The sequence below is a fragment of the Enoplosus armatus genome, chromosome 3, assembly GCF_043641665.1.
Source record: "Enoplosus armatus isolate fEnoArm2 chromosome 3, fEnoArm2.hap1, whole genome shotgun sequence".
Taxonomy (NCBI): Eukaryota; Metazoa; Chordata; class Actinopteri; order Centrarchiformes; family Enoplosidae; genus Enoplosus; species Enoplosus armatus.
This window is the reverse complement of record NC_092182.1, coordinates 24,550,672-24,694,850: the sequence shown is the minus strand read 5'-3', so window position 1 is coordinate 24,694,850 and position 144,179 is coordinate 24,550,672. Positions and strand designations below refer to the sequence as shown.

The 144,179-nt window shown below is 40.2% G+C and overlaps 2 protein-coding genes across 2 annotated transcripts; one reads left to right on the top strand and one right to left on the bottom strand.

Annotated features, from left to right (window-relative positions):
* Positions 1-17,986: 17,986 nt before the first annotated feature.
* Positions 17,987-19,209, top strand: asip1 (agouti signaling protein 1). Its single transcript, XM_070903317.1, has 3 exons — positions 17,987-18,152; positions 18,651-18,700; positions 19,045-19,209. Exons 1-3 carry the CDS (start codon positions 17,987-17,989, stop codon positions 19,207-19,209), a joined length of 381 nt encoding a protein of 126 aa, XP_070759418.1.
* Positions 19,210-46,926: 27,717 nt separating this feature from the next.
* Positions 46,927-137,649, bottom strand: raly (RALY heterogeneous nuclear ribonucleoprotein). Its single transcript, XM_070902805.1, is given in 10 exon segments — positions 46,927-46,971; positions 47,930-48,117; positions 56,786-56,905; positions 62,333-62,496; positions 71,118-71,165; positions 72,951-73,023; positions 78,475-78,803; positions 137,391-137,482; positions 137,484-137,582; positions 137,584-137,649. Coding segments are annotated over 10 exon segments (1,224 nt in total).
* Between the last annotated feature and the right edge of the window lie 6,530 nt (positions 137,650-144,179).

Here is a 144,179-nt window from a genome sequence, read left to right as displayed (position 1 = left end):
ATAGAATAACAAACTATTCTGACATGTAATACCCACTCAGCCTGTACAAACAAAAGCAACCAGGGAGCAAATTGGGAGGGTGATTCATTCCTATTATCCTGATCCAATACAATTTGAATTGCAATAAGCACACATGCAAACATTTGTGCAATTGTTTTTCACTCACATAGTCCGAGATCCTTCTCTGCCTCTTGCATCACTTCAATAATATTCCGACTGATCCGTTGTTTCTCACTTCCCATCGTTGTCACTGGTTGGTGTTCTGTTCCGTGATCTGTGTGTCTTGACGCGTAGACTCTCGCGGTACCGGGACCCTGGCGAGCAGTCACCATTCCTCGAGAGCCTTTGCCGTCGCTTGGGGATCTCTATATGTCTGTGAGGTCCTATCTTCACTGAAAACCCTCAATTTGGCCTGGGCCAAGATGTGCAACTTTATATTCTTGGCCTTGAATTCTCTCGAAGGTCTGTTCATGGATCTCTGATGTTTCACTTTGAAGGTGAAGTTGTGATCAAAGACGATACGCGTGCCATTATGATTTAAGTCCTTTTTCTCTCAAGGGGCATGTAGTATTCTCTTCTTTGTTTCAAAGTTCAAAAGGGCAACTGTTACCGGTCTGGTATGATCTTTGTCTTCTCTGTACACACGGTGATGTTAAAGTCTCCATGCATTTAAAGCACCTTGTTAAACAGTTTTAAACAGGGAGGCTGTCATATTGTTGCCTTTACTTTTCTCTGGTATGCTGAATATACACACATTGTTTTGCCTCGACTTGTTTTCCAGGTATTCAGTCAGTTCTTCCATCTCCAAAACTTTGTTCACCAGATATTTAATCGATTTAAGGTGCAGTATTTCAGTATCATGTATCTCACCGACACGGCTCTCAACCCAGTGCTGACAGTACTTTTTACGCAACATGATCCCTCCCAAATTGCCAAGCAAGTACGTTTGTAAGACATAATGTAAGATGCAAAACTTTACAATCATCGTAGCTATAAGATGCTTTTGAGAGACAGTAGATTATTTGGTCTGTCAGGGCTTTTTGTGGCCCCCGAGGGACCTTTAATACTAATGTGGAACCAGCAATCAGGCTGATTCCAATCAGTGATTCAACAGCGCTGTAATTGACCTTTAAACCTTTAAATTTGGATGTTTGGAGAGCGGCTTAGTCAGACCTGATCTGAAGTGTGTGTGTGTGTGTGTGTGTGTGTGTGTGTGTTTATCCACCCTCAGTTCGAGCCATGTTTTAGATATACAATAAGATGGACACATTCATCAATTTCCACATCAGTCTTTCATTTTTATATTTATAGTTATTATTTATTGACATTCGGAGCTGTTGAATGAAAACATTCGGAGGAGTTCTTACCAACAAAGAGCCTGCGGGAGGTAAGAAAACTTTCTGATGTCTGAAAAAAGAAACGCATTTCACTTGATCTACAGCTCAACACTTCCTGTCTGTCTTACTGTAAACCTGTCATTTTTAAAACGTATATATTATCTTTGTGGGGCGAATATCATATCTTTTGTTTAGAGATAATGATTTTATTGTGATAGATTTTTTTTTATCAACCTGAGTTGGAACAAGTGGGAATGTAAATCATCTCCAAACACACCTGACGCATCTTAAGCCATCATACCAGCGGTCAGTCGGTCTGGTGGTCCTCTCCTTTGGTCCACAGTGACATTTGTGGCTGTATGTGAAATGTCTTTACAAAGTATTTGTTGAAAATTTAAGATTACTATGGAATTTGGCCATCATCAGGTCAAAATCTCAGTTGGTCTAATTGGTCTATCATTGCGAGTATGTTGCAGTGCTAGCATTAGCATTTAGCTCAAGGAACACTAAAGTACAGCCTCACAGAGCCAGTAGTATGGCTGTAGGCTTTTCTCAATGTGAACACACTAAAGACTCCACACCTGCGTAGACTTAGTGTGCTGTCTGGAATTGGGACACGGCTCATGATGTACGTCCAGAATGGCATTCTGGGAAGTGTAGGAAATCACAAACAGAACTAGAAGTAACCAAGGCAGACTGAGGGAAAGAAGATTCAGAAAAGGACGTTGCATTATGCAATCTCAAAATAACTGAACATCACAGACAGGTCTAACAGGTGAAAGGGATATGAGGGAGGATTTTCCTAAAAGGCCGTTATCGGCCTCTGATATCAGCTACAGAGGGAACACCAACCAGAAACAACACTTCACAGGAGGGTCTGGTTCACATTTATCTGTCCATCCTCTGCATAATTTGACCTTTCCCATCCCCCAACACACTGCAGTGCTGGTCCCGCCTCCAGTACAAACCTCCCAGTATGTCTTCATTATCAACAGCAGGGCAAGGTACTGCTACTTAAGGAGGGATAAAAGAAGAAACGGGGGAGAGGGAGATAAAAGGAGTTTTGGAGGAGAAAAGCGAATATAGAGAGAGAAACAGAGACAAGGGAAACAGAGACAGCGAGAGAGAAGAAGTGAAACAAGGCAAAACAGGATACTTTGAGAAAAAAAGGACAAAATCAGAGGTGAAGTGTGGAAAGAGGGAGGGAGGAGAGTGGTGACTTGTGGACCAAAGAGGCAGAGAAATAAAGACGAGTAGCGAGAAAGAAAAAAAAGGGGGGGGGGGGAAGGCGAGCGGCACATTATAGAAACGAGAAAAAGCAACTGAAACTGAGATTGTGACAGACTGACAGACAGCTGGCCTGGGAACACAGGTAAGACGAACAGAAACTTTATTCTATTCTAACACGTGCGGACAGTTCCAGGAAATCGGTTGAGGCATGGTGAGAGACAACATACTTCCTTTATGGACCTCATGCCTTCATCTTGTATGTCAGAGGGAAAATAAGCTGAAATTAGTTGAAATCATCTTCTGTGAGCTTGTTAAAAAATTCCTCAAAAGTTTTTTTCCAACTGCTTTGGGAGGATTTCCCCAGCTGTGGCCTGTGAAGTGCAGTGGGTGCAACGTGCATTACTTGGTTAAATAAAAATCTGGGCCCAATGATGAAAAACAAATTAGTCACTGATAAGCTGCAATGAGGCGCTTTCGTTCAATGTCTCTGGGGTTTGGATCAATTCTGTGATCTGAGTTTCAGTGCTTCGAAGCGTTTAAGCTCAATCACTGAGAAAAAGCCGGAGCGCGGTCGATCAGGTTGTAAATTGTAACTGAGCACCGTAACCTTTTTGCTTAAAGTTATGCTGTAAATTCTGTGGAAGTAAATTCATTACTTCATGTGTATTTACCTTCACTTCAACATGTGCAGTTATAATGTCAGGAAAACGCAAGCGTATTGTTCCGGTTTGTGTTTGAAGCAAAGCACCACCGCTGTCAGGGCTACATCTGTCGACTGCACGGTCTCGGTCCCTTATCAGCAATCTTAAGGTATCAGTATGTTAACAGTCTTGTCAAAGAGAATAAATAAACGGGGAAAAGAAAAGCGGTTGTACTCGTGCGCCCGTTTAAAGTCAATTTAAAGGAGTCAGCAGAGTTTTAGCAGCAACTGTGGATTGTCATTCTAGTGTCAACAGCAGATCTCTGATCAGACATAAGAACCTGCTGCACTGCAAAACTTTATTTCTACACTTTATATGAAACCTGTGTCATCAACACACATTACATTCATAGCACAATATAACATGCATATTTCATCTTTAAAATAGTGTAGTTATAGTTCCACAAATATTTACAATGTTTTAAAACGATGATTAAATGTTAAAGAGCTTTTTCATGACCTGTAATCTCTGTCAAACTGCAGCCAAATGTTTTTCAGAAAGTCAGTATGAAAGTCAATAAAACATTATGTGCTGCATTTCCAATAAAAGTTTTATTGATGCATTATGCCTGTAATAAAAACATTAGCAAAATGATTTTAACCTGCTGCGTTTGAACGTCAGCCAAAAGAAAGAAAAGAATAGTATAGCTTTAATGTGTCAATGAGAATACAGCACTCGAGAGATTCTCTGCCATCTTGCTCAAGACATAAAGAGAATAAAAATAAATGAGCATTATCATAAACACACGAGCGCTGTGATTTTATAGAGCTCATCTTTTGATCTCTGCACGCTGATTTGGCTCTCAATTAAATGAGCAAACATTTTTTTCAGTTTAGAGAAAATGCCGTATAATTAAAATCAAGGTGGAGGCATGAGTTACGTATCTGCACATAAATGTCCCTTTTCAGTAAGAGATGACTTATAGGTTCAAATAACAGCAGTTCAAAATCATTAGATGCTAAATAATATTTAACATCATGTGACGTTTTATGAGCTACAAGCTATAATACATAATGTAACAGCTGTCGTGCATTGTTATAACTGTATAATCTGTCTGTAATTATAAATAATATCAATATTAGAACAATTAAGGATTGAGCTGTAAAACATTGCTGTTAAAAAGTAGTAACTGTAAATATATAATTAAATGCATAAAGAGATTACGGTCACCGAACAATGTATTTAATGATATTGTTGATGCTTGCTGTAAACCTGTGTTACATGATGTTTGTTATTATGAGGAATTCTGGGTAAATAGCATAATTTCAATCAGCAACTTCCTGCAGAAATCTGATCGCTGCTTGTCCTCAAAACGTTCATCCTCCTGAGGCCTTGAGGTCTGGGCAGCTCACAGTGTTCGGTGGAACAAATGCTGTTTCTGTAAATGCTGTTCAGGATACTACGCTTAACAAGAGTTGAGTGATTATGTATCGGTACGTTCACGCAGGAAATTGAATGTGTTTTCATGCACTGTAGTAACCTGGTTATTGTGAAATCTGAGTACACATGCAAAAGGTTTTGTAATAATGTTGGAATTATAGCCTATTTATCTAAGTGTATTAGTGATACAAGACCCTGCTTCCTGACTGTGTGTGTGTGTGTGTGTGTGAGTGTGTGTGATCCATACTGAAAGTGCTCAACTGTCTCTGAACTGACCTGGCTTATCTCTTATCTCTTTAGCATCTTTTTCCAAGGAAAAGTCTGATAATATTCTGTATTTTTGTCATCAAATCCCATGAAAAGACCAAAACCAGCTGAATTAACCCTCCTTAGAAGTATTTTCTGTGTATCCAAAGTCTGAAAACTTCCTCTGGGCCATAGAGCCCCATTGCTGTCCAAAAAATATTAAAAACACATCATTGTTGGATTTAGTCTTTTTCATGGGATCTGTTGACAATGAAAAATTGAGGCAATGATTGTACTGACAGATGTCTTGATTATAAGCCAACTGCAAGCGTGGTGGATTGGCCCACCTGTCGTAAACAGGCCAATGCCGTTAGCATGTCCATTAACGGCTGGTTATCAAGTTAATGACCACATAGCATTCAGTGAAATTATGAGTGTTATTTGCTAGTCGGCCCACTTGTTTTGATGTGCTTCACCGTCACACAGACTGACGCATACAGTCATGGAAAATGCTAACACAGGCTAGTTGTGTCTGTTGAGCAGATGGCTGATGGGTCACAAATGGGACTTCTTATTGACACATTGGCCAGCGCTGTTAAATGGTAGATGCAGTGGAAATATGGAATGATAGCTGTGACGAAATTTCCTACATTTTCAATTAAATTCAAACTTTATTTGAGACTCAGATAACAGACAGAATATTACATAGAATACATGACACACAAGGGCAAAATAAAGGAAGGTGTCTGAGTGTCCTTCGATTTTCTCGACAACCATTCACCCGATGGACTTCACACTTGGGTGGGTGTATTTCCGAGGACCCATGGGAGCACAGTGTGAAGTCGATCAGATGTGTGTTACTCGAGAACACTGCATGCAGCCACACTGCAGCTCTCGGTAACAGAAAGCAGCATCTCCAGCGGCTAAGCAATCGGCCCACTCCAAACGGGCATGCGCGCTGAACAGCCGCGCCCCGAACGGGCACTAGTGGTTTAAAAGAGAAAAAACATATATTAATGTCTTACAAAGAGACAACTGACTCAATGTCTCCACAGCTGGGATTGGGAGCAATGTGGTACTAAACCTTATGTTTGATAAAACCAAGATGATTTCATTTTAAGAGTCATTAAGATGGCAAATACATTTATATATGAGACTTCTTAAAACAGTTTGGAGAGTATTGACTCTTGCCACAAGCATTTCACTTGCACTGCACCATCTAGGTCTTGAATACTATTCTCTTCTGCAAAGCTTGCTTTTTTGTAGTGTGGCCACAGGTGTGCAGTATAGTGTGATGTACAATATGCTGAATAATAACTGAAACATCTTCATTCCATCTGAAATTTTAGACATTTGTCATCTGTGGTTCTACAGATCAAGATAACCCACTTACTGGCATTGTATCTGATATCATGTTCCACACCATACACAGAACATATAGCGAGGAGCTTCTGGAGATCGCTTGGACAGATCATCAAAATGGGGCTGAGACACTATTGCCCCATTTTACTCGCATAGTCTAATGGGCATACCAGTAAGCCAGAATTCTCACAATGTGTTTGGGCAACAAACAATTTCCTTTAATTTTCTATGATTAAAACAATGAGAAGCTTTGAAAGCATCGATAAAACACAGAAGAACTGATGAGTGCCATGTTTAGCTTTAAAACCAAACTGTTTGTGGAGTTAATTAACTCATTTAATCTATCCAGCAGGATTCTTTCTCGGACTTTTGTATGTAAGCCGTGAATCAAAAAGCCAGCAAAACAATTAAGAAGTAGAGGAGCTATCCTCGGACTGGCGTATTGAAGGTGTTCAGCAGTAAAGTGGTCTAAACCACTAGCGTTGTTGTCAGACGGCTGATTTATAACATGGTAAATCTGACGTGACATGATCACCATTGAATCATTACTCTCAATATTGTCCGCCTTATACAAATCACTTTTGACACACTTGAATAAGGTACTATAATGCTGTCACCATAACTCAGCAATATTTTCTGTTCCAGAAATTCCATCCACATTGCATGGTAGAGATGTTTTACAGCCTCACTTCTTTCCCAAAAAAATCAATAGCATTGTTACTCGGCAGCTTCTTAGCCATCAGCCCTCATGACTTGCTCATTTGTACAGATGAAGCAAATGACGTGCTTATATCTTGCATTAGTGAGCTTCTTGCACTCCAGCACAGGCCCTTGTGTGGGTCTACCTGCCACAGCTCATGATTTAAAGGCTTCACGGGCTTCAGCATGATACTCAGGTACATACTTGTTCCAACCTGGCCTGATGTGTCTTATTTCTGTGCTCGTAGTGGGGCTTACGGCCGTCATACAAATCACTCACTATGTCATTATACACGGAGCAGAGATCTCTCATATGCTCCACATCCTTACAGTTAACATCAGTACACATAATTGCATCTCTAGGTAGTTGAATATCACTTAAGGATTTGTCTGTATGAGCACAACAGGCTAAGATGTCCTCCTTTGTGAGGGTTGACCAGTCCAGTTCTTCTGTGTTGACACTATTTCCATCTCTAGATAGTACAGGTAGATGTTATTTATTGACAAAAGGAATATGATCAGTCGTGTGCCAGGCTTCACTAATGTATGTATAACTTCCTGTAGGCGAAAGCACTTTGCTTGACAAGAAAAAAAAAATGATCTTGACTAAAGGAATTGATGAAGGCAAAGCCTATTTAGATATTCATCCTCATTCTGATGGCGCTCACATGGTTTATACACATTTAGCAAAATTAATTCCTTATCAATGTGGTTGAACTGTATTACAATACACCAGTCAACACCAAGCCTGACCACATTTATCAATGAGTCAAGTTTCTTATTCCATAGAATAGCCACACCCCCTGGTATCCTGCCTCTGACTATTCCCGTGCCAAGGTCAGTTGTAGACTCCCCATCCCCGTGAAAGTTGTCATTGAGAGAGCTTTCTAGCAAGTCTTGCTATGCTAAAAATGTCTCATACGTGTTGCAGTTCTCCAAAAGGTTGTCAACAACTCTGAGGAGAGCTTTATCCCCTGCGCTCTGGCCCATATGCAGGCCATTTAGGAGGTCCAGGGAGTGCCCATAGCACCAGCAGGCACACTACTTTCCCCCGCAGCAGGTGCAGCGTTCCACCCAAAAAAGCAATAATAGCGCCAGACAAATTCCCAAATTCCCCTTCTGGCCAGAGCTTCGGATTGCACAGTTCTCCAACATCTTTGCATTCAGCAGATCATTTCTACCGTGTCAGTCTTTTGACAGAACCTCGCGGCCAATTTTTTCTTTAAGATACACATATAAAGTTTCAGCGTCTAGGTCCATTCAAGTAGCCTCGAGATGTCGCTGGCAGCAATTCAAGTAATAAGAGACAAATTTGTGAATGTTCTCTCCGCACTCATTCATTACTTTAAGGCAACTCTTTATGTTTTTGACGTCTTTCTGTGGCCCTTTATTGGAGGCGCACTGCTGCAAAGTCCAAACAACACTCTCTTCCAGGACTTATCCACTTGGGGTCGAAAGTGTGTTCAGCCAACGGGACGATCTCCTCCCGGCATGATGTCTTAATTTTTACAGCGAGGAAGTTAAGCAACCCGTTCTCCACAATAACTTTGTGCAATGTCTACCATCTTGAAAATATCTACAAACATTGACGAGAACATGATGTCCATGAAATCAAGTGAAAACAGCAGCAAAAATGTATCACTCCAGTTTTACTTTACTATCCGTTTTGTTTCTATCGTTTTCTTCTCTCTGAGTTCCTCGCCACTGTGGCTTTTATCCATTTTTTTTTCTCACACTGGTGATTCCAAACTCGCTGTGATGGAATAGAAAACAGGACATGTTGTATCTCCATGAGACTGACTCCCTGTTGGTACCTGTCTGCACCGTGTCTTGTAGTGTTTGGTTGTGCGGTATGGCGTAGAATGAATGGAATATAGGATATATCACATTACTTTGTGAAGCTGAAACTCCCTCAGTTGTTTATTTAATAAATGTCTAACTCAGACTCACACTGTGGAGTGTGTTGGAAATCCTGCGTGTGAGAAATGAAATATCAACAGTTTGTAGAGTGGGATGCCTGTTTTAATATGCTGGATTTCATGAAAGTAAACACGACTGCGACATGTTTGTTATTAAAATCCTTGAAGTCATATTACTGTATCTTAAGTTCTAGCATATTTACTTAAAAACAGCAGCATTGTATTGTAAGTATTTAAATTACAAGGGAACATCAGAACATGTTGGATTAACTTTTTCCAACGTGGAATTCTTTGCTGATTAGAATAATGTATGTTTACCTGTGGAACCGTTAACAGATGGCGAGAAGTGTGGAGCGGCCCCAGATGTCGTGACATTAAAACTACTGTCGGGCTGATTTATCCCGAAGTCGTCCCCCAAAATCTGCCAGAACTCTTTCATCCTTCCTCACAGACCAGCAGAAATAGCTGACAAAGAAAACCTCCTCAGTTCTCAGATTTCTGAGTGTGACCAAAAAGGTAAGGTCAAGTCATACAGGAGCATTATACAGGCTTTGACCTTTGACCTCGTAAAGTCGTAAAATATTTTTTTATTTATTGATTTTTATGTTTCATTTCATTTACAACCTACCTTTATAAAAACAGATTGCATTTGCAATAAGTAATACACTTTAAATGACACAATACAGGGACAGAAAATACAGATTACAATAAGCGTACCATAAAAGTCAATAAATCAAATTGATTAATGAAATACACCATTTGAAACATTGATCCATTTTAAGTTCTGCGAGAAAACAGTTCCACATATCAACTCTTTGGACACAAAAAAGTCTGTCTAAAGTATAAAACCACTTTTTGTGTCAAAAGAGCTAGAGTTAACTTTAGCACAACAGACTAATAATAAAACCATCATCTAAATAAAACATGTTGAAATACACAAAATACCATAAAGTAAGATGCAACGTAAAAACAAAATATAACTGAAAGCGCCAATTGTTTAAAATACAAACGTCAAATAATTTAAATATATTAAAATGTGAAAAATACCATCCATAATTACAAAGAAAATAATAAGCTAAAAACTAAATGTGTCTCTTCCAGACAGCATTTCCTCAATTTCAACAATATTCGGTTTTAGCTGAACTTTTTTCTTTTGTGAAATGGGTTATTAACCCGCTTTTAACCTCTTTTAGCTGATTGTTGTTTCACCAAACCGTCTCTGCTGTTGACAAACGGTGAAAACATGGGTGTTTGGAACATGAGGAACACATGAAGCAGCGGTGGAAAAGTGCATCATGTTGCAGGAGGGGTATATAAAGTTTCTATCGACATTTCGTCGTGAACCTGTGTCGTCGTTGGAATCCACTGTAAATCTAAACGGACAACATCAAGATTCAAACTTCTTTCAAGAGTGTTTGATTATTGGCAGAACATTTCTTTCTTTTTGTTTTGATTGGCTCATGAGGGATGTTGATGACCTCCTCTGTGTCCACAATCGCACTGAATGAAGCTACAAAGAGACATAAGATCTGATGGTTAACCTGCCGGACTGCAGACAGCAAGACGAAATGTGAATAACTTCATCAGAAAACCCTCCTAGATGAAATTGCTGTATAATTATTCTTTGGTAGAGACATGACACCTAATGATAGATTATGTTCTAATAATAATAACAATAAACTATTTATAAAGGGCTTTTCTTAACAGCGTCATAAAGTGCTTCTCAAAGAGATAAAATACAATGATAAAACATAAATAGATCAAATTAAATTAAATCAAATTGACACAGACAAATATGAAAATAATAAAAATGTTGTAAGAGGATTTATAGATCCAGTCGATAGCCCTTACAATCAGATCAGCCGGTCTAAGAGGGCGCCCAGGCTCAGAAGGGATTAGCAGATCTTTGATAAATTTAGGGGTCTGGTCATGTCAAGGTCAACAATAACATTTTAAAATCAATGCGAAAATGAACGGGAAGCCACTGCAGGGAGGCCAGAACTGGAGTTACATGATCTCGTTCTCTTGAACCGGCGATGATCGTAGCAGCAGCAGCAGCAGCATTTTGAACCAATTGAAGGCGATACATAATGGTATGTGACACAGATGAACACTCACAGATCAACTCAAATCTGCTCTCATCTGGATTTCGGCTGCTGGACTGTCAGACGAGTCACTGTTGGGGTTTAATTGAGCAAATCAAACTGAGACTATGAGTGTGGCGGGACAAAACGAGGATTTTTAAAATTGAGGGGTACATGTGCCCCCTATTATCCCGAAATAACCCTCACTATATGGGTTACTAAGGCACTGACAAATGAGCTATGAGCACTTGTTACTTTATGGATCCCGTCCTGAAACGGCTCCTTTACTTTAAAATGTATTTACATACAGTCTTGTTAGGTCATAATATAGACCCGGTTACATGACGCCACTTTTGTGTTCTTTGCATGTTGTTTTTTGCTCTTGTCCTGGAAAACACAAATGAAATGCATTGTCAAATTTTAGCTATTTTAAACGATTAACTATTAATTGTGATTTGTCTGTACCTGTTAGGAACAGCAAAGTTGATCATTAGAATGTAAATATTATTATAATTTCTAGAAACTCACTGAAATCCCTGTTTTAATTATTGTTTGACACCAAACAAAAAAAGCCATATTTCAATTGCTTGTGTTTTATTTTTTAAATGAACGTATTTAAGCTTGTTTCACTCGGTTTCACTCACATCTTTTTAAGACAAGTCATTTCCATCAAACTCGGAGGGTGAAATATTGCAGGTCGACGCGTGTTTTCCTGCTGTTTCTGATTATTTTCTTTAAACCCGATTTAAAAAAAGCAAAGGAAATAAGCAGGCCTGTGTGTGAAAGTGGAGCCAGCAGCCGCTGCAACAGAGAAGTTCAATTTAAAAAGGAACCCCATGCGTTTATTGCCAACTTCCATGGTGATGGAAATTACTGAAAATTATTTCAAAATGAGATCCAGGCTGCCCGGGCGCTCTGATGTTATTCTTCCTCCAGGTCCACCACAGTTTCCTAGACATGTTTCTTCAGAAAATACGGGTGTGTGTGAGTGTGTGTGTGTGTGTGTGTGTGTGTTTGAACAGACCGAGTACAGAGATCCTTGGATTAATTTCTACCCGGTGCACGTCAGATGTTTTGTCTTGTTGTGGCCACAAAAACCCCATCTGACCATCTTTGATGTAAGAAATGCTCTCTTAGAATCACATTTCATTTTGTATATGGACTTTATATAGACTATGTATTACACTCATTAATCATGTATCTACTTCCTTATAACTGACATTCAGCAACTTAGGAGCATCTTTAAATGTTTTTATTTTGGTTCCTATGATTAGTTATAGTATTAGAATCGTTACACCAGTATGAAAACAGCTGTTCGATGGCGAGAGACAATTATTTAGAGACACATTTGTTGAAACTGATACCATCTGTTTGGTTGTTTTGCTGCCAAGGTCTGTGTGCACCTACTTTCTTCCCTGTAATCTAATAAAATTGCACCTAATCTAATGAAAGTATGCAACTTTTCAGCGCAGCTGCAATCCTTTTTTTGATTGAGAGCACATAATCAGGGTTAACGATTGCCAGTTTACAAATAATCAGATGATTTCCAGTCATTAGTGGAAAGATTGACGCATCACTAACTCTCCTGGTAATTCAAACTACAAGTAAAACAGAAAATGTGGTCCTCAGGGGAGAAAGGAATTAGGCATTTGATCGTGTTTCCACTTTTTCCTCTAAAAACCATGTACTGTAGTTCATGTCCTGTAAAAAATATACGATTTTAGAATCAGTTGAATCCCATTTATTTTGCATTATTAGAATTATAGCATTCAATTTTCACCAAAAGTAGTTTTTTGCCAGACAAGTACGATCTGGACGGATTGACATGTCACAGAATGTATAAACGTCTTATCCGAAAACGTCCACTTAACAGCCACAGAGCTGTAACTATTGACAACAACAAGAGTCGCCGAGTGCATTACAAACTAAATATGCAGCAATAATAACTTGTGTCACTCAACCGCCACAGAAAAGAGATCAACAGCTCTTCAGTAATGACAGTAACAACATGTCATAGTAAACATAAACTGCACTTTGGTGGAGCTCTCCATTCAGCACCACGTCACTACCAGAAGTCCAGTGACAGCAGCGTTGTTTACACGAGAAGCACAATAAGAGAATCACTTTATTTTTCTGACCTTGCCGCGGTCCCACAGTTGTCTTCCACTTGTTTCTGCCTGAGGAGACGGACAGTAACAGTAACAGTGGAACTAGTTTAGTGCGCCACTACCTTCACACAGCCCTCCTGAGAGTCATTTTAGATGATTGGGGGTGTTTTCGGATGTTTTTTTCCTTTCTGGATTTTCTGGCTGGCAGCATGATGCGCTCTCGTGTCTCCCTGAAAGTTTGACAAAGACTGCATTTTGCTGTGAAATATCAGCTTTCCAAGGCAATATTTCTCATCATTGCTCCACATATTAAATGTCCAACTGGGTGTTTATTCTCAGGGGGCTGAAGTCCTTCATCAAGGTCGTCCCTGTAGCTCATAATCAGCTGGTTTGTCCTGCGTGTCTGATGACGGTGTGCTGCTGCAGCTTCAGGGGTCATGCCCGTGACGTGATTGAATCAGCCAATCATAGTGAATATTGGATTTTAAATCTATGTACACCTGTATTTCAACGTGATTAAAAGTTTCACAAAGCTCTGGAAATGTATAGAAAAGTATCCTGGGAGGCCTGTTGAGATACACAATTGTGGCGCTTTCCAAGATTTGCGGCGTTGGTGCTTCTTTTGTTTTAGTGGGACATCCGCTGACTTTGTTGCACATGTCCGTGTGGTCCAGAAGTGAAATGAGACTCCCTGCCGCTTTTTGCTCTTCAAACTAATCAGAAAATGTCACATCAAGTCGAGATGGAGGAGAAACTCCTCTGATGAATCAATATTTATCACATAAACAGAGTTTGCATCCCAGTAAGTCAAAAGCTGCGCAGACTATATTTCCACATGTAGTTAGGACCTTATTCATATTGAAATACGGTCATTTAAATTCTGTTGAAACAACAGTTGTATCGAAACCTTAATCTGCAAGTCACCTTAGATGATTTAGTGTTTCCACTAAGAAAACACTGTAATGATATGATATTTCTTCTCCCTGTTTTAAAGTCTGCATCTCATTTCTGGACAGCAGCACGTAGAGAGACTTTTGACTTCATATTTTGCCCACACATCTGCACATGTTTTTGTTGCTTGTTAAATTCTCCACTGAGTTTTCTCTCATTGTTTCACCTCTTTAAATCATTTTGCTTTGAAATGGATCAATGCACTTAAGTGTGGTTTCCAAAACTTCATGAAAAACAGCCACTCTGATCCTCTGTTGACACTTTAAAGTCGAACCAGACGTTGGGCAGGAGACGTATCAAGGTGGATTGAGGTGCTATTTCACAAATACAATGTGTTAGACATTCTTGCTATGTGCTTCCACTGCTTTCAAAGGAACTGCCTAATGCTTAAAGTGATACTCCACCCAAAGTCTATTTTTTGAGACTCAAACAGTTGAACACCTGCGGACTTCAGAGGTCTGTACACAGTTTTGTCGTTTCCTGTTTCACAAAGAACAGTGACTGCGGTCAGCTTGGATTCATATCAGTTACAACTGAATCCAAAGTTGTCAGGGATGAAAAGTGAATCAAAATGTTAAATCCCTTAAGTGAATAAACAGAAATGACATTCAACACATTTGAACTCCATGTGCAACATCTTCCAGAGGTATCAAACGGATTTTACTGACTCTTGTTTTGCCAGAAATTGCAACTTGGATAATATCGGCCAGATACTGATGCTTATTATACATATTATATAACATATTATATATCTACCCTGCCATATACTGTCGATATCTCCGATTGTTAGTTAAGCTTGTGTGTGTTTCGCTGGTGTTGCAGTTTTGTTAGGGACCGTACAAAAATGTTTGAGGGTGGGGAGGGGGCTGATGATCCACTTTAAAAAAAAGACTCAAAAAGCAAGATATACATTTCTTTTGGTCCCTCCAATTGTATAAGGAAAAAACTGCAATACCCTTCCCCTAATATCTCAAAATAATGTAACTGTATTGGTACGACTTTTTCACAAAAATATACAAAATTCTGTTTAGGTTGATTTTGGTTCATGCATTCATACAGTCTCTCTTTTTTTTTTAGCACTTTTAAACTGCCCGTACCCCACATGCATGGAATCCTTTCTTCAGCACAAAATGAGCTATATGTCTGAGAAGCCAATTTAAAAAAGTATAAAGCAGCAAGGAACCCTAAATACAAGTTCAATGCACACGCGCTTATACCAATGTACATATACATGTAGTGATGATCACTCAGAATATTATTATAGAACAGTTCGAAGAAAATTTCACTATTTATAAACACAAATACTTACAAAAATGTAAGAAATCAAAGTATACTACAGTCTATTTACATGTAAAATCATTTCATCCCAACTTGTTGTTGTTGCTCTGTGCCTTTGTAAGATATTAATAATTCACAATTTCAACTGGTTTTCTCAGCTTCTTACATGTTATAACATAAAAGTAAAATGTTGAATATTCCAGTTATTTTTCATTGTGAATAAAGAGCTACTAATAATTAAACTGTTATTACTGCCACTGAATGAGAAACACTGTTTCATGCCACATAACAAAGCACTGATTGCCACACCAATACTTTACATTTCTATAGGTTTTACATCCCTTCACAGGGGATGTTTACATTATTTTGTCTACCCTCTGGTAATATAAAGCAAACTAAGGATAACAGCCAATAAGCCGGGAACCAAACTAAATTAAATACAGTCTCAACAACATCCTGCTGTGAAGAAAATAATAATCAAGAAGGGAAATCTGACAACTAAACACTACATGAAGTTATAATCACAGAAAAGTCTGGATGAAGAGACTGAACAGAGAATCTGGTGTTCAAACAGTCTGAAAGTGCAGAAAAACAGGTGAAAGAAATAACACACAGCTGCCCGGCAGATCAAACTACACTTCCCACAGTGCTGTACCCCTCTGCTTAGCTTCCTCCCACATAGTTATTACAGTTGATTAGCATTTGATCAGTGTGAGAAAGGCAGCAGCAGTTTCTCATGTGTTGCTTTATGCAGCACTGACGCTTTGTGGCCATTATATCTGTCAGTTGGAGCTCCAGTGCAGACTGAAAAACATTATTCATGAATCTTATCTCTGTATGTTTTGGCATTAAAAGGGGATTTTTGGATAAATTGGATAAAACCGTGTAATACATCCCAACTGCTGAGATAACATTGCATTACAGTTAGAGTTACACACACAAACTGGCAATACAATAAACTAGCATAGTGGTGACGATAAGACGTTTTCTTTCTTCTTTCCCGATATCGGTCTTGTTTTGCAGTATGGCTCCTCAGTAACGTCTACTGGCAGCTGTGGCAACTGTAACATCTGCAAAGTCACATTTTAAAATCATATTAGCATACTGAGAGTAGACTAGGCGACTGTTAGCTGTGTAATTCAGTACAGTGAGATAATACAGATAAAGTGAGTAACTTCAACAATGTGGCGAGTTGAATTTTGCTGAACTGTGTCAACAAAGAACAGCTAGCTTTAGTGGCTACTAGCTACACACAGGTTGTTTACGTATCCCATAAATATAATGCCAGCTCTACGAGGTAAAGTTTAGCGAGTAACTCAGTTTTCATTCACTTTGCTTCTCATTTAAAAAACAAATTGAAAAAAATAAACATAAACGTCTCTACACAGCTGAATTCACAGGATTTCGGTCAACCGAAACGTAAGCGTTGTAAATGATTAAATATCCCAGCTGCGAAGTCCACAGGAGTTTTCACATTTTCATTTAAAAAAGAAAAAGAAAAGGAGAGAAAATAACAGCCAAGTGTAAAACAACACAAGCGAGCCAAGCGAGGCAGTCGAGGCGTCCAGCAACATCTTCCAGGCAGATAATATATAAAATCCCTCCAGCGTGTTCTGGGACTATCTCGGGATTACCTATCAATTGGATGTGCCTGGAAAAACCTCCAAAGAGAGGTGCCCTGCAGGCATCCTATCAGATGCCAGAAACTGCTTCAACCGGCTCCTTTTGATGTGAAGGTGCATCAGCTCTTCACTGAGCTCCCCCCAGTATCTCCACGGGAGAGCCCAGCAGAGGAAACTAAATCCGGCCACTTGTATCCGCAATCTCGTTCTTTTTTTTCGTGACTATAGGTGAGGCTTGGAATCTCGGATCATGATCATCAAAGGAGACATTTTTAATTGGGTTTAATTAGCCTCTGGTCTGTTTAGACAAAGTAAGACTGTTGGACCTGTGAAGACCTCTATGGTCAAACCTAAGTGCGTTTGTGCCTTTTTCAAGCACATTATTCTGTCCTCAGGTGATCTGCACTCACAGGCCTGGACTCTGTGAGTGCTGTCCCTCATCCAACTTCAGTTCCAAAATATATATGAATTTAAAGTCAATAAAAAGACATTGTGTGGTTGCCTGGCATGTGAATGTGAAATCAGATCGGATATTACAGTAATAATAAAATAAACCAGTCACATGATGCATGATTTAAAGTTTCAGGTGTTGCCAGCACAAGACAGCCTAAGCAGAAACTATTTTTCTACTTTTAGCTGCCAATTTCCAGCAGCTGCACCCGAGATCGAGATCAGACTTCATTTCTGCAGTGTCTCAGGCAGCCTGCAGCTTAATGAAACATATCCAGGACAGCCACACTAGGCAAACTGCAGCGTCGGTCGGTCCACCACTTTGGTCCAAACTGAAATATCTCTAACAACCCACAAAGATCCATCAGTATAATGAAGTTTGGTTTAGTATAAAGGAGTAACACAAAGTCAGCAGCCCTGTGTTGGGGAATCCTGGCCAAACAAGGTTCTTGGTGTAATCAGTTATCATTGATAACTCAGTCGTGTATTGTTAATGCTGCCAAGAGGTTTCATCCTCTCATATTATCTCTTCTTATCTCTTTTTTTATGTTTTCATACTTACCAAAACAAACAAGTATTAAACAAGTATCCATTGTTGTTACTTTTGTTCCAGAGAAAGATGCATGCCTTCCTGTTACTTGGCTGCTTGGTCCTCGCTGCGACAGAATACTTCCTTGGCTACGCCCACATGATCCCTGATGAGAGACTTTCCACCAATAGAGTCGTTGTATCTAACGCTCTGTCTCAAAACCTTGAGATAGCCTCACCTTCTGTACTTATTGTAGGTAAGTTTGCAAGTTTAGTGTTTTCACTCTACTATTTGTAAAGCCACAGTCCAGCTTGAATGGTCATAATGCTGCATTTGTAACGTTATACGTGTTTATACTATATTGGCCGTACTGGTGTTTCCTGACGAGACAAAAATGCACGAGGCTGCAAGCCAGACCAGCTCATAGTCGTGCAATTAAATTAGTGGTTGCATTTTTGAAATGCCAAGCATATTGGTACTAAACCAGAACTTGTCCAAGGGTAAATAGTGTACTCAAAGATAGCAGGATAGCTTCTGAGAAACAAAACTGCGGTTGGCTAACCTCCACCACAAATGTATTGATCCAAAGTCAATCGCTTCAACAAGCGTCTTTGTGAGATTGGATGCTGTGCCCTCTGGGAAAGGCTCGTGGGATGATGTCGAACAGAATCTCTCCCGTTGTGATTTTATGTAAGTGAATTATCACCATCACTTCAGTGCCCATTCATCTTTATTTTCTAATGTTCTCTTTCAGAGTTGCCTAAATCAGCGAAGAAGAACAAGAAAACAAAGAAACAAAAAAAGGTATTAGATAATAGAGTATGAGTAAATCAATATGTTTCTCAACTCGAAAGGTGCACTTTATGGCTTTTTCTAAACTTCCAGCTGCTTCTCGTGGTCCTGATCTTTGTCTTAACTGTAAGATGTAATTGCTTAAAAAAAGCTAATAAGTGGACATTTTGAACTGACATCATCTTGTCACACAAACTGTAGCCAAAGCCAAGAATGAACTCCCATGCAGTGCGTGTTTATCTTTATCTTATCTGCTTCATCTTGTTTTTGCTTGCCGTTTCAACAAGAGCAGCACACTCTCTCTCTAAATACGTGATCTCATGCGTTGTAACTGCTTCTCTCGCTCTTTCTCTCAGAGTAAATTTGGTGTGAAGAAGCGCCCCCCTCCTCCTGCTGACTGCATTTCCTTGTGGGGAAGCTGTAAATCTCCAAGCAATGTGTGCTGTGACTTCTGTGCCTTCTGCCAGTGTCGGCTCTTCAGAACTGTATGTTACTGCCGAATGGGCAACCCTCGCTGCTGAACAGCCAGCTGCAGCCCGACACAGCTCCAAGCTAACAGAGCAAAACGTCATGCTAAAGTAAACCACTTGACGTGGACACTGTGAGAGGTAAATCACTTCTAGTGCTTGGTTTGTAACTTTGCCTAAAATTCACTGCATGAAAGCACTTTATTACAGAGGCCTGCACCACAGTGAACTTTCCTAAAATCTTACAGGGTGTACTGCTTATACTGTAGCACTGCGTTAAAACTCACAAATAAAAGTTATAAAACAAGTTTTTATTTTACTTAGAGCTTTCAGCACGCATAAATAAGATATTTTTTGCACAAACCATTTTATATACGGCTTTATTTTTACACAGACATACATTAATATGCAGTATCATACTTATAATATAATAATAATAATATCAAATATTTTATGAAGCCTTGTACAAATAAAGTTGTTTTACTACGTTTTATATAACAGTGTTATTGTTTTATTTAGGGTATAGACCATACGGCCAATGTCAAGCATTTAATTTAATCTTAGCTGTTGACTGGAATTCCCAAAGAGATATGAATTCACGTGTATTTAAAGGAAAAGGTTTAAAAGCTGACAAATCCCAGCAAACCACCAAAACCAACAATGTGTCTTTCAATACTTTATAACTTACTCCACAAGCCCATTGGTTCCTAACTGAGACGCATATCTTTAATAACTTGTACGAATATATAGTTTAATTTCTAAAAACGCTCAGTAATTTCCTAAAACAACTGTACACTGTACAGACACTGTAGTTATTTGCAAAAATTACTCAAATAGGAGAGTCTGTCTTAAGTTTCTCCAGAAGCGTTTTCTTTTCACCTCTCCATTGTTTATTATCTTGTTTAATCAGTGCTTTAACTTTTTTATCATCTGTGTTTTGTTACTGAGGGGGAAAAAAAATCAGCTTCAGTTTTAAATCATTGCCAGACTGTTGGGCAGATAACAAACATATTTCCTGGGTCCTTCAGGCTGTGATTTCCAGAAAGTCATTGCTGCATTGTGATTAACACATGAATTTTCACATTTCCTTTGGAGATCAATAATGCAGAATAAGAATAATGAGCTGTATGTGAGAACTGTAGCCTTTTAATGATTGCTTATACTGGAGTGTCTGTAGTCTGAATGATCATAAGGTTGGATTGGAAAGAAAATCTGGCCTAGAAGAGTAAAAGGGAAACAGTCTGTCCATCCTCGACAACCACCAACGAAGTGACCAAGGCTGCTCCTGCAGCTGCTCAGCGTCCAACAATGGATGAGCTGGAGGTTGAAAGAGGCTTTGAATGCACTTGTTGTAAGTTGATCTCGATAAAACCCTCAAATGAATGTATTGTAAAGAATTTAAATGCTGAAAAAGTTTAAATGCTGGCTTCGCCTCAATAACTTATGGTTAAAAAAGTGCTTATATGCCACCATAGATTTTTTTATTTATAACAAAGTAAGTGCCCTTCAAAAGGACATTTTGTTCCAAGAACAACATGATTAGCTAAAATTATTAACAGACGTTACGGAAATGCAAGATGCTGCTTATTCAATATTTTTTGGTGGCAGAGGTTATGATGTTTGATTCTGCAGATGCGTGCAGGTCGTTGAATAAAACTTTGCATTAAAATGATAACTATTTGTCCATTTGTCTGTTTTCTATTTTCTTTTTTTTTTTTGACAAAAATTAGGATACATTCTCTCCTAGATTTCGTTTTCAGGGGTTACTTTTTTCTGTGTTTGGGGAAAAAAAGGTTGTCAACAAATATTGTCATAGATTTTGTATATAAAATCAATGCTGGCTAACATAAATCCAAGTTAGACCTTTTTCAATACCAAAACCACTGAGAATAAACACAACTTTAAGCCTGTTTAGCTCATTGTTTTGTTTTGTTTTTGCATGAGCTTTATCGTTGAGTCTCTTGGCTCTCATAAACCCCCCTAAATAAAACCAGATGATTTCAACAGCTGTTTTGTTAAGCAATTGGTAGTTGGTGGAGACCAACCCAGAACTAAGACTGAATATTTAACCTACATTCATCAGGTAGACAGAAACAGTTGCTCTGTCTCTTCTAGATGTGTAGGTAATATTTTGTTAGCCATAACAAGTTCATAAGTTGGTAAATCAGGGCTCCTTTTGTGCTAGTTTTGGAGTATTTTCGCCCTCTAGTGGCCAGAAATTCCAATTCTGCAGCTTTAAATAATTTGAGCCATTTAAAAACATCTTAAAATGAGGAATAACACAAATTAACCAAGGATGGATTAGATATATTTACCCAACATCTGTCACATCACATAAAAAACAAAATTTTCTGTTTTCCATAAATAATAATAATTCAAATGAGCTGTGTTCCCAAAAACAACTAGAAGTGTGATCCAAGTCAAACAATTATATTAACTTGTGTCATATGTAGAATGACTGATTAATTAACATGTAATTGAAAACAATAAATGATGTATCCTTTGTTTTCTGAACAGTCTCATTCACATGGCTCCTGCTCCACATTTTTTTCTGGCTGCTTGGTTTTTCTGTTTTTGCTTGTGTAGAATTAAAACACATTTGTACATGTGAATCTTATGCATTGTCAATATTGGAATTTTTGTGTGTGTAATATTGTATTCTTCAGTGTGAATATATGAGAAGCTGAAGAGAGTTTAATTCCTTTTCAAAACTAGTTAAGTCCTCTCAACTAGCCTGTTCTTCTATTATTTCTTCAGTTATTACCAGTCACTCCAATTTATAGCACCAGTTTGACCTACTTACAACATTATGTTGCCCTTTGATTTAGACAATAATTACTGAAATAAATTTTCAGTAATGTCTTGTGATTTGAAAGGTTACCCAGTTCATAGACAGCGCAATAGTTTACTTAAATGTGTTTTTTCTCTACCATTCAGTGTGTGCAAGATTTCTTTACTGGTTGCAAGGTTTTGAAAATTACAACCAAGGATGGACTTAACCCTATTGTTACCTGACTCAGATTGACTTTATTGGATCAAGGCAGTATTGCAAAATTCCTCCAGTCCTTCCTGAAGTGGGCTGAAAGGCATCTGGTTTGGAAAAAAGAGATACAGAGGAAGAAGGCTTATCGCAGACAGCTGGAAGACAGACAGAGTGCTGAGAGGATGGGTGGAAGATGCTGAATTACTGACATAGAGCAGATCACCTCAGCATCGGCCATTTTGTGGATGCTTTTTTCTTTAACCTCCTAAGCCCCAAGCTCTATCTTAATTTCTCTTTGCTATATGGGCTTATTGGGACCTGATAAGTATAAAAACTAAGCATCATCTTATGACATGATGTGGTTCCACATACGGGGACAATTTTGAATTTCCATATAAGCAGAATTAAGTATTATGGTATAACCCAAAATGTGATGTCCACGCATGCCAGGTCTTAGGAGGTTAAAGCTGTTGATAGTTCAATAAAGAGTAGATCACATTAAAATTACCGTTGTATTTTGAATTTGAGATGAAAAGAAAGGTCTTGGCCAAGTTTGTGGAATGGGCTCACTGTTGGCCCTTGTAGGGAAAATCTTCACGACAACTGTGGTTCTCACCACTCCGGCCTCAAGGGGCAGTGATGAGCCCATTACAGCTTGGTGCACCACAATGAGGTGAAGACAAAATGAAGACAACTTACTTGGACAAGCGACACAAAGGTGAGAATTATGCTTCATCAGGAAGGGTTTTTAAAACAGTATTTTTTCGATTATACAAGAGAAAATACTTCAAATGTGAAGATTAACTGGTTAGTTTGGCAAATGCACGTCGAGATAACTTTCCCAACTCAGATAAAGCCGCTTCCCTAAGCTTTTCTGTGGGACCTGCCTGGGAAGCCTCCGAATGTGGCTGTGTGTGCTATGGTCAGAAAATACCAACTAAAGCACAAAACACTTGCGGTGAGACACATGTCATCGCGGGTTGACTCCATACTTGACTTTCCTATTTACCGGTGTTCTTAAAGCTCAAGAAAAGCAGCAATTTTATCACATTTGTTCCCTTCTGTTACCGTAGCTTGACTTTTGCTTCTGTCTTGCTGCACGTCCCGAGCGTGCTATATGCCAAATCATCAAATTGGACTATAATAAAAATGGTTTTGTTTTCTATTTGGTTTTATTGCACCGTTGCCCGGAATGCATGTCTAGAATGAGACCGGTCTAATCTCTTGTGTCCTGTGTAATAGGAGAAGAGATGAAGTCACTTTAAAATTTCCAACCTGTTTATTACCACCCATAAAGCCAGGTTTAACTACCTTCGCTCTCTTTGCTCTTGAATTCTGATGCAACGGCAGTCAGAAATGGATGTGAATGCCTCTGTGCGCTGAACATCTGCTCCCCCAAAGCTGTAATAAAAGCAGCCTGTTTTTCTAGGAAGACGTCCCTGTGAGAGGAAGAGTCAAAGCAGAGGTCTAATCCTGAGGTCGTTTTCTAAAAACAAGCGGAATCCATGTCGAGTCAGAAGTGATGATGTGTTCAAGTGTTGTGAGACACTAACAGCACAGTCATGTTCTCACCAGAGCACAGGACTAGTTAACTAGTGCTCTGTGACATTTGACCTGAATAATTTGAACCATTATGTTTCCAATGTCAAAGCTGGTTTAACAAGAAGGCCTAACTCTACATCTCATTTGGGGTTTTGATGTAATAACACATGATGAATGCAACTGATATGTGAGAAACTATTGTGGCGGTGTTTTCAAGCTCTCTTTACCTCAGTGGTTGCTGCCAGTAGTGAGAGAAAATATAAGTTGCTAGTGAGGAGACCTCGCAGGAGCAGAAGGTCGACGGGAGCAGCACGAAATATCAGGTGAAATGTCTAATGTAGAGTGCAGCATCAGGAGCTAATGTTTCTGAAAGTCTTTTTGATTGAGCTGAACATTTTTCGTTCACAGTTACACGAAGTGATGGTTATGTTCAATATTTTCCATTATCGCCTTTTCCCACTCACGCAACACAGCTGAAAGTAGGTATTTCCTGTCCGTGACTGATGCAGAGATCCTAATTCATGCCTTTGCTTCATCTAGATTACTGTAACGTTTCGTTGTCTGGCCTACCGCACGCTACTAAAAGTCTTCAAATGGTTCCGAATGCTGCAGCTAAGATCTTAACTAAGACCAGAAAACTTGACCATATTTCACCAATTTCAGCTTCACGTCATCGCCTTCCTCTCCATGTCAGATCAGACAAGGTGCTTTTAATGACTTGATGGGCTCATCCCGTCTTATCTCTCCGATCTCATTAAACCTTTTTTCCCATGCCGTGCTCTCCGCTCTCCCAATGCTGGGCTCCTTTGTGTCCCCAGAGTTGAAAAGAAGTCCGCTGGCCGCAGGGCCTTTTCCTGTCGTGTCCCTTTTCTCTGGAATAAATCGTCCTGCTGACATCAGGCAGTCTGACTCCGCTGAGGCCTTTCCCCTGGCTGTCGATGCCTTATCCAGTCGTTGATCTGGATCTTCGTCTCCCAGGAGATTCAGCATCTCCCCTTCTCTCTCTCTCTCTCTCTTTCTCCCCTAGTTAGCATGTTATCGTGTCTCTCTCTCCCTCTGTGTGTTTATTTGTTTCTCCTTTCTGTGTAAATGCTGTTGTGCTGGAAAACCTACATAAAGATACTGAAAGAACATCACAAAGTAAGTTGAAGGAATGAAGTAAGAAATGACTTTCCAGATTATAAACGTTATTATAAACGTTTTTTTTAAATTCATCTGGGATTAGTGCCTGATTTATTACTTCTTATACTTACTATTACAACACATTCTTCTTAGAAAGCTCTGGTTGTAGATGGAGGGTTGATGCTGGTGATGGTGGGATGGTGGTGGTTGGAAGTGCGGCTGATTGGACTGATAAAGGTTGATGATGATCAACGACGTCTGCATGGTAGGTGAGAGGCGTGCTAGGTTTAGCTAACTTGATTTGTTGAATTTGAGTTTTAGGGAGTATGCTTACTGACATTTTCTAAGCTCTCTTTAGTTATCGTGTGACACTGGAAGGAGGATAAATGACCATAACGATAACCAGGAAGGCTCACAGTTGCACACCTACAATAATTACCATACATGTTTGGTGCAAATGTGTCTTTTGCAGTATCATGTACTGAAACCATTTCTCTGAGTAAACTTCAGCTGCTCTGTGAAAGTCCCAGATTTATGTACATGAAAGCACAGGGAAGATTTCTGCTGCACGCTTAATTCAGTTTTCATCTGCAAATTTTTATTTAATTGAATTAACTGAAACTGGTACTGCCTCCCAGGATCACTCTGCAAGTGAAGGGGGATTTAGTAGGTGTAGTTCAGATGAGGAATGAGATTACAGAACTCTAAAAACATTCTCAAGTGAGATGTCAACATATTACCAATTTGTTTTTAATTATGTTCAGCTGTGAGCAGCTCCTTTTCCTTTGTGCATGGTGGGAAAATAGTGTACATCAAAAGCACACTCAAAACTCAGAGTTTTTTTTTTTTAATATGCAGACCGACATTTTTGAATATATTTTTCTGGTGTGAACACACGGCATTCTCAAAAAACCTGCTTAGAATCAGTATGTATGGAACTGGGACACGATCTGGTGTGACAACCCTTTGCACAGGCTTGCTAAGCCTCGCCCTGCAGAAACCTGAGGGTGTGGTAATTTCCCATTCATGAGGCTGGTTTTGACACTGGAAAGAACAAAAACTATCACTTACCTCTAGCATGGTTAGATACATCTAGAGGTAAAACTGTGTTGAAAGCCACATCGTTGCCACCCTTCTCCGATGAACTATTGCGTTCAATTTTTTCTCCAGATGTACTGTTGGTTGAACTGATGGATTATCTTTGTTGGGTGAAGAAGAAGAAGGAGGCGTACTTTATTAATCCTCTAGGGGAAATTAATTTTAATTTTAGACACAGGCCCAAAATACACACATGCACAAACCTACACACATGATGTGTAGACTCACAAAATGTTACAGATCATGACTTTGAAGCCCAGTTTTGGTTTAACCTGAAAGTTTGCAGCCAGAGAAAAAGGGGAAGAAAAGACCCAGAAAGACCAAATTTAAACTATGAATTCAGGGGGGATCAATAAACGACATAATGAAATCCACGTGTTTGCTAGTTTCAAATACATTTACATGCAGATGAAAGATTTAAAAATCTCTAACACTCAGTTGTTAAGTGTGTCCAGGTGTCAAGACTACGAGTTGAGATCCTCTCTCCAAGTGCAAATGTCAATTGTTTCTAATGAAGAACCTTTCGTATGCAGCTGTTTAGAGAAAGAGAGCTGCACCCGCTGTCTTTTTAGGGTTAAAAGCTCATTTGTAGGCGCTGATCAGCAGGACACTGCATGTTGCAGGTGAGTGTTGTGCTTTCATCACTCCACGCTTTTGTAAGCTTGTTGTTAGCTGTGTGGTAAACCCCTGGTAAACATAGCGCTAAGATGTTGTTGTCATAGAAACAAAACCCACGCGCCACACAAGCGCTTGACCCCCGCGCCCTAACAGCGCTTTACTGCGAGAGAAAAACGCTGCGTGGACACGGGCCCTAAAGCATTTAGCTCTCACACTCAGTGGGTCTAACAATAAGTGAGGGTGTTTAAGGTTATGATATCATTATGACATCAAGCCTTTATCTCAAGCACTGCACATTTTCAAAATCAGCAAAGAGAGGAACATCTGAAAGGCTCATAGAAGAATTTGCTAAGACTAAAATTCATGTTGTTTTGCCTGCTGTTTGGTGGAAAGGGCAGTTAGCTTCTGCTTTTCTGTCAGAACACTAGAATTACTAATTGGCAGCGAATACCTGTAACCTATTCATACAGTACTGTAATGAGAAACAAATTGACTGAAATGTCTGTTTTATTACACCTTTAGAGCGTATCAAAGTATCGACTTGAACAGCTTTTGGCCTGCAGAGTAGGAACAGCCACACCAGGACGTCCTGTAATAAGACACGGTATTGCCTATCCTTCGTGATCATGCACAATCAGCTGATGAGTTCTTCTTTATTGTGGCTAAGTGCCAGATTCATCAAAGCATGCAGAACAAATTTCTCCCTGCTGGACTTGGACTAAAAGAACATCCCCCATGTGTAAAAGCAACATGTTCCGAAACAGAGATACATGAGGAGCTAATTGTTGCACCTAAAAGTACATTATTTCAAGATGTACCGTCACGTTTCAAGCCCTCACAAAATCAGATATAGCATGTTGCAGGGCCTCACCTACTTTAACATTGAAAATGTACACCTTTTGCAACTCAAGTCTCCAGTGGGGGGTCCAGAGGAGTCTCGGGGGACTTCCCATTTTGAAACAGAAATCCTAGATGATTTAAGTCTCTCCAGCTTCCTTCGCTCCCTCTGCTTCCCTCTCTGTCCACCGAGTCCACAAGAGTCAGCATGAGCTCATTTGGTAGACCGTTGCATGCTGTTCATGTTTGAAAGATACAATATGGTATCTGTAAGTTTAAACCTGATAACAACCGAGTATAAGAAGAATCTGACTCTCCGGGTTTGGCTACAACAGCATAGTCTCTATGTCTCTGTTTATGATTTAACCCTTTTAATGCCAGGACTCGCCTCCCCATGTGCAAAAGTTCTACCAAAACAAGTTTCCCCCGACTCTACTTTGCAACGGCACCGTCGCTGCGTCCTGGACTTAGCGTCGCCCCAAGACGATTATAATTGGTTTAAAGGAAAACAAACAAGCCAGAGCATTTTTGTCCCTATCCCAGAACGACGATGGGTTGAGCCAGACCTTTCTCCAAAGTGTGGAGACAGGAGGGTAGGAGATAAAATAAGGTCATGGACTATATAACCTATGCTTTGCAGTCTCTACAAAACTAGTATCCGGTCCAGCCACGACCCCAACAAGCGGTGATTACCTCTCCTTTGAACCCAGATTTGGGGATCAGTGTGTTCTCGTTAAGTGTGCTTGAGTACTTTTACCCCCCAGAGTGTATTGTGATTACGCCCCAGCCAAGTTGTTTGTGGTGCATGAACATATTCTGAACTACAACACAGCTTGTAGTAGTCAGACCATGACTGTGACATCTTTTTCATATCTCATGTGAGCTGTCATGATAGGTGGAATGAATCAGACACTCGCTGTGAAGAGCAGCAGGTGCAAACAGTTAAAGACGGCTGAGTGGGCAGCAGATGTTCCCAAGTTCAAAAGCATCACTGGGGCAAAACTAAATACTGGGGTAACGCTATTATGACATATACAAATGGCTTTTACAGTAAAAAGTATTGTATAGAATATACATCCCAACAGATGATCAAGCTCATACGTTTGCTTTAACTTTTGTAAGTTTCTGCAAAATGTTTCCTACATTCGGTATGTATTTGCATATAACTTAATAAGCTTCACCTTGTATTTATTTTTTAATCGGCTAAAGAACTTGCCGTGAGACATCTCATTATAACATCAGAGCTCGTCTGAGAAACCAGCAGCTCACTTGCCTGTTTCTGTGCTGTTCAAGCTGCTGCTAACTGGATATTGATGCATGACATTCGCAGTCACACCAATTAGTTTGACAGGCTGCGGCTTTCACCCGATATCTGTCAAAGACCCATACAAACATAACTCAACTCCTGATTCACTTGTGAAAAATGGGAGGGGTGGTGATGCCATAAAAATAAAAATTCAAGCCTACATGTTACTATGAAAGATGTTAAATGTTTGGATTGATTACAGAGGAGCTAAGCTGTCACTGAATTGCGTTTTGGGTGAAACAAGGTTTGTTTGTTTTTTTAATTCTGCAATGTTTGAAATATTTAAACCATAATACTTGCTGCTCACACTCTATTATTGCCAGTGCTGATATGGTTTTTCGACAAATAAACTACTTAAAAATTCACAAGAGCTCACTGACTTCTTCTCCCTCATTGAACAATTCAGAATTTATCAATATGCAAATACAGTATGTTTCTTTCAAAAATGTAACTGCTGGATGTAAAATGTCTCTGGATCTCTGGACTGGATCACGATTGTCACAACCTCATGCTCGGAGGTGCACCTCTTAAATTGAAATTTAAGGTGAATGCGGAAAAATGTCAGCAGATGGATGTGAAAACAGCTGCACATACATCATCCAGCACCACGAAGGTCAAACATTCAAGTAGCAGAAAGCAAAACACATTTTTGAGTGGAGGGGGACTTTAAAAAATGGCCGAAATCAGAAAAGCAAACAAAAACTCACTCAGTCGCTTCTTCAAATTTGGCTTATTTTGTGCCAAATTCATACCTGTTTTTGATGGATTTTTGTGGATGTTTTGATGCTTTTTTTTTACTGACAGTTGCATCAAGGAGCAAAGTACTAACCTTTCAGAGCCACCTTTCAAGCCAACAGGAGTTGACGTTTTGGTATTGAAGATACATGTCTGATGGTGTATTCCTTTAAGGTCTAGAACATGGGTCACTAACAGGCGGACCGTGGTCCGAGTCCGGACCCAGACGCCGTCCTATACGGACCCGGACCTATAATCAATAAATTATTAAGGGGTTTTAAATTTTGATGGGGCGCTTCCATTTTAACCGGCGCAGCTTTTCTAGTCTCTAGTCTAGTCGCTGGTTTAGCGGCTCAAGAATCTCACAGACCAATTGCATACGAGTTACGCCGGCCCACGTGACGCTACTCAGCCAATCAAATCTGTGCATTCCAGGCGCTAAACATTGCGACTCTGAATACAGACAGACGAGAGAGGTGAGAGGCGAGTGACCGATACAGTCTCTCTGTGAAGTCAAGATGTGAAACAGTTCACAAAGAAAAAGGGAAACTCAAGCTGCTGCTACACTTTATTTTGTTTTTCTAAAAAAAAAAAATTAAGATGCACAATTTTTCTAAAGCTATTTTATTTATTTTGCCTATTTTATTTTGAAATGCAGCCCTTCTTTTACTTAATGAGAGAAGAACATTATACATATCTGCAGTACTATATATCTGTAGAGTTCAATGTTAAGCGACAATAAATACTGTCAGAATGTTTTTGAATTGTACTTTCTTTATTTGATCTGACAGTCAGTTGTTGATCACATGCAGACGTTGATGCAACTGCTAGGCTACTTCAATATTTATCACACTAAATCACAATGCAGGTTAGACATTATGATGTTCTGGACCTTCGCTTGAGGACATTTTCTCTTACTGGACCTCTTCGAACTTTAGTTGAATACCCCTGGTCTAGAAAGATAAGTCTGGTGATGTCCTGTACTTATTGTCAAGAAAGAATCCCATGAAAACTACTAACAGGTATTCTCTGTATATCCAAAGCCTGATATATGTTATTCCTTCTCTGTTGACCAAAACACATCAATGATCCACACTGTTGGTATCTCACCGAGCAGCAGCGAAGCCTTTCCTGTCAGAAAAGTGTTTAAACTATCAGCAATAACAATTAAAGGGTTTCTTCAGCAATTTAGTATCGCACTTTCATAAAGTTGAGGGACTTAGAAGAGACAGATTGAAAAACAAGAGAACAGTGCACAAATCAAAGCAGCAGGGGTCGAGACATTATAGCCCCGAGCGATCCTGTACCTCCCACGATCTATCAAACTCCACACCCCAGGTTGTCTGTCAAAAATGTGTTGCCTCTACACCCAGGGTGAGATAATCCTGATGATATCATCAAGGGTTTTGTTTTCCTCAGACTTGACAAAGCTCTTCTGGTACCATTAAAGACATACATCTATTTTCACAAGCTGAGCAGTACATGCATAAAACCTGTGTGGTGCATATCAAGCTTTACAGTTCAGTGCACATAAGAAGCTCTTTCTGTGGCTGCAGTGCACCGCGAGTTAGTACAGGAAGGATTTTTGTAACGCCCCGTCCTGTTCGTCTCTTTTGTCTGATTGTTCATGTTTTATGTTGTGTGTTGCACATTTCCTGTTTTATTTTGTAGTACTTACCTCCTCCTCTCGTTTCAGACGCTTCACTTCCTGCCCTCGTGTGTTTCCCGCCAGCATGATTATCTGCCCGGCCCTGATTAGCTTCACTTGTCCCTCATTAGTTACTCACCTGGGTGTATTTAGTCTGCGTTCTCCTCTCCTTCTGCAGCAGTTCATCTTTGTCCTCCGTGATAAGTGTTCCAGCGTCACTCCTAGTGTTTCATGTCTTTGGTTTTCTGGATTTTGATCTCCTTCGGTTTGACTACGCCTCTGCTGACTGCTGCAATCTGAAGAATAACTGGCTGAAATATTTTGAATTATGGTGTGTGATCACAAAAGGCTTCAGACGACGGTCACAAGTTCCAACCTTTTATTTGGATTATTTACATGTGTTGTAAAGGCCTCTGGCACCCTCTCAGTGCAGACAGAGGAGTCAGCATCATTACCGTCATCGCACAGTATGCACAAGTCATTAAAAATAACAGCAAAGACTATTCAACATCAGCATGTAGAAATCTGACAAGATGGGGTAGGAAAACAGGGAAAAGGTGAAGCTTGGGGGAAGAGAAGTAAGAAGGTAAACAAGAGCTCAGAGTGATTCCTCTGATCTACCTGAGCTTCTTATTTGGGAGTGAAAAGTAAAATCAAATGTAAACATTATGAGCCAAATCTTATCTGCTGCCATATCTTTGTCGATCTGTTGAACACACCACAGTTTCCCACTTTTTATTGTAGCATGTAGCTCACCTTTACATAAACTGATGTCTAAAAAATGTAGTAAACCTGCTGTAATGGCTAATCATTCATGGGATTATAACAAGTATATACAAGGAGGTACAATGTACAATATAGCCTATGTAATGATGAACTTCATAACACCATCAACAAACTTACTGTCAAGATGGTAAGTCAATCCTAAACTGAACCAAGATGTGGCAAAAATTAAAGAGTTTATAATCAGATCCCATTTTGAGTTGTAACTTGTTTTCACTCCCAAATCCGGATGACGACCATCATGCAGCGACTCGCTGCCTCCTACTAACTAACTGGAACTGTTAAGTTTATAGGAATAAATCTCATTTGGGAAATCCGCTTGTTTACTTTCTTCCTTTTGATAAAATTGCAGTAAGTCAGTTTGACTGTCAACAGAAGATACTTCGTTCTCCTCATCTTTAACAGGAGAGAGGAGAGGTTCAGGAAGAGGAAAAACAAGAAGGGAGGGAATAAAAGAAAAGAGGGAAGGACGATGGGACAGGAAAGAAAAGTTGAAAAGTACATATGAAGACAGCAGAGAAAAGAACGAGAGGAAAGACAATAAAAGAACAGATGAAATAAAAGTGAAAGGTGAAATCGAACAAGGATGAAGATGGGATGAAGAGGAGAGAAGAGAAAGGGAAAGAAGGATGACAAGAGGGGAGAAAGAGAGATGAAGAGGACAGACAGGAAGTCAAAAAAATATAGAAGGACGAAAGAGAAAAAGATAAGAACAAAAAAAGAAAGGTGTCGAAAAAAGGAAGGTGGCGTGTAAATACGCTTGAAGAAGAGAAAAGAAGAATGACGTGGGGAGAGGTAGTCAAGACAGAAGGAAGGAAGATACGTTCAGATGGAAATGCAGTGAGAGGGACGGGTCTTTTCAGGGACAAATTCACATTATCAACAGCAGCAAAGCTCCTTCCATCGGTTTCCTCTATTTTGACCTTTTTCGACTGAAATAACGGCACGGTGGCAACATACTGAGGCAACTGTCAATCAAACTGATCACGCCACGTCCACACAGATTTTTGTTTAACTCATAATAAATTCTAGACAAAAAAAAAATACTTGGATAGATTCGGAACCATATTTTCAGGGGCTTTAAGCAGATTAAGCAGCAAATTCACATTTTCAGAATACCAATGTTTTTTGTTTTGCTTTTTGAAACCACAAACCTCATCATTTCTTGCAATTCTCATGTGTCAACGCACCAACAAGGAGAGGACATTGCACAACTTTAATGTACTCACAATCTTCATCAAGAAAGCTCTATAAAAAGCTAGTAAGTGGACCTCAAATCAGATCAACAATGCATGTACCAGGTCATTGATGAACTTCAAGCTCAACCGTTCGTTTTTTATGAACTAAAACCAGTGTCTGCCTGGAATGACGGAAATGTCTGGAATGTTTCAGGAAAACAATTAGCACTAAAGTGAAGTGTAGTGGTTTGTAGTTCATGAACAAAACCACTAGTATTATCTTTACTGTGCATATGAATCCAGCCAATGTGGACAAATGTCTCTGGTAGTGAGCAAATTTAATTTCACAACCTGTTATATCTACAATAATAGTAACATTTAAAGAAATAACTATTGAGAAAATACACTTTTGACAGACATTGTGTTTTCATAGGGTTCTTTTGGCAGCAATTGATTCTTATTCTTACTTGTAAACCAAAGACATGTTTGCATGAGTTTGTTCCGACAGGTTCAGAGGTCACTGGATGGGGCTCAGCATAGTGAAGTCATCATGTAATCTTGTATAAAAGCCTCGTATTCCAAGTTTGATCTTTTTTTTATTGTTGATTTGAACCCTTTCAAGGTTTGATGGATTCATGCGCAATAAAACCCCATGTGTTATTTGTTCATAACTCCCTATAAACTCAAATACATAAGTACTCATTTGAAATACAAATCACCCTTGTAACAACTGATAGTATAATTTTAAGATAATGAACATGTGGTCATGTGTTCATAATTATTAATAAAACCTGTTTATATTACCACATTGTGTCTCAGGTTTCTCTAACCGCTGACTTCATGTTGAGTTCCCAAACTTATGATAATACCTTGTCATGTAGTAAAAATCCAATGCGACCTCATCTGGGGTGCCGACCCCCAGATTGAGAAACAATAGCATCACACCGCAGCTTAAAAATGATTACTTGATAAGGGGTGTACAGTCTCTTATATCTGATGATGTTATTAATAACCAGAGTTTACATCAACTGAACAATGTGACCAAAAACACGTTTCATTAACATTTCCAACTCATTTTGAAAGACCTCCTGTTTGGACGACTTACCGACATTATCCTGTTGTTTAATACACTGCATTGGAGCTCGGCCACAATTCAACAATGTTATATCAACTTTCATTAGAATAGTTTTGTGGTGGAAGATTATGATTTACACACGTGAAGAAATGTTTAGGACGTAGTGGAATATAGTTCATCGCCTTGAAAGGTAACACATTAGCACACACAGCTCAGGTTTGTCCATCACCAGGGAGGTTTGCAAGGAGACGTCACCTGTGTTCTCTAAGGTGATCTTCACCATGTTACATTTCACAGTAGTTTGAGCAGGAGAGCCAAATTATGTGGAGGTCAGAAGTGTTTTGTTCAATAAGTGGTATCTTCAAGGCCTTTACCACATTCTTGAAAAAAAAAAAAAACAGCTGAATTTAAACCAAAATAAATGTCTATTTATTAGTGGGAACTCTCAAATCATATGATTGTCTGTAGAAAACAAAATCACATTTTTTGCATTTTTTACGTTCATCTGAGCTGCTGTGCACTGATAGACGGTCTTGGTTGTGCTATTATAATTAATTCATTGTGTAAATTGAACAATGCTTCTAGTTCCCCTAGTCATTACTACCAAATTACATACAGTTCTTTCCTGTTGAAGATTTATTTGATTACATATGTATATGTATATATCAACATTATAAACATTTTATGAAGTCCAGCCCTACATGGCATTGTCAGTTTCCTTTTGGGATTTTTTTTTTTCATTTTAATAGCAAAGTAATTTGCACTAACAAGGTTTCCAATCAACAACCAGCTCTGCCTCAGTATGTTGCCGGATCAGTCGTGTTCTTTAAAGTCCTGTAAAACAGCAGGTCATGTTCTGATGGACTCCGCCTTTCCCAAACGTGGCTGTGGTCATCTGCAGAGCTCTTCTGTCTGTGTGTGTGTGTGTGTGTGCGTGTGCGTGTGTGTTTGGGTGTGTAAAACCCGTTGGTTTAAGATGCGTTTTGACAGCAGCCTGCTGTTTTACTATCTCCCTGTGGCTCTGACACAGCATCGAGTCTGTCTCCATCACTGTGTGTTTTTCCGTCTGTGTGTGTGTGTGTGTGTTACTGTATGTAACTTATCAGTTTATGATGTGTTCTGACAGTACCCTGCTGTTTTAGTATCTTCCTGTGGCTCTGACAAAGTGTCAAGTTGGTCTCTCTGCTGTGTGTTTTTATGGTTGTGTGTGTGTGTGTGTGTGTGTGTCCAGCTCCCTGCTGTTTGATGGCCTTCCTGTGCCGTTATCCAGTTTTCTGTCTGTCCATGGCGCTCTCTCTGTCTCTCCCTCTCCGTCTGTCTGACTCTTCCTCCATTGTCCACACTACTTTTAAACACAGAGGACAGACAATTAACAACAGTGCAAATAAACATTTGCAGTAATCAATCACAATCACACATAGATTACAGAGACAGACTTTTAAGCACAAGACTGTTGTGTACAAACAGCTTAAAATGACATTCAGCAGCAAAGCAGGAAGTAGCATGATGTTCTTCTGGGACAGTGACAGTTCAAAGTGGACGTTTCGGCACATAAAATGATTGTTTCTGATGAATGTAGTTCGCAGTCTATCCGATACCAACAGTATATTATCTACTTTATTGTTTAGATGTAACAACTTGTAAGCAGAGAAAAGGTTTTCAGATAATTCAAGAATAAAACTGTAAATCAACCCTCGGAGATGAGACTGAGATTAAACTGTAGGCCTTCATTTTATTGCACACTATTAAGACTTTCTGGGATATGATCAATTCAAAGTGGTTTACATAATACATTCAGACAAAAAAACTGTATAAATGACAGAATACAATGGAAGGCATGAAACAACCAAAGAAAAATAAACAAAACTAAGAGTCTACATCCATGCTAGCCGCTCTGTGAGGCTGTACTTAGGATCAGTGGTGCTTTGATTAAAATTGCTAACGTCAGAATGCTAACATGCTGATGTTTAGCAGGTATAATGTTTGCCATGTTGACCATCTTAGGTTAGGGTGTTAGCATGCTAATATTAGCAGTAGACACAAAGTACAGCTGAGGCTGAAGTGAATATCATTATTTTATTATTTCTGCAAGTATTTGGTCATAAACCAAAGTACTGGACAAATATACATTCTGACCTAATGATGGCGCTAGAGGAAAAGTCAGAGGATCACCAAAGTTATCACAAGTCATCCTGAGGGGGACGTGAATTTGTCCACCAAATTTCATGGCAATCCATCCAGTACTTGTTGAGATATATCAGCCTGGAACAAAGTGGTGGAATGACCAATCCACAGACCGGCAGACTAACATTGCCTCTGTGCTGCTAGCATGGCTAAGAAAAAGTGAAAACAATAAAACATGATGAAGTGAGAGATTCAAATTTATAGTGTAGACGTAACAAAAGTTGAATTCAAAACAACATCAAACACATGCTGTTTGGATACAAATTTCACAATTCTTGTTATATTTTGCCAAAACTGTAAAAACACAAGCTGGTTTTCCAACTGGGCAAAGGGGGCAACTGCCCCGCGGCCCCAGAAAGCTTACTGTGGGTCGAGCTAATCTAATTGAAAAAATTTGTTTGCAAATATGCGCCGGTAAAGCAGAACATCCACTCACATTGTAAGGGCCTTGAGATGGCCCTGCTTTATTACTTTATTACTGTTCTGAAAAGGGCCCCTGTGTCAAAGTCTAGTCGGTTGAGCGTCATTGTTGCTGTTTTGTGCTTGTTGCACATATAAAATATTGAACTATTCTTTTAATATTTTATACTACAAGAAACAGAAAGAAAAAGAGAGGAGAAAATGAGGATCCTGGAAAGCTTGAAAAAGCAGAGCTGATACATTTTCAAATATTCTGAGAATCCATCTCAGATTTACTGTTGTTCCCTTGGACGTTACGAACTGTTGGAACATCAGGTGTGTAAATCAAACCTGCTGGGTTTAACATATTTGAATCAGTTTCTGACAGATTGGTGCACTTCCACTCGTTTATCCTCCTCCACACTGAAGACGTTTAATGTTCATGCTTGCAATACATTTTTTGGATCCACAGCTTTAAATTGTTGGTTTGAAATTATATTTTTTAAAGGACAGCTACAGCTTTGATTTGCCAAATGTGCAGTATCGCAGTGTTTGTGTTTTGCTTGTTGTTTTGTTTTATATCAATCAGAATAATCAAATTCAATCCAATTCAATTCAATTTTATTTATATAGCGCCAAATCACAACAAAACTAATTTTATTACAGAGAACCAACAGTTCCACCATGAGAAAGCACTTGGCGACAGTGGCAAGGAAAAACTTCCTTTTAAGAGGCAGAAAGAGGCCAAATCTAGGCTCAACTGTGCTAAGCTAGTTTGTGGTCTTGCTAAATGCAAAGCTGTGGTAAAGTGTTTCTGGGGATTGGAGCGTCAGGGTGCTTTAGTGGTCTAAGAAGCATACAGTACCGAGTACCACTTCTTTTCACATTTCCTGTTTGCTTCTTGACTGTGTACTTTGGCAAAAATGTAATAAAATAAATCAAAATCTTTAAAAATGTTTCGGGGCATCATTCACATAGTTAAAAACAGCCACTTACTGGGACACCCTTGACTATTAAGACAAAGACATGAAGACAGCGGAAAACAATTAAAGGAAAACACTGGTGTTGTTTTATTGTTTTATTACCATCAACAATGAAAAAAAATAGTCTGTTGTCCACAAAGCACAGAGAAGAGCCATACTGTTGCATTTGGACGATTTTTATTATGACAACCATGCAAAGTGAAGTTTATTCCCCTCAGTTCATCAAACTGGCAAAATAGTACAAACACAGATGCTCAGCACACACAGTAACGTCTAAGACAGTCAGACGGGCAAAAATAAAATGCAGTGCACACTCAGTAGATCACCCAGGATCAAAGACGGCACTCATCCATCAATTTAATCGCTGTGCCACAAACACAGAAACAAAACCTTCGGGTAAAATCGCATCTGACCTCTTATTATTGACTCTGAAATTAATTAAAAACCCTTTTACTTATGCAATGTGCTACTCAAACATGCAGTTGTTCTTCCTTCCTTTGAACTGCTATTGTCTGACATGTTTCACTGATGTCTGTGTATGTTGCTAGGGAAATAGCAGTAGAGTGACCTTAACGGAAGAATAGTGACGTTTACAACGCAGATATAAAGTACTGAATATAGTGTCAAAGCTCACCTGACCACTCAGTCGTGTCATACTGGCATTAAGGAATGCACGTTAAGCAAGCGCACCATAACTTTTAAAACGAGGATGTTGCCAAGTGAGTAACCAGTAAAACAACAAGATTTGTGATGCAATGTTCTCTGATAGACTCATAGACTCACTGTACAGCACCGTTAGCCAATAACTGGTGAAAAAAGTGGAACATTTAGCAGCTAAAGAGCCAGATAATTATTTGCAGGAGTTGGAGGAGACCAAACCAGAGTTACAAGGAATGTGAATATTTGCTATTCACACCCGGCTGTATACACTATGGCAGAGACATGCTATTTGCACCGTTTCTCAACATTAACCACGTGTCAGAAAACATTTCTGTCAGAAAGCCTAACCAAGTAGTTTTGGTGCCTAAATCTAACCAAACTGCAACTGTTTCAGAACGTTAACCACGTGTTAGAAAGCCTTTAGTTAAGTTTAGGACCATGGTTCGGGTAAAATTAAAAGTTTCTCACAGGATTCAAACAGTGGTCTTAGGGTGACAGACCTGTGTTCGATCCACTCAGCCATTCCTCTGACCCTACACAAGGTATGGTCTTTGTCGCTCCTGCCGGTGTGTAACTATTCGTATCCGGGTGATATTTGACTTTTATTTCCGGGCGGACTCCAAATGAATGCTAATGTTGCTCTATGTCTGCTAGATGTGTAAAAAGGCAACATTTGCCATATGAACTTTACTAGGTGATAATGTGACAAGTGTTATGTTTGTCACTGTTTCGCTGCTCCAAGTGAACAAAAAATAAATTAGTGCAGCTTTAACCCATAAGAACCCATGGTGACACCAGTGTAACACACACTTCAAAGGCCCCAGAATCTTCCTTATACAGCTTTGTGCTTGATCTTAACTCATTAAGTCCCTAAGAGACATATACGAAACATCCTGGTGTGGTGGTGATGTCACAGTCATGTGACTGTGGCAGGTCGGGACCTTTTCAAAATGGTGGTGTGACATGTAAACACAAGTGAAGGAAGCAGATAATTTCAAAAAGCCTGTATTTTGATACTGAAGGTAAGTTAAAACCCATTTAACGATTCTAATGATTTAATAGTGTCTCCTGTATACAGTCAACCTGTTTTGACCATATTTCTTGAACAAATTAATATAAAACAATAAAACAAGTAAATTTACCATAAACGCCCAATGTAACGTATATGTACCATCACAGATCTTTGACATTAAGGGGTAGTATAAAAAAAACACATCAGAAATGTCTTCACTGTGGTCCACTTGGTCTGTGGTGTACTCCCCATAATTTTCCTTTGAGGGGAAATGGGTCTGGGTTCTTATGGGTTAAAGAATCTGTCTGAGGACAAGAATCTGGGCTCGGATAAAGCTTAATTTTTGGGGCTGTCCAACAACAGACACCTGTACATGGGTCACCAAACTTTCAGTAAACTTGTTATCCATCATGTTCGACAGAGTTTGTGTTGCCATGATGGCCCATGTGCGAACAGTATGATGGACTCAGCACTTAAAATATGATGTGACGTGTTCCATCTGAGCCGAGTGCGAGAGGAACCCTGCACAAATAAAGGCTTTGATGTGCGAGTGTGGAGAAAGTGAAGAAGCTGGACTATTTGGAAAAGTACTGAAAGTCATCAGCAACATTTCCACACTGAAGATTATCTGTCTTTGTGATGCTGCTGCCTCCTCTGCTGGAGAACAAAGCACTTTTCCCTCTTCTGTGGTGCACTTTATTGTCAGGAAGACCAAATAGTGCAGAAATACACTCCTGTTAGGACTCTCACATGTAAAACTCTTGGCGCAGAACCGGGCGCCACAAGGGCAGCAGTCTGCCTGATGTGATGTATTTAAGGGCCTTTTGTGCTGCTTTTCATGCACAAGGACTATAAATCAATGTCACCCTTCACATGGAAGTCATTCTTTGGCTGAATTTGTACACCTTTTTCAAATTGTGCCTTGCCTGATGATTTTACTGCCAGTGTGACGAGTTGAAATCCACTCATGCTAAAAATGTATGGAATTGATGATGTTATATGGCACTTTGGACAAAATCATCCCTATAAAGACTAATGTTATGCAACTGTAACACTGACATATGCTTTACATTACCACCATGCCCTGTTTCCTTCCCTCGTTTAACCTATGTGAAGCTCCAGTTTCTCTCACTTAATCATCAATATTCAAACACATATATTATCCCCTATTCTTCTCATTATTATTATTGCTATTATTATCTTTATCAATGTTAATATTATTACCACTACCATTACTATTATATTACATGTCTATGTGCATCCTTAGAAATCATGTAAAATAAACTTCAGAACTTGTCTAATAATCCATATATTTAGAATTTATCTAAAGTATCAAAGTTTTCTTATTAAGGAGACCCAAATTAAATAAATAAACAAGATATTATGCAATAAATAATCAAAAGTACGAATGCAGACACAATATGTATTATAAACATACAATTGGAAAATAATCCAATGAATTAAAAAAGGATGAAATAACATTTTACAATTTTAAGCTGAGTTTTGGAAAATGTTATTGGATTACGTCACAATTTCATGGTTGAATTGTATTTTTTTGGTCTGCATTTATTCTTATGCTTATTTATTTCACAGTGTCAAGGCAAGTCAATTTTATTTATATAGCCCAATATTACAAATCACAATTTGCCTCAGGGGGCTTTATAATCTGTACAGCATACAACACCCTCTGACCCTCACTTTTAAAAAGTGGAATTTGGATCCCTGCATCACTGACAATTCTCTCTGCACTCAGATGTTTGCTGTGTTTTGAAAAACTGTGGACACACGAGCAAAAAAACAGGGAAAATTGCATAAAACATTTTTTATAAAAACTGAAAATGTATTGTACCCCTGACATGCCACTTGATGGCATTTCTGAGGACCTTAACTTACAAATATGGCACAAAACATGTAGTGACTCTGGCCTGTAAATGAGGACTGGAAACCATGGACCACAGAACAGAACAAAAAGAACAAAAACCTACATGAGCTGTGTGCTGGGAAGCGAGGTTTGTTCATGTGCAATATAATATATATATATATATATATATATATATATATATATATATATATATATATATAATATAATGCTTTGCAGTGCAACACAAAAATATGGAAGCCCTGAGAGGCAAGTGAGCAAAACAAATTCTGGTGATCCATTTTCTAAGTCAACTCTAAATGTTTTTTCTCTCCTGTGCTTACGACTGAACAGGTGAAAAAGAAGTTTTTTGCCAGGATAATCTTTCAAATTCCTGAACAATTCTCAACTGTGAAAACAGGTCTTTGCCAAGAGAAACATTTTTTCCCCCCCGAGGATCAAATTACTTTTTATTTTCATCTGTGAAAATAGGTGAATGATTGTGATTTTTTTCAGGATCATTGTTTTGTTTGTAATGTGCACCACTACCCCAAGTTCTAAACAGGAAATATAAAGCATTTATGTTTTACTCCAGGGCAGTTTTAATTTCTCCATGCATTCATTCTAAACACAAGGTAGTAATACTGTACTGTATATTCACAGATTAGCGCTGATTAAAATACATTTCTAGCCAAAAGAAAGACATGATAGTAATGTTACAGAACTTGCCAACACACAAGATTATTATTATTAGCAAAAACGTCTTTGTCACCTGTTCTTAAGTCGTAAACAGAGGAGAGAAAACAACTTAGATAAGACTTAGAAAATAGATCACCAGATTTGTTCTTCCTGTCAGGGCAGAGTTTTTCAATAAGGACTTGAAGTGAAAAGTTGTTTATGCTCCTAAAAACATCAGTGTGTAAAAAACCTGAAAGGATAATTCATCACTTTGCTAAATAGTAAGGAGGACGCTGCCCTGCTGTATCCATGCAGTCCTGCGCCTTTGGTCTTTAATTTAATTGAGGAAAGACATTTGGAGAAACTGAATCTCTCCTTTAAACTCCACAGGAGCTGATCCTGCTGTGAGATCTGTGTGACGGCTTGTCAAACTAAAAATGTGAAAATGATTAAAATCTGTTTAAAAAGTGACAGATGTCTAGATTACATGTAAGTAATGTTTTTTCAAACAGCATTTAAATGATTGTATTTCAGTGCAGCAGGCCCCAAGAACACACAGAAATTTAGAGACCACTTGAATAAAAGTGTTTTTTGTAATCTTAGAATAGTCTTTTGAAGGAGCCTCCGTCAATTGAAGTGACACAAATATCAGAACCCAGGTGTGTGGTGGGCTTTTGACCTGCTCTGCGCAGCAAACCTGACTGTTCCTCAGATAAAATGTGCAAAACTGCTTCTCTGGTGTGTCCTTTGATTACTTCCAAAGTTATGTTAGCAAATTATGGCAGATTTCTTGTAAATTGAATATAACATGAAAAAAACACTGTGTGGTCCTTTAAGCCTGACCTTATAACCCGACCGTAACCAAAGCTGTTTTATTTTCCTAAACTGGGGGTTCAGTCTTCGTGTCACTTGACGGGCACTTGAAACTACTGTGACCAATTCTTGGTATTATCTCAAACCCCCTTTCATGGCAGAGAAATGTACCTTTCACATTATATTTGTTCCTAACGCATAATCTCTGCAAAGGAGTGTGCGCTCATTTCATAAACTACAGTGGGCCCCTTTTCCTGGAAAGACCTTGACTTAAAAGCAGACAGTCGACTCAGTGAGGATTTGGAGGCTGAGTCCATTTTTCATTGTAGATCAGCCACAAAGAGGGAAGACTGAGGGAGCGTGTACGTCAGGTTTGTGAAAGGGAAGCAGACGTTCCTGCTTTTCAGATTCGGTCTCTGAAAATGAGACCAGGAGATCACCTGATATCTAAACTATGTAGCAGTAGAGTTACTCCAAAAAGTAGCAGGTATCAGTAGAAGTTTCAGGAGACAGCAGCTGATAAATACTGATAAAGTGTGCCAGCTGATTGCTCAGGTGTATCAATGAAGCTGATGGTGTCACCGACCTGCACTGGTTATAAGATTAAACATCAACACATGTCAAAACCCAGTGCTCTCAACATCATGTCAGTAACTTCACTTCCTTACAAGCTTTAAGGTTTATATCTGCTAATGTCAAATGCTTCCTTAAGAAGCAGGATGTCTCAATATTTACATTGTTTACTTTTGTGTTTTCGTATATATTGTCCATAAATGAGAGTCTTATATACAATATACAAAAACACAGTCCAAAGAGAGAGCCAAAGTCCCGATGGCACGCCTGGGCTGACCTCTGTTTCACAGGCTTCTGTGACTCACTCTGCATTTCCTGCAGTGTGGACTTGTTTAACCTGAAATATTCAATAAACAAGGAATTCCTTATCTAATCATCTCCCTTTGGTTAGGGAATTTACACCACTTAAGTACTCTACCAACTAGGGTGTGTTCTGCATTATCACCTTATCCTGTCACCCTTTCCTGCAGAGGGGTCCTTTCTTTCGATTGAGACATAAAAGAAAATACTTCCTCTGGACCTCCTAACAATAATCTAACAGGTTAATCTGGCCAGGATAGATGATGTAAATTTAGGGTTAGGGTTATGACGATGTACTTATGTTGTCGATAACCATATTGCATCTGATTCAGCACTTCGTGCTTTATATGAGTCTTGCTCTTGCAAAATTTAATCACGTATAACGTTACTTGAAACAAGTTTATTAAAGAAACTGAAACATCACATTTGGTGCCAGAAAGACTGAATAAAACAACTGTTTTATGACCTTGTGTTTCACATGAAGAAGTTTAATAAGGTAGTCATATTTTGTATTACAGTTCTTCAGTCTTGAAATGCTATAAGCTAAGAAAGCTATGACGTCCTGTTCAATAAAAGCAGCAGGACTGCTCTGTGATTAGACAGAACGGCCTCGACCTCAAAGAAGAAAAGAAGAATTTCACTACAGGGAACAATATTAAAACAGCTTATTTGTTTTAATTTTGAGTGGCGTGATCAAGTTCATGAGCTGGACTTGAATCCACATTCTTGATATGCTGTACGGAGGCCAAGTTGTTGTTTTTTCCCCTCATATCTTGCCAAAGCAATTTGCCTCAGATGATCAGATGTAGAGATACTCTGATAACGTCCTGGTTCATAAACACTGAGGGCCTCCTTTTTCAGCTGTATCTGTGTACATTATCGAACACGAGCCGGTGGGGTCAATTACAAAAATATACACGTGTTGGAGTTTCAGACATTTGTGTATTGAAAAGAGTTTCCTGCCAATTTCAGGGAATCAGATGCTTTGTCAGCATTTAAATCAACATGTAAGAACACATACCCCCCCTGAAGAACACCAGTACATTTGAGTTCACCTTAGACCCTGTTTGATAATATTGAAAGGGTCTGTTCAGCCAAACACAGGGAGGGTAATCATACGCACAGAACCTGTGCTGTAGGTGCAAGGCTAATGGAAAACACCATCAATGAAGAGTAACGCCTACACACAGTCAGTGTGCAAGAAAACAATATGTATACATTTTGAACCTTGCAGAAAGGTTTTGTTCCCTAACCCCCTCCTTGTACAGTGGAAGTGGATTTTCATTTGTGGTGCTGAAATCATTAAAAAATGACATATGAAAGACGCAGCAGCAAGTGCCGCCTTTCATTACGAAAGTCAAGTTTTAGTCAAGTCTAGTGGAAACATGCAGCTTCCAAAGTCATTGTGAGTGGGATAATTAGAGAAACAAATGTATACGTTCAACATTTTAATAGTGAATGGAAATCTAAGAAACTGTCATTTCGTTCCTGAGACTCACAAAAAACATTTGACAACATATCTGTATAATATTAAACATGACAGGATGAACATGAGTTGCAGAAACTGGGGAGTAAGTCTGTATTTCTTCTGTAACAGCAACCCCTGTTCCCAGTGTGTGTGTGTGTGTGTGTGTGTGTGTGTGTTGCCGTGGGCGTGGCTCCCTTCCTCACTCTCCTGGCTCCCTGGTCACCGGCGCACCTGTCTCCCATCAGCTCGTCACCTCTCCCAGCCATCACATCTGCCATCCATCAACTCATCAGCTCTGCAGTATATCTACCCCGGCTCTTCAGCCACTCATCGCCTGATTGTTGTGTAACCTCAGCGGTAGCTACTTTTCAAGGCCGACTCAGCTATTCTGTGTCTCTGTACTAGTTGTTACTAATACCTGCCTCTCTGTGTCCAGGACCACCTTCAGCCTGCCCGTCTTCCTGCCTGCCTGCCACCACCCTGCCTCCCGGCTGTCCTCATCTGCCACGCTTCCCTTCACTCCACACTCACGCCAGCCTCGTCCTCCATTGCCTTCGCTCTTCCCTGTTGCCTTTGGATTTCATTCCCCTGCCGTCAGCTCTACATCCCAGATTCCCTTTTAATAATGAAACCTCACCTTACCCAAATACAACTCTGTCCGTGTCCTGCACAAACGTCAGAAAGGGCTGAGCTCAATCAAAACCAGACCTTTGACTTTCTGTACACTTGCTGAGGCGTGTACGTCTGGCTGCATATGAGGGTGTGTGCATGTATATGTATGGCTGGATGTGTGCATGTGTAACTTTTTGCCCTCAGCCTGCGGAAAAATGTATTTCACAATATTTACATTTATTAATACAGTGAAAAATGAGACATTAATGTGATTTAAAAGATGGGGAAACGATCAAATGTGTGGAAATTCGGGGAAACGATCAAATGTGTGGAAATTCAGGAAATGCAGAGCCTAAAGAACCACACTGGCTATTTTGGAGTGTGATATGTTAAAAGTGCATCCACACGTCCTGTAACCCGGATTAGAGAAACGGACGACTGTAAAGTCGCCGGTTGGATCCCTGGACCTCTGAGGTGCCCTCGAGCAAGAACTTCACCCCCAAATGCTCCAGTGGAGCTGCTCGGTGTCCAGCAGGTCAGCGGATGTACTGACAGATTGTGTGAGTGTGATCAAGACGTTCTTGATACAGAAAGTCTGGCACTCGACAACACTCCCCTGGTTAAATTGAGATAAAAAAAAAAATCATCTCCATTTGTTCTGCTGCTTTATCAAAGTTCCAAAAAATTGAATATGACTGATTTGGCCTTTGTTTGATAATTTCTTCTTCCTTGAAGTCGGGTTCAAATTAGAAGAAGTCGAATCAGATTTACGTCCGATTTGCCCCTTCAAAGCACTACAGAGAATTCCACGCATGATCAGGTTGCCCCATATAATTTTGATATAAATCTGGTCTGAACATCACTGCTTTGCCTTGAACGAGTTGTCGCTACGTCTGGTGGAGAGAGATGCTAACACAATGCAAGACAAATCTACCAAGAGGCAAACGTTTTCACGAGAAGACTTCAAACAGATCGCGTTTCAGTCACAGAGTTTTCCATATCTTTCTATAATAAACTTTAATTTAAACTCAATAGACTTAACTGAGCTGGCACAGCTCTGAGAAGTCTCACATTGACATTTAAAATGGCAGCTGCTAAAACTTGTTTTATGGGCACCTGGGCACTAAATTTGACAGGAACGCAACGGCAGTGTATTTTAAGCAAAAGACCGTAACAGCACAGACAAAGAGGAGGACAGAGCGGCTTGTAGTTTTGAGTGTGTTTGCGATTTGAGAGGAAATTATCTGCGAAATGTCTCCTTGTGTGTGTGAGATGCTACCCAATTTCATGCAGAAACACTCACCTCTCATGGGTGAATGCAGTCCATCTCTGGCGATAGGCGACTGTTCTCCTAAACACAACAAAACAGAAGAAAAGATCAGAACACACACATAAATATGTACTGTATGTATCCAAGTATTCAGTGAAATTGGCCTCAGATTATGCTTATGTAAAAGGGCTACAGGAGAAGGCTGGAATTCGGAATATTTTTATGCAGATTTAGGAAAAGGAACCCAAGTTTTTGTTATTTACTGCAAATCTCTTGAGAGTCGAACAAAGTTATTTTTCTGCCATCTGTAGTCAACTACTGTGGAATTAGAAGGTCAGAGCTCAAACACTTCAAATACCACAAGCAGCAAGTACAACAGAGCATCAAATACACTGGAACATAAGGTGTTACAATGGGAAGGTATTATGAGCAATTAATTACTACAATTTAAAAAGCATTAAATCACGTAAAGCCTCTCAAAGAATCCATCAAATAGACGGTCACCAGTGAACTTTTGACCTTTGCACAACATACTATCTGTTATATACTCCTATCTACTGAAGAAATAAGTCAGGAGTCTCCCGCAGCCATGCTAGCTGTTCTATGAGTCTGTAATTACAGTGATTTCATGAGCTAAATGCTAACATCAATCATGGCTTAGTGTGTTCCCAATTAGCAATAAACACAAAGTGCAGCTGAGGTTGAAAGTTTTGCAGGTATTTAGTCATAAACCAAAGTACTCGACATTTGTGTAGCAAATTTCATGGCAATCCGTTTAGTTTCACTCAAAACCACAAATATGAAAAGTCATTAGGATTCATCCTGTGGGGATGTGTGACACAGTTTGCTTCCTGGGGTTGTGTGTTTAGTTCATTCAGTCATTTGTGTTTCACGTTTCCTGTTTTATTTTGTTGCTTGCCTGTGTTTCCCGCCTGTCTGCACCTGCCCCTCATTATCCCACCTTGCTTCTGTATTTAGTTTGTGTGCTTCCCTCTCTCCAGCGCCAGTTGGGGAAATAGGGAATAGGAGCAGTTAATACCGGCATATGGTCGTGGGTGTCGTCCCGCGTGTGCTCTCCCTCCTCCTCTTCCTCCTCTTCCTCCTCCTCCTCCTCCTCTTCGGCTTCGCTGTTCTGTCTGTGCTCCTCCTCGTCCTCCAGCTCTGAGCTCGACTCCTGCAATTCCTGCCACTCCTCCTCGCTCTTACACTCCTCTGCCTTCCTCAGCTCTGCGCCAACACACACAGACACAAAGACGCGAACATTAGAAAACTGTGAAAAGTATAAACTGATCTGACGCAGTGACGGCCGTGAAAACAGCTGGTCGAAATGAAAGGCGCTTCATTGTTTCCTCTCCTATCTCCTCTCGCAAAGAAATCATATAAACATCCTTTATGAGCGAAAAAGGAGAGATTGATTTGAGGTATTGATTAAGAGTTGATTTAAAAAAAAGTGTCTTGTGGAACAGTGATGAAGGAACAACGGATCATTATATCCAGAGCCAAAGTACAAACAAAAATACACACAATACTCATACTTATATGCTTAAATGATCCCAGGTAAGTGTCCTGTGTGAGTGTGTGTGTGTTAGAAATAAACGTAGAATTGCTCTGATTGGCTCTTATGTTTTTTGGTCACAAGCATGGGACTGAACAGGGCCCACCAAGACATTACCAGACGTTTAACCCTTTAACACCGAGTGTGTCGTCAGCGACACGTTTGCGCAAGCACACTTTGGATCACCATAATTACTTTACGCTATCGGAAAAATTCCAATGTTTCTGAAAGCTGGGACGTTGCGCTTTACAGCCAGGTTTAGGTTTAAAACCTAAGCCTCAAAATGTCCGCCTGGACTCAGCCGTAAACTTCTGACAATTACGGATGGAGGTGATGAGCAGGTCTTCTCATTAACGCTGGATCCTTGCCGTCAGTGGAAGCTGCATAACACTAAGGTCATCAGTGGCTGGTTGGGGTGCAACAAGCAGAGGAAAAGCATTTGTGTTTTCCTTACTGGCTCCCGACACTACTGCGGTGTAACAGAACAGGGTTAGACCGGATTCAGCGAGTGATCAACAGAGCAGCACGTCTCATTACAGGCCACTCTCTGAAAGACCACATAAAGATTGACAAGCTTCTGCAAATAGATGGTATATGTAGACAGCGTACAGAAAGTGGTCTTTGAATCCATGCGGCACATTGCCACCCCGTACCTGACAGAACTGACGAGGTGGGCTTCACCATTGGGCACTAATGGTCACACAAGGTCAGGAGCAAATACTCGTGGGACACACTTATTCCTTAAATCCATGCACCCAAAAATGCAGCCTGCAGTATTATGGTGCCACTATCTGGAACCAACGAGTCTGCAGGATTTTAAATGTAAAGTGGACACAAGAACATCAGAAATATCTGTACCCAGGACTCCCTGGATAGCAGTATTGACACCGAGACGATTATGACTTCGAGTCAACTAAAAATAATGACTTTGTATATTAGAATTGTACATACAAAACATACTAATAAAATATTATGTATTGTTATAGATTAAAATACCCAACACTAGTAGTATAAAGTAGTTAAAATTAGCACCACCTTGCATCAGAATTGACAATCCAATAATGTAAGGTATAATAACACTCACACGGTCCATGTTTCTACATAATGAGTACTTTCACTTTAAAAACTTTGCTGATAATATTTCTTTAGTTGTGCTTTTATAACATTTTGAATGCAGGACTTTTACTCAGCTCCTTCTCTCTCTGCAACAGCTCAAAAAGCATAGATTACATTGTGTTATAACCTTGATACTTCATGGCTTTCCCTAATTTTATGAGAATTGCTTATAAACTTGATTTTGAACTGATGACATGTTTCAAAAGTCCGATTCAGACCCCTCAGGGGATCAATCATTAATAACATCGCTATGTACGACAACATACTGTACATTTCTTTGGCTCTGAATGACTTTATGGTAAACGAAAATAATATATTATACTAGTATTATTTTTTACACGTACAGTAGGGGGGTCTGTGGTACCCTAAACAATGAGGGAGTACAGCCAATCTCATGAAAACACATGGGTGAAGCCTCCAACGAGCCCCAGCAAGGAACAATCTCTGGCGCCGCCTATGCACAAGAGCAACACCAATTGTTTGGCAACGTTTCAGATGTGGGCTGCGATTCAGAGGCCTGGAATCAGGCTGCACTCACACAACGCTTTTTTCCACACTCGGTTTTGTTTCTGAAGCTGCATCCCAGGCTCCTGGTGCAGATAGTTCAGTAGTTCAGAAGTTCAGTGTTGAACTCTGTCCAGCTCCACATGCTTTCAGAGAAACTTGGTCACAACTTAACACTGTACAGGCAGCTTCTGCTTTTCTCATCTTGGACTCTCTTTGTATCCTCTGGCTCTTATCTATGGTTTTGTATTTCGACAATTCTTCAGCAGTTACTAGTCGCTGCACTGGTTTGGGCGTCATTTTTAAGTACGTCAAGTAAGACAAAAATGTATTTACAACGTGGCTATATTTAAATACATTTTATTAGTTTATTTAATGGTTGTATGGAGGACGTTTTCAGTCCAGAAACAATGTGTTGTGTGTGTAGTTCTTTGATGTTTGCTCTGAGTATGCATATTTGAGTTGTCCTTGTAGTTTCTATTAATAAAGATTTATACTAAAAGAAAAAAATGTTGAGCAACTTTTAAAATACATCTGATTTATTTTGTCGTTAACAACATCTGTCCTCAACCTCGTGATGTTTTACAATAAGTTCAGGGTAAAGCAGTTTGTGAATTAACTATTCAGTTCCTCCAGCTCTAGTTTCTGCAAAAAAAGCTCAGTTCAGAGGCCACAATATACACACGATACTGATGACAAAAGATTCCTATGATGCTACAGTGAGCACTTATAGAAACCTGATTTTCAGAGCCCTCAGGTCAACCACATCCCCCTCGGACTGTGCAGGTCCAGAAATCTGAAGTCTTCTGTACATCGCAGCCTGACAGCAGATGGGAGAAATATGTCTTGGCCTCCCTCTGGGCCCTTCTGCGTGCTGGCATCCTCTGTTTTTAGAGTAATTATACTTAACATTAGAGAAACTAAATGAAATGAACAGATGTCAGAGTGATGATTGCCCTCAACTGTGAGCTTGTCCAGCAGAGTTTGACCTTTTTGTATGATTCCAATTTTGAGTTTTTACAGTTTGTTTTTTGTTTGCAGTGTTTGGCTGTAGTTGCTCACATAAGGCATCTTTTCTTCATTCTTTTTTTAGGTTTCTTTTTTTACTGGTGCAAAAACAAAACAGTAGTGACTTTACAGATTCAGCAACGATAGAAACAGCTATAAGATACCGAAGGACCGACAAAGAACAAGAGATAGAAAGAAAAAATATATATAAAATAAATATATAAAACAAAACAAACAGAAGTGTTTTGTGGGAAAACTGATATAGCACTCGTGTTTATGTGTATGATGGTGTGCATATGGGAGAGAAGAGGAAAAATAATGATAAGACATATATTGAAGATTAAATACTAAACAGGTAATGATAAGGAGAGAATGAAAAAGAAATAAATAAACACAAAAAGAAATGAATGGTTTGTTATGATACTTCAGTTGTTTTATTAGGACTTACCCTTTAAAACAATGTGATTGTTGTTTGTTTTTTTCTTTTGTTTGTGTGAATTTAAATGGAAACAATTATAGTAAAGACGGCATGCAAATAACTGGACAAAATGCATCTGCACAGCTTGGTGTGAATGAAATTGTCTTTCTGTTTGTGATATGATTTTATACGTAATAATATAAAATATATTTTGTATATGAAATACAAATATGTACAAAACAGATCGGAAAATCAAACTACCTGCAAAACATATAAAAATATGCTGTTTTTATGTGCGTGAAAGTGACACAAAGTTAAGTTACTAGTCAGCCATTTGGGAAGCTTCGTTTCTTCTCAGAAAAAACCCCCATCAAAATAAAATTATAAACACTACAAATTGTATAGCATATATGATTATTTATTTATTTATTTATATATTCATGAGTTGTAAGGTTACACTGCAGGCAAAAGCCAAAACATTACCACCATTAAATAAAGAAGGACCTGGTTTTCACAGTAGTTTCAAGACAGGAATCCTACGTCCTGGAAACTAGATGTCATAGAATTGTTGACTGTAGATTTCTAGTGAAATGATAAACAAATAAACAAATAAACAAACAAAAAACTTGGAAAGACTAGTTGTTATGTGAATTACAAACTGCCATTATGTGCATGCATAAAGGGATGCTTGCATGTGTGTTGCACCGGTCAGTAAGGTTGTGAGACAAACTTTGTAACCTAATTCTTACATAAAACATCAGACGTCCATACTCTTTCCTTCTGTCTGCTGATACTGGGGGCGCAGACACAACAAAAACAGAAAACAGAAGTTCTTTCTTTATATGATGTATTTGTCTGCATGGCCAGGCACACAAAAAAACGTTTCATCGAGACAAATAAAAGTATAAGGATGATTTTAAAAGATCCAAAGACATTATTTAGATACATACAATATTCAGAGACATATTGTATACCATATTTACTGTTAGATGTCTATACCATATGTAAGTGACATATTTTATACATTTTCAGATGTTTTTATATTTTGTACATTGCAGGTTTCTAAGTTTGGATTCGTAGTGTTTCAAGCAGAATTTCATTCTATGGATTCCTGGTGTTCCTAAGCAGATGGCAATAATCTTAAAAATAAATTAAACAAGTTTGTAGTTTATTAAATCATTTGTTTTTTAGTGAAATATATTTATGTTTTGCCTCAGAAATGTTTCACTTGTTTTCATGACGGTACTTCTGTATTGGGGAGGTTTGTAATGATGGAAACTGGGACACAGTGGATTCTGGGATATCAGATGTAAAGTCCATCATTCTTCCTTCCGCTTGCTTGAAAAGAACAGCCTTTGTTTTAAAATCTTGTCAGCTTAAAGTTTTGTCACATGGTTTTCTAAATGCTTTCTGAGGCTCTTAAACTTTTAATTCTGTGCTGTGCAGAACAAATAAAAACTGGTCCAAATTGCAAAAACCTTTGATTTAGTGTTGAGTAGCGGCAGGTAGAGCTGAGCTGAACCTAAACAACAGCTTACATACAGCTGAGAAAGATTGTTTATGTACAGATAAATCCATCAAACATTTCCAAAAGAAATAAACAAAGGAATCCGCCTGATATTGTTAAAAAAAACCTATAAAATCTATAAATCTTTTATTACCGCCACGGCATACTTTTCCTTGCATGAGATTTTGTTGTTTCAGCAGGTATATTTCATCATAGCTGATTTATAATGCATATAAAAAATATGGCCTCAGTAAATTTTTCATTGAGGGGGACATCAAAAAAGCCACGTATGTCTTCAGAGGACAGAACAGGAAGTAACATCACTGAGACAAGACATATTTCATGTTGTTTCCTGCTCATTTCTCTTGATGTGACAATTCTATTCTTTCTCCATGAATCTGAGGAGAACACGTGGCTGCCAGAAAGTTTCTGATAAGGAGGGCAGTTAACTATCGAATCAAAGTGTCAAAGCTTTAAATGTTATCATCAGTGTTGGGTCGTGGCTCAGGAGGTAGAGTTTGTCGCGGGTGACTGATGACAGGGTTGGTGGTTTGATGTCTACATGTCGAGGTGTCTTTGGGCAAGACGCTGAACCTCAAATTACTACCGAAGGTCAAACCAGCACCCCTATCACATGTACATTTCTCACTTCTACGTTCAAACAGAAGCAGGTTAAGATGTCCTTTTACATAAAGGTGATGTTTTCATCATCATCATCATCGTTTTATTCCGCAGAGCCTGACACTTAGCTCACCTGGACAGTCATGATGACATCCATGGTGGATTTTCATGTGTAACACGATACTGAAAGCCAGTGGACTTCACTTAAGTAAAACCCTCCTGCACTGTACCTCAAAATCATGATGCTGATCGTCCTGAGCTGTGACCTCAGTGGTATCATTGTTGGGTTTATTGTGTTAGAACCCATTAAATGCTTTTTAATGGATGAGTTTCAGACAGTTTACTCACAGATTGCATATTTCACCTGTATGTAACTCTGAGCACCTGTCAGGATATGAGCGTCCTTCAGCTCCTTGCATGGAAGACCAACAGAGTGCCTCTCAATACTGCTGGGATGAGGCCAAAGTGCTGTAGTTCCCATAAAAACTTTATCTCCTCTCAATCCAGCAATTATCTTGTTGCTCTATATTGTAGTTTATCATCCTCACCAGGAAGCATGTTTTGGTCATCTTCAGGTCAAAAGATATTTAGATGTCTAGGTTAAAACTGGGCTGAATTTGTTTAGACCATTTGGTGATATATAACCCTTGTTTTTAAGTGTGTATTTAATACCATAATAATAACAATATATCTAGGTTCAAGACTAACAAAAACTTAAATATCAATATGTTCTAAAATAAAAAACATCACTTTAATGTCTTTATTTTAGTGTTACTGAGTCAATTTCATGGCTGATGATGTTGAGTTCCTTCCTGAACCTCATAACTGATCTTCTGGTTATAATGCGATTGTTTTATAACCTTCAGACTTCTGCATCTTTTTGTGAATAATGCAACAAAAATGTGCTCTAAGCCACCGTTTTTTTTACTGTAGCTTCAACATTGTAAAGCATGTATGGCGACTGATAAAAGCCTTTTAATATCTGCCTCTCATTCACACATTCACACACACACCACACTAAGACGGCCTAACCACAATGAGCAATCTGGGGTTCAGTGTCTTGCTCAAGGACATGGTGGATGGTTTTAGTTAATGACCAAATAATGGAGGAAACAGAGTAAAATATTTTGCCATGCATCATCAAATGGTTGGCGCGCAGTGTGTACTTAACAAAACGCATTAAAGACTAAGTGAGTGCACTCATTTGTAATTTAACTCAGATGGTGAACAAGTCAACTAGAGTGTATTGCAATTATGCTGGGCAAACATCTGCAACCTGCATTATTGACCGACCACATATTTACAAATAACTGCGAATCGTGCTGTAAAGCAGTATCTGTCCCTGTGGGGTTTCGTGGTCCTAAAATAGCAATGACGAGCAGTCAGGGTAGGCACTCTGAGGCTATTAGCCTATTAGCTATTTAGTTAATGTTAGGTTTATTTTTTGATTTCAGATACCTTACTATAGGTTTGAATGTAGCAGCATTTGGTGCTTTTCATAGCCTAACAAAAAATGACTGAGCAGCACTATCTCTTATTTATGTAAAAACACAGATCACTACGCTGCCTTTAAACCTTACTGAGCGCTCCTTCTTACGTCCAGCAAGTTCAAGCGGGCTCACCGACATGTAGACACCGCTATCGCAGCTAGCATCAACTTGCTTTCATTTAAAGAGAAGCATCAACTTTTCAGTGACGGGAGACCAACGCCTGACCTGGGGGAACTTCAGCAAAGGAAGGGACATAAAAGTGTTTGTGCTTTTCAGACTGAATGATACAAAAGGAAGGATTGGCTTTAGGATGATCTTTTAGTCGCATTCCACGGGCTGCAGCTACCAGATGGAACTCGTGTTCAACCTGAAAACCCTGATGTTTGGGATGGAGAGGCACTAACTATGGCCTCTGGATTCAATCTCTGGCTTTCTAAAGCTTCTACTTGCTTTCTTCTCATGGCATACAGAGCGAATTTCACTGAGACAGACGCATTGTTTCGTGTTCTCCCGACCAGCGTGATGGGCGTAGGATTCCCTTTGTGTCTGTGACACTGTGAAAGGCTTGAGCAACCGGCGTCAGTTGTTTGAAGCTATGAACAATGCACAGCAGGTTCGAGGCGAGAGATGAAGGCTGTTCCTGGACAACATCAATGTACAAATGGAGGAAAGATTCAAGAACTTGGAAGAACTTTTTTCTTTTGGCTTTAATTGACTGTAAAACGTTTAATGAACTATCAGCCTGCTTTGATCATGTCTCGTTAAATATGGCAAGTACTTTGTTATTTTGTGAGGTTAAACTCATCGGATTATATAGTTCACAGATGGTCAAAGACAAATCACCTCTTTAACTGTTGAAAACAACCTTGAACAGACTTTTCCAGGGCCACCACAGCATCAGTGGTACCGCCTTGAAACGCAGAAAGACCAACAGGACGGAGAAAGGAAGACTTTCATCTCTGGCTCTCATATCAATCGAGAAAGAGGTACTCATAAAACTGAAGGCCAAGACAGACCAACATCTTTGAGAAGAAGGATAGGCGCATGGACTTCATCTTCAAATAAAGTAAGCAAGCCTAAACGCACTCTCTCTCTCTCTCTCTCTCTCTCACACACACACACACACTGATGTTTGAGATTGTCATATCCTATCTGTCGTTAACCTTCTAATAATATCCTTATGAATGAAGTTTCCATTGTTCTTGCTTCAGTTTGGGTGTTGTGGATTTTTATTTTTTGCAGCTGTATTATTAATTGCCGTGTGATGACAGTGGCGGCCATTGTGAAATATTGTACATGGTCAAAGGTCGGGGTCTTGTGTTGCAAGTTAAGATTACTGATTTGATGTCAGGATAACTGTGTGGATGGCTTCAACTACGGGGAAGCGATGCTGCATATTTTGAATATGTGGATCTGTGCAGACTATCATGCAGAGGCATGTTTGTTGTGAAGTTGCCGTTGCTCTCTCTCTCTCTTTCTCCATCTATTTCATTTAATGAATTAAACTCTGACTTCCAGATCAGACAGAGACCTCAGACAAATGGTTACATTGCTTATATTATATTGGCTTATATTGTTCAGAAAAGTTCAGCTCCACTCTGTTCTCATTAATCTCATTATGATTAAATTATTTGTGTGTGTGTGTGTGTGTGTGTGTGTGTGTGTGTGTGTGTCACCTGTGGCGGTGATGCGTGTGTCTTCTGTGATCTGCTCCAGTCTGCCCAGCAACGCCTCGATGTTGGCTTTAATCTGAGTCAACTCTGACTTGATCGCCTGAAGCTCTGTACCTTTCACTGCTGATAGAGAGACATAGACAGACGAAGACAGAAAGAGAGACAGACAGACACACAGACAGACAGACACAGAGACAGAGAGAGAGAGAGAGAGATGTTAGGGTCCATTTTCTGATTAATAAGTCTGCAGGGAGCTATCAGCTTGAGATGATGGTACATCATCATGCTGGGCGAAGTCTGGATCCTGAGGAGAGCAACAGGGTTTAGAAACACTGCAGTGTTCAAATGATACTCCAGGGTCACTAACGGCTCTGACGTGAGCCATTAAATCATTTGGCACCATGACACCACCAGCAGGAGCCTGCCTGAACGTTTTACAGCAGGAAGGAGGGCTTCATGACAGTCAGTTACATTTGGATGTTTATTGTGTGGAAGTGGAAAACTCCACGTGACAGCAAGACTACTTTGGGATCCATAAAATTTAAAGATATAGATTAATACATCTGGCTGTGAGTCAACTGTGGGCGAACTGCTTTGTGCTGCAAATGTTAGACAACGTATTTATCGTTTTAAAACTGTAGCTCTGTTACATTTCTTTGGAATTGATGCTTTATGTTTGTGATATAACATGTTGCTGTAGAAATGCAAAGAAATCTACTGAATTATTGGTCATTTTGTCCACATTATTTACAATAGTATTATATACAGACATATATTATAAATATATAATTGTATTTGTAAGTACAATATATGAAAACAAACAAACCAAAAACATATTCTAATGGTTTTGAATATTTACTGCTTGATCTACACAATTGATTTTTATGTTCTACATTAGCTGAAATATTGTATTTTCTGTTTGTAAAAATGACAAAAAAAAGAGGAAAAAGTATTCAACAATTTCCAGGGTAACTGAAAAAAAAGCAGAGAGAGAGAGAGAGGGGATGGGGGGAGGGGACGGATGGACCAAGTGATGAGTACATTAGTGGCAGCAGAAAACGACTGGAGCCATGCAACACATCTGGTGGTTGTTTTTGTTTCACTACAATGAACTCACAATTACTACCATATTTCACCAAGTGTGTGTGTGTGTGTGTGTGTCGTTGTTGCTCAATATGAATCCACTACTCTTCTCCCTCTTCCTCTCTCTCTCTCTCTCTCCCTGTCTTTCTGTTGCCCCCCACCTCCTGTTGTTCCTTTACAAAAGCATAACTCAACCCATCCTGTTGTACTGTTCCCTCTGCCGACCATCTCAAACAAAAACAAACTCAGCAGCATCACACATGCTGCCCCTAAAGTCATCTGCATTCCCGCTCTCAAACTCTCAGACGTGAGCAACAGAGCCCTCACAAACGCCACCGATCGACCGCTCAATCATCACATTACAGGAGATAACGGGAGTGCAGGACAGAGGAGAGCTCGCCTCAGCAGGAGCGCCGTCCTCTCTGCCACTGCAGCGTCGAACAACGTTGTGTTCTGGGATGTATGAACGTATTTATGGTGTATTGTCTTTATCTGGATGCTGCTGTGTTTATATCCGTGCGTCTCCATGTTGAACTGGCCGTGAAAACAAAACTCCCTCTGGGATGATAAAGTCTAAATCTAATCTCATTTCCCCCGATGACTTCTTCATCTTACCTTGCTTCCTCTCTCTAACTCTCTCTCTCTCTCTCATTTCCTTTCCTTTCTGTTGCTCCTCTGTCTTGTTTTTTTTCTTCCACATTCCTTCTTTCCCCTCTTCTCTTCGCTGTGCCCTCATTTCTCTCTCTCCCTAATTCTCTTGCCCACTTCTTTTGTCTCTCCTTTGATGCTTCTCTCCCAGTTCTTGTTCTGCCTTGTCTCAATCTTTTACCACTTTCTTCCAAACTTTCATTGCATCTTTTTGCATCTTCATGTTTACTCACTCCCTTTTTCTTTTCCTCCGCCTGCCCTCACTCTTTCTTCACTTTCCCTCTACTCCTTCCTCTCTAGGTCTTCATCTGTACTTCCTTCTCTTTTCTTTTCTCTTTCCTCGTTGCTGTTCTCTCACTCTCGTCTCGTCTCCACATCTCTCCTTTGTCACTAGAAATTTGTCCATACTGTCTCTTGGTGGACACTTGTATACACACACACACATACACAGTTAACCCAAGGAACACAAGATAAAATTAAATCCAAACACAACATATACAATCATCAAGTACACACTGCATGAAAATGTTTTATCCTTGATATTGAAAAACTACGTAGCCCCCCTGGGGTCAGCTGAGAATTAGAGAAAAGAGCCATATGTAAATCTGTACTCTCGGCTAACAAATCCGGGCCTCCAGATGGTCTGTTACATGGAACCATCTGAAAAGTCATCCTTGGAAACTGTTTGGAAAAGGGCAGGCACTCAATCATGGGCTAACTTCAACCAGTCAAATAAACCATTCGACGTAGTGGGAATGCCAGGTGGGAGAAAAACGAAAACATCTTTAGAAAAGCTTTCAGAGTTGTTCTTTGCTCTTCTTTCAATGAAGAAATACTCTCCAGTTCTGACATAACAGATGCTATAGCGGCATCTCCGCTAACCTCATTAGTGTTAGTGTTTTTGGATGAACAGTTGCTTCGAGCTGTCGTCACACCTAAACCACGCTCGGGGCTGCCAGTATGTCCTCATAGGTCTCATTGGTCCTAACTTCTGTGGTTCGGCCACAAGCGGATACTTGAAGCCCGGCATGATGGATTCATTCCAGAATCCAGCTGCCTCGCAAGGAAAACTGATTTGTAATCTGGTTCGAAACTGGGTGGAAACATGTTTTTTGTGCCAGTAAAATGCTTTTAGCGAGATTATAGTTTTTTATTTCGAGCTGGGCTAATGTATAAAGGGAATGGTTTAAAAAAAAAGTGGAATGCGAACCGCAATCCCTCGTGATCCAATAACGTCACGCTCGAACTGCTTCCTAGGGAGGTTTTGTGGTGCCCTGACAAAGTTATGTTACTTCTGTCTTTGCTTCTGATAGAAGACCAAAATTGTTCACATTACCACATTTTGACAGTCTTGGTTAGAAGATAAAAGAGAGACCAGAAGAGAATATCTAAACTGGACTCAACTTGCTCAAAGGTACCATGACAACAGATGAGTGAGAGGTAGTCCAGGGTTTTTAGGAACCTCAATCGTTCTGCTGTAAGCTCACTTTGTCTATCCTCCGAGGTGTCACTGCCTCATTTAAACAGCAGCACGTAATGCACCTGGACACTACGAGAGCACAAGCCCTTGAGTCTTGATACTACGGTGTCCTTGACACTGAATCCCTGCCGGCTCCCGAGGTCCTGCTGCTTCTCTGCCGCACCTCTGCTAACTTCTTCTCTTTAAATTGAAAAGTTATGTAGTTGTATTTTTTGACACTGAAGTCATCAAAGTATCACAGTTAATTCCCAGCAAGACTTCTGAAATCCAAACTTAACCCAGCGCCTGTCACTGCTTAACTCTAAAGGTTCACACCCTTTTAACCTCATCTGCATCCCATTTTCTTGTCGGAGTGAAATGTCTGCATGGCAGTAATGTAATGGACACTGCCATGGTAGTTAAAATGTCAGTTTTGATTTTCATTAATAAAAGAAAATACACTATGTAACTTACAAATCTAAATAACTCTTACTTTTCTCATTTATTCTGGAGATTTATGCTCTTATACGCTTAAGATTCATGCAGTTTTCAGCATCAACACAGCCTGCCAAGTAAAACTACAGTGTCTTCAATCACCAAGTTGAGTTAATTGTATATCCCACTTTTATTGGATTGAAAAGTGAAGGGCCTGGTAGTTTAAAATAGTCCAAAGGTATCTGTCATTGTTGTGGTTTCGATTTTTAGTATGTTTATGGTGTAAATTACATTCAAATGCTACCTGCTGTGATCCTCAGGGTTTGAATTGATATGGATTTGATCTATTCTGGTTTTGATGAAAAGATCCTGGTTCAGGTTTCTGTCATAGCTGAGTAAGAAAAAAAAACACATCGCGTGGGTGATACCAGGATGAGCCCAGCTCGGTGAAAGGGTGAAGCGTTTCAGTTTGCTCTTTTCTCTCCTGATGCTGAATATAAATCTAACTGTTCTAGTGACACATCTTGAATTTGAATATTTATATTGTTTTTGTTTTTTTTGTTCAGATAACCAAAGTTACGTAAAAATGTTTGCACTGCATGTGAGTACGAGCAGCACAGAAATTGGTAATGGCTGATTATATATCACTGAAAAAAAATAAAAGGGCAGTTTTCCAAAACCAATTTCATAATGTTGGCCCCTAAGGACTGTCTCTATAACCATGAGCACAACCGACTTCCCAGGGAAGGGCTTGTGGTTATACACTGAGCATTAGGGGGGAAAGAAACTCGAGTGTGTGTTCTGTTTTCATATTGCTTTTCAAAACCATTTGAAATGCAACTTTGATGAGTACACAGGAAGACACTCAAATCAGTGACATGAAAACTGCTTCTGTGCTCTGCACAGACTGAAATTCAGTGAACTTCAGCAGAACTAAAAAAACTGCTGTTGGGAAAGAAAGGTTCAGGTCGAAGTCAAGTATGAAAGAAGCTGACGGGGCGTCAGCATCTCTCTTCAGATCCACAATCTGAATATGATGTGAAATGAATGTTTAATGAGCAGAATGCAAAAATAAAGTGACAACAGTCGCCCTGATGCTTGAACCTTTCACTGACATGTAAAACACAGACTTGAAAGATAGATGAAGGGGAGGTTTGGGTGGGTGGAGAGACATACAGACAGACAGTTTAATGACTAATATTGGACTTCCACCAACAAGATGATTATACCATGTATGTTCTTAAATATACTTAACGTTTACATTCAGAATCTTCAAATCTGACTTTTTCGAACACATCCACTTTATTTGAACAGCAGTTACTGTTGTTGTTCCTGATACTAAATACAATTACTGCTTCAACAGCAGTGAATACTGTTGTTCCAACTACTAAAACCAATACTACAGCTTTTAGTACTGTTATTCCACTTTCATGCTCTAATCAGTACAATGCATCATCAAAATGTAAAAACTTAAACACTAAAGTGCATACAAGTGATCAAACATTTCATTGGAATGGCTGATTAATTCTGATGTGTTTAAGTTTGCTAACTTTGTCTCAGATGGACAGTTTTATGCCAGTGATTTATTAATTCTGTTGTATACAATGAATTTTTTATAGTATTGTTTGAAAATGTTTACGTAGCACTCTAGTGTAGGCTTATATGGACTTATTGTGTCTTATAAGCCCAGGCAAGGCTGAAATAATAGATTAAATAGATCGAAAATACGTTTTGTTGTGTATCAGAAAGACTTGATTTAGATGGACTGAAAAGGCTTTTTTTTGATGATGATGAAGACTACATTATATAAGAGACAGACTGATAGATAGATAGATAGATAGATAGATAGATAGATAGATAGATAGATAGATAGATAGATAGATAGATAGATAGATAGATAGATAGATAGATAAAGTGGAACTCACATTTCTGTTTGTTGCCGTTGCTGGTGGGGAGGACGGAGGCGTTACGCGCCAGCAATTTGACCGGCAGAGATTTGACCCGTCGTACCAGAGGCACCCCCACCCTTGGGCGTTTGACAGGCACCACCCGAGGGACCGGAGACACCCTGCCACGGTACTCAAACAACCTGGAGAGAGAGAGAGTACACAGCACACTGAAGTCCAGATATATAAATGTAATTTCTAGGAGGCTTGCTCGAAGCAACTACAGCACCTTATAACTTTTCTATGGTTATGTTCGGGCTCCCACAGCACTTTGTTGAGGTTAGGAAAAGCTCATGGTCTTGATTTAATTCAGAAGAATTACAAGTGACTTGAAGCAGGAGACAGGAGACAAGGTTACTTTATAAATAATGATGAGCTTTCCCTGACCTTAGTCAAAGTGCCTCTGCTGCCTAAACCTAACCACATGTGGGACTCAGGATGAAACCCTGCTTACATCCATCCTGACCACCTCCCTGCAAGGTCCATGCAGCACTTCCCCTAATCATTAAAACGTCGCCACACAACATCATTCAGGGAGCAATTATGTTTTGTTTTTTGTGTAGCGAAGGGATACAGCTAAGGTGTCATCAAAAATAACAACTGTAACAACAACCAAACAGTATTTTTATTGTAGCTGGCAATTTTGACCAAACAGACCTCCGAAACTGTTTAACCTACATTTCGCCAGCACAGTCCTCACCCCCACTAGGGGAAACAATACCCTGGACCATGTTTACACAAGTCCTCAGCCCCTATTTTGGACAATCAGACTACATTTCTCACTTCTCCTGCCAACTTACACCAAGTGGATTTAAATTATCAAACCATCAGAAAGAAAACAGTATGTAAAAGTAAAAGTATGGACAGATAAAGTGGCAGCAGCTGTGCACATGTTCAGAGATGGACCACCCAGAAGAACCACATCAACCTAGAGCAAATATGTTGATGATGTGTCGATATTATGAAGACAATAAAATCATTCCCCAATCAGAGAGCCTGGATGAATTAAGAAGTGAGGGCCCTATCCAGAGCCAAAAAAGGCTGCCTTTCGGTCAGGAGATAAGGAAGCATACAGCAGCGCCAGAGCGAGACTGACAGCTGGCATCAAGGAGGCAAAGCAGAGACATCAGGAGAGACTGGAGAGAGAGCTCAACACCAACAACAACAAGGATGTGTGGCAGACCATCACAGAGTGAGCTGCAAAGTCTGACCCGTCTCCAGAGGACCGGCCACGCTTCGTATCCACAGCGGATGTGAGAGAAACCCTCCTGATAGTGAATGTGAGTAAAGCTGCGGGGCTTATGTGTTGCTGCCACAGGAGAGAGTTCCCACCTGTACCCTGTACCTAAACACCTACATCAGAATACTGTTTGTTGATTTCAGCTCAGCGTTCAAACACAATCTCCCCCATGAAACTGGTTGGCTACAAGTGCATTTTATTGTGCAAGCCTGTATTGTATGATGACAATAAGATGAGCCTTGAACCTTTGGAAACCATAAAAAAGCACTTTGATTCTCCACATTGTTGGCCATCAACACTTGTCATTTCCTTTCCAGGTTATTTGACTGCTGCTCGCAGCTGCAATTAAATTCAAACACCGCACGCCACACAGTTCCTGCCTTTGACAGCAACACACAATCTGTCTTTGTTCTGAGTATTTCCCTTGGCGTTATTTGGTCGAAGCATCTTGTGCAGATGATGTCACTTTGTGGACAGAAACCAGCATGTTATGGTACCAACCATGCAAATGCAGATTGCCTTTCACCACTCAAAGACACATTAGAGAGTAGCTTTTGTGAAAGACAGACAAAGTTATAAAGTGGAAACCACAAGGCTGCTCTGTGTTACTGTCAGTATTAGGATAAATAGTTCTGTAAAGTTCAAAAACAGTTGACCATTATTGTGGAAAATCATGTTTTTGATGTAGCAGTTTGCAAACAAAACCTCAACCACTGTGGATTTAAAACAATAGTTCACAATAGTTATTTATTTTTCCTCCAGTAATTTTAACGCTTGGAATTAGTTTTACATTGAATCTGACATCTAAATATGAATTGCTTAGAGATTTAAAGGCAAAGCATAGTCATATTTTACTTTGACACATATTTATTTTTTCACAAAAAGCTCCAAATTGCCGTGTAGTGGCTAAAATGTCAGGATAAACCAGAGAAAAGAGGCCATAGAAAAACGTTTTTGGTGTCCCACACGCAAGCCTGATTTTGTTGTGTTAAAACAAAAAAAACCTTAACTTCATATTGGACTCATTTGAATTAAATGACGAAAGATATGTTGCCAGAATAGTGTAATTCTGTAATTGTAGTTTTCTATCTAAACACTGAAGGAGTTTTTGTGGCTGACCATTTTTGAGAAATGAACATCAGGTTTCTCCAATCGGAAAATTACATCTTGTACAGAGGACATCACTTTGTGGATAAAAATCCAGCATGTTATTCAAGCAAAACAGTACAAACCATGTAAATGCAGATTCCCCTTTCCCACTCAATGAATATTAGAGAGAAGCTTTTGAGAAAGACGAAGTTATGAAGTGGAAACCACAAGGCTGCTCTGTGTTACTGTCTTTATGAGAATAAATAGTTGTGTAAAGTTGATGACTTCTTAAGGTCATGAGACTCTCGTGAAGCTCAAACTAGACAGTCGAAGAGCAACTCCACACTAAATTGTGGTTTGAGAACAAACATAGCTGCGCTGGTCTCTATGACTTGAAAGGCATCAACATACGATCACGTTACATTTCCGTTCAACGAAATTTCCCTGCAGTTTGTAGTCTAGTGGTATGATAATGTGCTGAACATGGTGGTGAAACACGCTCGAATAGTAACAGTGCATTAGTGTTTCTATTGGCCGACTGAGCACACCTGCTTGGTCTAAGTTGATCAAAAGGGAACTCTGAATCTGCTGGAGATCACACCTGGATGAGACGCATGTCTGGATTTGTCCGTTGTTTGGCCTTCAATAAAAGTGAATTGGGAACTCACATACCTTTAGATTGGATGCAGTTACGCTTTGACAACAAAAACTTCAAAGCGGAGCCATAAAATTGGAAATTAAAATCCTCAGACTGAACCCAGAATTAGGCCAGTCGGGTTGTGTTCTTGGAGATATAATGGTTATATTTACTTCGTCTGCAGGTGTTGAGTAAATGCTCCCAATATGGTGCTAACATATTGAGGTCAAATTTAATGCCAAAAGTACAATGTAATGATGTAATGATGACTGGAAATTAGTGAGTTCTACTTAAGTGGACATGTTTTCAGAGTAAGTTCAGTAGTCAGGTCAAATATCTTAATGAACAACTGTACAGACTATTTCATGGTCTGCATAGACAGTATATATATAGATATGTATGTATGATGTGTATACTGGCAATGTCATAAATTGGGCTAATGTTTGTTCAGGGTGTCCCCTGCCAATGCATGTCGCTGCTGTCCCATATAACCCTGCACAGGATAAACGGCCAGCCAGACTGCCAGACCATATTTCACACTGCAGCTAAAGACTTCTGAATATTTCAAACTAGTAATAAATTGATAAAACTGTGCACATCAAAACAATAATCTCCATCTTGACAATACAATGCAATCACACTATGACTCAATGTATGACTCATCATAGTTAATAAAAAGCTAATTCATTCCCAGTAGAAAACATATCATGGGTTGAAAATTCAACTTGGGTCATGAAAGTTGACGACATTTTGGGAGATCTGAGTGGAATGTGGTGATTTAATTTAACCATTCTCATAACGCTGACCTCCCATTGGCTTTACTTCATCAGGCTCTATGAGATATTTGGTTAACTAGCCCAAACAAGGTCCAGCATCTCTAGATATACACCCTCCCAGAGCTTAATCAGATTCTAGATCACCTCAGATTTTTACATATAGTCATAAAACTGTAAAGTCATATGGCTGATAATCAAAACAGATAACCAGATGGCAAGGTGCTTTACTCCCCTACCTAACATCTCCACAGGGATGAAAAGAAATAATGGTAAATCATATTATGTAATATGACAATTTAATTCCACTACTTGGAAAAACTGTTCAGCTGCGCAAAACAAATAACCAGAGCAGGACTTCAATCCCCAGATTTACTGTACAGATCATTAATGAACTTTGCTTTCTGCTCAGATATATAAAAAAAAAAAGGAATGAACATGAAAGAAAAGATAAGACAAAGACACGCAGAAGGGTCGACAGAAGTTACAGAAAAAGAGGAGAAGAAAGAAAAGACAGCAAGTAATAAGGAAGGGAAGAAAGAAAACTTGACTGTTCTGTAGCTTTCAATGATACAGCAGCACTGCAAATGAACCGTCTGCTCACCACAGCATCAGTATATATATATATATATATATATATATATATATATATATATATATATATATATATATATATATATATATATATATATATATATAGGTTAAAATGGGAGAGAGGGAGTGAGACTGACAGATCACAGAGGTCTGCGGCCCAGCTGGTCAGCATGTTTCAACATCTGTTTAAACAGATGTTTGTCCAGTAAAGCTCAGCAGGATTTCTTAGACTCTGGTATGGCGTCTGGTTTGGGAGAATGGATGGAGAGAGTTTAAAGAAGCCAGGTTGTGGCAGGAAAAACACTGTGTTGAGTGAAATATTTTGCATGTTGGCTTGGCTGACCCTGACGCTGAGGAGCTCCGTTATCTGGAAGACTAGCAAAGCCTACCTGACTAGAACTGGGGCTGGACTGGGATAGTATATATTTTATTCATTTATTAGTTTATTTATCAGGGACAAATAAAATTAAAAAAAAAACATTGTCACAGGTTACAATAACATGATGTGTTGCATATATGATTTTAACCGAGGCTAATTGGCGACCCCTGTCCCTTGTTAGGCTTTTCTGTTTAAAAAGGTCATAATATATCATCATTTCCAAGAGTACATTAGTTAGTTAAATTAATAATGAATAGTTAGTTAATATTTACTTGACATCACAGTCGCTTTACATGTGTTGCATATGTGTGTGTTTCCTAATTCATAGGAATATATGTGTATGTGCATTGTTTTATGGGCGTGTGTCCACTTGCATGCATGCACGTAGTCTATATGAATATGTACTGTATGTATGGTTACCAATGTAGGTCTGTTCCTCTATCTGCGTATACGTGTCCATATGCGTGTGTGTGTCCAAGTGCACGATCAGAGATCAGTGATTGCAGGTTTATCTTAAAATGGGATTTTTTTGTTTGTTTGTTTTAGACCTTCTGCCTTCTTTGCTTCCAGTTTAGAAAATGTGGTCATGTGAGAACCGAGTTGCTAGATTACGTGGTTATTTGCTTCCAAACTGATGAGTCGTGTGTGGGGGTTCTTTCAAATGTAAATCAAAGATCAGAGGTTCAGAGATCCATGTATGAGTCATATCCCAATCCAACATATTCACATGAGCCGAGGTCTGGGGACAAAAATAAAGTCATAGTCAAGTTTCTGGTAAATGATCATGCTGAAGATCTGGTCAAGCGGACATTTTGACCTGACATTTGTCTGCCATCAATAGGTCAAGGGGTCACCGGGGTTTCTGTGATAAAGAGCTGGTTTTGTGGTCTTCACTCCATGCACACTTTTTGCAGTTTTGCTTAAAACTTAATATACTCGCAAAGTCGCTTTCCAAAACTGTACATATGCTACATTTTCTGGTATATCGTAATTCAGCCACTAGCCTTTTTACTTTGTATATTATAATTCTGTAACATTGTACTTCTACTATCACTACGTCTGCATCTACTGGAACCACTACAAGTATGTTTGTCCATCCAGGAAGGTTCTTTCCTCTGTTCCTCCCGAGGTGTTTTTTTCCAAATAAAGATCTTCCTCTTCCAAATCAAGGGTCGAAGGTAAAAGGGTGTTATATGCTGTACAGACTGACTGCTGTTTGGTACGATCCTGTGAGTTTGGACTATATGAATAAACTCGACTTGTTGTGACTTAATCTGGCATTTTCCAGTGGGGAATATGAATATCTACAGAAGATTTGATGTAAATCTGGCCAATACTTGAAAAACAATCTGCTCTATATTGGAGGAACAGTGGGACAACAGATGGACTGACGAAATGACCATCCCACAAAGTAGCTGCTTTGTGTTTGGTTGCATCAAGTTACATCAAAATGTAAATAACAAAATGTTCTAACTCGGTATTATCACCACTCTGAAGTTTTCTGTCATGCTTTAGATATTTTACCCAAGTCCCAGTAGGATCTGAGGACAACTCATGCACAAAAATCCACTAACTTCATGAACAAACTACTACATTCTTCTCTTCTCTGTCATAACTACTTTCTGTCAGTTCCAGAACGCCGCTGGACACTCGTTCTGAAGGTCACAACATTTGGCGGTCAAAGTTGAAAGTCAGTGCAGTGTGGTTCGGTTTGTGCAGCTGGGCTGGAGGGTGGAGGCACACCATCCACTGAAAATAATGGCCTCCATGTGAGCAATGCCACACTTGAGTGAAAGCAGGGCCCTCCAATGACCAAGCAGTGACAGAAAGGGATTGTAGTGGTTAAAGGAATCCCAGGACTGGATCCCAGGACTGGAAAGCCACGTGTTCAACAACACCCATGAGAATTGAACTCTCGGGCTGTTCCCTCTTTGTTCTGAATGAGCACAGGCAAAGTAACTGGAATGGCGATGTATAATTCACAGAATTAAGAGACACAACCGCTCCCCCTCTCCCAGGGAGGTGGAGAAACCTTGATAACCTTCATTCACTGCATAAAGATGTTGTCTTTCTTTCAAGACAGACAAAGCTTGATGCGTTTTGACAGGAGTCAAAAGAGGCTTCGGGAGAGCTGTTCTTCTCCCACAAACACGACCGTCCTTTGTGAAACATGAAACCTCTGCACCACAAAAGTTTCGAAAACCTCTGCATATAATGACACTTAATGGGGGTTCAGGGGTTGTTTTATTATTTTTTTCTCAAGGTAAATGCAAAGATATTATCGTTAAATCAGAGGCATATACAGTTTGACATCTGGGATCATCTGGATGCATCATCGCTGATTCAACTCAGCTGGCCATCTCTACTTTCTGTCCTACAATTTTCAAAACCAAAAAAAAAACTTTGGAGTCCCATTAGTAAAGATTCAGTTTCAAAGTCCAGAACTCTCATGGAAATCAGTTGCGACATACACGACTGGGTCCAAGGATTTGCCTCGAGTACGAGGAATGCCAAGACTACAGATGCAGCTTTTTCTTTTTACTCTCACAACAGTGATAGCTTTGATGATGACTTTCACCTGGTCTTGTCAGAGCAGTAATAGTTACCACACTGTGACATGGCTGCAGAGGTCAATGTAAATAGATTGAATTTGACCAGATGTTCCTCAGATTGGCTTTATCAAGAGGTAGGTACAGGGAGAAAGAAATCACCCTGAGGCAGATAATCCCCTGGTTGAGTGATTTTGTCAAAGATCTTGTAAATCTTATTATTATGATGAAAGACATTGTTAACCCTTCTGTTGTGTTACCATTAAATGTGATCAACTATCAATTGTTGCTGTCATAAACACGACCTCTTAGTATCTGACAGCCGTCAGGATTTGATATCCCCCACAGTCGGTAACATAACCAAGTCAATTGTGTTTATAAAGGTCGCTCTTTATCAGTTAGGATATCAGCTTTGTGTGTAATTATGATGGAAGTCAAAGTGGGAAGTCAGGTGACGTAGTTATGAAGTGATAAAGTTCTCTGACCTTAAGCATGTGGTTATCATCCACGAAGACGAAGGTCCCCTATCTTTAAGTAGTAGTCTTTTCAACCCAACCCACGATCTTTAGTTTAAATCATCTTATCCACACTGTCACTGACACCATTATATATACTAATACTACTAATTTTCTAATTGAATCGTATTAACGTACGTTGTTTTTTTATTATCTTGGGATAATTGGTTTTTAACAGTACAATCAATCCCCAAAAGTCAAAGAGCTTTTGGCAAACTGGCTGTTTCAGGGGACACAACTGAGTTGTCTCTGTCTGTGGGAATCACTGGGGAAAACAGGCTGGTTGATAATCTCCACACAGAACAGGTTCTTCTGTCCAACCATTTCTTTCCAATCCTTTCAGTAAAGTGTTCAAGATGACTCTAATCATGCAGTCTGCCATCCGAGCATGACTGAGTCCAACAATTTGAACATATTATATTGATAATTCATACCAAGCTTGTTGAATTATTGTATTTTATACTTTCATTATTTATTTTCTTTTGACGAAAAACACACAAGCCTCATCTGCTACACTGACCCTGAAGCCAAGACTTAATCATATTTTGGAAATTCCTAGTGTGTTTGGTTTATTACCTGTTTATCTTTTATTACTTGTCAAAAATCTGTCCGTCATGTTGCTGTCTGAATAAATTCTGCTAAACTGAATTCTATGCTTCTCTAGCATCACAGCAATCATGTTTGATTATTGTTGAAGATGCGCTCCACATTTTTTTCATTTTTTTTACTATCACAGCTATCCAATAAAGTAGTTTAAACACTATATTTGCGCCAATGTTATGGCCCAAATAAGATATGTTTAAATCACAGTGGGCCTCTGAGCAACATTCTGCCATGGGCCTCCGAGAGGTTAACATGATTAACCTTCTGCTGATAGCTGGAAACACCAGAGCCAACAGTCCATGTGTTCAAACTCTGACTACATTCCTGCTGGCTCTAAAAGGAAGAAGAATGCTGGAATAACCCCAAGTACCATCCTTCTTCTTACCTGTCATAGAAGTCTTCTCTGTAGTAATCGTAGTCAAACTCATAGCCACTGGGGAAAAAGGACAATGGAACATAGTGACTGTGCAAAACAAATGTGACACAATGCTTTTCATAACATGAGCATGAAACCACATTTAAAACAACACATGGGAACAAAAGCTTTTTGGGGTTTCCGTGCAGTTTATAGTTGCATATACAAATGAAAAAAATAAAAATTCATGAAAAAAAGGCAATAATTACAAACTGTGTGGGAGAGACAAAGAAACCACAATACAGTTAATCTCACCCCAAGAGACAGAAAGAGAGAAATAAAAATGACAAAGGCTAAAGAGAACCTGGCAACAGACACTGAATTCTCGAGAATGATGTGCAGTACGTTTAACGTTTACTGACACATTTTACAATTGCTGTTAGCACGCATGAACTTTTAGCACACATGGATACACCAGTGCAAACAGGGACACAGTGAAGTCAGAAGTTCTTCAACCAAACAATAAAACTTTGTAACTATGTGGTAATAAACACTGTCCTATACTGACACCAGCATTATTCATATTTTAAATATTAAAAATGTATCAAATTGAATGAAATGCTTTGTAATGTGTAAGTGATAGCTCATTGTGACCAATCCTGCAGCAATTATCCGCCAACTCTGTAGCTCATAGTTTTGTTTTTATGGCCTGTGACTTCACTGCTTTGGATTGGTTGCACTGCCATCGTCAACCCCATTTCCTGCGGCAGCAGGAAACTGTGTGAACGAGCTCTGATGAAGCAACTGTACGCCACCTGCCCAGCACTAAGAAGCACAGACAAAGTCAGAGACGAGCTCTTGAGGAAAGTGGATCATCAAACTGCTAAAGAGCCAGATGTTTTTCTTTTCTCTCAGGAGATGGTGGAGTACAAAACAGAGCTAAAAGCAGAGTGAAAATTTGAACTTACATTTATCAGGTGGACACAATCGTGTTGCCAAAGGGATGATAATGTTGCTGTCTGTCTGCTGGATGTTTAAATGTGCCACTGCATGCTAACATGTTAGCCATGACAGCTATATAAACCAGTGATATGTGATGGCCTAGATTAATGCAGCTTTAAAATATTGTTTTTGAGACCACTACTTGTGCTTTGAGGCTGCTGTTGTTTCTAATATTTTTTGTCCGCCACCTTTACATATGTGGAACTCATTAGTACACGAGAGCAGGTCACTTGTTTCTTCCTTTTTATATCAAAAAGCTTTTGAGCTATTTGTCAGACCTAAACTGACATCATTTTAAACTTTTAAACAATAACTGAGTCAGGTTAGTTAGTCAGTTTTCATCTTTGTCAGGCATGAACAGCTTCTGGAACAGTATTCAAACAATTACAGGACACAAAGAGTCTCTACTGAATCAGACGTATATATTTTCCTCAGGTTTACCAGCTGTTTAAGGTAGAGAGACTCACCACACCTTTTCAATACAAGGAAAACTGTGAAACTGAAAAAGTTAGACAGCCTTCAACTAACGAGGGCTGAGATGTTAAAAATAGATGCCTGAGCCTTCTTCAGGGTGTTGTTGTTAATAAAACACTGGCCTCAGCCTCCACCTTCTTCAGGGTGTTGTTATCCAGTGTAGGTGGTTTTAAAGCCTTGGCCTTCTTCACTTAAAGTGGTTCAGATGTCAGTCTCACATGAGCACCTGCATTTGTTTTTGTGGTACAAATATTCGTGGGTATAAAATTCTCTTGTAGGCCATCTAACATAGATCCTGGCCTTTAAAGGAACCTGTGAAAGACACACTGATCAATCAAACAATCAGTCCAATGATAATAATAATAATAATAATAATAAAGCGTGTACCTGTATAGAGAAGCTGCTGATCGCTTCAGGCCTTTGGCTCTGCTTGGCTTCGGTTCTCCTGCCATGTTGATATCTGAATAAAACAGACAAGAAAAAAGGGGGAATTTCTTTAATGTTATTGTGAAGAGAACTGCCTACAATCCCACTAAATTAAAGAGATGAGTATCTAAGGGCCTTTAATCTTTAATACAGTCAGATCCCAAAACATTTAGTAAAATATCTGTTGTGACCGAGACAGTAGATCCAGAGAGAAACACATCAGTGGAGAGAGCGTAGCTTAGCTTATTGCAGGGAAACTACAAGGTGGATGGTGTGTTGCCTTATTACCTCCACTAGAGGAAGCTGTTAAGCCATTTTACAACATCTTTTCTGCACAGTCTGCCCACAGTGCATGTTGCCAGTACAGTCAGATGTTCAGTGGGTCAGTCGGCTTTTGGTGGGCTCACATAAGCCTGTCAACTAGCCGTGTATAAATCATCAGAAGGGAAGTAAGAAATCCCATTTCCAGCTATACTGTCTGTGGCTTTCCTCCCTTATTTGGGGTGATGAAAAAAAACACCCTCAAATCCTTTACTCAAGTCAAGAAGGAACACCACATTAAAAGGTAAATGCATTACAGCATGCCTTACTTACACAGCTGTGGTGGTAACTGAACAACTCATGTTGTTGCTGCACCATGGACCAAATCACATCCTCATGTACTAACTATTGTGCTGTTTTCATGTTTTGAACTGCTGTTGTTGTTGAAAGTTGCTTTACAAATACATTTCCTTTGCCTTGCCTTAAAGGGGTTAATTTATGGAACAGTTGTGTAAGTTTTAAATAAACTAATTTAATGGACAAATAAAAATATATGGTTATGCCGTTAGCATAGTAAGGATCGTGTAAAATGTGATGTTGAAAAGGATCTTTCTGCTAAGTTGCATTGTTTCGACTGTACTTGTTGGGAGTAATTCTTATTTTTTGTATAATATTATTATAATACGTACATAATACATTTATATGTATTTAATACAGGTATGAATAGAATAACATATGTAACCAGTAACAAGACAGACGTATAAACCTTGTTTAAAACTGTAAAACTGCCATTATGAATAAAGAAAACTACAAACACAACAGACTACTAGGGTTCATTTGTTTTTTGTTTCCACACAGCACATGTGGGTGGAAGGTTTATAGCTGCTCAGGAAACAACCATGCACCTATGATTCATTCATCCATCCATCCATCCATTCTCTAAACCCCTCATCCTGTTAAGGGTCTCTGGGACCTGGATCCTATCCCAGCATGCACTGGATGAAAGACAGGGTACACCGTGGCAGCTCAACAGTCTATCACAGGGCAATCTAGAAACCCACACAGACACGGCGAGAAAATTCAAACTCCACACAGATAAAGGCCGTCTGCTGGATGGAGGAGGAGTTGTAAACACTGAGCCAGTGAGCCGTCGCCTGGTCACGAATCAGTGGAGGACAAAACGAGCGAATTTGAAAGAGAAAACTCTGCTCTGTTAGATTCTGTGTAAACACTATTTCAGATTTTGAGAGGTGTGTACCTGTGTTCCCCTTCCTACATCTGTAATTACAAAGTTTACTTAAGTAAAAGTAGCAGTAACAGCTGTATAATATACTAAACACTGTTGATGCTTTAACCTGTAAACAATTAAGCCACCTATAAGAATGTACATATGTACTGTAACGTAGAGGGACACACAGTGAAACATTTATCCCAAATAATTGTACTTTAAGCTGGTTATCATCTAATTATGTTGGACTTACAATAATAAATGGTTGTATCATATCGTTCTGTGCCCAAGAAATCACATTCAGTCAGGCATTTAAGTCAAGATATTCACCATTCATATCAAATGGTTGTATATTTAGATTTGGAGGAAAAGGCAAGACTAAAAGTGTGACACATGGAGGGAGTTGGGGTGTTGGAGGGAGCAGCGGCAGCAAACGGCGTTGGCGTGAGCTTTCTGTCAGAGTGATAGTGAGAAAATGATGATGCCACTTAAATCCTCTGCCTGAAGTAATGCAATGCTAATGAAATTTGTTCATTTCTGGGTAATTTGTTGCTACTTTGAGACAAGCAAACATGGAAAGTGCTTACATATCATTCATGATATCTGAAAAAATAAGCGAAAAATCGGTTTGAGGCTGACTGGTATGCTGGATAGTTCAGCTCCTAGATACAGATGTTTCGATGGTTACGGTCACGCTAAACTACGACTGAAGCAGCAGCTTTAACTGATTCATTTCTGTACCCTGAGATCAAATGTATTTCATTTCTTCAGATCATTTCAACCATGAGATATTACCCCAAAAAACAATGTGATGAGGCACTTTACAGTAAATAAGAATATTAAGTGAAAAATGACATCAATTTCAGGGTCAAATGGAATAAAGCAGAATGATGAAACTTCACGTGTTTGAAGATGAAGGGAAGCAAAGGAAGGAGTGAGGATAATAAAAGGATGGATGGACGGATGAGGACGGAAAGTGAGTTTTCAGCAGCCAGAGGCTGAAGATTCAAGCCTGTTAACTTCACCGTGAAGGGGAATGTGTGTGTGTGTGTGTGTGTGTGTGTGTGTGTGTGTGTGTGTGTGTGTGTGTGTGTGTGTGTGTGTGAGTTTGTGTTTGAGGCAGTGATCCAGAACTCTGACTGCAGCCAGGTGTGGAAATGGCAGAGGTCCAGTTGTTTGCAAGTGGACACACACACACACACACACACACACACAACACACACACACTGTTATTGACCCTCCCCTTTATGACCTAGGGAAAACACCAGCGCAAACACACACACATACACACACACACACACACACACAGTCCACCTGCTGCTCCATATGCCTCAGTGACTTTGTCTCCTGCAGGGTCTTGTTATTCAAAGGGGAAGTCCCTGAACGCAGCACACACACACACACAAACATACTTTATCGACTCTATACCGCTGATGGACAGTTGGTGGCGGTAATGAGGCAACATGTGTAACAAAGGCCTTTGAAATAACCCCAAAACTTCCACTTTGCAAATGTTTTATGAGGAAGGAAAAGCAGTCAACATGTTTGTTTAAACACACACAAACACTGAATGTAAACATTACGTTTGTAACAGGACACCTATGATCGTCACTGGTTACCTGGTTGTTTTAGGACTGATTTTGCGATGGCGTTGATGACGTTTAAGGCACTTCATGTCCTGGCTCAAGGTCATACTCTAAATTGCTCTCACTGTACCAATCTGAGTTAGTCCGCTGTCCTCTCACAGGAAGCTTGTTCCAGAGGTCAAATTTAAAGGAGGCATGTATGACAGTCTGCTGATATTCTTTGCTGTATTTCAGCATTTTGTTTTTATCATCCCCCCCGAACACAAACACAAGTTATACGTTATATTAACGTACATCACCCCTGTCCCCCCTGCGTTACATTAACGCACCCTCCCCCTACTGGACACTTTATTTTGGACACTGCACTGTTTGTTATTTATCTTATCTTATTTTTATTTTTATTTTTATTCTTATTTTACCTTTTGTATTCTACATATTTGTTGTCAAAACAATAGCACCATCGGACCACGACAAATTCCTTGTAATGTATGTTACTTGGCAATAAACCGTTTCTGATTCTGATTCTGATTTTGAGTCTGAATCACGTCTTGCTCGCCAACCAAGGCAGTGACTACGTGTTAAAAGGGTTAAAAGTGTCTCTTAATATAAACTCCGAAGCCTCCCTGTAAAGCAGGGATGAAGAGCTTATAAGAGAGGGAGAGTGCTGGAGAGACATGTAAAGAGAGAAAAGAGTCAGGTAACTAAGTGGTTCAGAGAAGGAAGACAGATTTTATATGATCCCCATAGCAACACACACACACACACACACACACACACACACACACACACAAAAGCTGCAATGGAGCAGAGAGCATCACTTAGTGGCCCCTTAGCTGTCACAGCTTTATACTAGATTACACACACACACACACACACACTGATGCAGCCTCCTGGGAAATGTACCCTGTATTACTTTTTGTGTGTGTGTGTGTGTGTGTGTGTGTGTGTGTATGTATGGCGAGTGTTGTTTGTTAGATAGCAATTAACCCTTCAACCCAGAACACAAACTAAGATACACACACTTTCACACACACACTTTAAGTGATATTCATTCATATATTTTCTCTTTCTCACACACACACACACACACACACACACACACACACTGCACTGAGAGAGGCTATTAAAGAAATGTGCTCGCAGCTCTGCAGCGACTGAACATAAACCAGTTGAGTTCTTCTCAGCAGCTCGCTGACAGCTTGTCTCATGCTGCTCAGGCAGACAGAGGAAAACACTCCAGCAGCTTAAAGGGAAACTCCGCCCAACTCTGATTTCCTCTCTGATATTTTATTTGCACAGTAACACGGAGGAAAGGTGGCAGAGTGACGGCATGTGTAAACACTCAAGAAGAAAATTGATGTAATGGTGCTCGGGGCTCGTCAAAGGGTTTGTACAGTCACAGCAAGTTCACTGAACTTAAGTCTGGTTTTACTCAACAACCAGCCATCAAGCAGAGCAATGTCTTTTTGCCATAGGTCCTACAGAATATGCTTATCTGAGGACAAATCTGTACTTGATTCATCCAAAACTTACATTCAGTACCGATGCAGGGAGTACTATGACATCTGTTCGGCTTTGATATCAGAGGCCTATTTATTGGTGGTTTAAAATGATGCCCAAACGTCTTTGGATTTTGAATACGAACAAAAGATGCAATTCGAAGACGTCACCTGGGTCCTGGGAACTTGTGATTCTGAAGACTTAATCAATTCATTGATTGATTAATTAAAAAAGTAAATAAATAGGCAGTGCAAAGGCTATTTTACCACCAGTCACACAGCACATTCAGAACCTGGACATTTGCCTCATACACCAACATTTAAAAAAAATTTGGAGCCCAGCTGAAAAAAAATTCAAAATTGTTTTAATGACTGTTTGAATGATTCTTGTTGCCTATAGATTTGTTGTTCCTAAACATGACTTCAGAGTTTTTAAAGATGGAACAAGGAAACGTCTGACTTAAACCATGTGAATGCCAAACACAATGTGCACTCCATGTCAATAACACAACCTCATTATTTCCATTTGAAGGTAGGATAACATCATCTTAAATGGTTTGTGGGTAAACCCATTAAACCTGCGGGAAAGCAAAAATCATTTATTCATTTCGTTAACTATCATGAGCCTTTGTCTCTGGAGTGCCTGTAGCTGAGGCCCTGTTTGGGTGGCTGAGAAGACATCATTAAGTTAAGTGTAACCAGATGTTCTCGTACATGCGTCCAGGTGACATCAGTGTATGTTGTTTAAATTTGGGCAGAGAACCAATTGCATTGCACTCCAATATATTCTTCCTTCGGGGAGACACTTCCTTGTCTTGTACAATATATGTGTTATATACCACAACCACTGCATTTTTCTTTTCCTGCTTTGTAAGTGGAGCTGTGATTCACGCCGTGCCATGTGGACTCACCCAGCGTCTGTCCGGCCAGCACCCTGCCGTTCTCCCCGATCACGGCCCCCCTGGCGTGCCTCTCGCTGGCGTACTGGACGAAGGCGTAGCCCTTGTGCACTGAGCAGCCCAGCACCCGGCCATACTTGGAGAAGATGCTCTCCACGTCCGACTTCTTCACCACTGCTGTGTTCAGGTTGCCGATAAACACCCGGGAGTTGATGGACTTTGGATCTGTCTTGTTGGTCACATTGCTGGTCTGGACCTTCAGCGACATGCTGGAGAGACGGGCGAAGGAAGCGACCGACAAATGGATGGACTGGGAGGGAGGGACGCAGAGAGATGTGGATCTGAAGAGAATAAAAGAGAAGAGATAACTGGTGTTAGTTACAAAAGACAGATAATGGAGCTGAAACCCACCTCACTGACCGACATAGCTAACATCTACTGCATTTACGCCACAAATAAACTGCAGTCAATATGGACATACAGCTTTCAAGCAATGAAAGTTTATTTTTCATAAAGTGTATTTTTACATTAAATACAGTAAACGCTGCTACTATCCGGGAACAGGTTTTCTTTCTTGAACTACGTGAAAATCAGTATTGAAGGGACAGAGTGTCAAAGCCAATATACAACACACCTAACAACTGAAGTACCATCGTCTCCTCTACCTGTACCTTCACTGAGTGTTTAGAAAGTAGTCATTATACACAACCTGTGCCTCAGTGGAGGGAACAGCTCCAGTCAAATCAAAATATCCCTTTGCATTAAAGCAAGAGGAAAAAGAACAACAACAACAAGCTCTGATCGGGCGAGATGCAGCGGACCAAACCATCGCTGCTTCATCACATGAGACGAGCTCAATCGATCACAGAGCAGGATTTGAAAACCAAATGTAGTTTTTATCCCCATTCTCGCTGTGTGCCAATTCCCTCCACCCACATGATTAATGAACACAAGCTGAGAAAACAAGAGGAGAAGGAAAAGATGGAGGAGAGGAGAGGAGGGGAAGAAAGACGCTGGAGCGCTGGAAGGAAAGGAAAAGGCCTGGAGAGGTGAAACTATCCTGCATTTTACAAGAAAAAAGCACAAACTAGATAAAGGACAATGATTTTGAAATGTGTGTAATTATTCTTTATCTCTTTAACCCGTAAATACAGACCTTTGGACTATATTACACTCTGTCTATGAGGACCTCCCACATAAACACTGGAGATGCCACATCTGTTCTTCCATGTGCGCAGTGGGCACAACCATGTTGCAATGACCACAGGCAAGTCACTGTGATTTGTGATGACTGGACTAATTTGGGTTTGGTAGGTGTCACTCTGTAAGAAGCTACAGTAGCCTATGTGTAAGACAGACCAGTATAACCATGAAATACAACATGACATATATTAATGAATTTCAAAACAAATTTAATAAATGGGAAAAAATATATTTTGTGTGTGTTTTTGATTGTTAATAATATGTTCTGAAAGGTTAACAAGCAATATGATTTTGATATACTGCTTAATCTGTGTTATATAAGTGTCAAGTGGCTTCTCTTGGAAGCCCCTTACAGGGTATCGGCCCCCACGTTGGGAACCACTGGACCACATGACAATCAGAAGGAGTGTGAATACTGACAGAATGTTTTTAAACATCTGATCTCAGATACAGGCCGAGCTAACAGTTACGCTAACAACGCTAGTCCTGACTGCTTCATGCCACAGAATGTGCATCAAATGGGTAGAGCAGTGCTCCAGAACAAAGCAGGCAGAGTGAGGTGATCCCGGGCGAGGAACCCAACACCCAGATGAAGACCTTAGCCTCTCTCAGGCCGACTCTCAGATTTTTCACAGGCTGCTGTAAAGCTCCAGGGGGATTATGTCTCACTTGAAACATGTTTCATCACAGCTTCATTTCTAACTTCCAGAAGAGAGTCATGCTAATGAGTGAGTGACTCATCTAAACTACTGATACTACAGTAGTGGGAGTGAAGTCTAACAGATGAGTCAGCAGAGAGGAGATGGAACAACTTGTGGTTTGTTTTTCTATCAACAATGTCACGAAGCAGAGGGGCTTCAGGAAACAGGAGACAGTAGAGTATTAGAAGTTTCTGGGTGCAAACATCACACGCATTTTTAGTATATATTTTTCTTCTTTTTTTCTCTTAATTTAGAATCGCTAGTTCCCCTCTCTTTGTGGTCCAGGTCTCTGCTGATCCCTTATGTTGTCCTCTGGAGGGTGACGGCAGTGACTCAGAGACTTGGGACTCTCTGGAGTGTAAACGTGCCCCGTTGAGTTTTCTTGCAAACAAACAAAAGTTATGTTCACATTCAGTGTGACTCACCAAAACACATTGTGTATCCTTGAGGTCTAAGTGCTGTGTGCTGAATGCATTTCCTTCCTCATAAAACATTTGGAAATATGATTTTTTTATGTACTCTAAATCCAGCATTGTTTACATACATTTACTTGCTAGCCGTGCCTCACCCGCCCCAACTCCTTTAACCAAGAGGGAGGAACATACACTACATGGAGGGCGACACTTCCTCATAGTTACAACCAACTGCTTTAGTAAAAACTAGTGATTATAACACTGTAAAATTAGCTTTTAAGCAGAACACTGCACCGGCAATATCAAAAGCAGTTTTTCAGAGCAACACTATGTTTCCTTTTTTTGTTTCAAGTCTCAGTATCAATAAGTCACTGGAGAATCGCTCTTCCGAACTATTTCTGTCTCCCTTTTTGCATAAGCAACTCTGAAACTGACATAAAAATGAACTCAAACAAAAGCACTTACATAACTACTGTAAAACACCACAGTGCATCTCCCTGCCGAAGACGTAAAAACAGCAAAACTCTCAGAAACTACAACCAAAGCGTACTCAAGCAAAGGGTATTCAAAATGCATGCAAAACGAAACAAAATTAAAGAAAAATGTGCATGCGTCAGGGTCATCAGATCCACAAAGTAAGCCACACACAGTCGTGTTCAGAGGACATTACGCTGACTTACATGAATTGCCTGGAGACTAAACCCTAAAATTTAATGATTTACATTATGTGTCCCCACAATCTGACTGTGTTAGGGTAACAGATTTATGTCCCCACAACATGAGTTATACATTTCCACACACACAAACACACACACCCAATTCTAACCTGAACCTTAAAACCACGTTTGAACCCTCAAACAGCCTTTTGAAGGTCTGTGTGAAAGTGAGGGCCGATGTCACTCCTGAGGTCTAAAACTCAAATTGGTTCTCACAGAGATAGCTGTACAAGTACACACACACACACACACACGCACACACACACACACACTGTCCATAGGCTTGTGTTTTTAGAAACAAACTTTCCTGCTCTTCTGTTTTTCTGGCCTTCCATGGCTCTCTTATTCTCTCTCTTTCTTTGCACTACATGGCAAAAGGTACCTTGGAGCCTGGCTGCAGGGATTTGCTCCCATTCAGCCACAAAAGCATTAGTGAGGTCCAACACTGATGTTGGGAGACTGTCACAGTCGACGTTCCATTTCATCCCAAAGGTGTTGGATGGGTTGAGGTCTGTGCATTCCAAGTTTTTTCACATCAAACTGTGAAAACCATTTATTAATGGACCTGGCTTTGTGCACGGGGGGGCTTTGTCATGTTGAAACAGGAAAGGGCTCAACAAAAACTCAACAAAAACTGCTGCCACAAATTTGGAAGCACGCTGTTATCTAAAATATCATTTCAGGACGTAGAATTAGCCTTGAACCACAGTAAGAGGCCCAAACCATGAAAGACAGACAAAAGTGTGTGGACAAGTTTTCTACTCTACTTTTGGCCATATCGTGTTTATGTCTTTCTTACTGCATTTCTGTTTGTGCCTGGCTCCTCTTCTCTCTCTCTCTCCCTCATTAGAAATATCCAGCAGTGAGTTTGAGCTCCAGGAGGGAAGAAATGTTTATGATTCAGTACTGCTGACTGACTGTGTGTGTGTGTGTGTGTGTGTGTGTGTGTGTGTGTGTGTGTGTGTGTGTGTTACAGGAAAGAAGAGATTTTTGCTGTCAGACCTGCATCTCAAGAAAAGTTAAAGGGTTAAAAAGTCAACTTAAAGCAACTTCCTTTGTGTGTGTGACTCATCAAAGCATCACAGCACACAGTTTCCTACATCAGGACTTTATCTCAGACCAGAAACTACTGAACTCTACTGAACTACTAAAGACTAGTACGCGTCCTAGAGAATAGAGAAACCACTAACAAGTGCCATGACTGAAAACGATACACCAGAGACAATCCTAGAGAAGGAAAACGACTCTGAGGCCACCATGAACCAACCTCAAACATCTCCAGAGTCTGCTGATCCTTCTGCCTCTGGTTGTGAGTCTACAACCCAGGCAGAGAGTGAGAAGCAGCTCCGCTTGTTTGTCGCCCTGCTGACGGTGAGAGTGTTGACCAAGTGTCACGCTGTCCAGAACCGCAGCCAGGAGGAGTGGGCCGCCCACATCAAACTCCTGGTCGACAAGACGATGGAGGGTCTCACTGTCACTGAGAGCTTCTGCCCAGACGTGAAGAGCACCAAGAAAGTCTGCAAGGCGGTGTTGAAAGACCTGCAGAAGAAGTTCTGCAGTAGGCGCCTGCTGGAGACGGTAATAGTATTACAGGACCCAGATATGGACGCAGTCATCGTCAAGTCTTTGCAGGCTCACATCAAGGACCAATCTGCTCGGCTCACAAAGAAAGCCGCCCCCCGCAGGTTCTGGACAGATATGCTCAAGTCCGAGGGTTTAAGCACAGGTTTTCTGGGCACCTTATTTCTAATGTTCCTCATCTTATAAAGCAGCTCACCAGCAGCTGCAGGCTAATAATATTTCTGTACTTTTAAGTATGATTTTGAATGCAGGATTTGTAACAAAGTATTTTTACACAGCAGCTGCAGGTGGAGGAGTTTTGCAGCGTGTACTGGTACTTTTACTTAAGTAAAGGATCTACTAAAGGAGTACTTCTTCCACCTACTGGTTATGGGTGGAGATGCTGGTGTGTGTGTGTGTGTGTGTGTGTGTGTGTTTCTGTGTATGTGTGCAGAGGTGAGTGAGCGAGAGAGAGAGTGAGTAAAGGTTTGTGTTGTTTGTTTCTGTGTGTGTGCGTGCAGTAAACGGGTATTTAAGAGAAGGAAAAGGCTTGCATGGAGAAACGCACGGACACACACACACACACACACACACACACAGGAAGTTGCAGTCTGGCATATTCGAGTTTCTACACGAGGAGTCGCTTATACATCGTTGCTGCTGTAGGCTGCTCTCTCTCTTTCACACACACACACACACACACACACACACACACACACACACACACATACACACACACTCTCAAAGACGCACCAATTAATGAATTAATAATCAGATTTCTGCTACAATTTCCAGCTGCACCTTTGACTGATCACAAAATGATAATAACATCTAACAGTTTAAAACTATTCAATGGTGGATCTTCGTTGAAGAAATCTCTAAATTCTGCTTCATGTTTATGTTTATGAGCAGGTTTCTACATCAGCAGAGGCGATACAAAGAGAATCTAAGCCACACTATGAATAGACTGCAGTGTTACTGTACAGCATCGTAGAAGAAAAGGCACCAGTTTCAATAGAAAACAGCCTTTGGTGGAAACAGAGGATCACTTCCTGCACCAACAGAGACTGTTTACCAGAATGTTAAAGCCCAATGATCTCATGCTCTATAAGTAAATTAGCTTTAAAAGCTTTCTCCTTTAGGGCCCAGTGGTTTGATGATACATGCATACATCAGCATAAAACAGGATAAAGCTTGTAAGCCCTCTAAGAGGGCTGACTTTGTAGTTTTAATGTAAATTTTCGCTTTTAAACTCAAATGAGCTTCATATCATAGTCAGATGTTATCCTCAATTATCATCAAGACCCAGAAAGTCTGTTAGTGCACACTTTCTGTTCTTGTGACATAATTTAAAGACAACTTGTCCGATTCCATTCCCAAATATAATTCCAATGAGAAGATTTACTTCTGCACTCTTGTATGATGGATACAACTCTGGAGTCTGAATAAATAATTATACACACAGTGTTTGATTATAATCAATTAATCAAGTGATGAATTAAAAAAAACGTACAAAACGATTAATTAAAAAGGCTTTTACATTCAGTCAATTAAAAATCAGTCAGTCAATATGAGAGCGGCTGCTGTGTATTTGGTGGGAGTCATGTGTGGGGTCAGCTGGCCAATCAGAGCTCCTGCTTCTGCTGCTCTGTGGGTTGGACTATTTAATCAAACTGCTTACAAGTCTTTAAATCAAAACAATCGCACTATTAAGGTGTGTAAACATAATAATAAAATCAGGATACAAATGTAAAAACAAAAATATAACATTAAAGCCATTTTAAAATGTATTTTGTGAAGCCAGAATAACGAAATAAAACTGAACATTAGCAAATTTAATAATCTAATGCAAGTGTAATTAATTGATTTATATGAACTTTTTTGAATATATCAATTTTAATTAAACTGTAAAACTTTGGCATTCTTTGTTATGTTTTGTCTCTGTGTCTTTTTTTTACATTTACACTGCTGGTTGGCCTGAAAACCAATCACACACTGTCATTTTACAGATTACACAAATGATGTCCTCAGGCTCTGTTGGAAATATCATAATTATGACTTCAACAGACGTGAAGACCATGACATGAGTTAACATGACGCAGAGGTCATGGAAGTTAGGGATCACGGCGAGAAATTGATTTTCACGTTGATCGTCTGTCAGATATGTCTGATATTAAATGTAACAGTCTGACATTTGGTCGTTATTGCTTCCAATTTCAAACTGTTTTGAACCAAAAATGTATCAGTGAATACGCCTTTGAATTGTTCTTCAACATAATTTCTCTGAAACATCAACAAATTACGCATTAAATCCAGTGTCAAATCAGACAAAGCAAACTCAATTTCTGCCATTCACTTTCAATTCAGAGTATTCAAGTGTCAGCTGACTGATCTCTAATGAATGAATTCAACATAAAACAAAATTATTAGATTAGAGTGTGGGATGGTAATCCCGACACGTTTGACAAAAAGTCGGTTACCTTCACATTTTCTCATTATTTTATTCTGTGGCTGCAAGTGTGTGTTGCTTAAACATCCGCCAACTGAATTCAGTGCCAGCAAGTCAACCCTCTGAATGAATATCACACAGATTACGAGGAACAGTCAAACGCAGCAACAAAGAAGAAATGAATGGAAAACTTAACGTCACTTCACTTCCTGTCTGTGCTGGAAGTGAAATGCAAAGACACAAATAGGCACCTGTTTGTGAATCATATTACCGATCTACAAAGCTACGTGCCTTCAGCCTTTGTGAGATTATAAAGGGAAACTCTCCTAGGCTCATATATGAACATATGGTGTGATACTGTCATTTTTAACCAGAGGAGAGATCAGGCAGCTGTAAACTGTTTTCTGTTTGCTCCCTGTTGTATGTTTCTTTAGTATGCTCATGATTAATTCATGTTACTCTGTGTTGTTTTTATTTCTGTATATACTGCCTGCTACATGCAGCACACTGCTGAGGCTGGGTTTAATATTTCAAAGTTCAGCAAAGTGGGTCGACATCACAACATAAACAATTCTGATTTGTACCAGTTTTGCATTAAAGTGCATGTTGCATTTGGTGTTATTTAAAGCAGCTGCTTTACTGACAAGAATCCAAACAAAGTACTTCTATCATAATAAGTTTGCTGTAAAAATATATTAAACAAATCATAAGAACTTCTCAGTAATCATTTTGTAAATGCCTAAATGCGTCTACTGACTGAGCCTTTATACCTCGAGGGTTTGAGACATTTCTGTGGATGTTTAGAAACTTGTAATCATTACAATACTGCTGTGAATACTGACTACAGCCACTGTTCTTCACAAGGGACAAAACTACAAACTCTTACAGCCATCGTTGATGCCTACAGAGGTGAATATTTATATTGACTATAAATAAAATATAGTTTACACAGCAATTCAAATATGAGAGAAGTGCAGACGCACTTTTTCCTTGTTGCTGTTGCTGATAACGGAAAATTACTATTACTCTCATACAGTATATTCCTCAGCTGCATGCAGCAAGTTGGTGCAGCTTATTTTCTTGGTGATGACAAAAGGCATGGGGGGAAATATTAGCAACCTCTTAAGTGAGGAAAGCAGGTTCACCACGAAAGAAATGTATATTACAACATTACAAAATAACTATTACAATAAACAATAACAGTAAAATAGTATGGAAATATCTGGATGTTTATTTTTAATCATCTCCAGTGTCAACATGGAGTAACTGAATATTAGCATTATCAGTTGAAACTGCAGCTGGAACTCATGAGTAATGTCAAACAGGCCAAAACAGAATGAAAGAGAGGAATAGTTCCACCACAGAGGAGCTGGCAGAGGGAAACACTTCATAATAACAAACAGAACAGACGGGACAGCAGTAGCTTTGGGATTAGAGTGACTTACATGAACTTTGCTTACAACACAAGGTGGTAATACTGTGATAGAATGAATCATTGTGGGCTTTAAGTCAATATTCCCACAGCCAATAACACTGATGTTATATCACTGAGGCTCTGATTTATTCACATACAGCACTGACCTTTAAAACTATAAGATGTCCTCAGAGGTTTGCATGAAGATGAGAACAAGTTTCACTTTCTCTATAAGGGAGAACTGACCTGACGATGAAAACACTAAAAAAGTCACTAAAAAAACACTGAAACAAAAGAAAGTTTCAGTGACAAAACTAATACATTTCCTTTTCACTGACATGAAGCTCATTTCTGGACACAAACAGTTAGGGTTACTCTGGAATACAGACACCTATTGGATCAGTTCTTTGTCAAACTAATATTCACTATCATGCAGCCAAGGATCATCTCAAAGACACACACAATCATCCTACATGCCATCAACCAGCCAAATAACAATATAAACCAACCGAAGAAACCAATCAAAATCAAAGTGTGTACTAATGGGTCCGATAACTTTTGTTTTAGTGCACAGTTTATGGCCATTTGCTTTAACTTTTCCACAAGTGACAGAGATTTAGCCCCACTGAAGATAGTCAAGACCTACACAGCTTTCTGCAACAAAGTCTTTCAGAAAATACACAAAATAATATCACCTCTGTTTTGGTGTCTCTTCACTGGTTACCAGTCAGTTTGCTGAATTGATTTTAAGATTCAAAACACTTCATGGACTGGCTCCTAGCTATGTTGCTGAAATGCTGCCCGCCTACGAACCAGAGTGCTGTCTCAGATCCTCGGACAGAGTTCTTGTGATTGTTCCCAAATCAAATAAAAAAAAGGTGACCAGGGTTTTGCAGTTTCCCAGGCTGTGTTAATGTTGAAGTTACACTGTATTGCATTAGATTGTGGTGGTGTTCATGTTATTGTGTCCACCTCCTGTATCTGGGAGGAGGTGCGATTTCTGCACATGGTTAATGATTGTGAACCTCTGGCGGGACGAAGCCAGCCAGCAGCATGTTGAGCTGGAGCAGCTCTCACCTGGATTCACCTCATCAGTGTTGTGCGTGAAGGTAAGACGTGTAACATTTTGCCCATTCACAGCCGCAGTACAGAGGAGGACTGATCTGAACTGCCAAGAACATGGCCCTGTTCAACACCTTGTTCAGTCAGCACTGTGTGAGTGAGAGAGAGGGAGAGAGAGGGAGGGAGGGAGGGAGGGAGTCAATGTGTTTGGCAGAGATAACAAGACAGACCTGGACAAATGTGATACAACAAGGAAACAATTTTCTCCTCTAAGAAAATGAGAAATGTGAGAGAGAGAGAGAGAGAGAGAGAGAGAGAGAGAGAGAGAGAGAGAGAGAGAGAGAGAGAGAGAGTCACTGGGTAATTTGTTTTCAGTTGTTGTTATGGTGTTAGTGTGTAATGTTAAACTGGCAATTACTAAGTTATCTCCATCTTTCTCTCAAACACACATATGTTTGAGGTGTATACTTGCCAGGGCCCCACTGACAAAACACATTATATGTGGACAGTATGTATAAAACTGAAAGGACAGGGGTGTCCACATACTTTTCTACTCCACCAGGGCTGTTTTTTTTTTTCATGGTTTGGCCAAGGCCCCCAGTCAAGGTAAATCTTAATGCTGCAGCCGACAGTGATATTTTAGACAACACTGAGCAAAAGTTGACAAAAGTTGGAAAGCTTTGTGGCAACAGTTTGACTGAACTGAACGCAGACTGCCAGGCCTTGTCGCCTAACATCAGTGGCAGTGTTTCCCGTATTATGCACCTATGACCACTGATGAATTTATCAGGGGAGAAGAGAAGAGAGGGCTCCGTCTTGGGTTTCCTGCGCCTGCTGAAACAAAAGCTGTCTGTATGTGGCCGAACTGTTTATCTTAGTTTGCCACGAATATTAAAATCTGACAAATTCTTGTAAATGTGTCTACTGGCTGAGATGACAGCCACCGCCTCCAAACCGGCCGCACCTGCTCTACACGCCGTACCTGCAGGCAGCGGATCACAGCAGCAGCAGAGGGAGGAGGACAGAGGACAGGACGAAGGACTGATGCTGACTGATATCTGTCTTCTTCATTCTGTCTAAACTTCACTCAGTCTTTTGATGTCAGGAGTATTATTTATTTTACTGACATTTTAGATTTGTTTCCAGTGAGATATTATTGAGTGTGTATAGTGACTTTGCTGTTGCTGTCCTGTTCTGAATTTATTCTTTTGGGTAAGATAAAGATGAAATCCTTACTATACCCGACCCGTCTACAGCTGGTCATTGTCTTCACCCTGACTTTAGGAGGGTGAACAAATTGCAGTTCAAATCCCATCACTATAAGCTTTGTTTAACCAAAGCTATTCTGCGATTATTATTTTTTTATGCAACACAGTGTGATCACTTACAAAAACATCACGCTTACTTCATCAGTGAGCATATATCTTTCACTTCTTTCTTGCTAATGTCTGAGTGTAAGACCGCTGCTACAAGTCCATCCATAGAAACACTAAGTGGCTGACCTCACTAACGCTCTTGTGGCTGAATGGGAGCAAATCCCTGAAACCAGGTTCCAAAATGTTGTGGAACGCCTGAAACCAGAAAGGTGGAGGCTGTTATAGCAGCAGATTAATGCCCATGGTTTTGGAACTACATGTTCAACTACCACATATAGGAGTAATGTTCAGGTGTACATTTCCTAGCCTCTAACCCTTACCGAAACCTAAACCTGATTCTAATCATGACACTAAAACCAAGTCTTAACCCTCAAACCTCTTAAGACTCCTGGATGTGATGTCACAGTTGGTTGCAACCCTGCCTCCACAGTTTCTTATTAACATTTGATGAATCTAGTTAAGTTTTAGCGTGACTGTTTATCTGAAAAATTAACAGATATTTCAGTATGGAGATCCTGTGACTTCTCGTCATTCTGGAAGCGAGCCTGAGCTCAAGGACAACACGTGTGTGAATGTGAAATAATGCATATATTCATGCCACACATTAAACTTTCACACACCAACACACAGCGCCCCTACTTGAAATTCTTTTTAAACCCTCATTTCCACTCTGATCCATTCGTGTTGCTCAAGACCTTCTGACACACACACACACACACACACACAGACAGAGAATTATTGCTTGAGGTAACAGCTGTGGCAAAAGGATAAACTCAGATCCATGAAACGCACACAGACACACACACACACACACACTCTGGTTCTTGGCTCGATGCATAACTGAAGAGTCGAGCTAAAAGCCCCCAAGCAAGGCTGCAGGCTGGGCTGGCACGCACACACTCCAGACACACATGGCAGCCCTCACCACACACACACACACACACACACAAATCCATATGGAAATTCACACACAAACACATGAAAATCACACACATCAAGACTCTGACTCAAGGACCTAAGGCTGGAAATGATAAGAGGACAAACACACACAAGCTAGAAGGAAACTCTCCTCCGCTTTCTCTCTTTCTAGCCCGAACACACACACACACACACACACACACACACACACACACACCTTTATAAATAATGGTCTAGCTTTGGCAGGGTTTGGATAATGAATAGGCCATCTTACCTGGCGTAACCCAATGATGATGGGGTGTGTGTGTGTGTTAGAGTTATAAGGCAGACGTGAAATGTGAATTAACTGACCTCAACACACACACACACTCAAGCAGGTCATAAATGTTCACAGAGGTTATATACATCTGTATCAGACCCAAATGTAACACGGGATAAACATATGAAGACATAAATAAATGTGGAAATATCTAAATAAATAAACAAAGGGTCACAAGATAAATCTGAGGGGTCATGAGGGGTCAATGGAAGAGGAATGCTACACAAATTTATATTCACTCTTTGGACTTTAGGCCAAATTATTTTTTTATTTTGTAAAATATTGGATCATTTTACCTCTTTGGATGTTGGAAATACTCAAGTAAAGTACAAGTACCATAAAAATTTAACTTATGTGCTTATGTACTTGGATAAATGTACTTAGCTACAAGTTGTACTTGAAATTTGAAAAATAATCCTGAAAAATAACCCAAAAGGGTATTTTCTCTCTCTTTCTCTCAACCTTTTTAAAGACTAAATGACACCAAAATATCTACCAAGTGTCAACAAAAGCACAGCAGAATGAATCTCACACTCTATGACACATCAGGAAATGTGACCCTACTCCACCTGGAGATTACACAAAACATACAGACAGCATATGGACAGTTTTTAGTTTTGTCTGTGAGGAGGTTATGAGGCATGGGCGGTGGTGGAAAGTAACTAAGTACATTTACTCAAATACTGTACAATTTTGAGGTTCTTATACTTGAGTAATTCCATTTTATGCTACTTTATACTTCTACTCCACTTCAAAAGTAAAATATTCAAATTTTTTTGCCTTGTTTTTATCGGCTCCCTCCTCGCCGTCACCTCGTTCTCTCCTCTCTCTGGCAGATCAAGTCTGCAGCCTACGAGTCGTATTAATGTACTGTCATCTGGAGAACAGAGAAATGTGACGTGGAGTCCAGAGTAAGCGAGAGGGAGAAAGTGAAAGATCATCCATCTGTTTGTAGAACGTGTCTCTATAGAGACAGACTGTCACCTGAGTGTGATAAAACTACTACAAATACAAAGTGTGTTCAAGATTTGTTAACTCCATATTTTATTAATACAAAAAAAAACTTTAACGAGTCCTCATACCAAAACAGCGATCAATATGAGCGTTTTCTGCCAGACATTTAAAATCTAGTTAAGTTTAGAATATGGTCCTGGTTAAAAGACACCAATGTCTCCGGTGTCAACATCAAACACTCAATGTCTGCGTGACCACAATAAATTGCTTGTCAAGACAAGGTGAGTTTTCAGGTGTCCCAAAGAAAGAAGTCATCTCAAAGAAACAAAGTTCAGGACTTTGTTGGATTTTCTTTGGTCTGTGTCTTCATGACAAGCTAATCGAGCTTTCTGGGTCCATTTCATTGTTTGGTGGTTTGTTTTGCTTGAGGGCAAACTGGGCTCCACAAAAAGCACATTACAGCCTTTCATCACAAAATAACTGGTGGACTGCTTTGACATCACAGAGTGATGAGGTACATTTGAGATTGTGAAAGCAGCTTGAGGCTTTACTTTAAAACAAAAATCTTATTTCAATAATTTCCTTACTACAGACTGTTCATTGGTTAATGTTATGGTGTCATCCCACATAAAGCCCCCCTGAAACAAACACACAATTAGTACAAATCGACAACAATACAATCTATGCAGTTTATGTTTTAGTGATTTATCCGACACTCTTTGTAAGATCAATGGTAGTATTACTTTCAATTTCACGACCTGCAAATAGTGTTGAAAATTGTATCGGCTACGTGTTGTAGTTGATTGCAGCTGTGAGTAACACTATTGCCCAAGCCAAATTTCCACTTGGGGACAATTAAGTATATCTTATCTTGTATCCAGTCAGCCACAAAAAAGACAACCAAGGGGCCACTGCACAACTGGTAATCACTACGCCACCAAGCATCTACTTTTGTGAGGGCATGCAAATTAATCTTATTGTCCCACCTTGTCATGTGCATGGGCACTAAGTGGAGGAAGATGATTGGGGGAGGGATGGAATATAGAAGCATCACATGTTTTGGTGAATCTGACTGAGATAAAGCCACAAACAGCCCTCATTTCTTTACAGTGCATCATTGAGGATCCTGACATTATTAAAGCTTGGATGTGTGATACCTGCACACCCGACAGCACACTGTTCACTGTTGGCTTCATCCCAGGTGACTCTTCCATTCCCACTCAGGGCAACATCAGCCGTCTCCATTGCCTCCACAGGTTGCCTATAAATCATTGCCATGCAGGCCAACAGGCAGTAATAGAGACAGATAGTCTCTCTTAGGCTGCATTAATGAACTGTTGTTCCTGGAACCGGGGCAGCCGATGGACAGATCGATACTGCATTGTTTTCTGCTCCGCAATCACGGCAGACCCGACATCAGTTCGCTATCAGCTCAGGTAGGCAATTAATAAGAGGGTAATTTAGGGAATCGACAATTACTTAAATAGCGATTTTATAGATCCTCGAGAATGAATGTTTCCGCCTCCGTTGAGTTGACTGGAGGTGAGCTGGCTCTAGTCCAACTTTCCTTTAGAGGCAGAAACTGTCTCTGCTCCTTTCAATTTACATTCAACATGCAACATTCAATTTACTGTATTTGAAGATGCAAAATGGTGCAGAATATTCAACTGAAAGATAAAAGGGTTAAAAACAACTGGTTACGTGAAAAACAAGACCGCTTTGTCAGATTGTCTCTTCCACACCGAATGAAATAGTCTGTTGAAAAGGATCATACCAGTGGTTTTGCAGGTGTTATCCCATTCACTGCGAATACTGTAATTTACATCACATTCTGCAAAACATACTGCTACGTAATATATTCACTATATTACATCTACCTCTATTGGGTTCCATTCATTTCTATTGTCATAATGTATTGGCAGACATCGTTATCATAATACAGTGGCAGCCACGATGTAACATTGACAAACATAAACAGACTTGATGTTCTCTGTACTGGATTACACAACACAAGCAATGTTCAAGAGTGTGTTGCTGTTTCATACAAGCAGAAATGAATGGAAACCAATGGCTGCCTGGAACTGTACGAAAAATTAAAAACTAAACTGTACAGAAATTCAAAATAGCTCAGCAAAAAAATGTTGAATATACATGGTGGTGAAATATTTTCATTTTGCCTTTATGCTGCTTCTCCTTTTTACAGCAAATTGAACATCGTGCAGTATATTTTCCACAGTCTGTCTGCCTATCCATGACCAATCATCTTGTCCTGTTGGTTTTCACACCATGATGATGATGATGATGATGATCTGCATTTGAAGGAGGGTGGTTTTGCAACATTTTGTAAGGTTGGGATATTGTTAGAAACTGTGAAAATAATCACAGTTAGCACAAAGATGATGAATTTGTGAAGCCCAGTTGAATGTAATCAGAAGAAACTGACGGTCCTGACGGGGAAATAAAAACACTGGAGGAGATGAGAAAAAGATAAAAGGAAAAACAGTGACCAAAGTTCCAGTTTTGACAATGTTGGTTCAGACACTGTTTCCTCCCTTTCCTCCCTCTCTCCTCCTTTATCCCCAGTTTTTTCTCTACTCCTACTCTGCTTCTCCTCTCCACTTCTCTACTTCCTCGTTTCCTCCCTCCTATCTTGTTTTCCCCCCCAGTCTCTATTTTCTCTCTCTCCTCTGTCTTACTCCCATTTTTCATCTGATCTCCACAATCCTCAATTCATTTTTTTAACATTTTCCTTCCCTGTCCTCCCTCCCTTTTATTTTTGACTTCTTTCTTTGGCCTTTTCCTTTCTTCTCTTTTCTCACCCCCCTTACAAAAGACTCACCTGCCCTCTGTGCTCACTCCCTCTCTCCTCTCTCTCTCCTAATCTTGTCTATTTGTTCTCAACCTTCTTCAGCTTTTCTCTCCTCTTTTCTGTCTTTCTCCCATTTCCCCATAAAGTCTCACCCTCCTTCATCTCCTCTCTCCTTTCTTCTATCTTCTTCCTCTTTTCTATGTTTTCTGCTAATTTTCCTATCTCTTCAATTCCATCCCTTCCTCCCTCTCCCCTATTTTTTCATCCCCCTCTTTCTCCCTCCCCCTTCCTCTCTCTCTCTCTCTCCCCATCACAGTGTTTCCTTCCTTGCTTGTTCTGCAGATGATGAACGACTGGTTGTTCCACTCATCCATCTACTGGGCAGCCTCATCTATCTCTCCACTGGCTGCCCACACACACATATATACTTACAGTGTACTTACAGTACACAACAAAGGAACACACAAACATGCACACTGAAACACATGACAACATGAACCCACCTACACACACACACACACACACACACACACACACACACACACACACTCCCTCAGAATGTATCAGTACAGCTTCTGATTAAAGAGCCTCTATAGAAAATCAATACCTCCTTCATTACGGCCTTACCTCTCTCTATCTCTCTCTCTCTCTTTCTCCGCCTCCATCCTTTTCTCTCCACCCGGGCCTCCCTGCCTCATCCATCCGACTCTCCACCTTCCTCCACCCCACCCATTCATCTCTCTCTCTCTCTCTCAATGTCATTCAACGTTATACTTCATTACATATTATGAGGGTCAAGACGTTTATTCTCTTCACCTTGTTTGATGTCATTGCTCTCAGCTGTGTTAACAAAATCTATTGTGGTGAGGAGTTCATGTCTTCTTTGGTCAGCTGTGACCTTTTATAGAAATTACATTGTCAGGGTTAGATCTAATCACCCCGGTTCCCACAGTAACAGCCACTTTCCAGTAGACAGAGTAATTGGGAAAAAAAAGTACAAAACTGTGTACATCCCAGAGCTGTAAGAGTGATGTTGCCGTGCAGCTAATGGCAGCGTGGAAGTTACAGGTTTGTGGAGCTCATTCGATAAATTGAATAATCTGAATCAATTCTGAACCAGCTGAATAAATATGAATCGATTCTCAAGCGTTCTACAAATGCTACGGGTCTGATTCAAGACTCTGGCTGGTGTCTTTGCCAAAGCAACAGGTCACAGTCCACAAACCAATGGGTGACGTCTCGGTGGCTACGTCCACTGCTTTTATACAGTCTATGTATCAGACTCAAAAAATGAAAATGTGAATTTGTAGTCAGAAGAAAACTACAGCTTGCTTTTATTCAATTATTAATCATGTAAATGTGTTTTAATTGATTTGGAGAATGGCACTAGTCCCCCCCCCCCCCCCCCCCCCCCCCCCCCCGCCCCCCCGCCCCCTCTGTTTCACTGTCTCCTCTCTGCAGCTGTGGATTATGGGATCAACACTTAAAAGAAGAAATGCCAAGAAGTGAGAAAGGGGCAGGGGCTCAAGCACACAAACACACACACACACACACTCAATAACAACGTACACTTGGGTGTAGGTTTGAGTCTGGGGGCGTGTTTAATTTATCCCCCCTGAGCAGATTAAGGCCTGAGCTGTTAAAATCTGTCTACCCCAGGCTTGCCTGCTAAAATAACAAGCACTCCTCCACACCGTGCATCTATAGTGATACAGTAATGTTTTCTGTATGTTTTTTTTTAAAACATATTTAAAGGATGAATGTGTTTCAGCTGGTGAAAATGTGTCTGGAAGCTGAAGCAGCTTTTTAACTAGCTTTTCTCTGGGCGGATAAGCTTTGCATCTGTATTACGGTCCTCCTTTCGACCAGCTATTTCTATCTTGGAAAATTAGCCGATTTGTGTAATTTCATAGTAGATTCAGTAGTTCTCGGTTTGTAACCTGGCTCATATCACACTGAGGACTAGTGTATCTAAGACAGCTTGTTGTGGTCTATAAATCCACACAATATGTTACACAAATAACCAATAGTGATCCTCAAGCTCCAGCAGCATTACATCTACATTACATCCTGACCAGACGGTTGGTTGAACCTAAAGGCAACCATAAGAAAGGATGTACTGTGACTTTTTCTTTCCTGATACCTAACGGCTGATACACAGTCCTAATGTGATACCAGTGCTTTTTTTATCAGTTTTGAATTTGTACACTTCAGCAGGTTTCTGGGAACATGAGGATATAACTACACATCACTATATCAACTATAAGAGGAGACATTCATCTGCCAACATTTTTTTTGTTTGTGCAATATCTAATTATATTGTTCTAGAAGGTTTATGAGATTTCATTGCTGTGATGCGAGTGGCTCTTTTTATGAAGCACTTTGTAATGTCTATATGAAAAATGACTTTTGAAAAAGGGCATTTTGAAATAAAACTGCAACGAATCCAGTAAAATTGTGTTACTGTAAGAATGATGCAAGAACAATAAGACTCAGGAAATAATATTTCAGTCATTCATTATTATCGTCTCATTTAACAAACACACACAGCTGCACTCCACACACACTGTACAACACACAGTCTTGGCAGTCGTCATTAAACAGCGTTGTTTGCATATTGCATATACTGCAGCTTCTTTGTCATCAGTCTCACCGCCCCCACCCTGAGCACCAAACTGAGGCTGGATTTTGTGCTAATTAGACCCAAACAAACAAATAACAACAGACAAACGGAGCTGACAGGGGGGCTGACGGGAGCTCACAGCGCGGCGATGGCTCATATTTTAAGAAATTCTTTTTATAGACTTGTTGGCCATGAGTTTTATGCACACAGTGTCACAGAAAAAAAGATAAAGGGAACTTCACGCAGAATCAAAGCACACACAGAGAAATAATAATAACTAATAATAATAACTGTACTCTTCAAAAACAGACATTTTTAATTTAGAGACACCAACCAAATGTAAGCTACAGTTACTAAACATGGTGTATATGACAGGGATCCAGGGATCTAGAGTCAGGGAAGAGCTTTTCCACTGGTCGTATCACTCTGTATGAGTTGTAAAGTGATTCTGGAGGTATTTTTCCCCACTGTAATTTCCCATTTCAAAGTTTTTCTTAAATTATATCCTCAATGTTCTGTAGAATGTAGAACTAGAATAACCGCCCTGCGGTTGTATGCCTCCGCCAACCGGTCAAGTTGCAGTTAACATAGATAGATAGATGTATTGGCTACAGTTACACATGTACTTGATTACTTTGTAAAGATGTATTCTTATAGCTACACAAAATACAGTGGGTTTTCTTCTCTCGCTCACTCACAGGATCAGGATCAGCTCGGCGCGCAAAATGACATGTGATTCCGATGGCGCTCGAAACAGAATGAGTAATCCCAGTCAACATGTGTGTGAAGTCTCGAATCACCCAATTCATTCTTGAATTACGGCTAAAAACCTATTTTGAGGTCGCAGTGACCTTTGACCTTTCAGTCAAAAGTGTCACCTACCAAGTGTGAAATATGGTCACAATCTCCCCTTCTGTTCCTGAGTCATGGTGTTGAATAATGGCCAGGATATTATGACGTCACAGTGAAGTTGACCTTTGACCTTTTGTGTCAAAAATGTCATCACTTCACCGTTGTATCCCATTAAACATCTGTGTGAAATTTTGTTGTTATTACTGCACTGATTCTTGGGTTATGGCCAAAAAGGTGTTTGTCAAGGTCATTTTGAGGTCACAGTGACCTTTGACCTTTCAGTCACCAATTCATTGTCCGACCAACTGTGAAATATGGCCATCAGGTCTCTAGTCATGGCCATAAACCCCGTATTTTGTGAGGTCACGGTGAACTTGACCTCTAACCTTTGAATCAGTTCATCTTGAAGAGCTTGAACTTGAACCCGTGAAGTTCAGTCTGTTTCGACCGCTGTCTTTTTTTGGGAATCCCCATTCCACGGCCTAAATGCACTACCCACATTACTCTGTCGCCACCGGTAAGTGGGAGAATGCTTATATAAAGATGACCAACCAACAGAACAATCCACCGCGCACTTGTACGTCTTTATCTGTCAACATATTGGCTACCTGTTTCTGCCTCTGTCTTTTCTCTTTATCTCTCCCTCTCCACCTCTATGATTGTCTGCGTGTTTCTCTCTGTCTTTCTCCCTGCAGGAAGCAGGAAAAAGAAAACACCAAGATAGCGGGATGTAACAACTCGGGCTCCTGCCGGCGGCTGCAGACTGGCATTTCAGCTGATTGGCACTGCAGGCGGTTAACACTGCAGCACATACAGGATGTTAATGGGAACCACAGCCCGGGGATACACTCACATTCAGGACGCTGTGTGTGTGTGTGTGTGTGTGTGTGTGTGTGTGTGTGTGTGTGTGTGTGTGTGTGTGTGTGTGTGTGTGTGTGTGTGTGTGTAATTGGTGGCTACTTTCTAACATTTGTGTGCAAAACTTCTATTTTACATGCAGACATCCTTAACATGTGTGTCAGTGTTTGTGCATTTTTATCTATATCACCAAATACTGTGTGTGTGTGTGTGTGTGTGTGTGTGTGAGTGTGTGTTTGATTAATTCCTGAAACAATCTCTGCACTCTCTGTCAAGCTCAACTATGTATCATCATATACAGAATCAGTCTTGTGTCCTCGAGGTCGCAGGTTTGAACCCCATGAGGAGACAGTTAAAGAGAAACGTCCTCTGTTGCCCTCCGAGGTGTACATTTAGTACATTTACTAGAGTCATGTACTTTAGTGCAATTTTAAAGTACTTATCGTTTGAGTATTTTGGTTTTATGCTACTCTACACTTCCACTCCACTATGGGAAATGTTGCAGGATTTACAGCACTACATTATTTCAGAATCAGAATCAGAAATACTTTATTGATCCCCAGGGGGAAATTAGACAATTAGACAAATTTGACAACAAAAAAAACCACATACATAAATGACATAAATCAGTAACTTTTCAGTGCCCACTAAAATGACCCATATGACAAGCTCAAAAATAAAAAAGGAGGAGCAAGCGTTTAATTGTGTTCATGGTTAAAAGGCATGCATTATCCAACATCACACTACTCCTATCTTTGCCTCTGACAAAGAAGTATTTGAATATATATATATATATATATATATATATATATACTATGGATGCAGGACGTCCCATAACATTATGTAGTGAAGGGGAAAGGGTGGGGGGGGGGTGGATAAACTGATGCTGAAGCTGAAGTTTGTGTTTGTCTTAAGCAAATAGCCGTAGTCTTTCCTTAGTCATTCATTTCCTCAAGCCGTCTGATGCGTTTCCTTCCTTCCTTCCCCCTTTCATTGTCATGTTAGTTTTTTCTTTGACCTCCAACTTTCTTTTTGCAGTCACACACACACACACACACACACACACACACAGGACAGAGCCCTTGGGTGAAGGATGCTGAAAGCTCAGTCAAGTAAGAAACAAGGGTGAGACCCAGTTTAAGCTCTCTCTCTCTCTCTCTCTCTCTCTCTCTCTCTATATATATATATATATATATATATATATATATATATATATATATATATATATATATATATTTCTACTCTCTCTCTCTTTCTGATTCAAATTATCTTCATTTTCAGGACGAAACAAAATAGGAAGCAACCGAATACACCATCAATAATCTCCACAGGAACATTAAAAACACAATCTACTTTTAATATAATAGATTCCACATTGTGAACAGCATCAATTCATATCTGCTCTGTGCATTCTGATGGCTTGGAAACAGTAAAATATTAATGAAAATCTCTGATTTAGATATTAATCCCTCAGGCCGGAGAGGCTTTGGTAATATTTATGTAAAATAACATTTAAACGTGTTTCCTGTTTACAAGCCAAACATACATCCTTTGTTAATTAATCAATCACAGGCAGAACACACATGAAAACACATCTGGACACATTTAAGACTAATGGAAAGAATGAAATCATGAACATGTTGAATTTGTCCGTTTTCTGTGGTTACATGCAGTTCAATATTTCATGAAGAGTGATTTACAACAGTGACGACTATGACGACATGTCTGTTTAAAAAAGGGGCGTGTCACTCAGGAGAAACACGTCATGTATTTATGAATCACCTGTCAAACTGCAACAGGTAGCCAATAAGGGACAATACGAGGGATGTGGGGAAACTGATCTGTTTACAGACCGTTTAGATTCAGCAATACACTACCTGAGTGTAGCTGAGAGTTTCACCTGATTTCTTAATTAATAAAAGTTAAGTTTCAATTTAGTTTCAGTTTCACGCTCATCGACTCTCTTGTGCGTCTCGTGTGTTGAGACGATAAACAAATCAAAAATCAAACATGTTTTCTGAACAGACATCTGAACCCACAAACAGACTGCGTCTTGCAAACAACCGCGACACGACACCAACCATTAACGTCACCAGCTTCAGCCTCACGAACACATAAGCTCTGATTGGCTCAGTTGTTTCTCCAACAGAGGAATCAGAATCAGAAATACTTTATTGATCCCCTAAGGAGAAATTATACAAACAAACAGTCATTCATAGTAACACCCGAGTAACACCAAAACTTTGTGAATAGCTCACAAAACCAAAGACACCAAGCTAACTTTTCTCTCTCTCTCTCTCTCCTCTCTTTTTTCCTTCCTCGATCTCTCGGTCTAAATATTTCTCTCAAATACAAGTTTTTGTAACACACACAAAGTAGCACTAACACATGCAAACACACACACACACACACACACACACACACACAGGATGTGTTTGAACAGGATTAGCTCCATACAGTCCCGCAGCCTCATGCTCAAATAAAGGCCTGACTAAATACTTTAATGAGGCAATTGGATGTAAAGTCATGACACTCTCTCTCCCTGCACACGTGCACACACACACACACACACACACACACACACACACACAAGCTGCTTATGCATGCATATTTGCTTATACAAATATTTATAAATCCTGTTTATATGCCAAACTTTTAATTCAGGTAAATACATACAGTAGCTGCACACAGACACACTGAAGTGTCTTTTGCGGGAGATAAGAGGACAAAACGAGTACGACAGGAGGGAGGAGAGGAGAGAAGAGAGGTGAGGACGAGGACAGAGGACAACAGGTGAGCAGGGATGGATTAAAGAGAGAAGAAGAAAAGAGGAAAACAGCAATGAAAAGCAAAGAGGGGAGGAGGAACAGGAGAGGGGAAGAAGGAAGTGAATGAGGTGCAGAAGTTGGGAGGAATGTTAATTTGCCTAACTGACTGACATTTGACTGGCGTTCAATTGATATCTCCACGGTAACAGGTAACCATGGAGACAGGTGGCAGTACAGAGAGGGAGAACAGAAACAGTGTCCCCAAGAATATATAATGTATTATGGAATATAACAATAATATAGAATATAATAACAGCTGCATTAAAGGGCCAGTTCACCCACTCTCTAACCCCCGGTGGTATCAAATCATGCAGGTTTTAGTTTTAATCGTGCAGGTTTAGAGGTATCTCTAAAAAGCAGTGTGACTTTCCAGGAACAGTGTCCCCATTACTCTAATAATTCACTGTTAGTCAATACTTTACGGATATATTGACTTACACATTTGTAGTACTGTTACTTCACTTAAAAATGACCCCAGAAGAACAATATCTAAGTACAGTTCCTGAGTCCATAACCCTTACAGTGATGGTGCTGAGAACATTTGGTAACACTTCATATCGCAGGTCACAGTTGCTAATATTCTCAGAGAGAGGAATGTGTGCATGTTATGACTGTTTCCGGAAATAACTATGTAAATCTGTACTCATTAGAGGAATTTAATAAAGAATTTAATTAGTAAACTTGGAACATTTTCCAATTAATTTGTAGTATAGCATGCAGAGTACAGGCCAGTTGAACGCACACACAAAAATATATCATACAATTCCTCAATTCCAGAGAATGGATTATTCAACTGTGAATTATAAATATGTTGTAAATATACTCATGTTAACAACAAATGAACAACACACAGTTTACTGGGCATTTCCCAATAAATAAATAAATACGTTTAGACGTTAGGACAAGGCTGATGTTATTTTATATTTTTCCTTTTGTCAACAATGAAACAATGCGTTAGTTTGTCTCTCAATACTTTCCAATTTTCCTAATCTGTCTGTGGACTCGACCCCAAGCCCATCTTTCTTTATAGTTTCATTTCTTTTAAACAAAAGTAAATAATGCATTTCTGGGGACTATTTTCAGAAGCGGATTAAAACACAGTTGGTGCTTTAGTCTTTTCTTGGGAATCTGTGGCAATGAGAAAAATATAGAGCAACACGTTTTTTAATATATGAATCTATGAGAACAATGTTATGTTTGGTTGACTGGATATTGGTACATACAAGAATTGTCCTTCAAGGGCAAACATACTAAACCACTGCACTCATTCAGGGTTACAGTAGAGGATTTCCTTTGTCTTCATCTAGATGACATTTCCAGAAGTTGTTAAAACTGAAAAGATTTACACGTTTGTCATTTATTCAATCCAACGTTCAGTGTCAAACCTGCTGTCCTCATAACAAAGACTTCAGAATGAGAGAGTCAAAGTCATGTTTTTTGTTGATTGCTTCCTGGAGGAGATTTGTTTCAGTGGGTGTTGGTGTTTGACAGGAAACGTTATGCAGCACTGATATGAAAACATTACACCCAGGAGCAATGGCATCAGAAGAAAACATTTCATTCAGGTTACTCTGTGGGATCATCTCACTCTGTGGAAGTTGTTGTTTTATTCCTGTCAGCAGGAGGAGATTCTGACTGTGAGACATCCAGCGACAACATCCTCTCTGGTTTCTACATGACGGTACAGGAGCATCTCTATAAAACTGTCAGCAATAAAGTGTGAATGCTCCTTTTACTGGTGTCATAAAACCAGACACTAATGTGTGTCTCTGTGTGCATACATTTCATATGCATGAGTGTTTATGTGTTAGTGCTTTTTATGTTCACTTCCAGATACGTCCAATCAATTTACCCAAAGCTGCTCTCATGTCTGTGTGTGTGTGTGTGTGTGTGTGTGTGTGTGTATTACAGGACCTTAAAGCAGTATGCAGTAGTTAACATAATGATGTTTTTATTTACAGCAGCAGATGCGTATTATCATGTTCACAATAAGGAACTTCACTACAACAAGCGTGTGTGTTGATAGTGACACATCAGCACTTCATTATAATGGACCTGTGTGTATATTAGTGGACAGACTTTTATGTGCGGGGATGTTTATATGTTTATACAATGATAGATTGTCGTGAACAAAACATATTTATCTCTTTACCGTTGTTACAAACACACACTGCTCTCTCCTGGTGTGCCGGCTGTGTGTGAAATGTTTTGAGTGAATTTGTGGCTTGATGTACATTTTATATGTCGAGATATTTAGATATATTTACACTTTCAACATGAGGAAAAACTGACATGCAAACAAAATTGCAGTTGAGAGTATTTCGTTGCATGATATTTTCTTACGGTGTGTCTAATGTTGTTGCTATAACAACCAGAGGCCAAGCTGAGCTGTTTGTTTGTTCCGTGAAAGAAATGTCAGCAAACGATGAAATGTTGGATATTTTGATGACAAATGGCAAACTGTGCACCTAGAAGAGGGTCGCGAGAGAAAGGAGTAGAAGCATATACAGTAAGCACACTAACATGCTAATGTTTAACATGTTCAGGGTAGTGCTCAAAGCACAGCTCAGCTGACAAAGGCTGAGTCTGAGGTGCCCTAAGGTGCACACAATACAGACAATAAACCCTTTTTGCCCCGCTAACGGTAAGGATGTTAAGTGTAACACACACCGGCAGCATCATAGAGCGTCACGTAATTTCAAAAGTGTCAATTTGATGCATGTGGCACACACCAGATGCATGGCACTGACAGAGGGAGTAGTCAAGGTACAGTAGCTGGGATGTGCCAATCCAGGGAACAAACACGATCAAATTGCTGACAGTTGAGTCGCCTCTTCGCTGGGAAATAGACCTGTGGCGGATCCCCACGAGATGACCTGTGTCAAGACGCCACAGGTGTGTGGGCTTACATAGAAAACAACTGGTGCTGCTCTGTTTTCTAATGTGTAATGAACATTGCGGCCTCACAAGGTCACTAGTAACATGGATGTTATTTTCATTAGCTTAGTGTCACACTGTGTGACATTACAGGGCTAGTAGGAATAAGCCATTTTACTGATGAAGGAAGAAATACATCCAATATGTACGTCTATAAAATAATAACAAAATAGATAATGACAAATAAAGACAATGCTTGAACAAAAAAAAAACTAACTGAAGTGTACATGTACTGGTGCCAGAGAGTGCTTTCAATAGTGACAGAATAGAGAAGTGTTGTTGCACTAGTGATGTTTTGACACAGAGGACAACAACTGCTGAAATAAAGCTGGAGGCACGAACACATCAGAACTGAAATATAATCCTGAGCCTGTGCAGTAAGTCACAGGAAATAAAAACAATAAAACACACACACACACACACACGCACACACACACACACACACACACACACGCACACACACACAGTCTATTTCACCACATGGAGAGAAAACAGCAGAGTCAACAAATGACCCACAGTACAGCACACATATAAATGTATCTCCATCACGCACCAACAGACAACAGCCAAAATACTGTGTGTGTGTGTGTGTGTGTGTGTGTGTGTGTGTGTGTGTGTGTTGGTTCTGATTGTTTTGAATCTAACTGCAGCTCACACACAAGGCCCTCCATGCACACACGACACACACTCCACACCGCTATACACACAAACACACACACATTTGGGTCTCTCCATCATTGTGTCACTGTATCAAGCACACACACACACACACACACACACACACACACAGAAAACACACCCACCCACACACACTCACACACATACAGAAAACGCACACACACACACACATACATGTTTTGCTTTCTCAGTCATTCTATCGAACACACATGTATCCACATACGTACACACACACAGTCACACACACACACACACACACAGTCACACACACACACACACACACACAGCGCCGATAGGAACAATACCAGAGGTGTCAGGATGATTGACCATCCCATAAGCCTCTATGATATGAGCTGCGGTGTCCCACAATGCACTGCAGCAAGTATTTCAACCACCACTTAAAAACTTTTCAGGAAATGTCACCAAGCTCTGGTCCCAAACCCCCAACAGCCATCTGTGTAAAACACATCATTAACTGGAGCTCATCAGTCAGTGTCTGCTGGGGTCACAGCCGACTACGTCACACGTCAACGACACGTCAACGACACGTCAACGACACGCCAACAGCAAGCTTCCTAAGTCGATGTCTCAAGATTTAATGGGAGAAAAAAAAAGTTATTTAAATCACATCATCAGGAAATATCTTTAATAGATTCTCATGTGTTTTTAAGGCACTTCATCCCGATTTATAGTTCAGCTAACATGTTTCAGCAGACATATATGATTCCATGTTGTCAGTGTGACATCAAGCCAACACATTTGCGGTTATCTTTACTCCGTAATGCTCATCACACACCAGAAAACTGAACTGTTGGGTGGAAAAACTGAGAGACAAGTCTGTCCTGAGGGCCACCTGTGTGCATATCAGTGGATAGATCTTTATGTGCGGGGGTGTTTATATGTTCACACAGTGATAGATCGTGGCAATTTCTTGAGAGTCAAGAAAGAAAGAAAAAAAACGGAGACAACTCTGTCCTGAGAGAGGGACTGGAGGAAAGGACAACGATAGGATCTTTCTACACACCCCTTTCTACTACGCTCACGGGGAAAAAAAGCATCTGTAAAAGCGTATATGAGATCAACGTAGCTGTAGCTTACAGGTTGCTGCAAGTCAGCTGACAGAAATGACAATTATTCTCCATGTTTCTTTGATTGCTCTCAACCTCTCCTGCAACTTTCACTAGAAAGGACATCGATGGGACGGATACATCACTCAAATCGACAGCTTGTTTTACCAGCGGCAGAAGAGGGAAAATATTCTCAAGTGGTGAACTAGACAGCTATCCACTTTGTGATGGGAAATACCTGACAAGCTCACGTTTTTACAAAGGTCGTCTATCTGCATGATTGCCGTTTCCATTTTTTGTTTCTAAATTATTGGATTCTCAGTGAAATCTTGATAGTATTCAAAAACAACACACACTATTCCACTGATCTTCAGGTGGAAACACAGCAATGTGGCAGCAAAGACGAAGGGAAGACGAATGCTGTCTCAATTCACGTTCCTCCTTATGAGTTCACAAGTGCGTTCACAGTGACAATTATGGCAAAATGCAGTGCTCTATGAATGTGGAACGCCGGACACTTCTCACCCTCGACGGTTGCCATCCTGGCTGCTTGGTGGAAGCGGAGGGGGCACACAAACATTTAACTGAAGTCAAGTGGACAAACAAGATATTCTAGGGGGCGATAATACTCATCAATACTCAACATTAAAAACATTTTTTTCAAGCATTCATTGCTCTTCTTTCACAAACAGTTGTTATTGTTGCCACCTGCTAACACTGCCAGCCTCTCACTGCAGGAATAAAGCCTTTGGTTTGTGGTCACAATTAATCCCGACAACCTTGTTTGCTTCACCAAGACAACAACAACAACAAAAACAAGAACAACAGGGTTTATTCAAGCGAGGAAGAGTAACGCTCTGGAAAGAGGGCAAAGGAGGAGAGTGTGTGCATGTGTGTGTGTGTGTGTGTGTTGCTATAGAGGGCACTGAAGCGAGGCAGTGTCAAGTCATATGAGTAACACACACACACTCGTTCATTTCCATAGATGAACGAAGAAACACACGATGAAACTGTGCTTCTATGCTGCTGCAGTGACGAGGTCAGGTCACATCATTTTCCACCGTCAAAACTGTTCAAAATCTTTGAAACAAAGTGAAAGTGAGCTACAGTACAATCATCACAGGATCACTGTGACCTAAATTAAAAAGGTCAATTCACCCAAAACGCACACACACACACACACACTTTTGCTACTATCTTACTTACACTTGCTTTTATCTTTACACTCAGATGGTTTTGTTTTGGTGTGATTCAGTGAGACATTTCTGGTCGTCCCAATAAAAAAAGAGTTTATTGCATTTGGTCTGTTGTTCGAAGCACCAACAGATTGTATAAAAAAAACTCAACAGTAACAACTCCTTTCAGATAAAATGGTGTCTGCAGGAGACCTGGTATGTAAAGGTGTCTTCCAAAACAACTCATTTGACAAAAACAAAACAAAAAATAAACAAACAGAAGTTTATGAGTGTCTTCTGATGTGCCACCTCTGTGGTTAAGGTTTAGTCAGGTTTAAGCAAACAACCTTTTGGGGGTGTAACAAAGTCTCTCTCTGTTACTTAGAGAGGACAGTAATTACTCTGCACAACCGCAAGAGCTCACTTGTCAGGAACATGTAAACATAAGTTGTTCTCAGTCTTTGCACACACAACCAATGCTGTTGTTGTTTTTCTGCTGCTTCAACCACAAGAATCACTCTTCCCAGTTGCTTTTCAATAGATAATAGCCTTTAATAGATAGAGATGACCGTTATCTCTGGATGTCAGCGATGTGACCGTTGAGGAGTACTTCACTGAACATGCATCCTTTGAGTATCAGACATCTCCTGTAGTCTTGAAAGGTGGCTCTGAAAACTTTGCGGTTTGCTTATTTATGGAGGACGGCAGCTGAAGTCGGTTGGGATTCACAGCAGCTGCGATGGATTCCAATGCAGAGCCGGAGTCATGGGAAAAACAACCCTCCATAGAACATTTCAAAACCAATACACTTGTCCATTCTTGGTCCACATGTTAAAAATGTTCCAAACATTAAAGCTAAACACACAACTTCCATATCACAATAACACATATAGGATTGGTTTGTGAAGCTTCCATGACGGATTTTGTTCTGAAACTGGATCTCCATTGTAACCGTTGCAAATCCAAGCTAGCTACAGTTTCTGTCCTCCATGAAAGACCAAACTAGAAACTTTTCAGAGGCTCCTTTCAAGACTACAGGGAATTAGTATTTGATAAGAACAGAAATCTCCCTTGAACACACCTTGAACTCTTTGGCTGGTGGGTTTGCAAACCTCCACCAACCATACTTTCTAAATTCATGTCTCTTTAAAGTTGTGTCAATATTTAGTCTTCATCTTTTTTTTAAAATCTCCTCCTTCCTTATATCTAATTCACTCAATACAAATATGATTCCATTTCTGTTCCCTGTTTTTCTCCCATACATACTGGAGTGGATTTGTTCTCTCCCTGTTGTACAGGTTGAACACTGTAGCAGTCAGAATAGTTTCTACTTTTCTAGGTGTATTTAATAATTCATCTTCTTATTTCAGCCTGGTGCAAATGGACTCCACTGAGAACTGGCCATGAACTAATGTCTCAAACACAACTGGGAACCAATGTCCCTCTTTTACTGCCAATACCCACATTACCGCAGTATTTAACTTTCAGCATGAAGCGCATTACTTATTTAACAAGTATTTATCCAAGGAAAGTTTGTTAAGCATGGGGTCCCTGTGCCCAAAATCATCCTGCTACACAAGCATGCCTGGAGCCGACTGTTCCCAGCACAGCTCTGCAGCTATATTGTAACTCAATTTAAAATAATAATAATAATAATAAGGAAAAGATATTAATAACAAGAAAGTAATAATTATTTAATTTACAATTCAGCTGTATTTAAAATTCCTGTTCTGTTTTCTGGTGATGTACACACTCCTTTCAAATGGGAATATCAAGGAAATACTCCCCAGAGGAGACCTTGGAAGGCATCAGACAAGGATGTCTTCCAGCACTGGGAGGTTCCCAGTGGACAGCAAAACAAAAACTGTCAGAAAAATAACAAAATCAACAATATATGGCCGAGTTCAGTCCAATCAAGCGGTACGCTACCACAGAGACGAGCACGTAGCCTAATAATCAGACTGGACTGCCATTTCGTTTTCATTTCATTATTAGGTCTGACATTGTGTCCATGTGAGTGACATGTCCGTCCAGCTCGTAACATTTTTCTCTTCGGTCGACACAGAAGCTGTTGCTAAGAGAAGGATCAGAAATTGTTCAATTATGACAAGTCAAAATGCATTTGTAGGTGTCTAAAATCCAATTAGAGATGTGTCAAGTGAAACCTTAAAAGGGCTTGCCATGCCCACGATGACATTTTGAATGCCAGAATGAGACACACACTCAAAGAAGGGGGGCACATTTTGAAAACAAATTTAAAGCCCCAGGAAAGGTGTTGTTGTCTGGTCTCTCAGTCATGGTTGCAACCCTGGACCAAATCTTTAGTCAGACATTAGCAGGGACCCTAAAATAATAGGTATAAGGATATAACTTAACCTTAAATACTAAATAAATAATAAAAAACACACAGCCCATTGTGCTGGAAACAATGCGCACCCCCGCGCACACACAGTGTTTAGCAGTAACTAAAGCTAAAAACAAGACAGTTCCTTGTGTCACAGTAACCTACATTTGGAAGCATACTTACCGTCTGACTGAACACTTCATTTGAAGTTTGGCAGAAAGGACTGCTGACATGACATGTTCGAGGGACTAGCTGCTGAAGGTCTGGGCTCCCCCCCCCTCCGGGCAGCTACCAGGTAACTGCTAGAAATGAGGTGAGTGGGATGTTCAAGTCAACATCAAGAAGGCTCAGCTTGCTGTCACCTCCGAGACACGAATCCCAGTACAGTACTGGGAAAATCCTGATAGCCACAGTGCAGTTTAGCTTCTTACCAGCTCACTTTTCAAGCAGACAAAGGTCATCATAGGACAACAAACTGCTGCTAGTTAGAAGCCACGGATGGTTGGCTTCTGGGGGCCTTTTGAAAGTTGAATGTGTGACATACATTTTAATAAAGCATGCCTCTCTCTCCCAGCTCCCTAACCTCAACAACTTAAGTGTCTACAAGCAAAGGCTGCAGAGACGCAAAAACACCACATCAAATATTAAGTGACCGAGCTGTTTACTGCACAGAGACCAGGACACACACCAAAGATGTTTCAAAGATGCTTTCTGAAGCAAGAGCCATGGCTGCAACTGCGTCTTCACTGTCTACTTCAGCTGCGGTCGGAGGCTGCCACCACTTTTGCTATCGTAAATTATTCAGGTATTTTTTTCCTTTAACTGTCAGATAAGAAAAGAAACTTTGAAAGCAATTCTCATCGTCCTATTATTTTTTGAAGAAGGTACGACACGTGTTTCTAACCAGTTCGATTCTTTTTTTTTTGGCCACACAAGAAGTGGAATAACTGTTAACTGTTAGTGTATGTTGGACATCACAGTTGATGAAAATGAGTTGAGAGGTGAATGTTTTCCATGAATCTCTCATTTGCATCATTACCATCTTTTATTCTGTGTTTCTCTTCTCCGTCCCCCTCTTCACATCTCTTTGTTTTTATCTCCATCCTTGCCCTTCTCTCCCTTTGTTTTGTTTTTCTTTCTACATTTTAAATCTTCTTTCTTGCCCCTCAATCTGCACTCTGTTAACTTCTCCTCATTTTTTCTATCTGGGCTTTACAGGACAGTCTTTCTCCTCCACCTCTCTCTTTTTTATCCCTATTCAATTTCTCTATCACACTTTCTCCTTTGCTCTTTCCTTCCTTTTTTCTTGCGATATCTTCTCTCTTTTTCTCCGACGTAGTGTCTTTCCCTCTCTTGCTTTTAGCTTCATCCTTATTTTAACCCTCTTATCATTCCTGAAAATCTTTTAACCCATGTCTTTTTCCCTCCTCTCTCTTCCTTTCTTGAACTTTTCCTCTTTACCCCTTTCTCTCTTTCACCCAGCTTATATAAAGTAACCCTGAAGGGTGACACTTTTTAATTATTTCCCCTCTTTTTCCAGATGAGTGTGCTTGATCATAACCTGCCCGACCATTTTATGTTATTTTCTGTTAAATAACCAGCAGGATGAGGGGACTTCCACTGCAATTTTGAATTCAATTACATTTTTCCAAACCAGTTTTCCCAATGAAGTCATCGGCGTCTGGAGAATTACACCTGCCTATTAACTTCCCCTAATGTTCTTAATGTGCGGCTCGGCACTCTTCAGTGCTGAAATGACAACTTTTTTTCCTCCACAGAATTCCCTGGAGATGACGGCGAGAGATGGGTGGGCGGCATGTGACCTTTTGACTTCAGTGCAATGGATTCTGGGTATTGCCGTGAGGTGAAAAAGTGAGGGAGGGGAAATAAAAGAGAGAAAATGTAATGGAAAGTAAGTGTATTGGTGTGTGTGTGTGTGTGTGTGTGTGTGTGTGTGTGTGTGTGTGTGCATATAAGAGTGTGTATGTATGAAAGAGAGAGCAAGTCGCTGTCTTCGTTGTGCCAGATAAAATCAGTGTGTACATGACACGTGAAAAAAAGACAGGAAGTCTGACAGAACAAAAGAGAATGTAGTTATCATGCACAGCACTGACTGAGAACAAAGTGCCACCTACAGAAACCCAAATGAATTAAACCCACTGCACTACACGCTTATGGATGATGATGACTAAAATCCAGTTTGCTTAAGTAGTAGTCTCAAGTCTTTACAAATTAGTTTTATTTATTGTGCTTTAAGCATACACCGTATCGGCACCACCATGTGGAGGGCGGCAAGAAAAAAAAAAAGGAACATCCAGATAGGAGCTTTTTTTAAATAATCCACATGGAGAGATCTCCACCTCCAGCCCTGTCACATAAGGTGAGAACAGAGTTCAGCAGAGGCCCCTATGAGTTAAACGAGACGATGGAAGAAGTTGCCACCACCGCATCTTTCATAAGAAACTAGTAAACGGGGGAAAAATGAAGAGAAGCTGGCCGATGTATTCAGAGAAAAAACAATAGCCTTTACTGCTTTTGCAGCAAACTCTTCTCCCACAAAAAAATGACAAACTGATCACCACAGGACTTGATGAAAAACTACTTCACATATTATTTGTTGATTTGATTATTGATTTGGAAAAAACACGTATTTAGAAAAACAGCTGTCTTCACTCTCCTTCGGGCTGTTTCACCATCGAAAGACCTTGTGGATGGTGCAACACCTGACGACCCCTCGGGTGTCCATCCACTCCGTCACTGATCCACCATAACCCTAACACCTGGTGAAATTGAACAAACTCTGTTCATACAAACAGTACCACAAGCCCCAGTCCTCTTTCCAGGTCCTGGAAAAGTTGAGAACTGGTTTAAAAGTTAACATAGAGAAGATGACTTGCCCTCACACACATAAAAGTTCCATGTGGAGCCACAATTGGAATCAGCCAGTACAAACAGCTTGTGACCGAACTTAGTGGGCTTGTTCCAGATGTACGGTTTGATTGATATCCTCGCCTTTGATGCTAAAATTCGATCATCAATTGAAATGTGCTGACCGGCTTGGGAGTGTGACTTGATCAATCATGATTCAAGAATGGAAAATGGTGAGGAATTTGTCCCGTGACATGGCAGAGCAGGGGAACAGGAGACTATAGAGTCGGGATCCTTTCCAGTAATCCGCAATGTACCCCCCCCCCTGCATTCGATAGTTTGTTTGCACAAAAATACCTGTGAAACACTTTTAACAGAATTGTTTTCACTGTCCAGCAGTGATCAGTAATAAGAGGATACAACAAAAAGCAGACTATTAGTATGAATACAGCAAATAGGAAGCAGTTAATACAGATAGAAATCTGTAAGTGAACAATGTAAAAACAATGAAAGATGGTTATAAATATCTGCAGTTATATCCTGAGACAATGAACAGCAGATGAAAATATCATGTAAATGAATTAAAATGAAATATGAAATAAGTAAGAATCCATCAGGGTCAGGATATCAGCATATATGAATTATGTAAAATGAGACACACTGAGAAGAAAATAATTGCGAGTGTTTACAGCTCATATACACAAAGCGCAGAAGATATGCAAACATTTTATTTCATTACATCCAGCTGGTGTCAGCTCTCATCACTGTTGTGTGTTGTTGTACTGACTTTTTTTAATTTGTATTTTTATGTTTGTGTTCTGCGCCGCCACTGCGAACCCTGCCTGCAAACCCAACGTGTGTTTAGTTTAAATTGAATTCTGCCTCCAACCCGGGGCTCTGAATAAGAGGAGGCAGGACATCAGACGGGAGAGGAAACAGGAAAGGATGACGGTTTGCAAGGTGGCTGAATAGGTGCTGGTATGAGTCAAACACACACACACACTGAAACATATGTCTTTCGCTCATGGTCTCCGTCTCTCTACTCCAGTTTAACAAACACAGGTACTAACAATCTTGCCTTTGTTGTCACAGATATCTACACACACACACACACACACTGTATATAGTAACCAGTATGGACTCTCTCTATATATATATATGTGTGTGTGTGTGTGTAAATCTCTTGGCATTCGATCATGTCAAAGTGTGTTTCCTGGCAATACACACATAGATGCTGGCTGGCTGGCTGGAGCCGCTTTCTTCTGTAACCACTTTGGATGGACAGGACAGCTGGCGAGACAAAGGCACGCAGGTCTATTTTAATTCATGAATCTGTCATTTCCAAATCGGTTTAAATGAATAATCTCCGCCCTCGATTGCTATCGAGTGCTTAAAAAAAGCTTTTACATTTACAGTAGCTCTTCTCCACATCAGGGCCAAGTTCCTTGTGACAGAATTTTCTTGGAAGGAACAAACTTCCTCCTCATGAAAGCAGTAACAGTCTTTTCACTTTGATGTGGACTGTATGTTTGTCAGTAGCCGCAGAGTCAATTACGACACACAGCTGTTCATCTCCCAGCTGTTTCTTTTTATCTTTTGAGGCGTGATGTGAATTAATCTTGGGGTTTCTTATTTCGTGCTCACTGGCCTCATCACACTGAAGCACTAAATGTCACTAATGCGACAAAATACTAAGCGGTGAAATAAGTAAGTGATTTCTAGCTTGAAAAGATACATTCATCACACACACTTTTAGCTGGAGAAGTACTCTGAGCCCAAAAACGGGTGGAGACTTTTTTAGTGTATGTGTCCAGTGAACAACTTCCATAGGAATGAATGGGACACATGACATCTTGGAACATGTATCCAGGTCTCTCATCCATGATCAAGCACCATAAACGTAAATGAAGGAAATACACATTAGAGGATTTTACTTTTTAAGTTCCTGCATGTTGAGGTTTACCTAAAGCACCGACTGTGTCTGAAATCACTCCCTCATTCACTCTCACTGTTCCCTGGTTGACGGACACTAACTCTGGAAAAGTAGGACAATGTTGTATCTTGCCAAATGCCTCAGGGTTGAGGGCTTACATGGAAAAGAGTGATGTAATTAGGGCTGCCACCTGAAAGTCGAAGATTCGAGTCATCAGTCGGAGAACCCTCAGTCGACTGAGATTCTTAGTCTTCTCCGAGGTAAAATCATTCCACTACATCCACTACGCTCGGTGAAGATGTCTGCGACAGGTACAGGCAGCTGTGGACCCGGACCCAGGGTGAGACGGAGGCAGCTGCCTGGTTCTGCTTAATACGATCTAGTCTCTGGCTTTTGTTTGATATCTAGTGTCGGCAAAACATTTGTTGCACGCTTCTGATCGTTGTTAGCGTAGTTAGCACGTATTACCTCGGAGGGCTAACTCGGCTTGTTTACTACATTACTCAACGTTGCTGTCACTTCAAAAGTCCCTCCAACCCCATTCAAAAAACTGGCAGTTCAATAAAGCGCTGCAAAAAAGGAACGAATCGTTGATTATTCGTGTTGATCAAGTTTGACTGACAAAATTCTGAGTCGGGTCGAGCCCTAGATGTAATGCACGTCATATACTGCTAATAAGTGTTAATTTAGTATATATAAGTGAATAAAGTGCATAGGTAGCAAGTAGGGAATGATATCAGAGGTCAGAGGACAGTTTGATACTGACTATTGTAAAATAAAATAAATTGGGAGTCAACCTTTCGACATTTAAGGACGTTTAACAATAACAATGACAAAAAACTGGGCTAATTCCTCAGTCCGTATAAACAACCATAGATTGTGCATAAAAAAGGTTTTATTTTTATGATTATCAGTTAAACTATGAATCACTCATCCAGCTGATGACCTTCTACAGCTGCACAACACATGAAGAGGTCCCCTGTGTTCGTGAGTGAAAGTATTTACCTGAAACCTGACTCATTTGTAATTGACTCAAAATGGCTCTGGAGCTCTGCCACTATTACTGACTGTTCAATAAATGTTGTGACAATGAGCTTAATGTGGTCTTTCAGAAGGCAAAGAGCTAAATATTTGTCTCATTAAAGATTGGATATGGTAATTTGTTTTTTGAGTCCGAGTCACGCGACATCAACGCAAAACCGCAAAACACACAGTTCTCCTCTCTTGTTTTTAATGTAATCTGGTAATCCGAGTATCCTGGCGTGCGCTGGCACCCTGGAGAGAAGCTCTATCATATATATCTATATATATATATATATATATATAGATATATAAATAAAACATAGCTCGGCAACTGATTCTCACCACATACAATGTCTGAATAAGCACTTAACGGGCAGCAACAGCAACGCATCTCGACCCAAACAAAGATCTCTGAGAAGAGAAGAAAAAAACGATACACTAATGTACCAATGCTTAATGTAATAAATCCAAACAGTGCCTTTCTAAATGTCTCCTCAGGTGACATCGATCTCTCTGCAGTTTAATATGATGCGACAGCAGGAAAATCTTCCTGCTCCGAGCTGAGCTCCCCTCTGCTGACATCTGAGCAGCACTCGGGCTGAGACGAGCTGTCAGCGGCAGTGTTAGGGCGACAGCCTGCAAAGTCAACAGACCGAGGCTGACAATGCCACGGCAGAAACAGCTCATTAAGGAACCTTATTAAAAGACTCCTCGTTAAAGGGAAATTTCCAACCGAAAGAAAAATACATGCTGAAGTTCAACTGATTAGTCGGAAATCATGTGATACACACAAGAACTGTGACATGTAACAACAGAGAATCTGTCAAAAGTTTAAGAGTTGAATAACTTAGTGTCTCTACCTCTGTGCTTAGTTCTTGATCATCTAGATCACAGGATCATTATCACTGACTCTCCGACGCTTCAGCCTTTCTTTCACTGAACCTTTTTTGTAGAAATGTGTCATTGTGTTTCTGTGAGACGTCGCTGTGTGAAACGTCCAGCTTCCATTTTCATGAAATGGAGATTCTGGAGTTTATGTATTGATTCAAGACTCAAGAACTGTGTTGGTCACATGCACATGTTGGATGTGCAGTGGAATGAAAAATGGCAATGCCCATAGAGACAGTGTAGAACACAGAACAACCACAACAATACAAAATAAATTACAACATCAATGTATATTTCTAATTTATATGAAAATTAGAAAAGAAATGTGTATGGTGTCTATGTGTACTTATATGTGTGTGCATGAGATGATGAGTATGTGGAACTTAATGGGGGGACAAGCTGGCCTGAAGAAAGAAGCTCTGTCTCTGGTTCTGCACCAAGTCCTGCAGGGAGGAAGTGTAGTTCCAGTAATGTGTTCAGTCGAATCACACGACTCTCTGTGGTCGATAGTCATTTATGCAGGCTGCATTCTTAGCCACAGGGACAATAGTGTATCTCTTGAAGCAGGTGAGAACCACAGACAGAGAGGTTGAACTGCTCACAGACAGTGAACACTGGAGCGGGTGAACTTACTCCAGCCTCCATAACCAGTACGCTAACAATGTTTTTATTAGCCTGCGAGCTAGCGGTGTAAATAAGCAACTGTTTGCTAAGTTGGCCATATCAACTTCAAAGGTGATGATGTGTCAATGTTGTGTTCACGACTTGTTTCCACTGCTCCCAAGTGGCCAAAGAATCTATTAATGCAGGTTTAAGGTTTAAATTTTAAGTTACTTTACAAATAGTCTCCTCTTACTGTCAAACCCTCACAAACCAGATAGAAGCTCTGAATTTCCACATAAACATATGTTTTTCAACATCCTCATCATTAATTAACCAAAGGTAAGAATCATACATGGTAGATTGGTACATAAATTACACACGTGTAAATACAACATTATCAAGTCTGTATCAGTAAAAGTAAATCAGATTTTTTAGTGTGTTAATAATACAGAATTTCACACAGAATATTATTATAGCTAATTATTTTTTGCAAGACTACAGGAAGTAATACCTTTTATTAATTTATCTACTTTCATTGATTTTTTTTTTCTGGTTCTGGTCCCCCCCCCTAACTTTTAAAACCAAACACACACACACTTTTGATGAAGTGAAGCCGACAGTAATCAGATGCATCCAGAAAGGTCAAGGCTTTCCCAATTCCATGAGGAGTCTTTCACTGCTTAAACACATTACTCCGTGGATTAAATTCAATAACCTCATTCCCACACACATATCATTGAGAAATCCATATTAATACCATTCACGCCGTTGTTATGACCCCTACTTTCATGTGTATTCATTATTCACAGCTCGACAGCAGGTTGTGTTTCTGCATATTCACATAATCAGAGTCGCTCTGACCTCCAAAGGATGTGCTGGAATTGTCCATGATGACAGAGAGACAGCAGACAACAGCCTTCACATCAGCCTACGTACATTAGAGACAGCAGTCAGAGACTTTTGATTACTGCAGCCAATCGCTATCAACCCAATGTCTCCAATATGGTGGAACATTGGAATTTTGGAGGAACTTTTGGGACAAGTCAAATGTCAGGTCTGTCATAGCAAGTCTAATCAAATTGCAAGTCAAGATCTTTGGGCCTTTTCAAGTCTTTCAGCTCTCAGATAACCACTAAAATGACATGGAAAAATGTTCCTTTCAAACCTGTTTTAATAGCATTTTTACAAGTGAGAACCAAGAGTGCAGACACCTAATACTGAAGCACTCAAGGTGGGTGTCTTTTAGCCATGCTAGCGGCTCCGCCCCTTTGGTCCAGACTAACATAACTTGTAAATATTGAATGAATTGTCATTTTGTGGACATTCATGGTCCTTTCCTCCATGTGCCACCATGAGGTTAACCACAAATGGTTCAGAGTGAAATACTGTATCTTGACTCTATAGGACCGACCGCCATGAAATTTGCCACAGAAATTGCAAGTGCCCAAGAAGATTAATTCTAATGACATTGGTGACTGACATATTAGGTTCAGAGAGAAATGTCTGTACCATGAGGGGATGGATTGTGATGAAATCTGGTACAGATCTGGTCTCAGGTTGAATCAGTCCGACTTTGGTGATCCCCCTGACTTTTCGTCTAGCGCCACCATGTTGTTTATTGAAGTATCATAACAAATATTGACTAGATTGCTGTGAAATTTGGTACAAATTTGATCCCCTTCCATCCCCATCATTAGTTAACAATCCAAATACCTGCAAGGCTAATAACATTCCCATCAGCCTAAGCTGTACTGTGTTATCAACTCTTAGCATGCTAACACACTGAAGTAGCTTTTGTGTTATTATACGTTTTTGACACCATTTGAATTCATCATGTTGCAATTGCCAGTTATGGCAGTTTATGTCAAATGTCCTACAAGAACGTAGCAAACAAGTACAGGACAATTGTATTGTGTATAATAGAAAAAGCAGCAACTGCTCACAAACCTGCAATCTGAAACACAACTAGCAGTCATAAAATGTCTAAATACAAATACATACGCAACTACTGTTTCACTATTACAAATCCACACGCTTTGTTCAGTCTTTGTTCATGTCAGTCTTTGCTCTGAGGTGCCTTTGGTGACAAACCCTGTTGTGTTAAAAGCACATTAGAACCAAATTTGACTTGACTTGAATCACACAGAACCTTCTGCTCCCTGGTTTGACCTTTCAGTGGAGTCCATCCTCATCTAATCTTGTTGCTGAGAGCTGCAGAACAGGATGCCCGAAGGGGACAGAAACAGCACAGAGACCATTTTTAAACAACCGGCAATAATAATAATAATAATAATAATAAACGCGTTTGATTTGTTAATTCACGTTATTAACCATCTGAAGTCCCTCAGAAGTTCTGTAAGGCTGCTGCAATCATCGTTTCCTCTTTAATAATAAATGCTTATTAGATCATTCTTGACATTTATTAACGCTAAGGTGTCACTCCATCAGTACTGGCAAAACTAATGGTGGAATCATTCTGATTGGTGCCAAAATTGACAGATAATTGACAATTTGATAAATGTTTAATCATTCATCATCATTTGTTATCAAGGAAAAAAATCTCGGTCAAAGCGTCTTGTTTCTTTTGAAAATTTTGATCTGGATTTTGTCAAACTGCAGTAAATCACTTTAGGGCTCTGGTAACTTTAGATGGACCTTTGTTATAAGTTTTGACACTTTATTGATTAAATAGTTGAAATTAATTATTATTATTATTATTATATTATAGTATTATATCACATTAGTTGCAGAAAAAAATGTTTGCAAATTTTGCATTTCACCAGTATTTAACCAGGTTATTCAGAAAATATATGCTTAAAAAGAATTCAAGGTCCTGTAGTGCTGGTTGATGAATCCTATAACTATTTTACCCAGTTCAGAATACAAAACCCAGTTTGAACCCCGTCTGTTCCCTTACACCTCGCTCAGGACCGGCAGTGGATCCCACAGTGGCCTGACTGACCTGGTCGTCAGTTTATTTTGCGAAGAGGACAGTGAACCTTCAGCCTGCATACCCACTTCATATATCAGACAGCCAACGAACTGAGGATTACTGCCTCGGTCTGACCTTTCTGCAAAGCCAAGCACTCCTGGAGTGTTGTAAAGTGTGAAAAGAGAGACCACAGACCTTCATGACTATGGATCAGAGTTGAGAGTTAAATATGGAAATGATGCAGGTTTCGAATGAATTCGGAATTTATTAAAAGATGAGACAATCAATACAAAGTCACTAATGAAGGGCTTGTGTTGATATAATATGAGCAGTAAGAGCTTCAAAGGAGAATGTAAGTATGTGTATGTATGTATTTTTCTTTCCTGTTAATTTTGATCATCTTCAGTTGACTTCCCAGAATGCCACAGCACCTTTCTGTTTCTGCGTGCAACACTGACCAACAGCCTAAACTATTTTTCTATGGATTTTAAATTGAAATGTCACAACGAGAATTTCATGTCGAGTAAAAGGCTCCCGGTAAAAGCTTTTGCATGAAATACAATCTGCCTTTGTCAGGGCAGCGGAGAAACACTCAGTGTCAGAATACCGAATGTACAGCGTCGCTGTGTTGTAGCTGCCTTGACACGAGAGGAACAAGATGGAAAGTAAAACTGTTCCCTTTTCAGCTAGAAAAGTGTGAGGAATGTAAAACTCATTTACAACAGCAAATACGTTTTGAGGGAAACGTAATGCCGACCGAATTACGTTTTATATTAACACTGAAGATATGTTCATTTACGTACCTGGCAAGTCGTTAAAGTGTTCACTGACAACGTATTTCATTTGTTTTCCGCCAAAATAGCCAATCTTGCAATACACCATCCACTCGTAGTGACCACAGCTTTATTTCACTTTTTTATGGTTATATTTAGCCACTGGCAGCACTTGGTTAATGTTAGGGAAAGATCATGCTCCGTCTTAACACAGAAAAAGTATTAATTGTTAATTATAACAGGCTTCAGTGGCTGCTGTAGGAACATACACACAAAATACACTGATGCACACATGCTGAATGATGCTCAGAGAAGAAAAAGGATAAAAGATGCAGAAAAAAGGAAGCAGAAACGAAAGGATTTGAGGACTTCAAGCATTCAGTTGTCATGTTTTCTCAAAAGAAAATTCTTTACTTGTACAAAATGTACACATGTAAAAGCACCATATCACACGATTTACATAGTGTGTTCAAAAGTGATTCTACACTGCAGTCGGGGTTTTGCACATATTTTCTGTAGCTACTGATGTTTATGGTCTTACATGATTGGAGTTTGATTTAACCTTCAAACTACTTAACACACACACACACACACGGCTCAGCATGAAACATGAGCTCATTTGCTGTAAGTGGAAACGATTTGCACACATAAAAGCATAAAAGAATAAAAGAGAGGGAATGAAAACGAGCAGTGTATTTGAAAAAATTACAAATGTACAAAATTACACATGCATAAAATATCGTATCACGCTCTTGCAAACATAATTATTTGCATTCCAAATCCATTTTGCACATTTGTGCATCTCTTTGGGGGTTAGACATTAAACACACAGAAACACTGGATCTTCTTGGCTTCAGGAGCTGAAGTCTTTTCTACATGTTCTTTGATGCTTTGAACCTAATCTTTATTCATACTGCGACACAGTAACACACACAAACTGACACATTATACACATTCAACCCAAATGTCACTCAACATGAAACATTTTACTTTAATTTCCTCTGAGTAAACACGACCTCAACTCTAAAGCCCTACTAGCGACTCCTAGAGGCTCCGATGCTCATTACAACCCAAAGTATGAAGGTCAACATAGTTCTGAATTAGCTTTTCTTTCAGCCATATATCATCCTGGTTCCAGACCTCCTGGATGTTGTGCTCATGACAGTGGCTCTCTCCAATTGTGGACATAATCAACCACCTTCCTACATGGCTAGCTGGCTACGTACATGAAAACTAGCGACATGAAAATGGTGTGAAGCAATAATGAGATAGACACAGCTGTCCACGTTGCAAGTCTTAAAGCGGTGTGAACAACGCTTACGTAGGGATGGATACATCAGTCACCGCTGATTGGTTGGGGCCAAACAAAATAAAACAACCAATCGCCACTTTTGAAATTGGCTAACTTGAACACAAAGTGGCATTTGAGACAAAGGAGAGAATAGGTCATGTGGCCATTAAAAGGGTTCAGTATATTGCTTGTGTACATGTGGAAAGTTTAGCCTGATGGTGCTGCTGGAATTTTATTGCATCCAGCCATCACTTCTTGAGATACGTTATCATCGACCAGTGTTGGTGAAGGTGACATTTTGACCAGATGGTGGCGCCACAGGAAAGTTCAGTACACAGTGTATGCTTTAACCTTTTCAGTTGCTCCTGAGACATCGGACCAAAAACAACACTGGACACATTAAAAAAGACACAAGGGTCTGCCTTGGTGAGGTTAGGTTCCTACTCTGGTCATGCGATGCACTGATTGTGTTGTTCTGACCGCGGCCACAAAAAGACACGGCTCTCCGTAAACGGGTCTAAAAGAAACTACTCATGTAGGAAATACGACATGAAAAAACATCACGTTGCATGCTTGTAAATATACATTTATTCCATGTATTTAAAAGCATTCAGCACACTTATATGTCCCCACTTCTGTGTTCAAAATAGGCAAACCGAGGGTCCACTGGTCATTTGAGCCTGATTGAACTGTCACATTATTCTACACACACACACACACACACAGGTCCACATTAACACACATATTGTCACACGAACCCTGACCCCACATAACTATCCCCCCTGTGTGTGTGGAGGTGACCTGACGTCTGAATACGGTCTGTGATTTGTGAGGCTGTTTTCAATGCAGGAGGCTGCAGGAACAGATTAAACTATAACTCAGCGCTTCGGGGCGCGGCACGGCACACAGATATGCATGAGGCATGGTGGCCGCAAATGCACACATCAAACACACACACACACAGGCTGCATCAGATTTCCAGTAATGGTCGACAAACTGCACCTGAACTGCACTAATTCAGTTTGTGTCCTTCCTTCCTTCTCTTTTTTATTGTAAATTGTGAACCCTCCCCCCGCCATCCTTTCTTACTTTCAACACATGCTAATGCAATGTATAAATCATAGCAGCCGAAATGCAACGCGGACAAGGCTCAAATTAACAACTCGGTGCCTTATATTGTGTAATCAGTCATAGATTAACATGATGCATGCACACACACACACACACACACACACACACACACACAAATGTGTTCTCATGGAAGTTCTTCATCTTACTTAATCTTTTCAATTACTCGTCCTTTATCCTTTTTTTTTTACTGGATTTCATATTTAAAGACAAATCTTTCAGTTTAGGCCACTCTCACTTTTCCAGTTTGTCCGGTACTAAATCCTGCAAAAGGAATGACAGTTGCATCAGTCTCAGCTGTACTAGTGCAAAACATGCCATACTAAGAAGGTAGTAAGCATTACAAACATCAGCATGTTAACATTGCAACATTAGCATTTAGCTGAAAGCATTGCTGTGCCTAAGACTACATCCACACCAATACGTTTTCGTTTTACAACACACATCGATCTTTAACCTCTCCTGATTCAGAACATTTTCTTAATATTTCTGTGCAAATTCCATGTTGCTCAAAGTCAGGGTTTACAACCGTAAACCATCTGTGCATGCTGTTTTTCTTGACAGCTGATATCCATAACTTTAAATGTCTTGGACTGTTTCCCGAGACAATACAGTAAATCTCGGGCCCTTCTGGTCTACATGTTTGCTCACACAGCTATCGAGGCTGACACGCAAACACTTAACTGCACCCGCACACTCTGTTTGTACAGAAAAATGTAACCTCATTACCTTTATTTAGAACAGTGTGACTTATATGACTCGTCCATGAATAAAAGGACAGCAGTCTGTTGGACCTAGCAGGGTAATTATGTGACCACTCTACTTCTACTTTGTCGTCAAAGCATGAAGTGAGATGCGTCATATGTCAAGATTGGACAGTTTTTGAGAATCTTGAGCAGCCACGCATTAATTAGTCTTTAGTGTGAGTAAGCGGACGTGGGCTGCTGCAACACACCTTCCACTTATCATTGAAAGCATTTTATCAAATCTCAAGGCCTCAGTGTGTTTCAAACCAAGTGTTGTCAGACCTTTAAACGTTTGACGGTGGAACCCATTTTCTTTTAAGGACTTCTTGTCCGTGTTTGTTTAAAATGTAAAAGATGAGGTTTAAGCATCTTGATTAAGATTCACGTGACATGAAAGCTCCATACTACTAAATGGTCTTTGTGGTGAGATTGTTTTCTCAAACAGGGTCCAGGGTCAATAATGAACTCTGGCCCTCAGCTTTTAAGCCGACATAGTCCTTAAAGCACTCAGAGAAAAAGTGTAATTTGTATGAAATGCCGTGACAACTGGACACACTGCGGGCCCTATTTTACACCTGCTGCAAAGCGGCGCACAGCGCAGTGCAAGTGTCATAGATTGTTTAAATAGGGCCCTCCATCTGTTGAGGAAGACTGTGCGGTATGGTTGAAAGCCCCGGGACAACTTCTAAATGCACTTTGTGGTGTGATCGTTGTCTCAGGTTTCCTGTCCATGCATTTGTTTGTGTACTTTCCTTTTGCAGTTGTGACACTTCACTTTTCATATGAAGACAGTTTTTCCTATAACGTATTGTTTTGTTGACAATACAGCCAGATAATGAATAATGAATGATAATGCCAGACACACACACACACACACACACACACACACACACACACACTATCAGGAGCTTCCATCTTTCCTTCTCTCTTTTCCTTCATTCCATTTTTCCTTCCTTCACATTCAAAATGAAAACCCATCTGATCCTGTTCCTTATTTCCTTCCTTCTTCACATCTTTCCCTTCCTTCCATCCATCCTACTTTCTTTTCCTTCTTTCAGTTGGACCTTCCTTCTTCTGTCCTTGCATACTTCCCTCCCTTCATTAATTAATTCCCTTCTGTGCAGTCAGAGGCAAATTGGTAATGAGAAACTAATGTGATTAAATCACTATCCTTCCTTCAATGTCTGTCTTTCCTGCATTCACTCATTCGTTCGCTGTAACTGAAGGTATTGACAACTCAGGGAAAGGTTAATTCAGCCTAATTGGAGGAACTTTTTTCCCCGTCTTTCCTGCCTCCTTTCCTTCATTCAGTCAATTAAACTGACACAGCAGAATGACTCCAATAACTGTCCATATGAAGAGCTCTTACTGGAAATTGGCTTTCTGACACCATTACTGATTTGGGATGACGCTCACCTCTGACAGTCTTTGGTTAAACAAAGCAGAAGAAAATAACTTAAAGTGCCTGAAGCACTTAATTTAGCTCTGCTCTGGTCTGTCTTGTTGGGTAAAACAAAATACCCGTCTGTTGACTCAAAGTTTTGTTTGACGTCAGATGAAACCTACTTGACGAATCAATATCTCACTTTGTTTCGTGTATGAAATGTGTGACACAAACCAAGGACTTTGTGGTCATGTGGTTTGTGTCTTTGACCACTAGGGCACCGTGAGGCCTCAGGAAGCCAGGCAGGGAGGGTCTGAAGATGCTGTCAAGTTGCGTTATGGGAAGTAATTTTGGAATTTGACCCATAATACAGTCTAAAATATCAGGAAATTTCAGCCTCTGTTGTATTGATGTTGACCATTATTTTTAAATATGACAGTAAATGTCAGTTAATTCAGTTATTTATTCATCTGATCCTCCACCCATTCATCTTATTTGTTAGAACATTGAATTAATGGCTTATCAACATCATAACACATCATGATGACCTATACATTATTTTTTAAATACATTCAACTTCTATCTTTGAACTCTTCTCCGCTTCGCTTCCTTCTTACTATATCCATTAAAACAGCTAATAAAACACTGGAAGATGGTGGTCTCCTTAGGATAAAAGAGATTATTTATTCACAGAGATGAGAAAAAAACATATAACATATACATAGAAAGAGGAAATCTACTTATCGGAGAGTTGATGTATAATGGATTTCCACTTTGGGATTGAGAAAGCAATCTTTTTCAAAATAAAAAGAAAACTTCAGTTATCAAATATTTGTGTAATTTGATGAGAATCCATTTGTTCTCTGAGAGGCCAGCAGAGTTCACCACTTACACCACTGAAGAGAAACCTCTCTGCTCTGTGACTGACCATGGTGCAGCTGCTCTTGCATGTTAACAGTGATGAAGCCGAGGACAAGAGGTAACGACAGAATTACTGATTGTTTAATTTCATGTAACCATTGACTTCCCTGGCAGGACTTGATGTAACCGCTGACGTTACATCATCACCTATGGGCGGAAGACGTCGGTGCAGAATGTGTTCACACTGACAGGGTTTGGACAGATGAGGCCAGATAGAGGGGTCATGTTGACACGACTGATGGGGAGCATCAGGGAACATTTCTTTTAAACAAAAAGGCATAACAGCATGGTTCAACAACATACGCTGCCAAAGCTTTCTGCGTGGAACTCAAACCTGAGTTCATGTTCTGCAGGATCCGGGATGCAGACTATATTTTCAGTGTGTGCTAAATGTTTCAGCACAAGATTGATGGATAAATGTAAAAAGGGATTTGGAGTTGCACTAGATGTGGTCATGTGACACACCACAAGTAAACATCACTTACAGGTTCCTGCAGATGTATTCAATGTTTCAGACAGACAGACGGATAGATAATAAAACAGGAAGTCTTGACAGTGTGACTAACCTGACAGATTGAAAGGTGCAGATAAACTTGGGAGGGTTCCAGAGACTGTGGGTGGTGGCTGGATGAGACGACCAGGTTTTGGGATGAACGGACAGATGATAGATGGAGGAAATGGGAGCCAAAGCATTTGGCAGCAGTTGAGCTGCGGGTATCGACAGGGCAATGCTTTATGGGATAAGATGCATCACTAATGCAGCCAAGCGGAGAAACACACAGACAGCCACTGAAATGAAATAACTGCAAATAATGGGGCTGGTTGATAATTATCATCATTTACAACCACAACTCGCTCTTTCCTTGATGAGCCAATGTTAGTTAGCATGAGCTAAAGGTCAAAGAAACGTCTGGAGATCCAGTTTTCTCCAGATTGCTTCTACGCTGCAATATCCGGGGCGCACCTGTCAATCAAACTGTGTGGGAGGGAAGCCTGTTGGTGGTCAGTGTCACTCAGAGTAAACACTGCACAAACTTACAACGGTGTGATTTTCACTATCCTTACCATCACTTAACTGTTTATATTCATTTAGAAAATCTCACTGCGAACATGAGGCAGCACATTTATGAATAATGACAGCGGAAATAAATGTGATAAAAACGACATAATACAAACGCATAGCTGTTATTCTTTTAATTATTTAATCCTATATTGTCAGGGGACCCGTCTTATAGTTCATTTTATCAATTCTAAACAGATTCAAATATATTTATTGTGCACCTTTAGATATTTCGTAATGATGTAATGATTTCTGACATATTCTGATATTTTACATTATCCTTCTGATCGTATTTCCAGCTAATTAAGCTGAGGACAACACAACAACAGTCAGCACTAAAATGATAATGACTATAAACTGCGCTGTTAAATGGAAATTGCCCAATTATGGTGTTATTAATGCAAATACCCTATAACACACACACACATACAACTGAGCATTTATCTCAGGTTCTGCATGGTCCTATATTACATGCAAACACACAAAACTGATATGGATGTGCAGCGGCAGCCAGTTTTGATATGTACATGTGTGTGTGTGTGTGTGTAGGAAGGGTCATATTAATTAGCTGGTTATCAGTTTAACAGCAGAAGGTCGAAACAGAGCAGGTAATGAAGCTGAACATGTGTGTGCGTCCTCTGCTGCAGAGTCACAGAGCTGCTGGCAAATGAGCCTGAACCAATCAGAGTGTTTCTTCTGACACATGCTCTTTAACTTCCAACTTTCTTTCCTTCCTCCTTTCTCTTCCTCTTGGATGCCGTTCGACTCCACCTCCAGCGAGACGTAATTGTCAGGTGGAACGTTCATTTTATGAAATATCATCAGCATTGAGGAAAGCACTCTGAAGTACTCCAAAACTGTTGTTACTGAAGGTAAGCTACCACTGAGAGAGTGCTTAACTAGGCTAAAGCTAAAGTAAACGGCTAAAACATGCACTTTAAAATCATTTGCTGTGACGTTTTAGCCGCTGGCAGCTCTAAGAATGGCAGTTTTACTCTCGCACCATCATGAGGTTGACGTTTGTAGATTTAAGTGAACGCAGATAGAAAAGTTCCTCTGTACATATTGAGCCACATGTTTGTGTTTCTTCTGGCCCGGTATATGCCCGGTTCCTCTGCCCGAGTATACAGCCTGATCTGGCCCACTGTGTTGTTGTACTGCATGGGGGGGGGGGGGGGGGGGGGGTTGCCCTGTTGCCTTGGAGATCCAAAGTTGCTCCCAACTTCAGGGCTAGCTTTTGTTCGAATGTATTGTTACATTAGAGTTTCTCTCATCTGTGTCTCTGAAAAAAATGAAAACATGACACTGTTAATATTCTAGATAAATTGATCCTATTAATCAAATGTGCGTTTGTTGAATGCCAAAACAAGTGCTTATAAATAGTAGATGTGATATGATCAAAATACCCTGTTCTGATTCTTCAGCCTCACACAGCCTGTGGCATGACTGTAGACTCTCAGTCTAGTTTCATATTAATACAGTTTATTGATTGTGTTGCTACAACAGTCTCTTTCAAGTTGTTACACATTCAAGGTACCGATTAAAGTTATGAATCACAATCACACTGTATATGAATCATGTCCTTTTCTTCCTCCCTCTTTCCTTCACTTCTCTCCTTCATATGAGACAACCTTCCTCCAGCTCCTCTCCCTCTCTCACTTCACCCCTTCACTTTCTCCACCTCCTCCAACCCATGAACCACATCTCCTCTCTACCTCCTGCTGTCCTCTCCATCCTCTTTTTCTCTCTTTAGCTTTTCCCCTTCTGCATTTTCCATCCTTCCTATTCCATAATTTTTACCTCCTCCTTTCCACCTCCTCCACCCTCATTCCCTCCTTTTCCTCTCCCTCCCATTCGAGCTTCTCCTTCTTTCTGTTTCCATCCCTCTACCTCCCATCCTCTTACCTTTTAGTTTCCTCCTTTTCCTCCCCCCTTCTCTCTTCTACATCTTCTCCAACCTTCCTGCTCCTCACGCCACCTCTCCTTCCTCCTCTCTCCCTCAACCTGCATCCTTTCATCCCTCTTTCTTTCAGGTCATGTTTGAGGTTGTTTGACTAATCTTTGAATGGCTTAGTAACGTTTTCATGAAAATTTCACCTTGACTGCATCTATAATTCAACGGCAGCCTCGCTTTATCAGTCATTAGACACACACACACACACACACACACACTAATGCAAACACACACACTACAAGCTCTCTTCCTCTGCACTCATCTCACACCTTTTCTCCTCCTCTTCTTCTCCCTTTTCTCTTCTATCCTATCATCATCTCTTTTTATTTTTCTGCTTTGTCCCTTTCTCTTCCTCTCTCTACAACCTCCTTTGATCCCTCCTCCTCTCCTTTCATCGAATGCTCTCTTTTTTTCTTTTACTGTCCGGCCATCGTCTCTTTCTCCGTCTTCTCCTCGTCTTTCACGCCTTCTCCCTCTTCTTTTCCATCTTCTATTTGAATTTGCACTTATTCTCCTTGTCTCTTCTCTACTTCCCTTATCCCCCTTTTCTTTCTCTGCTTCCCTGGATCACTCACTTCTGTTTCCCTTCATAACTAAACTCTGACTTTTGTCCTGTTCAACACCAAGTGAAAGTTACTTTAAAGTAAATGTTTCCACATATATATATATATATATATATATACACACATAATTGCTAAAAAATATTCTGTTTGGTTGTGAAGGTCATAAGATATTAAAAAGGTGTAAATACACATGACATGATATTGTAGCCAAAGGAATAGTGCAAAGCATGAGTTCGGGCAGAGCACTGAAGTCACCTAGAATAGCTTGTTTATTCCTGCTTTATACATGACATTTCTCACTACAATGCTGCTGCTGCAGCTCTGTCCACCAGCCCGATCTGCTCATTATGCGCAAAGTGTTTGGATTGTTGATAATCTCTTTAATTAATTGTATGTTCATGTGTGTTTATTGAGTGGAGATTAGTTCTCCCAGCAGAATCCTTGTCGCTGCCGTGATTCCCCCAAAGAGCAGAACCTGTTTCTGCCTTTTTGTTCTGTTGCTCGACAGAACACATGAAAACTGAGGAATCCCAGCACTTTTTGGTAAACATTTTTTTTAAAGTTTTTTTACTCTATATATTGTTTGACTGTGCTTACAGTGGCTTTGGAAAGTATTCAGAACCTTCTTCCTGTGTTTACTTTCTTGCCCATTACACGTCTGATCAATTAGCAGAGTTTGCGTGGCTTTTTGTGAATTTTCTCCTTTTTGGAAAAAAAAATCAGAACCAACAAGAAAACACAACAACTGGTCCACTGAGTTGGACCAGAGCAGAGGAACAAAGGTTTGAAAACGGCCAAAGATGTTCCTGTTGTGTCCGTCACAACCGAACCGACGGCAGCATTAAGTGAAATGAATAAAAAATGAAACAGTGCAGATGGAGAGAGGTACAAAGAGAGGGAAGGGGGGGGGGGGGGGGCAGATGATGGAGAGAGGAGGAGGAAGATGAGGAGGAGGAGGAGAGGTTTCCATCTGTTACTGTGTTTCTGCTGAATCAGGAAGGTGGCTGAGTTTCTAAATGTCAGGACTCCTCTTGACTCCTGACTGCACACACACACACACACACACCACACACACACACACACACACACACACACACACACACACACACACACACACACACACACACACACAGAGGACGGCTGTGTATGTTGGAGCAAAGAGAGAGCACAGGCAATTTGCATTAATGAGAATTTAGTTGAAGATTTTGGCAAAGCTAGAGAGAGATCAAGAATAGAGGAGAGTGGAGAGAGAGAGAGAGAGAGAGAGAGAGAGATGCTGACAAAGACAGTGAACGGAAGAGAGAAAGCAGACGAGTCAGTCAGTCGACTAGTCAGTAAACAACCAGTCAGCCAAGTACATCAGCAGCAAGTCAAGCGGCTGAACAAAAGCATATTCATGAGATCTGTTGTCAGGAAATCAAACACAGGAGACACAAACAAGCAAACAAAAAAGAAAACAGCATTGTTAAAAAGGAAGCCGTGAACGTGATGGTTTCCGGCATCATTACGTTTCGTTGTCAGGCAGCTGACAGTGAAACATCCTGTCAGAACGCCTTTAAATGCACCACCAGAGAGGGTTTTCAGAGCAGTCCCTGCTCGCGGCTGCATTATCATGTAACAGTAACAATCACTGCATACATAACACCACGTTTCTTCATCTCTGGCAAGTTTCAACTTTCAAGTTGGTTTTCAAAGAGACCAATGATCTCAATCTAAACCTGGTCTACGTGTAGGTGTGAGTCCGCCTGGGCAAGCGAAAAGCCGAGCAAATCTGCTCTCAAGTGATGTTCAGCTGGCTTCACTCTGTGTGTGTGTGTGTGTGTGTGTGTGTGTGTGTGTGTGTGTGTGTGTGTGTGTTAGTGGGTCACGGTTGGTTCATTGGAGCAGTGAGGTTGTAGTTATTTTAGATCATGAATTCAAGAACTTGAACGAGCTGATGAACAATAAACTTTAAGACGCCCGTGTGCCTTTTGATTTAAACAATACAAACTTCACGTCAATCAAGGTCGTGATTTCACAACGCTGACCACGTGTTTGTTGCTGTTACCAAGGCGACGAAGGTCCGGTACGCCCGTCGCCGTCATTTTGGGAGTCACTGGCGAACGACCTGTTCCGTCGCTGAGGAGGAAGACGTGTTGCTGCTTTAACCAGTACTTCGATTCATTTTGATTATATGCTGAAATACTTTTTTCTTCCCAATTGTGGCTCTCATTTTCGACACAAAGTCCTTCTGCATTAATATAAATTGCTCTGGCCTCAGTGAAACCAATCTGTACACTTTACAATCAGAAAAATTGATGAGTTCAGTCTTTGTATTCTCCACCGTGTGTTCAGATGGCTGTGAGCAACTGAACAGCTTGTGGGAAAACCAGAAAAACAGAGATTAAGCATGTCAGCTAGTCTGTGCCGTCGACTATATTTCATATATTTGTAATAGCTTTAAAATTATTTGGAGCTGTAATACCTTTCAAATGATGACCCCGTACATAACCCATAATATTTCTTGCAGTCTTTAATTATTTCTATTTGAAATTCAGTTTCTCCTGTAGAGACTTTTAATGAGTTCGGTTCTTACATGCTGATTGTCTTTCTGGGATTAATTCGGGGAATGTTAACAGTGTAAAAGTGGCTCCTATTCGGATATTTAGATCCTGACATATGGGCAATTGTTGGTGTGTGTGTGCCTGTATATCTGGCTGGATAATGAATTTACACTTTATTAAAATTCTTCATGGGGGCATTTCTTCCAGCTTTCAGCGCCCACAGCCTAATTAATCTAGGGGAAACAGTAATATAGCTCATTGAAGTAAAACCCTGTAATGTTGGATTTGTGTTGAAATAGCTTTAATTTGTTTCCATGTAATAAATAACTCAAATTAAAACGTCTCATCCTTATTAAGTGCAAGAGCTTCTTGTTTATAGCAGCGTAGAGAAAAAGAAACGTGTACGTAAGTTGAGAAATAGCTTCAGGTTTTGAAGATGCTCTTGGAGGTTTGATTTGGTCCAATCTACCGTACAGATCTTAATACGTACACAGTCTGGTGCATTCTTGTTTCCCCTATCATGCATTTAATATCTAAAATACAGTTGGAGGGGGGGAAAGCTATTAAAATGACAGGGGATGGATAAAGACAAGGAAAAGGAAAAAGAGTTTTGCCCCTACGAGATAAAAGACTCAAAGGGAGCGTTGCCTTAGTTCAGACAGAGCACTGAAGTTACATCAGCTGCTTGGCTACCAGTAACATCCAATCATATTTTTGCAGGTATGCAGCCTCATAACCTGACAGTCATCATTCAGCTGATACTGTCAACATCCGCTGCAGCAGATTTCCTGCAACAGTATCAGTAGGATGATGAAATACGATCCAGGAAGTCCACTTAGAGTAATAGATTCATGAGTATGAAGGCTTATCAGGAACCAAAACACTGTAAAATGGTTTGTAATACTATGAGACAGTCATACTATCATGGTTCCCAAACCTTGACAGCACTTCGCACACCTTCTTCTCCAGGATACTGCGCGCTTTGTTCCCTAAATGTTTTTCATCTTGCCTTCATCAGAGTTTGTTCCCCCAATTCCCGTATACACAGCCCATCAACCAAACGTTAAAAGATAAAGAATGATGTACTGGAGACGAGTTGTGTGACGTGTTTTAATCCTGTTAGACTTTCAGTATTGAGGCTCACGTCGATGTGTGTGCATTCCCAACGTTACAATAATGCCATGAGCAGCAAACGTGCAAAACCGCTGCTACAGTTCTCCAACGAGTGAAACAGTCAATCAATGTGAACGAGGAGTAAAATTCAGGAGCAGATTTGAGAGAGAACGTCCACAGTTTGATTACATCTGATAGAAATAAGAGCCTGCGCTTTGTTGCAGCTCCAGCGAATGATCCCACTGTAAACTGCCTTAAGCTCCTCTGCTGGGTTGTGGTCAGAAGTTAATGCCTGCATCTGCACACATTAGCATTGCATAACATGGTATAAACATGTGGTTCTGGATAAACATTTAAATCTCTAGGATGATGATAATCATGAAACACTGCATATGTGTTGTTTATAATATAAATTGAGCTTTTTTTTTTTACACATCGGCGCACATATTCATGCAACACAGCACAACACTGTTTTCTTCAAAAGAGACCACCTGGTGTTTTCTTCATTATTCATTCTGTATTGTTGCTCCACAAGGAAATTATCACCACTGCTACAGAGAATAGGAAGGTAAAATGAAAGAATGTCAAATCTCCCACTTGCAAAGGACTGCAAGCCTGAGTTTTAAAATCCATGTTTCTATTACAGGACCCCCCCCCCTCGAGAGAAACATTTGGAGCGATGTAACCTGCACTAGAAAGAGAGAGAAGCCTGCTGAACTAAAGCTGGATTCACCCTCCAGCTGTATTGCTACTGGGAATCAGCGAGGAAACGCTGGACATCCAGGTCAACGCTTGCAGGAAAACACCTACTGTACGATAAGTTCGTGCAGCAGAACACTTTTCTGCACAAAGCGTGCAAAGTCTGAGGGGAAAACAGTTGTTTTATAAATAATGAGTTGAATCATGGACCCACTGAGCTACACTGTAAACATTCGGTAAATCAACTTCCATATATCCTGATGAAGCGACCTTGAGCAAGACACGTACACACCTCCTGTCGCTCACACACACACACACACACACAGCATGTCAGTTCAGCTAAAAGCGTGTGTTTGAAGGCTGAATGTGTTACAGACGACTGTCGACACGCCGTTGGTGTCTGCATACGTAAACAGCCAAATGCAGTGCTGCATGTGGACGTCCGCCTGGACCTGCACTGCCACGTGGACACGGAAAGCATCATTTTCAGTTTAAGAGACAAACAACTAAATTACACTAAATTCTAACAAACTATGGTCAACTGGTTCTTTGTCTCGTTAAATGACAACACGGACATGTGACGCAATGCAAAAGAACGAAAGGAGTCCCATCATAAAAAAATCATCAATACACGTGATTGGAACCTGCTATCATTCCTGAATTGACTGACAGGTCCTTTGACTCAAGCACAAACATGATATGATATCTAAATTACTGTAAACGTTTTGTCTACACCACTAATGATGACACATGGAAGTAACCTGAGCTTCGGTTCCAATTCGTTTTTTGATATCTTACTATAAGAAATCATTTGATCATTATGGCCAGAAATGACAGATGCAGCCTTTCCCACCATGAACGCATGCCACAACAGAATTATTCACTCTTTGTAGAAAACTAGAAATATGCAACAAAAATCAATATGACAATGAATTTTCTACAACTTAGAATCTACATGCATCTATAACACGTCGGCCTCTGCGTGCACGGCCACGCTGAATCTCACACACACACACACACACAACGCTGCCGAGCACAAACACTAATGAGTTTCTACACGTGTAGTCAAAGCGCGGCAACGTCTATTCATTATCAGCACAGAGGCGCTAAATAATTAACATGAGCAAGTTCAAATCTGAGTCATTATTTATTTATCTCTGTTTTCATTTCTCTCCTTTCCATCAATACGGCAGCCTGAACACACGCAGCCACCGAGTGAAGAACACACCGTGTGAACGGCGCTGTAGTTCTCAATGACTGCTTTTATTGTCACTCAGCTGAGTGACAGAAACGCAGGGCCGTCCAGCCACAACAATTAACCTGGCGCCACTTCTGCAGAAACACAATGCAGTGTCATCGGCAGTGAACTGCATTGGCCAATCAAATGTGTGCGAGGTTATTTCTAAATCATATACTTTTCACAGCAGGGCCGGGTATTACGCAGGGCCCTACCCCAGGAAAACGCACGATAAGGTTGCAGCTGCAGATTCAGCTGATAATTCTCTGTAGGCTCATTAACCCCTTTCATATTGTCACCTTGTTTCCACGTTGTCATTTAATATATATAAAAATATAGATTATAGGAATTTAAGGTTGTTGTTGGAACATTGAGTTTGGCAACATCATGTAAGGTGCAGTCAGACCAGAGTTTTCCAGACAAGATTTACTCACATGGTGTGGCCAAAAGCAAGAGGGACAGGAAATGGGGCGGGTAGAGTTGTAAACATCAACTGTTGCAGCTAGCAGGGCTAGCGGGCTAACAACAACAGTCCACAAAGTTGTTAATTATGCAGCTTCTTCTTCCCTCCTTCTCATCTGTGTTATTTTACTGTGAAATTCTACAAACAAGGATATAAATGATCAGTATTTCCTGAATGAGGTCATTTCCACCTTGTCCATCAAATCGCCAAATTCAATCTGATTGATGTCTGCACAAAGCGAAAGACGCTGCGTATTTGCGGCCTCAAGCTAATTAATGTTTCCCCATTCCTCGTAGAAATGAACGCCGAGCAAAATTTGGTTTGGCTGCACAATCATTCTCAGCTCCACCTCCATCTTCAACCTGAGCAGAGGACTAATCAAACACACGGGAGAATGTGCGAGGCCAATAATACAGAGAGAATATCAATTTGTGGAGCTTTAAGCAGTTTCCGATATGTGGGACTAAAGTGTGGAAAATTAAAAGATTAAAGTATTAAAGTGCCAAATAATTGGTTTTGGAAACATCTGTAATTGAACATATTTTTCAATTAAGTTTTGCTCGGCAACAAACAACATAAAAATCACATCTACTCCGAAACACAGCACACACTTATCAGCAACAAGCAGACTGATCCATACACACAATCACATACAAATAGACCGGGATCACCAATCCTCTACACGTTGCTGTTGCAGAATAATAAAGACGAAGCACCTTCACAGCGTCGAGTAACCAACAATCCGCAGCAGCAGCAGCAGCAGCAGCAGCCTGCAGCCTGGCTGATCTTATCCTGCAGACTCTTTTCTTCCCCTGAGTCCTGCCTGTAGCTGCATCTTACTGCACAACACCGACTCCACACCGCAGAGTGCATTTCACACTGTGCACAGAACTATGGCGCTGCGTGATGCAGAGAAGTGAGCTGCCACGATGGGATTATGTTTTCATTTGTATGCCTACTTTTGAATATTGCAATGGGATTTTTTTTCTCCCACAAGCGAACACCTGGCAATATTACTTATGTAAACCTTAATTTCTCATGAGACAAGACTGTTTAAAATATAACTTCTTGTTCATTCATGAAGCCCAGCCTGTGGCTTTAAATTCGGATGTTATTTGTGTGTGTGAGGAGGTGGAGGGAGTGGACCCCCCCACCCCCACCCCCCAGCAGTCCAGATACATTCAGTCACAGTCACTTTGTACCTTTTCTATTGTTTCTTTTTTCTTGTATTTTAACAACTTTCACAGATTTCCCTCATTTCAACAAAGAAGCACATTTCTTACATCTCACACTGGAGTCAGCTGCAAACAGAAGTGTATTCACAGCTGTGTTTAAAGGAGGCGTGTTCAGCAGAGTTTGACTGACACAAAAGAGATAACAAATAACAAACAAATCTTCAAAGTTCAGGCTGTATGCTTACCAGAGCAACACATGTCATGGAAATATTCTCAGCATGCAGTGAGGCTCAAATCTGCAAGGAGCAACAGCCCGTCTGCTGATATTACACGTCAGGGATGCAGAACAGGACATGACAGAGTAACAAACCAGACCTGTCAGCTCCTCCTGGTCTGCTTCATGAGGACTGACAGTGAAACAGGCTGCTGAACTGTGCGTGCGTGTGTGTGCGTGTGTGTGTGTGTGTGTGTGGCTGTAAACACACATTTACACACCGACACTGACCGAGATTCACAACTGAGATCACTGTTCAGGCAAAAACAGTCCCAACAGAGACACGAGCACTTCCGTGGATGAAGATCGGCTGTCCGTGCAACACCTGCCCATCATGATCACCATCATCCTCATCCTCATCCTCGCTGCCTTCTGGCATGCTGCATGCGCAACATTCAAGTTTTAAGAGACATTTAAATCCCGTTTGGCTTTTATAAAAGAAAAGAAAGAATCAAACAGCCAGAGCGAGACGAAAGAGGGCAAACAGAAGAAGTAAATACACGAAAATCAAAATAACTCGTGTAACATCAGAGAGAGAAAAGAAACTGCGTTATTTCCTAAAATGAAAAGAGAAGGAGGCGAGAAAATATCACAAAAAAATAAATGAAAGAAACTGGAAATCAACGTAAGAAAAGCCAGAAGATGAGCTTCCCTCCGGCAGAGACTCGCAGGACAACAGAGAGACAGAGAAACTCAACCAGCTCAGGGCAAAAAATAAAACCAGCAAGGACGGAAGAAATAGGTGGAAAAAGAGGAAGAGAGAAGTGACCTACCAACGGAGGAGGCAAAAACGTTCAAAGAGGCTGAAGCGAGAGGAGAAGAGCGGCCAGGCGGTGAGACTCAGCGTGCGCTCGGTAACCGGGCTGAAGCTCCGACTGCGCGCCGGTCAGTGGCGCGGTGATGAACAGCAGCAGAGCACCGACTGGAGCGAACCACTGAGCGCTGGCAGGCGGGGGGGGGGGGGGGCCGGGCAGCACGGCGGCCGCCGGGAGCCCCGTGCGTAATTAGGCACCTGGCTAGAGAGCGCGCAGACGGAGCCAGACAGGCTCTTAAAGGGACCCCCCACCCCCAAGAGACTTCACCATAGACCAGCCTGATTCTTCCAGCCGGTAATCAGACACAGTTTCATTAACATGAGCACTTCCACACATTCTAACCTGCTGCTCTCATCACAAACTAACCAGTCATATAAGCTGTTGTAGTGTTTGTAGCAGGGCTCCATGTGCTCCGTCAAAATAATGTTTGAGACTAATTTCATTTTTCAGCCGGGTTGTGCAGAGCTGCAGGGTGACAGGTGCGTTGCTGTATCTCACGTTAGCGCCATGAAACAGTTGTAAACAAACAAACAAACAAACAAAGTAGATTATTTAGGAAAATATCATTTTCAGCATCTTACTGAAATATTACTGAAATATTCTTTACCTGACCTAAATTATCTTAACTTAGTGTATCAGGACAGTCTCTTAACTTGATGTTGGCTTTAAAAAGGGGGATTACTTGTTGTGATATATCACATTCAGCATGTTGGCAACAGTGAAACACTGTAATATAACTTTGTGCCTGTGAAATGTTATATGTATGTTGTTTTGGCGTTTCTTTCCTCTGAACATCCTAAAGCAGAAAGTTACTTTTGCTTGCATGTTTAACTGCGCCTGTTTGTTTAATCTGCCAGAGCGCCTCCTCAACTTCTGCAACATGCTGCTCAGCTTCCTCGACTTGTGCTGTACTTTTCAAGTCATCCCTAATATCTTCCAGGGCCTGGGTACCATCATCTCTAAATTCAAGACAAGTCAGGTCACTCTTTACATCAGCATGAACCACCTTGATCTCAGCATGTAGCCAACAAGCTAGCTTCTGTAGTCCATCATAGCCGGGCGGGTTAGCATCCTCGTCACACTCCATGGCTTATTTGTAATTTTTTTTTTCTAATCTCGTGGTCACTTTACTTTCCTGAGTTTGTTCCTTTCCATATTATTGACCGCAATCCTATCGAGTTAAAGCCGTTGAATCTGGGGAATGAATCCAAACAGCTGTGTCAGCCCGCCATTCTTCACAGCGTGCCAACAGGGAGTCAGTGAGGGGGATTGTCGCTGGAGTCAGTGTTACTCCAGGAGATTTTATGCTGCTTGCTCGGAATTGAGAAAATATCATGTTGGATTTTTTTTGTGGGTGCCGGGACAGAAGTTGAAGAAAGTTGCAGATAAACTGCTGGAGAGTCTCTAGCAAAGGGTGCTTTAGTGTTTGTGTGGAAGAATTAAATACAGAGGGGCAGAAAGAAGAGAGGAGGGGCCGACTCCACTTTCTCTGCAAGCTGCTGTTAAAAGGAAATGGTTATCTATGAGTCCTGCAGGATGTTATTGTGGTTTTTGCCAAACTAGACTTTAATTTGAGTTATTAGTTTAGTAGGCAACATCTGTTAATTCACACATTGCTGTCAAAGTAATGTTTGTACATCCTTTTTCAGAATCAGAATCAGAAACAAGTAACATACAATACAAGGAAGTTGCCGTGGTCTGAAGGTGCTGCATTATTTTAACATATAACATATAATCTGACAGACAACAAGCATGTAAAAATATAAAGATAACAGAATAAGATAAGATGAATAACAAACAGTGCAGTGACCAAAATAAAGTGTCCAGTAGGGGGTGGGTGCGCTAATGTAACGCAGGGGGGACAGGGGCGGTGTACGTTAATATAACGTATAACTAGTGTTTGTGTTGGGGGGGGGGGGGGGTCAATGCAAGGCTTTGGCCGTGTTCGTCAGGTTGACTGCAGAGGGGAAGAAACTGTTTTTGTGGCAGGAGGTTTTGGTCCCTCCTGCCAGAGAGGAGGGGGTCAAACAGATAGTGTCCGGGGTGGGAGGGGTCGGCAGCGATCTTCCCTGCTCTCCTCAGGGTCCTGGAGGAGTACAGGTCCTGAAGAGATGGGAGGATGAGGATGGACTCTATGATGTAGAAGAGAACCAGCATTGTTTGTGGCAGGTTAAACTCCCTCAGCTGCCTCAGGAAGTACATCCTCTGTTGGGCTTTCTTGATGAGCCGGAGGTCCTGGCTGATGATGGAGCCCAGGAAACAGAAGGACTCCACAGTGTCCACTGGAGAGTCACACTGGGTGATGGGGGCGGGTGGGGCTGCGCTCTTCCTGAAGTCTACAACCATCTCCACTGTCTTTGAAGCGTTAAGCTCCAGGTTGTTGCTGTTGCACCAGGTCACCAGGTGGTCAATCTCCCACCTGTAGGCAGACTCATCCTCTCCAGAGACGAGTCCGTTTATCATTGTACATTTTTTGCACTATTCTGCACACCAGGACACCAGCACAGTACTGCTGCTTTTCTGTATTAGGAGAGAGAGCTGACAGCAGGGCGACCTCCGTGACCAAATAGCACCCAATATGAATCATCCAATGAAACAAAGGTTTGTGAGACGTGTACAATCTGATATAAAGAATAGGAAAAGCCTTCCATGTTGACAGTTTTACTCCTAGCAGGTGAAACAAGAACTAGTGGTAATAGTGATCCATAGATATCAGAGAAAGGTGCAGTAAATATAGTTGACACACCACCGCCTCCCGACAAACATCCGAGCTCTGAGCGTCCTCATTTTTACCTTCCACAGCAGCTATAAAGTTGCCAGAGAGACATTTTGAACTTGGAGCATCAAGTTGTTTGTTTTCTCGACATCAGTGAAGTTTGAAACTCTTGACATTCTTTAAAAGCTAAAGGGCAATCCTGCACACACACACACACAGTTATCTATGAAGAGAGGAAGAGCAGGATTGTTTATTTTGTTGTGCTGCTTGTTTCTCTGTTTTCTTCTTCAAGGGCAGAGAGAGGAGCCGGAAAAAACGAGGGCGAGTGAGGAAGAAACAAGCAGAGAGAGAGAGAGAGAGACAATGAAAGATACAGACTCTCTAATCAGACAGACAGAAGAAGAAGAAGAAAAACATAAACACAGAAGATGCAAATCTCAAGTGGTTTACACAATCAGGTTCATGTAGAGAACAAAAGCAGACAGTTGTAATTGGACTGATGAAGCCAAAATAAAACCAAACTTCAGTCAGTTTTTAACCATTTATTGCAGCAACAAGCTTTCTAGTTTGGCAGCGTGGCTCATGTGCTGCTCTGGAAACAAATTTGAGCGCACCCCACATCCCTTCATTGGGTCCTCATGAAGCATACAATAGCTTTCAAGATGCTGCTTATCACATACGAGGCCCATTCATACATTTCTGAACTCTTGCGTCCGTATTCCACCTCTAGGCCACTCAGACCATCTGACCAAAGTCTCCTATTTACACGCCGCTCCCTCTCCGCAAATCCACGGGGGATTGTAAATGTTTATATGGACCACCTATTGTGAGAGACACATTCATATAGAGACAGATACATAATTGGAGTGTATGGAAGACAATACAAAATGCGTGCCTGAACCTCGAGGCTCCATTTGCTGCTAGAAAATGTTCAATTTCATCTGGACCTTTTTAGCTGATGGGGAGAAAATGTGTGTGTGTTAAGAAGTAAACGTTAGTCCTCTCAGTGGTGAAACGTCATCAATAGATTGTAAAACACGGTTGAATATAACGTGCAATAATCATGGCGTTCACACTTTGGACAAACGGCAGGAAATTAATCAGAAAGCTTCACTCAGACTTTCGGTTGTCTGACTTGCTGAAATCATCCCATTTCCCAAAACAGAGCGTAAAGGATGATGAATATTGGACTTACATTCAGCAGGTTGCCAGAAACACAACTCCAAATAAATGAATGTGTTTTTATCATACAGTATGAGGTAAATAGTGGCCTTTTTCATATTGTCAGTTTATCATTCAAGTCAATGAGATGTCACAGGCACTAAAGAGACAAAGACTGAGCTTCTCCCTGAATTTGTAACCATATTCTCTTCCTTCATGCTCATATTGAATTATTTTCTTTCCCTCAGTGCTGCAGTAAAACAGAGGGAGCGAGAGCGAGAGCTAGAGAGTTATTTGATTTTCTTCAGGGAGAGGTTTGATGTTTAAGCACAAAAGAAAGAGAGAGAGCTGCTTATCTGAAGCCGTTCTCCTTTTAGGGTGAGAGAAAAATACTGGGGGAGTGACGGAGAGAGTCATCTGGAGGCAGAGGACGAGGAAGAAGAGATCTGAATGTCATAGTTCTTCAACAAAACATCTCACTTTATAACTCTGTCACACAAATGACCCCTGACTGAAAACAACCTAAACAGAGGAAGAGCTCTTTTATTGAGCTGTAATGGAACTGATGATGGAACTTGTTTTTTAACATTATACGTTGACGTGAACAAAAACTGAGAAAAGGTCACAATAAACAGCATGAATACTGTAGCGGTGCAGAGAAATAGATGATTTAAGAGAGAAATGTTGGACTTTTTGGCTTTCAGAAACTATTTCCTTTTGACTCCATAGCAGATTACATCACTGACCTCATGACTGTTTATCTCACAGTAAATCCAACGAGTATCCGTCCATCCATCTACCGTATTGACGCATTTTTCTTCCGTTAAAGACAAAAACACAAACAGAAAACGTTTAAATGATCCTGCTAATTCTCATCCAGCTAATTCTGTTCTTTCTTCACAGTTTGAGGATTGATTCGTTAATCCTGGATGACGTTATCTCGAACAACAGTGCTCTCTTATGCAAGGAAATGAGTAGAGAGTTGAAACCATGATCGGCATTCATATTATTGGTTCAGTGCTGATCGTGCGATTGCAGGTACATGGAGGCAGGTGTGTTGGGAACCCTTTGAATGTGACTAGGTAACTCTTCAATAGCCTGCATGTTCTCACCTAAAATCATAATTATATCTACATTCTTTCATTATAAGAAAGCGAGCCGTGTGTATCTGACACATAGTTCATGTATGGGGTTCACCATGATCCAGCTAACTTTTAAAAAGTCTGAACTTTTGCAGGTTTGGGTTTAAGGACCATTCCAGATTAATTTTGAGCCAGTTTCCAAGAACCCAAAAAATCCAGAGTCATGTCAAATCAACAATATTCTAATCTGGACAGCTTGATTATACCGGTATGTTTTATCTGAACATGTCATTAGAAACACACAAGTGACGGAATTGACTCTCTTCCAAATAAACGCTTTGTCGTTAATAATTGCTAAAATTAATTCAGTGTTTGCCGCCTTTTCAGCGTGACAACAACTCTAATGTGTCAGGTGTTGAGAGGTTTTGCCGCCGTTATTTAAAACTACTTTTCAACAAAACATGTTTAAGTAAAAACTAAAAAAGGAAGTGTACCAAAATACCTAAAGCGCTTTGCTCCAAAATGAGAAACAATGAGAGACAAACTTCACAAAAAAGTGGTTCATTTTAAATGATAGTCGGTTTATAGATGGTCTGCATCTTCTGCATATTAAATAATGAACTTTAAGCAATTACTTTTCTTAACTGGCTGTGCCACTTTTGAAAAATAACGTCTTTAAAATTACATTTACTGAAGGCAAATCAGGGTGGAAAACACAACTACGGGCTCCATCAATCTCAAGTAAAAACACAGTGGGTTTGTTTTTTGCCAGCAGCTGCTAACGCCTGTCTGTCAGGCCACATCTGTCCCAGACGCAGAAATAAATAAATGTAATTTAATGTTTTGTTGAAACACAGATATTCATCATGAGGAAACATGCCTCTCACTTTACTGCATGAAGCAGCAGTCTAATTTCATAATAATGATCAATAAAGTATTTCTGATTCTGATTCTGATTCTGATGGGACGTGTGAACTCCGATGTAGTGCAGCATAATGAAACATGACAGAAATACAGACCAAACACAACCAACAGAGAAAACATAACCAAATACAGACAACACAACCTAATACACAAACTGAAAATTAAAACAACTTAATACAGATTTCCAAAATG

Bases quoted from the DNA above. Each gene is read 5' to 3' on its own strand.
- asip1 (XM_070903317.1), top strand. From the start codon at position 17,987: ATGCATGCCTTCCTGTTACTTGGCTGCTTGGTCCTCGCTGCGACAGAA. The intron at 18,153-18,650 runs GTAAGTTTGCAA...GTTCTCTTTCAG, and splicing joins ACCTTCTGTACTTATTGTAG to AGTTGCCTAAATCAGCGAAG. The intron at 18,701-19,044 runs GTATTAGATAAT...TCTTTCTCTCAG, and splicing joins AAACAAAGAAACAAAAAAAG to AGTAAATTTGGTGTGAAGAA.